This window comes from Neoarius graeffei, chromosome 9 (assembly GCF_027579695.1).
Source record: "Neoarius graeffei isolate fNeoGra1 chromosome 9, fNeoGra1.pri, whole genome shotgun sequence".
Classification (NCBI taxonomy): domain Eukaryota; kingdom Metazoa; phylum Chordata; class Actinopteri; order Siluriformes; family Ariidae; genus Neoarius; species Neoarius graeffei.
In genome coordinates, this window is record NC_083577.1 from 71,503,046 (window position 1) to 71,615,729 (window position 112,684).

The following is a 112,684-nucleotide window of genomic DNA, read 5'->3' on the forward strand; positions in this document are numbered from 1 at the left end:
GTGTATTTCTTAGCTATGGAATATTATGATGAGTTTTATTAAAGAAAAAAAGTGGGGTGGTGATATTTTCATTTGATAGCGCATGGTGAAATGATGCTGGGTCTAGAATGACGTGTATTAACTACTTTAAATAAACCTTAATAATACATGATGGATGGCAGGCGCACATGGGACGAGGCTGCTGCTGGAGAGGGCATGACTGGTGAAAATCTTAATCAAAGAGTAATTCATTGCACTGTGTGTGTGTGTAGTGGGGTTTATGGCCTCTTCCAGTGTGCAGGTTTGAGGTTGCTAGCTCAATTGATTGGGACATAGTGTGAGGTACGACATCATTTTGATCCTGTTGACCTTTGCAGCTCTAAATCTGCAGACCAACCCAATTTTGAGTGATTGCTTCCAGTCTACAGGCTACACCAGGGTGAGGCCTTGGCCTAATTAGGGAAGTTTAATACCTTCAAATCAATAATATAATTCTAGTACAATCACCCAACTTTCAACCTGATTAAGTGGGGCTCTACGAACATGCCTGATAAATTTTCCCTTTGACACATTATTAAATGTGACGAGATAATATTAGATCAGAAATCATTGACTGAATTTATAATTTCAAGAGTGATGTAAAACATAGCATATTTCTGTTTTTTTGTATTTATTTATTTATTTACTTACTTACGTCCCAGCACAGATTAAACAGTGGTTACTACCTTTAGGCCTACAGCACTGCTTTGAACTAATCAGCCTAATCAGACTGGACACTAAATACGTCTCTACTTTCTAAATAAATGCATTAGATAAGTGCACTGTGTGTCTAATAGGATGCCATTTAAAGTTTAATCTTTAACCAGGTTTATTCTGCCCAACGCAGCATCAGATACATTACAGGCAACTTTTCATAACTCCAGTTTAAAAACAAACAAACCACTTTTATACATTTCTAATAACAGAGGAAATGTCTCAACTACGGTGGTGTAGTGGTTAGCACTGTCGCCTCACAACAAGAAGGTCCTGGGTTCGAGCCCAGCGGGCGACAAGGGCCTTTCTGTGTGGAGTTTGCATGCTCTCCCCGTGTCCGCGTGGGTTTCCTCCAGGTGCTCCGGTTTCCCCCACAGTCCAAAGACATGCAGGTTAGGTTAACTGGTGACTCTAAATTGACCGTAGGTGTGAATGTGAGTGTGAATGGTTGTTTGTGTCTATGTGTCAGCCCTGTGATAACCTGGCGACTTGTCCAGGGTGTACCCCGCCTCTCACCCATAGTCAGCTGGGATAGGCTCCAGCTTGCCTATGACCCTGTAGGACAGGATAAGTGGTTACAGATAATGGATGGATGGATGAGTGTCTCAACTACATCATCCCCTTGTCTTAACTGTGTAGGAAGGCTACTCACTAAATCCACCATTTCAATCACTTCCAAATGTTTAAATACAGGGAATTATCTGTGCTTTTGGGCCAACAAGTACAATAGTTTAGGATTACATTGCCCTCTAGTGGTGCAATTGCAACTGAACAACATGATCTCAGCTGCTGAAATGAGTGGATGTGGGCGTGTAAGCTGCCAATTTTTGAGTTCATAAAAGGTAACATATGGATTATAAAGTCATTCTTATTTTAAATTAAGTGCTCTTTTAATTAACAGGATGGAACAGATGAAGATCCCCTTCATGTATGTGGGCAATTGGACAATTACATACAAGCATGTTTCCAAAAAAGTTGGGACGCTGTGCAAAATGGAAATAAAAACAGAATGTGATGATGTGCAAATCATGGAAACCCTATATTTCATTGAAAATAGTTCAAAGATAACAAATACAATGTTGAAATTGAGAAACCTTTTTTTTTAATGTATGCTCCAATTTTTTTGGAATTGGGGTTGTATTATAGACAACCATACATTTTTTAAAATACATATTCTACAATGCACTGCATTCAGGTCAGTTTTTTTTTTTTGCAGTGCTTTTTAACAGGAGACATTGTCACAAACCAGTTTGAGACATTTGGATGAAGATTCCTAATGAAGAAACTCAGGTTGACAGTGGCAAAAGGGGGGAAAAAAAGACAAAGACTCAGTGTTTAAGTCTAGGCTGAAAACAAAAGGCTTGACTAAACAGATATTTTGTTTATAGTTTTATTAGGTAAAGGAGTAGCTCTGCAGGGTCCTCAGGCATAGAGTGTTTTGGTAAACTGGGATGTATGGATGCTGTCAGTCCCCCACTCACTTGCTCAGGTTTGTTGATGGTGTAGTAGCTGGCTGTTTTATGTCCCGGGGCGCCCTCATATCTGTGTTACATCTTCTGGCTCTCATAGTTAGTTTTGCCGGAGTCCCTGCTTGCACTCAGTGCAAAATGTATACTGTTCCTACTCATAGGTGGCGTTGGGCATACCTAACAACCTGTGTCCCCCCCCCCCCCCCCCCCACTCTGTCCCTCTCAATTACATGTCGATCCTGAGACACCAGTAAGATGCTGACCTCTTCTGCTCCTCAGACCTGCCTGATCCATCCTGATGCCCTACGTCTGGCTGGAATTTCATCACATTGTTCCTGTGGAGGACGGCCCCATATGGACAGTCAAAAGTTGCACTTGGAAGACGCTCTGGACACTTACAGTAATGCTTTTATGTCTGAGGACTACAGTTAACTTGCTAACTTTAGGACTGCAGTTGTCATGAACAGTTTTGCACTCAAGTTTCCATCAATGAAGAGTTATAACATCAACGAAACAGACTTCATGTTAAAACCATAATGAATTTCCTGGTTACACTTTGTGATCATATAGGACACAGTTATAGAAGCGAGTTATTTATAATCACATTATCTGTCATCACCCAAATGAGGATGGGTTCCCTTTTGAGTCTGGTTCCTCTTGAGGTTTCTTCCTCATGTCGTCTGAGGGAGTTTTTCCTTGCCACCGTCGCCACAGGTTTGCTCATTGGGGATAAATTAGGGATAAAATTAGCTCATGTTTAAAGCCTTTAATTTTCTGTAAAGCTGCTTTGTGATAATGTCTATTGTTAAAAGCGATATAAAAAATAAACTTGACTTGACTTGACTTGAAAAGGGAACTAATCCTCTTCTGGGTGACACCAGATTGTGGGATTATAAATTATAAAGTTATAGAAGTGTAGAAGAGCAAACAGAAAGGGTGCTCAGTATGAGCATATTGTTAATACAGCCAGAGATTATAAGAGATATAAATCTACAGTATCCAAGTGAGATAATCCACTGACACAAGGTGAATCTCGAGCAATAACATTTTTGTAAAGTGGCAGTCAAAATTCTACCAAAGAGTTTTAAATGAAAGAAGCAGGCCTTTAGAGAGTTTAGTGTTTAAAATAAATAAATAAATAAATAAATAAAACAATGAACAGTACAGCTTACAGTTTACTTTGTCCAGGTCAGCTCCAGAAACCAGGTAGGAGAGTAGCTGATAAACTCAGTTGGACAAAACCCACAACCTTCTTGAATCATTTGGAGATATAACAGACTTAAGTTTTTCTTGGGATCCACATCTCATGGTGGAGAAGGGAGCAAGCTGTGTATTTACCACAGAAAATCATACTTTACGATATAGTGTACAGTTATAGAAGGGAAATTATTTAAATTTACACTATCCGGAGTCACCCAGATGAGGATGGGTTCCCTTTTGAGTCCTGGTTTCTTCCTCATATCTGTCATTCCATCTCTGGGAGCTTTTCCTTGCCACCATTGCCTCTAGCTGGCTCATTAGGGATAAATTAGTACAGTTAAAGTGTGGATATATATATATATATATATATATATATATATATATATATATATATATATATATATATATCCGTTTTCCCCCCACAGTCCAAAGACATGCAGGTTAGGTTAACTGGTGACTCTAAATTGACCGTAGGTGTGAATGTGAGTGTGAATGGTTGTCTGTGTCTATGTGTCAGCCCTGTAATGACCTGGCGACTTGTCCAGGGTGTACCCCGCCTTTCGCCCGTAGTCAGCTGGGATAGGCTCCAGCTTGCCTGCGACCCTGTAGAACAGGATAAAGCGGCTAGAGATAATGAGATGAATGATATATACTACCGTTCAAAAGTTTGGGGTCACCCAGACAATTTTGTGTTTTCCATGAAAAGTCACACTTTTATTTACCACCATACATACATGTCAGCCTATACGGAATGTCCATATTTTATACGGATTTGATTCAATAAACGTAGTTGTGGCAGCGGGGGCGTGGTCAAGTGCCGGTCTGTGACAGGAGGGCGGAGTCAGGGAAGGTAAGTGGCAGAATCACTACACCTGACATCAATTAACCTGTGTTTGTGTGTGTCTTCCCAGTGACCGCGCCCTACTTAAGGAGGGAGAGCGAGAGCAGAGGGGTAAGCCCAAACTAGACGCCGGTTGCATGTATGGTTGTCTAGGAAATTGTTAGACTGAAAAGTGTGGCAATAAAGGCTGTTTGCAAACCTGATCTCTGTCCTGCCGTCCTCTGTGCTCCACCCATGCATAGTGAACCGCTACAGTAGTATACGGGCGTACAAATAAAGTTATACGGATTCTTTAAAAAAAACTTCAATATTTATTTAGAGCTATAATCAATTCCCACGATGATAAAAGAGCGCATAACATTTACAAACATACTGTACACCACAGAAAGCACAAACAGCCAGTAAAGAGTCTTATGAAATCGTGCGTTATCTTGTGGTAGTGAGACTTCGTTCCACTTTTGATCATGCCCACACCGCATTGCAAGAATCCCGCCAACCGGGAAGTAACATTTTGTTTGAAACACGTATTTCCACCTGAGTGACTTTCACTAGCGACTGAAAAGATTCTGAATGGGCACTCCGGCAAGATCAACACAGACACTTGCTGTGACATGCAGCCTAGTGAGGTATTGGTGCAGACTGCTAAAAAAGCTGTCATGGAGTACAATTCAGAACATTAGAGTGACACTTTGTGTTTTTGTCAAACACTGGAGCTTTGTATTCATTCTGAAGGTTTATTGTTATTAATATTGAATAAAAAGTAACTTGGATATATCTTTGTTAATTATCATTCAAATTTTAGGTGAATTATTTTAATTTGCATCTTATAAGGATTTTATAAGGGAAATATGGATTTTGGAGGTTGGTTATACAGGTTTGATTGACCAAAGGTTGACATGTATGACCATAAGTTGTAAAATGAATAGAAAATATAGTCAAGACATTTTTCTGGCCATTTTGAGCATTTAATCGATCCCACAAATGTGATGCTCCAGAAACTCAATCTGCTCAAAGGAAGGTCAGTTTTATAGCTTCTCTAAAGAGCTAAACTGTTTTCAGCTGTGCTAACATGATTGTACAAGGGTTTTCTAATCATCCATTAGCCTTCTGAGGCAATGAGCAAACACATTGTACCATTAGAACACTGGAGTGATAGTTGCTGGAAATGGGCCTCTATACACCTATGGAGATATTGCACCAAAAACCTAGCCTAGTAAACTAGACCCACCCGCCTAGCAGCCAAAAATATTTTTTGCTTGCGAGTGGGTCTAGCCTTGCACCATATCAACAAAACACCCCGGGCATCAAATCGTGCTCGCCAATCACAACGCAAGGTTTTTGTTTGGATTCTTTGGGCGGGCTTTTGCAGGAGTGACCACAAAGCTGTACGACGCTGGAGAAAGCACAACAGGAAAGATGGCTACGGCTAGAGAACAGCGCACGTTTGACTCCGCTTTGGAATCAGTTTTAGAAGAATTAGACTTGGAGTTTTCGTTGAAACATGAGCAGGAAGAGGCTCTCCGCTCATTCCTTTTCAAGAAGGATGTTTTCGCTGTTTTGCCGACCGGCTATGGCAAAAGTCTGATCTACCAGCTGGCTCTGCTCGTAGCCAAAAGGATGGGGCTAGTTTGTGCAGTACGAAGAATTAATAAACAGCTTTGAAACATTACTTTTTGATTGTTTCTTATTTTCCCGTTATTTTAAATTTAAGGGAAATTATTTCACCAAACACCACTAAATAAAAACTCTCAAAAACAGTTTAAGCAAACCCTTGAAAAACACTTGGAAAAAAACAAGAGTGTATGTTAAGTATGTGGTACAGACTCCAAACTTGTGGTCATTATCTCCAAACTTCGTAATATCTAGAACCTGTTTATTAATTAATACGCATTTTGAAAAATTATTTATTTCAAGGCCTCCCCCACTGCTTTCTTTCGCTCTGACTACGTCACAGTCACTGTTGCGCTGATTGGTCAGAGCGTTGGCCTATACGCACAGAGACAGTTTGAAGACAGCGGGTTGTTCCACCCCCACCCTTCGGAAATGTCTACAAGCGAGGCCAGACTAAATATTCACATTTAGTCTGGCTTGCCAGGCTACCAAAAACCAGACATTTAGTAGAATTTAGCTAGAATAGTCATTTACCACATTAGCAATGTATAGAGTGTATTTCTGATTAGTTTAAAGTGATTTTCATTGAAAGGAACAGTGCTTTTCTTTCAAAAATAAGGAAATTTCAAAGTGACCCCAAACTTTTGGACGGTAGTGTGTGTGTATATATATATATATATATATATATATATATATATATATATATATATATAGAGAGAGAGAGAGAGAGAGAGAGAGAGAGAGACCTTGAAGTGTTGGTGAATAATCAGGAGCTATTTATGATGATGTAGTTATATAAAATGCTTTTATTTTCAGACTCATGACTCAAAGTCAGTGTCATTTATAGTACAGTGTCCAGTAATATAAATAACATGCTGCCTCTAGTGATACTTCTAGTATAGTTATCTTAAACTTTGATCTCATATCTCTAGGGGCTATTCGGTAATGTACACCAGAGTTCAGGAGCTATTTATACCAGCTACTGGCATTCAGCATGGGGTAGAGGAGTTAACCCAATCCCCCCCCCCCCCCCCCCCCCCAAAAAAAAAAAAAAAAAAAAAGCTTCATTATCCTTTCACTCCCTGTTGGATAAATGAAGTCTCTTATTAGCCTTCATTAGAACTTTTTCAAACCTGAGGGAATTGAGTAAAACTGGATCCACAGTAGCATCATACAGTTTTGATATTTTTCTGTTCTATTTGAGTACATTAGGGATTGTGCTAACAAGATTCATACACTATTTTAGTTTTTATCCTCATTTACAGTGGTGCTTGAAAGTTTGTGAACCCTTTAGAATTTTCTATATTTCTGCATAAATATGACCTAAAACATCATCGGATTTTCACACAAGTCCTAAAAGTAGAGAAAGAGAACCCAGTTAAACAAATGAGACAGAAATATTATACTTGCTCATTTATTTATTGAAGAAAATGATCCAATATTACATATCTGTGAGTGGCAAAAGTATGTGAACCTTTGCTTTCAGTATCTGGTGTGACCCCCTTGTGCAGCGATAACTGCAACTAAATGTTTGCAGTAACTGTTGATCATTCCTGCACACTGGCTTGGAGGAATTTTAGCCCATTCCTCCATACAGAACAGCTTCAACTCTGGGATGTTGGTGGGTTTCCTCACATGAACTACTCACTTCAGGTCCTTCCACAACATTTTGATTGGATTAAAGTCAGGACTTTGACTTGGCCATTTCAAAACATTAACTTTATTCTTCTTTAACCATTCTTTGGTAAAACGACTTGTGTGCTTAGGGCCGTTGTCTTGCTGCATGGCCCACCTTCTCTTGAGATTCAATTCATGGACAGATGTCCTGACATTTTCCTTTAGAATTCGCTGGTATAATTCAGAATTCATTGTTCCATCAATGATGGCAAGCCATCCTGGCCCAGATGCAGCAAAACAGGCCCAAACCATGATACTACCACCACCATGTTTCACAGATGGGATAAGGTTCTTATGCTGGAATGCAGTGTTTTCCTTTCTCCAAACATAATGCTTCTCATTTAAACCAAAAAGTTCTATTTTGGTCTCATCCGTCCACAAAACATTTGTCCAATAGCCTTCTGGCTTGTCCACATGATCTTTAGCAGACTGTAGACAAGCAGCAATGTTCTTTTTGGAGAGCAGTGGCTTTCTCCTTGCAGCCCTGCCATGCACACCATTGTTGTTCAGTGTTTTCCTGATGGTGGACTCATGAACATTAACATTAGCCAATGTGAGAGAGGCCTTCAGTTGCTTAGAAGTTACCCTGGGGTCCTTTGTGACCTCGCCGACTATTACACGCCTTGCTCTTGGAGTGATCTTTGTTGGTCACCCACTCCTGGGGAGGGTAACAATGGTCTTGAGTTTCCTCCATTTGTACACAGTCTGTCTGTCTGTGGATTGGTGGAGTCCAAACTCTTTAGAGATGGTTTTGTAATGTTTTCCAGCCTGATGAGCATCAGCAACACTTTTTTTGAGGTCCTCAGAAATCTCCTTTGTTCGTGCCATGATACACTTCCACAAACATGTGTTGTGAAGATCAGACTTTGATAGATCCCTGTTCTTTAAATAAAACAGGGTGCCCACTCACACCTGATTGTCATCCCATTGATTGAAAACACCTGACTCTAATTTCACCTTCAAATTAACTGCTAATCCTAGAGGTTCACATACTTTTCCCACTCACAGATATGTGATATTGGATCATTTTCCTCAATAAATAAATGACCAAGTATAATATTTTTGTCTCATTTGTTTAACTGGGTTCTCTTTATCTACCTTTAGGACTTGTGTGAAAATTCGATGATGTTTTAGGTCATATTTATGCAGAAATATAGAAAATTCTAAAGGGTTCATAAACTTTCAAGCACCACTGTATTACAGTTCTTGTTTTTAGCACTATTAATCCATCCATCCATTATCCATAACCACTTATCCTGTGCAGGGTCGTGGGCAAGCTGGAGCCTATCCCAGCAGACTATGGGCAAGAGGTGGGGTACACCCCGGACAAGTTGCCAGATCATCGCAGGGCTGACACATAGAGACACACAACCATTCACACTCACATTCACACCTACGGTCAATTTAGAGCCACCAATTAGCCTAACCTAAACCCACGCAGACACGAAGAGAACATGCAAACTCCACACAGAAAGTCCCCCGTCGGCCACTGGGCTCAAACCCGGAACCTTCTTGCTATGAGGCAACAGTGCTAACCACTACACCACCGTGCCGCCCCTGAGATATCATGCTAACGAGTATCATGGATGGATGGATGGATGGATGGATGGATGGATGGACAACCCCAAAACATAATGCCACCACCACCTAGTGGTGAAGACATAACTATTAAATTGTTTTGATGCCCCCTACTGCTTACAAAGTCCATGAAAGCCAAAAGGAACTTCAGCTATTTCTTCGTAATCATTTTCGATCTCATAAACAATTTTGGTCATACCAGGCTAACAGATTTTAAAAAAATCTTTCTTATGACCTTTAATCCTGGCATTGCTTTATGGAAATATAAAATAAAGTAGTAGCAGTGTTGGTTTAAATGTAAATATAAAAGTGGTGTCTTATAGCAATAGTGAGAACAGATTAAAAAAACAGTGAATAATTAAAAGTAAACAAAATTACAAATAAAATTAAAAATAAAAAGTACATTAAAATGTACAACATCAGTGTGCAGGATATTTATTTTCACACATTTCACAAAGGTTGAGAATTCATGATCAATGATATGTTTTGATGCTCTTTCCTGCCAAACCAGGGATACAATCTAAAACCTCTAGATGGCAGCATATGGCAAACAGCACCTCAATTTTCCTACAGTAGTTAACAGTGGTGTAGTGGTTAGCATTGTCATCTCACAGCAAGAAAGTTCTGGATTCGAACCTCACGGACGACGGGGGCCTTTCTGTGTGGAGTTAGCATGTTCTCCTGTGTCTGTATGGGTTTCCTCCAGGTGCTCCGGTTTCCTCCCATGGTTAAAACACATGCAGATTAGGTAAAATACCCAGCCACTGGGGTTGCGCAAACAGGTGTGTACTTAGTGCTGGTCCCAAGCCTGGATAGACTGGGGAAGGTTGTGTCAGGAAGGGCATCTGGTGTAAAACCTATGCCAAATCAAATATGCAGAAGAGATCCACCATGGCGACAATGAACAGGAGCAACCAGAAGAAGTTAATACTTTTCGTTAGTCATATTCAAAAAGTCAAAGTCCCTCTCACGCCAGAATCTGGTCTTCCCAGGCAGTCTCCTGTCCCAGTACTAACCAACTCTTTAAGGCATATGGGTGTGGTGCCGATCTCCGTTTCGATAGCCCTCGGCCTCTCGCCTATACAGCTAGGGTTACAGTGGGGGGCTAGTCGTCTGGTAACTGCAAGAGTTTGACTTCCCCGCTCGCATCTGTATTGCAGCGTGCCTTGCCAGATGGTAGTAGGTACTGTTTTTATGATGGTCTTTGGTATGACCCGAACGCGAGTAGAACTTCCGATTTCCCGGTTGAAAGGCGGACACGCTAACCATTAGGTCAACTTGTGGGCATTAGTAATATTACTACACACTTATTCACAATTTCAATACTTTTAACAGTGATAAAAAAAACTATTTTTAAAAATTCTTAGGAATTTCAAGACTAACTTTAGCTGTTATTCAGCTCACCTACATTTCATGTTGTTCACCAACTGGGGTTTATTCTTCTAACTTTGATAGGCTTCAAATTCCCAGATCTTCCTATTAATCACACATATGACAATTTATTAGCATAGCATTGATCTATGAATACACTGAGGGAAATGGCTCTTCAGGGGTTAGTTTACTGATAGGGAAACACCTTTTTGTAGGGTTCTGCATAAAACTGATAATGGTTCTCCTATAAGGATCTTTCCCTTTCCTCTTCTTTCAGCTGCTCCCATTAGGGGTCACCACAACAGATCTGTTCCACATATTTGATTTGGCATAGGTTTTACACCGGATGCCCTTCCTGACGCAACCCTCCCCAATCTATTCAGACTTGGACATGTCAATCCTGAGATCGAGATGCTGACCTCTTCTGCTCCTCAGACCTGCCTGATCCATCCTGGTGCCCTACGTCTGGCTGGAGCCTCATCACATCATTTCTGTGGAGGACGGCCCCATATGGACAGTTGAAAGTCACACTTGGAAGATGCTCTGGACACTTACAGGAATACTTTTATGGCTGAGGACTACAGTTGACTTGCTAACTTTAGGACTGCAGTTGTCATGAGTTTTGCACTCAAGTTTCCATCAATGAAGAGTTATAACATCAACGAAACTGACTTCATGTTAAAGCTGTTAAAAATGTTATAATCACATTGTCTGTTATCACCCAAATGAGGATGGGTTCCCTTTTGAGTCTGGTTCTTCTCAAGGTTTCTTCCTCATGTCGTCCGAGGGAGTTTTTCCTTGCCACTGTTGCCACAGGCTTGCTCATTAGGGATAGATTAGGGATAAAATTAGCTCATGTTTAAAGTCATTACAATTCCGTAAAGCTGCTTTGCGACAATGTCTATTGTTAAAAGCACTATAAAAATAAACTTGTCTTGGAACCGACACTAAGTATGCACTGGCTTGTGCAACCCCAGTGGCTAGGTATTTTACCTCATCTGTATGTCTTTGAACTGTGGAGGAAACCGGAGCACCCGGAGGAAACCCACACAGACACAGGGAGAACATGCAAACTCCACACAGAAAGGCCCCCATTGGCTGTGAGTTTCAAACCCAGAACTTTCTTGTTGTGAGGTGACAGTGCTAACCACTGCACCACCATGCCACCCCAAGGAGCTTTACAAGGCCTAAATAAAATGTATAATATGAATATGGACGGCGGCACGGTGGTATAGTGGTTAGCGCTGTCGTCTCACAGCAAGAAGATCCGGGTTCGAGCCCCGTGGCCGGTGAGGGCCTTTCTGTGCAGAGTTTGCATGTTCTCCCCGTGTCCGCGTGGGTTTCCTCTGGGTGCTCCGGTTTCCCCCACAGTCCAAAGACATGCAGGTTAGGTTAACTGGTGACTCTAAATTGACCGTAGGTGTGAATGTGAGTGTGAATGGTTGTCTGTGTCTATGTGTCAGCCCTGTGATGACCTGGCGACTTGTCCAGGGTGTACCCCGCCTTTCGCCCGTAGTCAGCTGGGATAGGCTCCAGCTCGCCTGCGACCCTGTAGAACAGGATAAAGCAGCTAGAGATGATGAGATGAGATGAATATGGACTGTAAGGGACCCCCACCTTCTAAAAAAAAAAGAAAAGAAATGAAATGAAACAAACTGGTTGGTTTCTTTATTTTTGTCCTTGAATGATTCGAGTGCTTTGTTTACTGTATATACTACGTCTGGAATTTCATCTGTGACTACAGCTGGGCTTTTCTCTGGGTTTCATGTAGTTTCAGGCATCTCAGGGAGTTTTTGGTGGCGCCACTCTTGCACATTCAGAGTCAGGATTCAGATTTCTGTAAAGCTGCTTTGTAACAGTACATATCTATCACAAACAGGAGTGTTTGTGAGCCCTGGAAAGACAAGCTTTCACTTCTGTCACAACTCAAACCTGAAGGTTAGTGGGATGAATGCTAGAAAAAGATGAGCAGTGCAAAAGCAAAAAAAAAGAAGACTTTTTAAAACACTTTAATTTTCTTTCATTTTCTGTCCTCCCAAGTCTCTTTACAATATTGGATGTGGGCATGCTCAATAATGTAGGCTCTTTTCATAAACTCTTTTTTAAAAAAAAGAGCGGCGGCTACAATTATTGACACCTTTTCAGATTTACCAATAAAAAAACTATTTTACACAGGTGAGTTTCAGTTACAATAGTTATTATTAATTACTTAACCGGAAGACCGCCCTCGCCCTTTGATCTTGTCATCTGATGACACAGCTCATTACCTGAGATGGAATTTTTTTAGCACGATCAACAATTTAAGGAAAACCCGGACGTTATCATCACAGGTAAGCATGGTGGAAAGATCATGGACATGTTTTTACTTCTCAAATTCACCGATATTTCATGATCTCCTTGTCAAAACCTACTTTGTTTCTTACTCTTTCATTTGACAGTCGCCATTTTGTATCTAAACGCGCATTTGAGAAATCACGTGAGGTGTCCACCATTATCGACACCCTGTGGAATTAAGTGACATTTACAACTGTTATGGACTGATCTTTGTGTAGTACTGTTGAAGTAGATGAAGTATTTAAAATAAAAGTGCTGTGATTTATATTTTTTTCTGATTCATAACAGAATGGAATGTGTATAGAGTATTTTGAATCCTATTGTAATAAATAGAATGAGACCAGAATTAAATTCCTAGCATATAAAAAAATTACATGCTTGAAATATTCAGATTTTTCTATTCCATTCAGAAAATATTTTTGCAGTTTGTTGTAAATATCTACCACATATTACAATATCAGTCGACATTTAATATTTTGGCTCGAGGAATGACATGCGACCTTTGACCTGGATCTCAATTGCCTGTAGACATTTATTGGTAAACTACAAAACTAGAAATGAATACAAACAACAACGAATGATTAACAAAATGTGATCTATGAAAATACTTAGAAAGCGGGTAGAAAGTGGAACAAACAGATTTTCTGACACAGGTTAAACATGATCAGTTCATTTGTTTAAAAACATTAGAATTACTTCCTCATTTATGTAAGCACCGACATCGATATATTTATATAAAATATATTTTGTACTAAATATAAGTCTATGTAAAACAAATTTTAAATAAAAACTATATTTTGTTAACTTAATACTACATACTGATTATTTATTTTTTAAATAAATAATCATCTGGGTGTCGATAATTGTGGAATGGTGTCACATGATCTGATATGCTACTGTAAGTAATTGCGAATCAACTCATTTTTTTTCCAATGGAAATTTGATTAATTATTCATGCACAATTTACGTATTGAACGTCTTTTCTACTTTTGCAATGGCCAAAAGATTGTTAAGATGTCGATAATTGTAGCCGCCGCTCGAATTAAACTGAAGCTGTTTAAATATCGAAAACAGTTGGAATGTGATAAGTCACACTTAGAGCAATCTATACCAAGCATTGAATGTAGATGTACGGTGACCCCCCCCCACACACACACACACGCACACACACAGGAATCACTGCAGATTTGTTTTCAACGACTGTAATCATTTATGTCCATGAAAACATAAGGCAAAGTAAAGCTTATTGCTTTTGTTTGCCAAAATGTCTTTGTAGTTTATATAAAAGAAGATAAAGCGGCATGGTGGTGTAGTGGTTAGTACTGTCGCCTCACAGCAAGAAGGTCCGGGTTTGAGCCCAGTGGCTGGCGAGGACCTTTCTGTGTGGAGTTTGCATGTTCTCCCCGTGTCCGCGTGGGTTTCCTCTGGGTGCTCCGGTTTCCCCCACAGTACAAAGACATGCAGGTTAGATTAACTGGTGACTCTAAATTGACCGTAGGTGTGAATGTGAGTGTGAATGGTTGTCTGTGTCTATGTGTCAGCCCTGTGATGACCTGGCGACTTGTCCAGGGTGTATTCCGCCTTTCACCCATAGTCAGCTGGGATGGGCTCCAGCTTGCCTGCGACCCTGTAGAACAGGATAAAGCAGCTAGAGATAATGAGATGAGATGAGATAAAAGAAGATGCAAGCAATGCTTTATTACCCTCACATTATGAATCAATCTGTTGATGTTGCCATGCTGGGCTACAGATTGCAAAGCATGCTGGAGGATTTGCTGTCTGGAACATGGGATCCAACCACTTTGGCAGATGGTCACTGATGAGTAGGAAAGAAGTTCTTCAATGTTACACTGGAAGAGGTGGCGATTTACTCAGAATCTCTCTTGGGCCAGGAGATAAAACAAACTCAAGTTTACTATCCACCCAGCTCCCCAAATTTCCACTGAAGTGGTGGATAGTGGACAACAAAGCCATGGATGATGGATGCGGAATCTGGAACTTGAGCTCCAAAATTATTTACAGGCTAATTGGGTAAATAGACTCCTACGGGTCATGTCCTGACTGTGATGTCGTGGTTCTTAAGGTTTAAGATTTTTTGCTTAATTTTTAACTAATTAGATTACAGATAAGAATTTTAGTGAATAATTATTCCATTCATCCATTATCTGTAGCCGCTTATCCAGTCCTACAGGGTCGCAGGTAAGCTGGAGCCTATCCCAGCTGACTATGGGCGAGAGGCGGGGTACACCCTGGACAAGTCGCCAGGTCATCGCAGGGCTGTGAATAATTATTGATTTCTGTAAAATAAAAGGACTAACTGTTAGTTAAATGACTTGCAATATCATAACCATAAACCATTTCTTTGAAAAAGCACTAAACAGTGCTCTGTTGCTCAGATCACTGCTTCAAGCCCTTTAATCATATAATAGAGTGTAAGCATGGAGAACCAAGGGCATAGGCCTCAGAGGACATGACTGATCTGGAGGTTTATTAAGGATTGGGCAGTGACACAGAGATAAAGAGGGGCTAGAGCTATGACAGATTTAACTAAAGTTTCAGTAGGACATACAGATTCGATATTATACTCTACGGCAAAAGGTTTGTGGACTCCTGACCATCACACCCATATGTAAACCTTCCCCAAACTGTTGCTACAAAGTTTGAAGAACATAATTGCATAAAATGTTTTCGTATACTGTAGCATGACAATGCCCCTGGGCACAAAGCAAGCTCCAAAAAGACATGACTTGCTAAGATTGATGTGGAATAGCTTGAGTGGCCTGCATAGAGTCCTGACCTCAACTTAATTAAATTAAGTAAAGCTAACTTAAAGCTATACGGCCTTTCGATTTCATAAAATCGGTGAAATTTAGTTCCATCTGAAATTTGGTCATGTGATATATGTTTATTTCTGCAATATGTAAAAAAAACCTAGGCCATTCTGTGGCTGAGAAGTTATTTAATTTGAAGCAAATAATGTGCATGAAATTGCTCGCTTCATGCAGTCAAGCAAACAAAGGAAGCCCGGTGTGCACATGCGCAGGTTTACCTGCTTCTTCTTTTGGGTTTTACGGCAGCTGGCATCCACAGTGTTGCATTACTGCCATCTACAGGTTTACCTTGACCGTGCACTGACAGTTACATCATTCTGTCACTAAACGAACAGCTGATCACACCAGGGTGCTCGCTGACCGCCGATATTTATTAGTTTGGTCCTGCATTTCCTTCCCTTCACAACATAACGTCTTTTCTTCTCGCTTTCCATTACTGTAGTCAGTCTTTTATGTTTTATTCACGTCCTCCATTTTCCTCTCCTCTTTCAAATTTGTATTCCACAATGCCTTGCGTGAATGGGGAAAGCCCACCACGTGATGCATGACATAGTATCTTGAATTGAAGCAAGAAAAAACAGCTGAGAATTTAGGGCCACCTGGTCCTAAATTCATTAATTGTTCTATTTTTAAAAAAAACTAATACAACTGGAAGTCTGTGATTCGAATTCAGTAGCTTTTGGTCCACTAAACAAAAATAATTGGGTGTCAGGGAAAATTCTTTTTATGACCTGAACTTGAAAAATCTGAAAGGCAGTCTAGCTTTAACCATTTTTACTATTATTAGTAAAAGTATACAGCAACTAAACACTATTTTGGTGTACACATCTGAAAATATTTGATTTTGCTAACCATTTATCACTACCTATGCTAAACTGTCAGTGGTAGCTAAATGACACAACTGGCCAAATATCAAACATGTGACATGTAGTATAATGATATTATATGACTGTCAACTTAAACTTCATTCCCAGCTCTAAGCCCATCTCTACCTACTGCGTTATTTTAAAAAATGCTAAAAATTGGGCAAGGGACTGAGAGTGGGGTGAGGGGATGGGGGGGCTGAAGAGAAGAGTGGGGTGAGGGGGTGGGGGGCTGAGGAGAAGAGTGGGGTGAGGGGGTGGGGGGGCTGAGGAGAAGGGGGGGTGGGGGTGAGGCCTCAATCAGCATACATACATTTGAAATTGAGCAGGGTTTCACAGATTCCCATTCAAGGGAGTCCCCAACGTTGATTAAAGTGCGGGGGTTTTTTGAGGGTTTTTTTAAATTTCATGATGGAAAGAAGTACCAAGTAGTCGACTCTACGTCAGCATTGGCCTTGCAAGGTTCAGGATGATTTTAACCAGTAGATGTCGTTTTTAAACCATAAAATGCCAATTTTTATGAGAAGGATAATTTTGTCAATATTGACACCAGCATTGGGTGGCACAGTGATGTAGTGGTTAGCACTGTTGCCTCATAGCAAGAAGGTTCTGGGTTCGAGCCCAGTGGCTGACGGGGGGGGCCTTTCTGTGTGGAGTTTGCATGTTCTCCCTGTGTCTGTGTGGGTTTCCTCCGGGTGCTCCGGTTTCCCCCACAGTTCAAAGACATGCAGTTAGGTTAACATGGGGCGGCCTTGGGCTGAAGTGCCCTTGAGCAAGGTACCTAACCCCTAACTGCTCCCCGGGCGCTGTAGTATGGCTGCCCACTGCTCTGGGTGTGTGTGTGTGTGTGTGTGTGTGTGTGTGTGTGTGTGTGTGTGTGTGTGTGTGTTCACTGCTTCAAATGGGTTAAATGCAGAGGATGAATTTCACTGTGCTTGAGTGTACATGTGACAAATAAAGGCTTCTCCTTCTTCACTGATGTGTTTAATCACAGTATCATTTAGTTTACAGCTCAAAGAACACATTTAAGTGTGCAGAACCTCTGTAACATTCATACTAAACTTACACAAAGGAAATAGAAAAACTCATGTGCAGCACCACAGCAACCTCATGGTCCTCTTCTGATTTGATTTGAGTTAATATGCACAGTGTTTCCCAAAGTGTGGGCTACAGCCCCCTGGTGGGCTGTGAAAGTATTGCAGGTGGGCCACGAGAGCTCCAACCATTATGTATACCGCTTATCCATCAGGGTCCAGCCCTCTCAATATATTTCTGAGAAAGGGGCAAGTAAGAAAGAGTAGTAGGCAGAGGTTAAGCCAGGGATCCCAGCAGTAATTGAAAAAAAATAGAGGAATATAAGAAACTATCAGCATGGGTCAAGGGGACTGCAAGCCCTTTGTGGGGTACAGGGGGCAAAGCCCCCTGAAGCTGTTGAGATTTTAACATTTAAAGATGCTATACAACACATTTTTTACATAGATTTAACATAGAAAAGCAACAGAATTTAACAATAATGTGTATCTATTTTTGATGCCATATTTTGTAATCTATGACATAAGTGGCAAAAAAAATTATTTATAAAAATTAGATGAAAATGTAGCTTTGAAGAATATACTTGCCTAAATATTCCACTGATTTTGTTATAATATAACAATAGTATCCATAGTTCATCTCATTTGTTTATTTTTTTGTTTCGAGTTAATGTCAATACTAGTCTAATATAAGCCACATTCATTTTTCAAAAATCATGAATATGAGCAGAAATCAATGATTCTGTATAATATGTACAGCAAATATTGGAGATATTTGATTTAAACCTCTCTCTTTTTGAAAGGTTTCACTGCAGAGGAATTTAATGCTCTTTTCTGGGGTGCATTCTGTGGTCTTTCCTCCAGTTTTCTCTGCTTTTGTTTCTCTGATCTTTCCTTCTGCTTTTTCTGATGTTCCTGCAGTGCCCTTTTGGATAGTTTCTTGGCTACTCTGTTCGCATGAGCTTTTGTTTCAAGTTCTGTATTCATCACATTCATTAATCTCTTCTTGGATTCAACTTCCTCTCTGGCTAAGCGCAACTACGCTTTCCACGACATATTGAATTAAGTTCAACGCATTAGAAACAAAAGCACGAACGGAGTTAAAACACGTTTTCTAGCAAATGGGCGCAGCCATATTGTTTTCTCGTTCCATCGCGTACAGTCTCGCGGTATTTACATCAATTTAACTTCCGAGTGTTCCCGAATGTCAACGAGAACAAACGAAGCCAACGAAAACATCGCTAAACAAGCAAACTAAATCAGAACGTATTCTGCTGGTCATTTTACTTAAACAAACACATTTTTAACGGATATACAAAAGATAAAAAAAACAACACTTTGGCTAGAAAAATAGCAGAATTCCGCTAAACAGCGGATGTCTGGGATCCATGTTAAGCATAAGCTGAGCGGAGGCTGCATTAGCCGCCGCCATGATGTATAAAAAAGAGGGGGGTCCAGGGGTCCTCCCCCGGAAAATTTTGAAAATGTAGATGTTAAATGGTGAATTCTGAGTGATCCTGAATGCAAAATTTGATTATTATGAAGTAAAAACTTATGAATTTCAATTCTTTGAAAAACCACTGTGAGTAGCCGGCGATGGAGCGTTTGTAGGCGGCAAAATCGCCGGTTGCCGGCAGTTATTGAGAGGACTGAGGGTCGTGAGAGAAGCTGGAGCCAATCCCAGCTGACTTTGGGTGAGAGGCAGGATACACCATGGACAAGTCACCAATCTATCGCAGGGCTGACACAGAGACGAACAACCATTCACACACCTATGGGCAATTTAGAGTAGCTAGTTGAGCTAATCTGGATGGGTGTCTATGGCTACATCCACACGACAACGGCAACGAGATGTTATTTAAAAATATATCGCGTCCAAATGGGCAACAATCAGTAAAATATCAGGTCCATATGGCAACACAACGCTTGCTGAAAACGATGCAATACACATGCCACACCTCTAGGGGCGCTGTAAGACGGTCCCTTCGGAGACACCAGAACAATAGAAGAAGTAAGGACGCATGCGCATAAACTATTATGCGCGAGACTTCATATTAGCCACAAAGTCAGGAAAATCTGTTTGTAAAATTACATTATAATGACCAAATACAATGAAAAGTATTTTTCCAGTCTCACCTGTGAAAGGTAATCCCATGTGATCTCGTTTGGACGGCAAACCTGTTGGTACAGTTAAACGCAGCTAATCTTTATTCTCCGCTTTGACCTCTCCAAAATGGCGGCGAGGATGACATGATTCTACGCGGAAGGCGGCGTCTTTAATGGTCCGGAATAAATTGAATGATACACGTTGATGGATTAATTTGTTGTTTCTCACCTGTGAAAGGTAATCCCATGTGATCTCGTTTGGATGGTAAACCTGTTGGTACAGTTAAACGCAGCACATGAATCTTTATTCTCCGCTTTGACCTATCCAATATGGCGACGAGGATGACGTATGATTCTACGCGGAAGGCGGCGTCTTTAATGGTCCGGAATAAATTGAATGATACACGTTGATGGATTAATTTCTTCTACGCCCTTTTTGAGGAATGTATTGTAGGACTTAAACCCACATCTGAAGAGGTGAGATCGCTCCTTTTTTTCCCCTATTTTTGCTGGCGGGATTGACTCTGCCCTAAGGGCAGAGTCTCTCTCTCTCTCACTTTGCACCATTACACAATAAATATTCACAGTGAAAATATTTTGTAAGCGCGTTTCATGAACCAAGTTATAGGATTTGTTGACAACTCGCATCGAGTTCGTTACACTTCTACCCGGCGTGAAGCACTCAGTCATGTGGTTGTGACGTCATCGTAAACAAATCCGTTCTACTCATCCAGATGACTTCACAACGGCAATGTTGCCAGATCTTTCCACTCTGGAACCCGTTCTCAAAAAGATTGCATTTTGGGCACCCAAAACGCCGGTGCCGTGTGGACGCCAGGCCTAAACGATAAGCAATTGTATCGGAGTCACCTGAATCTGTTGCCGTGTGGACAGGGCCTATGGACTGTGGGAGGAAACCACAATCTGGAGGATGCCCATGCAAAAGAACATGTAAACTCCACACAGAAAGGCCCCAGTTGGTCACAAGGTTCAAGCTCAGAACCTTCGTGCTGTGAGGCAACAGTGCTAACCACTGCATCACTGTGCCACCCGCCGTGAGACGTCATTTACAATTTTTTTTTTCAATTTTGTAATTAAGTTCAAGCCTCAGTTTGATTTTAAGATGTCAAATTAGGTCATACACTTCTTAACTTTTAGAATGGCTGTTCTAAGTATTTTGAATGTGAATATCATGTAAACTATTTTAGTATGCATTTGCAAACTAAATTTCTGTATGCAAAACAAAATAAGATTTTTTTTTTAGTTTGCATCATACCCTATACTCTGTTTACACTACTTGTGCTGAAAAGAAAAAAAGCTGACTATAAATGCTGTATTTATTTTAAATGAAGGCACAGCTGCCCTCTGTTCAAAAGTAATGGATGATACAGAGTTTCATTTGTGTGGTAGTGAGTACATGCGACAAACATTATTGATTTTCACACAATAACAAGCACAGACCCTTACAGATAGCTGTCCCAAAGGAGAAAACCACAGCAGAGGACAATCCATAAAGAGTGGGTGCTTTTCAAAATTTATGATCCCCCTTAAGAGAAATATATGACAGAAGCTATTCCTGTGAATCCAGTGTTCTCACATATCCAGACAATTCCCCCCACAAGCTACAGGAGGGCGTGATGTGGTCATTAGATTAAATTTAATGTCAAATTATGATGTTGGAATGAAATGCTCAGTGTTCAGTAGCCAGCTGTACTGCTTATTTTTAAAACTACACTGTCATTCTGTGTTCACTGTTTTGCACAAAATTAATTCATGTATATTTTACTGAAAGAAGAAGAAGAAAATGGAACACGACTATTAACTATACACTACCGTTCAAAAGTTTGGGGTCACTTTGAAATTTCCTTATTTTTGAAAGAAAAGCACTGTTCTTTTCAATGAAGATCACTTTAAACTAATCAGAAATCCACTCTATACATTGCTAATGTGGTAAATGACTATTCTAGCTGCAAATGTCTGGTTTTTGGTGCAATATCTCCATAGGTGTATAGAGGCCCATTTCCAGCAACTCTCACTCCAGTGTTCTAATGGTACAATGTGTTTGCTCATTGCCTCAGAAGGCTAATGGATGATTAGAAAACCCTTGTACAATCATGTTAGCACAGCTGAAAACAGTTGAGCTCTTTAGAGAAGCTATAAAACTGACCTTCCTTTGAGCAGATTGAGTTTCTGGAGCATTGCATTTGTGGGGTCGATTAAATGCTCCAAATGGCCAGAAAAATGTCTTGACTATATTTTCTATTCATTTTACAACTTATGGTGGTAAATAAAAGTGTGACTTTTCATGGAAAACACAAAATTGTCTGGGTGACCCCAAACTTTTGAACGGTAGTGTATGACGACACTGTTGTGTGAGATTTGTTAGATTTTTTGTCAACTTTAGAATTTTGCACAGTTTGAAAGCCTTTGTAAATACTATAATACAAAACAGAGGACAACTTCTGAAGAAGAAATACTACTAAATACAACCCCAATTCCAAAAAAAGTTGGGACACTGTGTGAAACATAAATAAAAACAGAATGTGAAGATTTGCAAATCATGGAAACCCTATATTTCATTGAAAATAGTATAAAGACAACATATCAATTTTTTTAATACTTTGTACTGCATAAAAAGCTTGCTTACCCAAGCTTTCAACTCTATCCAGAGTCTTTGTCAGGGGGAAATGACGCATTACGCATGCCTGAAAGAATGTTGTCCCAAATATCCGGAAGCTGGTACCAGCCCCCATCTCGGTTCAGGGAGGGCTTGAGGGTTCTGATGTAGATGGCTTCTCATACACCTTGTTTAAAGCAGTCTGGCTCCTGGTCTAGAATTTTCACATTGTCTAGCTGTATCCTGTGTCCCATGTGGTGTTTGTGAATATGTTGCGATACCTCCGATGATATCGAACTTGGGCGTCTATGTTCCATGTATCTGGTTCGAAGAGATCGTTCAGTTTCACCAACATAAGAAGCATTACACTTCTCCTTGTCACTCCTCTCACATTGAATGAGGTACACAGGTCCACATCGTTCACTAGCAGGAGTAGGGTCCTTAGGCCTCACCAGCAAAGTGCTGGAGGGCTTGAAATGCAGTTGCACCCCATACTCCCGAAAATGTTGAAACTGACAAATTTTATTTTATTATTTTTTTAAATACATGTTCATTTTGAATTTGATGCCAGCAACACATTTCAGAAAAGTTGGGACGGGGCAACAAAAGACCGAAAAAGTTGTCATGCTAAAAAAAAAAAAATTGGTTAATTGGCAACAGGTCAGTAACATGATTGGGTATAAAAAAGAGCATCCCAGAGAGGCGGAGTCTCTCAGAAGTAAAGATGGGGAGGGGTTCAACGCTCTGTAAAAGACTGCATGGGCAAACAGTACAACAGTTTAAGAATAACTTTCCTCAGTGTAAAATTGCAAAGAATTTGGGGACCACATCATCTATGGTACATAATACCATTAAAAGATTCAGAAAATCTGGAGAAATCTCTGTCTGCAAGAGACAAGGCTGAAAACTGACATTGGATGCCTGTGATCTTCAGACCCTCAGGAGACACTGCAGAAGTGTCTTAAAAGCAGACACGTGTCTGTAGTGGAAATCACTGTATGGGCTCAGGAACACTTCAGAAAACCATCGTCTGTGAAAACAGTTCATTACTGTATCCACAAATGCAAGTTAAAACCAGATATAAACAATATCCAGAAACACCGCCACCTTCTCTGGGCCTGAGCTCTTTTACAATGGACTGAGGCGAAGTGCAAATCGTGGGGTCTCAACATCAGTAAGACCAAAACGGAAGTCATGTATGCTCAGTGCTCCAAACCACCCCTGATCCTGCTTGACAACTTCCAGTTGAAGAGAGCACATAGCTTGACCTACCTTGGAGAAGAACTAGCAGATGACGGTGACCTAATGCCTGAAATCAAGAAACGGATAAGTCTTGCTGCATTCGCCTTCCGCTCCCTTGACTCTAGATGCTGGAGCAGGGACGGCCTGTCCATTTTGACCAAGCTGAAGGTGTATAACTCCATCGTTCTTCCAACACTACTCTATGGAAGCAAAACCTGGCCAACACTCGCCAAGCAGCTCCACATTTTAGAGGTGTTCCATTAACAGTCCTTACGTTGCTTGCTCAACATCAAGTGGTGGCATCACATCACGAACACTGAGGTCCTCAGATGTGCAAAATTACCCACCGTAGAGACAATCATCCGAGGCAATAGGCTCCGCTGGTTGGGCCATGTCTGCAGAATGGACAACACCCGGATGCTGAAGCAACTTCTCTTCGGTGAGTTAGCGCAGGGTTCAAGGCCAAGGGGTTGACCAAAGAAATGCTGGAAAGACTGTGTAAAAGACGACTTGAAGGCTTTCAGCTTCAACAAAGACTGGCATGATATTGCCCTTGACAGAAAGTCCTGGTGCTCTAACATCTGTCGGGGAAAAGCACTCTCAGAACGCAACCTTGAAGATCACTGGCAGACCAGACTGGTGAGATGGCATGGGGGGACCCCAATCATCAAACCTGATGTGGATTATACACGATGCGACATGCAGTGGAAAATTGTCCCGAGGTCTGACAAATTAAAAGTAGAAATTATTTTTAGAAATCATGGACACCACATCCTCCAGGCTAAAGAGGAGAGGGACCATCCGGCTTGTTATCTGTGTACAGTTCAAAAGCCAGCATCTGTGATGGTATGAGGGTGCATTAGTGCACATGACATGGGTAGCTTGTACATCTGGGAAGGCATCATTAATGCAGAATGATATATACATGTTTCAAAGCAATATGCTGCCATCCAGACAAAATCTTTTTCGGGGAAGGCCCTCCTTCTTTCAGCAAGACAACACCAAACCGCTTTCTGCACATATTAAAACTGCATGGCTGCATAGTAAAAGAGTCCGGGTGCCAAACTGGCCTGCCTGCAGTCCAGACCTGTCTCCCATTTAAAACATTTAGCACATTATGAAGCGCAAAATGCAACAAAGGAGACCCTGAACTGTTGAGCAGCTGAAACTGAATGTTGTCTTTGTACTATTTTCAATGAAATATAGGGTTTCTACGATTTGCAAATTATCACATTCTTTTTTTTTTTATTTACAGTTTACACAGTGTCCCAACTTTTTGGAATTGAGGTTGTAGTATTCATGTGCACAGGTCATGTCTACTTTTAAACAAACTGTGTTCTCTCTCAGCAGAAAGCTCTCCAGTACAAACATTTAATATGTATTTTTAATATTTGCTTTAAAAGTTGTTGCACACACCCAGTAAAATGTGCAGATGTTTTTTTCATCCTCCCAGTACTTCCCAGAGGAAGAAAAGTTCTTCCTCTGTATGAAGGACAGCCTTTTTTTTTTGCATAAAAGTCTTTGTAGGACGAACAGGCGGTCTTGCTTCCTGCCTCCTTTTCTCCTCCCTCTCTATAAAAACCCCACCTCTCTCTCTCTTTCCTCCACATCTGCCTTCTCTTTCCGAACCCTCAAGTCGGCCTGAAGGAAAATCTTTCAAGATGGTAAGTGCTGACGTAGATCAATTCTGATTAGCATTCCTTTTAGTAATCGAAGTAAAAAAAATAAAAAATAGTTATAGCAACACTTTTAATGTGTGTGTTTACTAATAAGAGACAAAGAATGTTACATAGGCGTAACTGTAAATTATACTTTGTCCATCTCTATACTTTCAATATGTAATCCATTAGATATTTTGCAAATTAAAGAATAGTTATGCATCAAAGTATAGCCTTGAAAATGTTTAGACAAAGTTACAGTCAAGGGCAGAAAGAGAGAGCGTATCCTAATAAAGAGGATGTGGCTGAGGCCTTCAAAGCCAAATCCTAGACAGACACAGATTAGGGAAGGAATGCTTAGTACTCAGTTCTCAGTGTCTAAATGAGCAACGTACAGTAGATTCAAGTAGTTGTGCAATCCTAAAAATATCTATAAATGTCGTTTCTAATAATCCAGCAACAAAGCGCGCTTGTTTGACAGCAGTGCCTTCATTTATCAGAGAATGAATGCATTCATATGACCTTATGATTTAGAGATTCACTGGCATGATTGACAAAGATTGAAGAGACTAGAGTATTGGGGAATAATGGATGTGTCTGTTCTGCTGAAGCGGCCTGGATGAGATATCTCTGCTTGTTACACAAAGCAGAGTGTGCAGCTTAGTGGGACAGGGAAGGGGGTGGAGTGAGGGCTACCCGCGAAGGAACTGGGCTATTTCCTGTCGAACACAGTTCTTATAAACTAGACATGCACAGGCCTATGGGGAAATTCTTATGATTTTGAATCAGTGAAGAAAACGTGGTTGTATTTTATTTGTAATGCCATACAAATGATAGCCTTTTATCCTTTCGTGATGAAATTGCAAGGTCAAAACTGTGCTAAAAAACCCCACAAATATTCCAGTGGGTGAACTGAACAATAGACGAGCGATGAAAAAAAGGCCTTTGAATTTATTTGATAGTGGATGTGAGTTAAGCACTAATATGAAAATTTGCCCCAGGCACTGATGACCACACTGGATCGTTGCTTATTAGTTAGTAAAGTTAGTCAAGATAGTTAAGAAATTCTTGGGTGTTTGATATGGCAGTATTTTGACCGGATGCCATATGGAAAAAAAAATGTGCCTGTAAAACGAATTACAAAGGACTATATTTTACAATAATTTATAATACTGCTAAACTAAAACATAGTTATAAATAAAATATTTTTTTTTTCTTAAGTTACATTCTGTTCTGATGTACTTTTGTAGCGTGAGTGTATCTCGATGCATGTTGGTCAAGCTGGGGCCCAGATGGGAAATGCATGCTGGGAACTTTACTGTCTGGAACATGGGATCCAACCAGATGGACAGATGCCCAGTGACAAGACCTTTGGAGGAGGAGATGATTCCTTTAATACTTTCTTCAGTGAGACAGGAGCAGGCAAACATGTCCCACGTGCCATTTTTGTAGATCTGGAACCCACTGTAATTGGTAAGACGACACTGATTTAGCTCGTGAGAACACTACTTAAGTTAATATTTTGCTGTTTTGCATATAACTTTCAACTGAGCGTACTTGTCATCCAGTTAGTTAATGATTTTTATGTGCTATTTTTACGCACAGATGAAGTAAGGACCGGCACATACCGCCAACTCTTCCATCCTGAGCAACTCATCACTGGCAAAGAGGATGCTGCCAATAATTATGCTCGTGGACATTACACCATTGGAAAGGAGATCATTGACCTGGTTTTAGACCGGACTCGTAAACTGGTTAGGTTTTCCCATTTTACAAGAATGTTGTACTTTCATGACAGGCCTAATTCCAGTGCCAAATTCAATACAAGAAATTAGAAGATGATAACACTTGTGTTAAAATATTAAATAATCATACAATTATAAAGATTAATCAACTGTAGTATAGAAAATAAACCTCAATTTTCTCTCACCCCTAAAGGCTGACCAGTGCACTGGCCTTCAGGGATTTCTCATTTTCCACAGCTTTGGTGGAGGTACTGGCTCTGGCTTCACTTCCCTGTTGATGGAACGCCTCTCTGTTGACTATGGCAAGAAGTCCAAGCTTGAGTTCGCCATCTACCCAGCTCCCCAGGTTTCCACAGCAGTGGTGGAGCCCTACAACTCCATCCTGACTACCCACACCACCCTGGAGCACTCGGACTGTGCCTTCATGGTGGACAATGAAGCCATCTATGATATCTGTCGCAAGAATCTGGATATCGAGCGCCCCACTTACACCAATCTTAACAGGCTTATTGGCCAGATAGTCTCCTCCATTACTGCTTCTCTCAGATTTGATGGTGCTCTGAACGTGGATCTGACAGAGTTCCAGACAAATTTGGTGCCCTACCCTCGCATCCACTTCCCTCTGGCCACCTATGCTCCTGTGATTTCTGCTGAGAAGGCATACCATGAGCAGCTTTCTGTTGCTGACATCACCAATGCCTGCTTTGAGCCCTCAAACCAGATGGTAAAGTGTGATCCACGTCATGGTAAATACATGGCATGTTGCCTCCTCTACCGTGGAGATGTGGTGCCCAAGGATGTTAACTCTGCCATTGCCGCAATCAAGACCAAACGCACCATCCAGTTTGTGGACTGGTGTCCCACTGGCTTCAAGGTGGGCATCAACTACCAGCCCCCTACTGTCGTCCCCGGAGGAGACTTGGCTAAGGTGCAGAGAGCAGTCTGCATGCTGAGTAACACCACAGCCATTGCTGAGGCCTGGGCCCGTCTAGACCACAAGTTTGACCTGATGTATGCCAAGAGAGCCTTTGTACACTGGTATGTGGGAGAGGGCATGGAGGAAGGCGAGTTCTCCGAGGCCAGAGAGGACATGGCTGCTCTAGAGAAGGATTATGAAGAAGTGGGCACTGACAGTATGGGAGATGAAGATGAAGAAGGAGAAGAATACTAAAGAAAACAAATGATGACCAGTGTTTTTTGTTGTTGTTAAATACAATGCAAAGTATGCACTAATTAAAGAGATTTTTGGTCAAACAAATCTCGCATTCTTGTAATCTTTCATAAACTGATTTAAAATAAAATATTAATACAAAACAATGAAGCTACATTTCTATGCTATATTTCTGGGAAGAAATTCCAAGGGCCCTCACAAGTGGAGCAAGGGAGACCTTTAGGAAACAAAAATTGTTTTGGATTGGACTGGATTATCTTTATTGTCCCCAAGGGGCATTTTGGTTTGAAACAGTAGTTCACACCAATACACAAACAAAATATCAACACAACACTATAAAATCCACAATACTATAAATCTATAAGACAGGAAAACAAGAAAGGACATGAATACTACAATAGGTGTCATCATATCATAATACGGTCACTGAAAGTCCATATGTCAATTAAAAAAGAAAAAAAAAAAAACTTACCCAGTGCAGTGCATAAACCTGCAAGAGTCCCAAAATTCCTCCCAGTGGCCCTGAAAAATATTTAAATTTAAAATGCACCTTTAAAGGGGAAAGATACATGATTTTCATGTAATTTAATCTAATCTAGTAGTCTATATTGTGAGCATTCAAAAAATAATTTCACATTTTGTTATTAAATTATGGAAAAGTTATGTTGCTGTAAAATGCACCAATGTTCCACAGAAAGCTTGGAAAATCCAGATGTTAAACCTGAGCAGTTGAATGTTTCATGTTCAAGCTAACATCTGTCCAACAGTTACAGGTCAACCAGGCACCTTGTAATAGATTATGTAGTATAATAATTGGTTATTATGATAATAGATGATAAATATATTTTAATTAATTAAAAACATTATAGAGTAAATATATTAATATAAATAATCACAATTATAATAACATACAATGTTAATCTATAATAATAACTAATTATAATTATATAATATAATATTATAAATAATTTAATATTTCCTCATGTCGTCTGAGGGAGTTTTACCTTGCCACCGTCGCCACAGGCTTGCTAATTGAGGATAAATTGGAGATAAAATTAGCTCATGTTTGAAGTCTTTAATTTTCTGTAAAGCTGCTTTGCAACAATGTCTATTGTTAAAAGCACAATAAAAATAAACTTAAATATCACACCTGCTAATAAACACTCTTCCTGCACTTAGATCCTTCTACCGCCATCTATCTTGTAGTGTCCTGATCCCCAGACCTTTAACCCAAGCTGCATATAAAAAGTTGTATTCTTCAATGCTTTCATCTGTTTGTCCGTGTAGAACGATGTCTGCAGCACCAGGTAGTTTGAGATGTCAGAGAACTCAACAGATAGATAATTTTCCAACTCATAGGAAAAATCCTTCTTTGTTAGTGTGTAAGGATCTAATCCCAGTGAGTGGTTTCTATATCCACTTCTTTTGAGTGTACTTCTTGGTTTTAATAACTTGCTTGTTTGCGGGACACAAACATGGCAATAAATTCTTGAGTTAATGGACCAGACTCCACTTTCCATCCATTATCTGTAGCTGCTTATCCTGTTCTACAGGGTCGCAGGCAAACTGGAGAGAGGCAGGGTACACCCTGGACAAGTCGCCAGGTCATCGCAGGGCTGAGACACAAACAACCATTCACACTCACATTCACACCTACGGTCAATTTAAAGCCACCAATTAGTCTAACCTGCATGTCTTTGGACTGTGGCGGAAACCGGAGCACCCGGAGGAAACCCACGCAGACACGGGGAGAACATGCAAACTCCACACAGAAAGGTCCTCGCCAGTCACTGGGCTCGAACCCAGGATCTTCTTGCTGTAAGGCGACAGTACTAACCACTACACCACCATGCTGCCCTGACTCCACTTTTGGATTATTAATTTCTTTTGACTGACAATGCCCTACGGTTGTGTAGCGGTTAGCGCTGTCGCCTCACAGCAAGAAGGTCCGGATTCAAGCCCCGTGGCCGGCGAGGGCCTTTCTGTGCGGAGTTTGCATGTTCTCCCCGTGTCCGCGTGGGTTTCCTCCGGGTGCTCCGGTTTCCCCCACAGTCCAAAGACATGCAGGTTAGACTAATTGGTGGCTCTAAATTGACCGTAGGTGTGAATGTGAGTGTGAATGGTTGTCTGTGTCTACTTTATGTGTCAGCCCTGTGATGACCTGGCGACTTGTCCAGGGTGTACCCCGCCTTTCGCCCGTAGTCAGCTGGGATAGGCTCCAGCTTGCCTGCGACCCTGTAGGACAGGATAAAGCGGCTAGAGATAATGAGATGAGATGACAATGCCCTGCATACATAGTTTGCCATCTGGCACATCCATACAGTTTTAAATACAACACCTACAGTTAAAACAGTTTGTTTTTATTTAAAATCTGGGCTCCTATCTGTAACGGAGTGATTTTACATTCCGTCATTGCCAAAATAATTAGGGATTTTTGTTTAATGAGCTGTTACAAGTATGAATAGCTGATCCTCAGATGAGAATGCCTGTAACATAAAACTTTGCTGGCGCCATTTTTAATTCCGCTTCAGCGAACCAATCAGTGAAGTCCTGTCAAGTGGTCAAGTACTAGCCAATCATAGCTCACGATGAGGCTGTTCAGTATCCAATCATAGTCGAGGAGGCGGGATTTTTTTTTTTTGGACGGGTGAGCTCATTTTTCTTCGTGTGAGTAGGCGGAGTCAGTGACGTGTTAAAAAATACTGGCAGGTCTGTTTTCCCCCCTCAGCTGACAGTGACGCAGCGCGGCTGGAGGAGGGGACGCACGATTCAGAGACAGATATAGAAGCGGGAATAATAACCCGTACGGTCTAGTAAATGACATACAGCGAGCTGGGACGAAGCGGAAATAACGGGCTCGCGTGAGACTTCCGTTACAGCCGTCGGTCTTCGTGAAGGATCCGTGTTTTCCGGCGCGAGCGCATTCCAGCGGTTGCCTGGGCAATATAATTCAGCCTTGTTTGTTTGTTTGTTTGTTTGTCCTCCCTGGTGGACATTTCTAAAAACACAAGGTAAATTGCCTCTCTGGGTTAGTTTTAGGACTAGCGTGGACTCACGGAGTGTGTGTTGGACTCAGGAGTGCATGATGGCGGGCGGGTATTTAAGCAGTGCAGCTGTCAGCGGCCATTATGGCTCAAACTAATTACAAACTTTGAGTGTGACATGAAGCGCACATGGTGCCTGGCTTCCAGTGAGAGCGACACTTTGACAGGCGTCATTCTAGAGAAAACACTGTTGTACTTTCAGACAGACAGACCCACAGTTTCTGTTCGTCCACATAAACAAAAAGAATTAAGTCTTTTCAGTGAACTGTTTTGAATAAACCTACTGTCGAGCCTTTTCAGGGGAAAGGTCTAAAGCAAACTCAGAAAGACCCTAGAAATCGCTGGGTGACGTCACCTGGGGAATTTGCATACTGGCTATTCATCGTGACCAATAGCATATCAAATTGCAAGTAAGGATGCATGAAGAAGGAAGATCAATGTAATTCTCCTATTTTATATTCAACTTTGGTCAAATATCGGTCACATTTTGCGCAATACCAGAAAACTTCAGTTGAAATCAAGCCATTTGAGGCGAATTGGTCCGCCTCTGAAAAAACTTGGCATTTGGATTTCCCGGCAAACGTTGATTTTCGTGACGTCATCTGCGAGACGCCTCCTTCTGAATCCTACGTCAGCGCTGGTTTGTTTATGAGAAAACGACCTGATTGTTTGTTTTCTGCAAATTTCTTCAACGTTATCGCGTAATTATTAAAATGGTTAACAGATGTATTGTAGGAGGGTGTAGCAACACCAATCTTGATGGGATTAGTGCTCATCGTTTTCCAAAAGACCGGACAACGAGAGAGAAATGGGAGCGCTTGGTCTACACAGGCTGTGCACTTAAAGGGCATATTCTGGACCTGTGGTTTTGTTTTTTGTTTTTTTAATATGAAAGAATGTCCCTTTACACACTCATCCAGAAGGGTAATTTTGCACAAGGCCATCTGTCTACAGCAGAAAAAAATAAAATAACAAAACGCATCTGGAAAAATCCCAAGGGAGTCTGGAGCCAGATTCGTAATGTCACCTGCGGAAGCGCCAGCAGGCTGCGAGAGCTTTGCACGGTTTCAGTGCACAGCCTGTGTAGACCAAACGCTCCTATTTCTCTCTCATTGTCCGGTCTTTTGGGAAACGAGGAGTACTAATCCCATCAAGATTGGTGTTGCTACACCCTCCTATGATACATCTGTTAACCATTTTAATAATTATACGAGAACATTGAAGAAATTTGCAGAAAACCACCAGGTTGTTTTCTCATAAACAAACTAGTGCTGACGTAGGATTAAGATGGAGGCGTCTCGCAGATGACATCACGAAAATCAATGTTTGCCGGGAAATCCAAATTGCAAGTTTTTTTTCAGAGGCGGACCAATTCTCCTCAAATGGCTTGATTTCAACTGAATTTTTCTGGTATTGCGCGAGGTAAAAAAAAAAATTGCGCAAAATGTGCCGATATTTGACCGAAGTTGAATATAAAATAGGAGAATTGCATTGATCTTGCTCCTGAATTTACCTGTGATATGCACTTTAAACTTTGGTCAAATATCTAACATTTCTGCATTCTCTGCAATTTTTTTACCTTGCACAATACCAGAAAAATTCAATTGAAAATCAAGCCATTTGCGGCGAATTGGTCCGCCTCTGAAAAAACTTGGCATTTGGATTTTCCGGCAAACGTTGATTTTCGTGACGTCATCTGCGAGACGCCTCCTTCTGAATCCTACGTTGGCGCTAGTTTGTTTGAGAAAACGACCTGATTGTTTTCTGCAAATTTCTTCAACGTTATCGCATAATTATTAAAATGGTTAACAGATGTATCGTAGGAAGGTGTAGCAACACCCATCTTGATGGGATTAGTACTCATCGTTTCCCAAAAGACCGGACAATGAGAGAGAAATGGGAGCGCTTGGTCTACACAGGCTGTGCACTGAAACCGTGCAAAGCTCGTGCAGCCTGCTGGCGCTTCCGCAGATAACGTCACGAATCTGGCTCCAGACTCCCTTGGGATTTTTCCAGACGCGTTTTGTTATTTTATTGTTTTTCTGCTGTAGACAGATGGCCTTGTGCAAAATTACCCTTCTGGATGAGTGTGTAAAGGGACATACTTTTCATATAAAAAAAAAAAATTGGTCCAGAATATGCACTTTAAGGCCCCTGTCACACTTATTCGGAATTAGCAGTAATCAAGCAGAACCAGCCGGAATGAGAGACTTTTCAAAATTCGTGCCACATTCGGGTGGGAATTTCAAAGTGACCAAGATTCTTACAGCTTTGTAAGAATGCCGTTCGATTACTTAGAATGCGCTTTGAACCCGCCTCGAATGATTCTTGCACGTTCCGGGTGTATTAGCTTTCGAATGCAGTTCAAATGTAGTTGGAATACCGAGAATACAGTAAGAATATTAAGAATGCACTTCGAATGCCGTACAAGTGCAGTTCGGTTGCTGCCTGAATACCACCTGAAGTCTTCTCGGAAGGTGTCTCGAATGCTGTACAAAGTCACCTCAAATGCAGTCAGAATGCTCCCGGAATAGCCGCCGAATACGTTTCGAACGTCTAAGAATTCAAAGAGAATGCAGCTCGAATACTTAGAATGTACTTAGAATATCATTCTTCGAATGAAGAATTTTCATTCCGACTGCATTCCGGCTCATTCGAGGCACATTCTGCCAGGATTTGAAGTGGCTTGCCGTTTTGATTTTTCCCTCGAACACGATCAGAATGTTTTGAATGCTGTTGGAATGCCTTAAGAATATTTAGAATGCAGTTAGAATACACTTCAAATGCCGTTTGATATTTCTCCTCTTCAAATGCACCTTGAAAGTTTTGAGCATGAGCAAAACGTTCGGGCCGGCCACAAGAATGGGCCCAAACGTTTGGAATGCACTCAGAATGCAGTCGGTATTTTTAGAATGCACTTCAAATATCCCAGAATGTACGAAGAATTTTCATTCTGACGGCATTCCGGCTCATTCCGCCTCTAGCGTGACTACCCTATTAGAGTTTAACCAGAACAGATAATATAAAATTGGGTACTAATTCCATTCAAATGAAAACAAACGTGCAACAGATGATGTACTTTGATGTGTTTCAATCTTATCACGAGAAGATAAATTTCTCCAAACTCAGATATATATTCTTTTTATTACTATAAACTCCAGTGTGCTTTAGGAATTTATAGCAAAATGTTTTGAAAATAAAAGATACACGATTCATGAAAACACTGATTGGATTCAGGTCAACTTGTCAGATACCGAAGGATTTCGCAATGATTTCAAAATCGACGTCACTATTTTAGAATTAAATTCCTGCAACTCATTTCTATTTCATTTTTACACGTTTTCTTTCTCTTTCAGCTTGTCGCTTTTCTTGTGAAAGATTTCTTCGCCTTTCTCTCGCTCTTTCGCATCTTTTTTCCTTTTCTTCCTCTGTCAACTCTCTTCCCGGTTTTGACTTCATCTTTCTCTTGTTGGTTAACTTGTTCTGACATCTTATTAAAGTTTGTAAAAAATGATTTTGTTGCGCTGTTTGAGTTGTTCTCGGTGGAAAAACCTGATAAATATGAAATTATCTGGAGACAAAAATAAGTTATATAGGCGTGCTTGCAGTTCTAGTTCCCGCCAAAATCAAACAGCCAATCAGAATCGCGAGGGGCACGCATGGACGGACACGCCTGGGATCCCTGTGTGTCCATGAAAAATCAACTCGATGATTTACCACATTTTCTTAAGTATGGCGCTCCGCTCACGCTAATAATTAGCTCCGCTAATAATATTGTTTATTTCTTAAAAGTAGACAGCCTTTTGATTTCATAAAACCGGTGAAATTTAGTTCCGTCTGAAATTTGATTAGTGTGATGTTTATTTCTGTAACATCTTAAAATCCAGACCATTCTGTGACTGGGAAGTTATTTTAATTTGAAGGGATTCCTTAGCAAATAACGTGCATGAAATCGCTCGCTTCGTACAGTCAAGCACAAGCGCATGCACAGGTTTACTTTCTTCTTCTTTTGGGTTTTACGGCAGCTGGCATCCACAGTGTTGCATTATTGCCATCTACAGATTTACCTTGACCGTGCACTGACAGTTGCATCATTCTGTCGTTAAATGAACAGCTGATCACACCGAGGTGTTCGCTGACCGCCGGTATTTATTAGTTTGGTCCTGCGTTTCCTTTCCTTCACAACATATCTTTTCTTCTTGAAGGTTTACTTCTTGTCCGAAATCGCTCACTTGTTCACTACTCCCTACTCACTGTATAGTGAATTACTATATAGTGAGTTCATTGGTAAAATGAAAAAATGCTTTCGGACACTACTCCGTCGTGCTGGTGTTTACGTCATTACTGTCGCACAATTAAAACGTGCCAGATCAGTCCGCTGGTGGGTTTTCAGAATAATAAATACAAATACTGAGCGCATTTCCCACATTAATCAATACAATGTCCTTTGCGTCTGCTGCATCTTTCAGTTCTTTTAAATCAAGGCTGAATACTTTCTTCTTTGCTGCTGTGTTTAATTAAATCAAATTTGAAACTTTTAATTTGATTTTTCAGCACGACTGCAATGCATGATGGGATACATTGCTTTGGTTAGTGACCATCGGTTGTACACTACTTTTCGTGATGCATTGTGGGATACTTTGAGTGCACTATATAGGGTGTAAATAATCCTCACTAAGGTTTCGGACAGCACTACAAATGGCGTCCCCACTATGTAGTGCCCTATATAGTGAGTAGGGAGCGATTTCAGACACAGGATTGGTGTCATTGTCATCTTTTGGGTTTTAGGGCAGCTGGGATCCACCAGTGTTGCATTACTGCCATCTACAGGTTTACCTTGACTGTGCACTGAGTTCCATCATTCTGTAGCCAAACGAACAGCTGATCACACCCAAGTACTCACTTGCCCCTTTTCCACCAAAGCAGTTCCAGGGCTGGTTCGGGGCCAGTGCTTAGTTTGGAACCGGGTTTTCTGTTTCCACTGACAAAGAACTGGCTCTGGGGCCAGAAAAACCGGTTCCAGGCTAGCACCAACTCTCTGCTGGGCCAGAGGAAAGAACCGCTTACGTCAGCGGGGGGGTTGTTAAGACCGACAACAATAACAAGACCGCGAAAGATCGCCATTTTTAAGCAACGAGAAGTAGCAGCTGTACAAACGCGAAGTCATTTATTATTATTATTATTGTTGTTGCTGCTGCTTCTTCTGCGTTGTTTTTGCTTCGATATTCGCGCCAAGGTTTATGCAAACGTAGCGACGTAACTGACGTAAACAGCGACGTAATGATGTATACAACGACGTAACTGACGTATACAGCGATGTAATGACGTGTCTTCTCTTAGCACCGCGAGCGATGGAAAAGCAAACTGGTTCTCGGCTGGCTCGCAAGTTGAACGAGTTGTGAACCAGCACCAGCCCCGAACCAGCCCTGGAACTGATTTGGTGGAAAAGGGGTAACTGACCACCAATATTTATTAGTTTGGTCCTGTGTTTTCCTTTCCTTCACAACACAACATTGTTTCTTCTCGCTTTCTGTTACTGAAGTCGGTCTTCCACGTTTCAGTCGCATCCTCCATTTTCCTTTCCTGTTTCAAAATTGTATCCCACAATGCCTTGCACAAACGGAGAAAGCCCACCACGTGATGCATGATCTAGTATCTTGTATTGCGTCACGGTGAAGCAAGAAATAATAGCGGAGAATTTAGGGCCACATGGCCCTAAATTCATCAATTGTTCTATTTAAAAACAAAAAAAAATCAACAAAACTAATAAAATTAGAAGTCTGCGATTCAAATTCAGTAGCTTTCGCTCCACTAAACAAAAATAATTGGGTGTCGGGAAAATTCTTTATGACCTAAACCTGAAAAATCTGAATGGCTATCTACCTTTTAAAGAAAGAAGTAATCTTTGGTTATGGCACTCTGAACAAAACTTTTACACGTTTACAGGATACTAAACTTCTATCAAGAGTATAGGCAAAAAGAAGCGGTGACTAAAGTAGCCGTGAAAGAAAACATTTACTCACTTTTAGTGCTTATAAAACATAAGATCTCCAAAAAGACAGTTTTTAAAATGAATTTAAAAAAAAAAAAAAACTGCAAGAGGGTGGGACAAACAGTGGTGATCACTGATTGGTTGTTGAGGAATAATGGTTATCAGTGATTTGGTCACAGACAGATGTTACACACCTGCTTTCTAAATTCGTGTAACAGTGGCTGTGATGTGAACTGGAGAGCTGGATAGAGTTCAAGACCGTCACTAGATTTGTCGCAAAGCTCTTGAATTAGTCTCTGAAGGGGCTAAAAAGTTGCTGAATCTAAGTTGGCAACACTGGCTGTGACCTGAGAGCAGCTGGCAGAGACTTTGTATTGCACAGCCATGTCGCTGTAACACTAGATGGGTGCAACATATACACATCACTGCTAAAACAATACTTAAATAAAGCCATTTTGTGTGTCATAACAAATTTCATTATCATTATTCATAACCTAGTGTATCTCAATTCAAATTAAAGCTGTTAAATATGACGGGCATCAATAATACTGTTACTAACTAGCCTTTGGCATGATTTGTGTTCCTGGTCCTACTGAGTAACAATGCTCATTTTGCATGATACAGTTCATTGAGATTGCTTGTGAGTTAATTTTACTTTCCATTTGTCATTTGGTACAGTGGGAGCAGTGAGGACAGGAAGACATGGTGGATTACTATGACATTCTGGGAGTTTCACGCAGTGCCTCTCCAGATGACATCAAAAAAGCGTAAGTATCCACAGACCCAGGAGAACAGGGTGAACAACCATTCACACCTACGGGCAATTCAGAGTAGCCAGTTGACCTAATCCGCATGTCGAAAGTTGGACTTTGCAAAACTAAAACCAGAGTGACCAGAGGAAGCCCACATAGGGAGAACATGCAAACATGGAAAGGCTCTGGTCGGCCACAAGTTTCGCACCCATAACCACCTTGCTGTGAGGTAACAGTGCTAACCACTGACCGTCTCACTGTGTAAGAGTAGTATGTAATTTTAGAGGTGTATTCTGCTTTTGAAGCAAAATGAAAATCACTAAGAAAACATCAAGTTCTTGCATTGCTCCAACCAACCACACTACCAGCTATGTTTGCCTGGTCTGTTCTGGCTGTGGGCAGAGTAAATTTGAAGGTCTGATGCAGTATATCTAAAAAAAAAAAAAACACTGAAACAAACAATTAATAGCAGTATTTATACAAGTTTTAGCCACTAGGCTGTTTTTGCAATTATTCTATCATTCATTCCTCAGTAACTGCTTTGTCCTGGTCAGGGTTGAGATGGATATGGAGTCCATCCTGGCAGGACTACACCTTGGATAGGATCCCAGTCCATCATAGGGCACCATGCACACACACTAACTTGATAATTTGTACCTTGAGGCCAGTGTAGCCAGTAACCCATAACTACGTCATCGCTTGTTTACCACAATGCATTATGGGTGATATCCGGGGTCAGCTCCGCTATATTGTTTATTTTCACCTTTGTTAAACACTGCATTGTTCTGTCTAACCGGTTTTAACCATGCCACCTAAAGTGAATTGCTGTGTGCCTTACTGTGGCTCCACAACAGAGTGCCTAATTTGAGCTTTTATTAGCTGCCACTGGAGAAGAAAGAAATGGGTAAGTTTAATCCACAACAAAAACCTTCAAACTGAATCGAAATGGACAAGTGTTTGTAGCTTACATTTCTCTGGTGGGAAAAAGACGGACTTAAGCTGTGATCCAGTAATATTTCCATGATCTGTGGAACAGCCTTCGGTTATAGATTATAATAATCGACACTGTTCATCTTCTGAAACTAGCAATATTCCAAAGGCCGTAAAATGCAGAAGCATTCTTTGGCCTTTGCCTCTCAACGTACCGAAGCACTCAGCAGCCAAACGAGCCTGTCGGACCGATAAAACTTCCAAACCACGAAGGGTTCTCTTTCGGGTATGTATAATGTTCAGTGTACCTCACTAGCAGCGTTTTATTGAAGAAAATGCATTTATACTGAATATGACACAGCAGATTAGCAGGTTTACAAAGAGGTGTGTGTGTGTGTGTGTGTGTGTGTGTATGTATATAATAATTTTTTTTTTTTTTTTTTTTTTGGGGGGGGGTAATGTTTCCTGATATCAAGTTTTATTCAACTAATCACTCATTACCTCACCTGGGATGGAGTCCACCAGGGGGCGAGGTATTGTTTTTGGTGGGGTTTGTTTTTTTGTTAATGATCTTCTGGGAAAACAGCCAGACCAATCTTCATGAAACTTTTAGGATAGATGGGCATTGGTCTCAAATAGAACCTCCAACATTTTGAGGGTCATCCGGTTCAGGTCACCAAAAAGGTCAAAATTGTTTTTGCTGTGTCTACTGCCTCATATACAGGTGCTAGCTACTACGTCATCTTGCTGTAAGAATGTAAGTGTAGCTATCGTTCACTGGTTGGCATTCATTCGTCTACGAGAGACGATGGTGTAGCATTGTCTTATTTGCACCTTCGCATATGGCTAAACAAGCCAATGCGTGAAAGACAGTCTCTACCGCAATTGCTGCAAGAGTACTGAGATGCTTGGGAAGGCTGGTTTTGTGTCTTCTTCCTTCTGGCGTGTTTTTCAATCAGGTTTGAGCTCCTGTCGTGCTCAGCCCTCTGAGCACCTGCTCGGACAGCAAGGCGCCAAGCAGCATGGTCCTCTGAACACTGCTCCCACGTATTCATGTTGATACCACATGACTTCATGTCCCTCTTACAGGCATCCTTGAAGTGCAGGCGAGGTCGGCCGACCAAACAGCTCCCCTCCGCCAGCTCGCCATACAGTAGGTCTTTGGGGATGCGGCCTGAGTCCATTCTCCTTACGTGCCCAAGCCAGCGGAGGCACCACTCGCCAAGAATGGTGAACATGCTGCTTAAGTTGGCGTGTTCCAGGACCTCTGTATTGGGCACCTTGTCTTGCCAGCTAACGTGCAGAATCTGTCTGAGGCACCTCAGATGGAAGCTGTTGAGCTTTTTCTCGTGTCTGGCATAGGTGGTCCATGCCTCGGTACCATAAAGGAGAACGCTGAGCACGCAGGCTTGGTAGATGTGCAGTTTCGTTTTCACAGTGAAGCTGGAGTTGTTCCAGACTCGTTGATTTAGCCTTGCCATCACTGCAGCTGCTTTAGCAATCCTGCTGTTCACCTCTGCGTCGACAGAGAGCGCGTTGGAAATCATGGACCCAAGGTAAGTGAAATGCTCCACGACTTCTAGGCTGTGCCCATCGATGGTGATGTTAGGTGGGGCTAGTGCACTTTGAGCCAAGACTTTCGTCTTCTTCAGGCTGATGGTCAAACCAAATGCCTTACAAGCGTAAGAGAGGCGACTGACGAGCTGCTGCAAACTGTCTTTGGTGTGTGATACCAAGGCTGCATCATTGGCATAGAGCATCTCTCGGATGAGTACCTTCATGACCTTGGTCTTGGCGCGAAGTCGGGCAGTGTTGAAAAGCTTTCCGTCGGCCCTGGTGTGAATATGCACTCCCTCGCTGCAATCTTGGAAGGCATGTTGGAGAAGCATAGAGAAGATGATTCCAAAAAGTGTTGGTGCAAGGACGCAGCCTTGCTTTACCCCGCTGCTGACTGGGAAGGCCTCAGACATTGCACCGTTAAAGCGAATTGTGCTATGCATGTTCTCGTGGAATGAAGAAACCACTGCAAGGAGTTTTGGAGGACAGTCAATCTTCTGAAGGAGCTTGAAGAGTCCAGTATGACTGACCAGGTCAAAAGCCTTAGTTAGATCTATAAAGGCAATGTACAATGGCATTTGCTGCTCTTGGCACTTCTCCTGCAGCTGATGTAGTGAGAATATCGTGTCTACTGTAGCCCGTCCAGCCCAGAAGCCGCACTGGGACTCTGGATAGACACGCAGGGCCAAGATCTGTAAACGGGACAAGGTGACACGGGAGAAGGCCTTACCAACGATGCTAAGGAGGAAGATGCCTCTATAGTTGTTGCAGTCGCTTCTATCTCCTTTGGACTTATACAAGGTGATAATGCACGCATCTCGCATGTCCTGGGGAATGTGTCCCTGTTCCTAGCAGAGACAGAGGAGATCTTGCAGAGGTTGTAGCAGTGTGGATTTGGTGCACTTTAACGCTTCTGATGGGATGCCATCGCTCCCTGGGGCCTTTCCATTGGCAAGGCAATCAATAGCTTTTCCTAGTTCTTCCTTTGTTGGAGTTGCATCTAGCTCGATCATGACCGGCAGGTCTAGGGTATTTTCGAGAGCCGTGTCAGTAACGACGTTCTGGGTTGCATGCAGATCAAGGTAATGCTCGACCCAGCATTGTAGCTGCTTCCCTTGATCTGCTATGACTTTGCCTGCCTTTGATTTAAGCGGCGCAGATTTGCAGGAGGACGGGCCTGTTGCCTTCTTGATGCCCGCGTACATACCTCTTGCGTCCCCAGTTTCGGCAGCTAACTGTATACTGTTGCACAGATTAAGCCAGTATGTGTTGGCGCAGTGGCGGGCGGTACGCTGAACTTTACTGTTGGCGGCTCTTAGAGCTTCTAATGTGTTCGAACTGGGTGCTGCCTTGTAGGCCAGGAGAGCTTTTCTCTTGGCCTCGATTACAGGTTCAATGATCTCCCAGTGGGTCTCATACCAGTCGGCATTTTTGCGCTCTTTCTTCCCAAAGGTGTCTGGCTGAATTGTACACGACTTCACGGAGGTGAGACCATTTGGCATCGATGACACCCACTTCATCTATTGGTGTTACTTCCGTGAGGGATTCATGCAGCTTGCTGTTGAACTGCTGCATTTTTGCTGGGCTGCCAGCGCAGCAGGTGTTATGTGGGCGACCCAACTTCTTGGAGTGGTGTAGCTTTCTCGGAACTTTGCTGGCCACAAGGGAGTGGTCTGTATCAGTCTGCGCTGTGGTAGCTTCAGGTGAGAAGGACACTAGCAAGGGCTGCACGCCTGGTGATGACTAGATCTAACTGATGTCAGTGGCGGGACCGCGGGTGTCTCCAAGACACTTGGTGTATGTCCTTGCTTTTAAAGAAGGTGTTGGTCACGCATAGGCCATGATAGCAGCACAGCTCCAGTAGGCGCTGGCCATTCTCGTTGATCTTACCCCTTCCATACATGCCGAGGCACATGGGCCAGGCTTCGTGATCAGCACCCACTCTCGCATTGAAATCACCGAGCAGATAGTCCTACTGTGCTAGGGATCTGAGATATAACTACATCTAGGGACTCATAGAACTGGTCTTTTTCCTCGGAGTCTGAGTAGAGGGTTGGGGCGTACGCACTAATAATGACGACCGGGCCTGAAGATGTTGAAAGCCAGAGTTCAAGGATTCTCTCGCTGCCATTTGATGGTGGCTCAATGCAGGGGATCAGCGAGTTCCTAACCGCAAAACCGACACCATGCTGACGGGGGTCCTCTGAGGGCTTTCCTTGCCAGAAGGTGGTGTAGTTTGCCTCCATGATGGTACTGCTACCTGCTAGTCGAGTCTCCTGGAGGCAGGCAATGTCGACATTTAGTCGGGAAAGTTCTCTGTTAATGACCACGATTTTTCGGGCATCGTCAATTTGCTGCAAATTTGCAGAGAGGCCAGGACACATGGTCCTGACATTCCAGCTTGCAAAACGAAGAGCTGGGATCTTCTTTAGTCTTGTGGTGTTCTTGCCAGGTGCAGAATTTACTGGCTCACTTTTTGAGGTTTTACTCTAGCTCCACACACCCGGTGGAGTAAGCAAGCCGTGGCGGGACAGCACCTAACTGGCCGGAGACTGCCCAGCTTGAGGTGGGCGGTAGCTGTCCAATGAGACGCAATGATCTCTCCCACCATCAGAAGTGGTCCCTGGCGCCCATGTCCTTCGCCAAACAGACAGAGCTTATAACCGGTAAACTGCCATCTTCTCGTGTTATGCCAGCATCTTACTGATGATGCTGGAGTGTCCTCTCCAGTTGAGCTACAAAGCCTGGGCAGGCTAGTATGGAGGAGACACTGTTGCCTATGTAGCAGGTCCCCCCCTCTCCACACTGATACTGTAATCCAAAGGAAAGGCAGGAGCCGATACAGTCTGGCAGCGCCAGTGTCGCAGGAGTTGCTGAGAATGTGTGCTGAAGTACAACGACAGACCACCTTCGGAACTCCATTTCCGGATTTATCCTTGAGGTTTACTCCTGAAGCCTTTTCCATAACGGGATACAACCGCAAGGCAGCGGAGGTTTGAAATCGGAGTTTTCCTTCTCCTAGATGGACTGCCATCCAAGGCTATCAAGCTCCATCTACCTGAAGCATCTGGTTTTGAGGCGCCAGAACCCGCCTTTGCCCCTTCTCCTGTCAGTAAAAGCAGTTCCGCCAGGCTTTGAGACTAAGCCACACGAGCAGGCCAGGAGTTGGACTTGGTTGTCAGAGGCTATTTGAGACGCATGCCATATGGGAGCACTTTATTAGGTAGTGGGAGCTTATCCCCACTGCCACCCCCAGCAATGACCACCTTGGAACCAGCTATCGTGCACTGCGCGTACACGTGTTCTGATTAAAATGGCCGTCGAGTGTATACAATTCAATTCGCCATTCGAAATAAATGGACTAGACTAAAGAAATCGCTTTCAGACATGTTTATGCTTATTACAGAAGGAAAGTGCATTCCACTGAGCTCTAGTGCTAGACCATTTCTGGGAAATAAGAGTTTGGGTCATGGCGACAGCGTGTGTATGGTTCGGAGGGTTCAGTTTCAAAAACTAAGAGGTGAGAGTAGAATAATATAAAGTACAGACACCTTGGTATATTTTACTTTTTTTTTTTAATTGTTCATTTTTGTGGCTACCACCTCAGAGTAAATATATTTGCTATATTTACTGTATGGACATGGGATCAGAAAACAACTTTATTTATAAGCAGTAGTCACATGTACCCATAGGGTACCTATTTTTTTCCACAATATCTTCCTTCATATTCATCATAAGTGCTACTGGGCGAGGTTTGTTTTGCCTGGCAACACTTGTTTTTATAAATGTTTTGATGCTGTTCATCTGGGCCCAGGATCACGAAGCAACTTAAGTCAAAAGTTGATTTTTCATAATGGTTTCCCTTACTGCATCTGTAACTTTCATTGTGCTGGATTAAGATTAAGTACAAGGCTAAGATTTCATTAGAACAGAGCTTCTTAGAAAATGGTAAGGAATAACTGAAGATTAAAAGAAACAAATTTAGACTCAAGTCTAAGATTGCTTCATGCATGTAGTCCGGGGGGGCTTTTATTTATTTATTTATTTATTTATATATTTTTAATTATAAAAAACCTTCTTACCTTCTCACCAAGCTTGATTTGGATTCCGATTTTCCTGCTGTAAACCCTTGACATATTATCCACCTCTCTTAAATCACCAATTTCATTGTGTTCCACGACAGAGCATGGCAAAATCGCTCCTCTCACATCGTTCTCACGTAAAATTAATCTGACATCCGCTATATCGCTCAGCTGCCGACCCCGGCGATCCCCCATAATGCATTGCAGTAAACAAGTGATGACGTAGTTATGGTTGGGGGCTATTCACCTACTGCCATGGTTTTGGGGAGTTGGGAAGAAACTGGAGATCATGGATGCAACCCACATGGAAATACAAAACTCCATTGACGACAACCAGGGACCCTGGAACTGTGAGGTGCCAATGCTGCCTGTTGCATCAACAAATAATCTTGTCATAGACACACTTTTAAGCATTACAAACTTCTTTAGCAAGAAAATGTTCATGTCCACACGTGTACAGTCTGCTTTGCTCATACCAGTGTGGAGCAGGTTGGATCTTGGCCTAGTTGGGCTAGATTCATAGACACTTGCAAAACTAAAGTCTCAGAAGGTTTGCTTATTTTCCATGGATTACAGTGCCTTGTAAAAGTATTCACCCCACTTGGTGTTTGTCCTATTTTGTCAGATTACAGGCTGGAATTAAAATTGATTTTTGGGGGGTTAGCAACGATTTGCACAACATGCCTAAAACTTTAGAGGTGCACATTTTATTTATTTTTTTTATTGTGAGACAAACAATAACTAAAATGAAAAAACAGAAATCTGGAGTGTGTAAGTATTTCCCCCCCCACACACATCAATACTTTGTAGAGCCAGCTTTTGCTGCAATTACAGCTGTAAGTCTCTTGGGGTATGTCTCGATTAGCTTAGCACATGTAGCCACTGGAATTTTTGCCCATTCCTCAAGGCAAAACTGCTCCAACTCCAAGTTAGATGGGTTGTGTTGGTGTACAGCAATCTTCAAGTTATGCCACAGATTCTCAATTGGATTGAGCTCTGGGCTTTGATTAGGCCATTCCAAGATATTTAAATGTTTCCCTTTAAACCACTCCAGTGTAGCTTTAGCAGTATGTTTAGGGTTATTGTCCTGCTAGACTGTGAACCTTCCTCCCAGTCTCAAACCTCTGGCCGACTCAAACAGGTTTTCCTCCAGAATTGCCCTGTATTTAGTGTCATCCATCTTTCCTTCAGTCCTGACCAGCTTTCCTGTCCCTGCAGATGAAAAACATCCCCACAGCATGATACCACCACCATGCTTCACTGTAGGAATGGTGTTCTCAGGGTTTGCGCCACACATGGCATTTCCCATGATGGCCAGAAAGTTCAATTTTAGTCTCATTTAACCAGAGAATCCTATTCCATGTGTTTGGGGAGTCTGCCACATGCTGTTGGACAAACTCCAAACGGGATTATTTTATTTATTTATTTTTAAAATAAAAGCAATGGCTTTCTTCTGGCCACTGTTCCATAAAGCCCCGTTCTGTGGAGTGTATGGCCTAAAGTGGTCCTATGGTCAGATCCTCTCTTCTCTACTGTGGATCTTTGCAGCTCCCTCAGCGTTATTGTTGGTGTCTTTGTTGCATCTCTGATTAATGCCCTCCTTGCCTGGTCTGTGAGTTTTGGTGGGCAGCCTTCTCTTGTCAGGTTTGTAGTGGTGACATATATTCTTTCTATTTTGCTATAATGGATTTAATGGTGCTCCCTGGGATATTCAAAGTTTGGAATATTTATGACCCAACCCTGATCTATACTTCTCCACAACTTTTGTCTCTCACCTGTTTGGAGGCTCCTTGGTTTTCATGTTGCTTGCTTAGTAGTGTTGCAGAGTCGGGGTCCTTCCAGAACAGGTTGATTTATACAGACATCATGTGACACTTAGATTGCACACAGGTGGATCTTAATCATCTAATTATGTGACTTATGAAGTGAATTGGTTGGACCAGCTCTTATGTAGGGGTTTCATATGAAGGGGATGCATACTCCAGATTTCAGGGTTTTTTTTTTCATCTGTTTGTCACAATAAAACAACAATTTTCACTTTTAAAGTTGTAGGCATGTTGTGTAAATCAAATGGTGCTAACTTTCCAAAAATCCATTTTAATTCCAGCTTGTAGTGCAACAAAACAGGACAAACACCAAGGGGATGAATACTTTTGCAAGACACTGTATATTTCTAACCAAATGCAAATATTCCTGACCTACATAAGTGTTAATTCTAACAATGTGCTGATGGCTGTTTTTCACAGCACAGCTACACGGTGAGCATGACTAAGCACATTTGTCTTTAAATTTCATGACCCAGCACAATAGACAATGCTCAGTTTTGACCACTATCAGGCATCTCTGCCCTCTTCGTGCTCGAATAGAGTGCACTATTTAATTACTGTTCTGTTTGTCAGGATTTTGATGACCAGTATTAATGAGTTACATATTACATGAATGGGTAATCTGCGAGGGCGGCACGGTGGTGTAGGGGTTAGCACTGTCGCCTCACAGCAAGAAGGTCCTGGGTTTGAGCCCAGCAGCCAGTGAGGGCCTTTCTGTGTGGAGTTTGCATGTTCTCCCCGTGTCTGCGTGGGTTTCCTCCGGGTGCTCCGGTTTCCCCCACAGTCCAAAGACATGCAGGTTAGGCTAATTGGTGGCTCTAAATTGTAGGTGTGCGTGTGAATGGTTGTTTGTGTCTGTGTCAGCCCTGCGATGACCTGGCACCTTGCCCAGGGTGTACCCCGCCTCTCACCCATAGTCAGCTGGGATAGGCTCCAGCTTGCCTGCGACCCTGTTGGACAGGATAAGCGGCTACAGATAATGGATGGACGGTAATCTGAGAACAGACCAGTCCTCAAAAAGTTTTATGTGCCAAAAATGCATTGCTAGAAAGTAAGTGTGTGTGTGTGTGTGTGTGTGTGTGTGTAGATACAGGAAGCAGGCTTTGCGGTGGCACCCAGACAAGAATCCAGACAACAAGGAGGAGGCAGAGAGAAAATTCAAGGAAATTGCAGAGGCCTATGAAGTCCTGTCGGACAGTGAGTCTGTTTAAGCTGCAGCTTGTACATCATAATTATTTGATTAATTAATTCTTTTCTTTAAGATTGATGCGATATTTCACATTTCTTAGGAAGCAAACGAGAAGCATATGATGCTTATGGCAAAAGTGGCATGCCAAGCTCAGGTGAGAGACTTTTTTTTTTTTTTTTTTACCCATACATTCTTTAATTTATATATATAAAAAAAGAATGTATGGGTTTTTAAACCCCCCCACCCCACCCCCCAATCTCTTATTTTTCAAAGGCTCTGGCGCTGGCTCTTTTCCTGATGACTTCCCAGGATTCACCTTCACATTCCGCAGCCCAGATGAGGTGTTTCGGGAGTTCTTTGGAGGCCAGGATCCGTTTGCTGACTTCTTTGGTTAGTCTGAGAGTCTCGGTGCTTTAGCTGCAGGTTTATTGACTACTGCTGTGGGGGGTTTTTTCTTTTGTTTTTTAAAAACATTTATAAAACATCCTACAACTCATCACATTCTTTGTTCTGTTGTTCCTACTGTCCCATTCTGGGCTGTGTATTTTATTTTTTTAAATAGATGATTTCTCATTTGGGGGTATGCATGGTGGGACGCGCAACGCTTTTCATGGACACCATGGCCCATCCAGACTTGGGACCAGCCGCTTCTTCTCCTTTCCTTCAGCAGATGGTTGGTATTCATTCTGTCGCACATGCTCACATAGATGTTTTTAATGATTTAGACAGCTTATGTTAAGCATATACAGAATAGACTTGAATAGAATATATTTTTTTTTAATCCACATTCACTGGATATGAGCAATCGCACACTCCGATTAGCTACTCTATGACTAGACTCCTATACCGTCCGTAGAGAGAAACAAAATGGCGGAGTGTTTTGTTGAACCAACCGAGGATGAAAGAAAAACTACTTGAAAACAAAACCCCAAAAAATAAAGCAAGCAACAAAATATGGAATTAAAGTATTTGATGGTAATGTAACTTGATTTTTTAGTTGTTATTATTATTATTATTATTATTATTATTATGATAGCATTTTTCACAAATTGCTCCGGTCATTTCGCCATTCTTCATCTTTAAGCGTTAAATTTGTTAAATTTTTTTTTAAGACTGGTTCAAAAGCTCAAAAGTTTGAAAATTACATAACTGAAATGTCCAAGGAAGAATTAAATAAATGCCTAAAGCTATTCTATACCTTGACATGACAGCAAAATGGCATTTTCTACAAAAAAAAAAAACACCCACTAAAGTCAAATCATGCAGCCATTGATAGGTTTTAACGAAGTTCGCCTAAGCGGAAATTATTTTGTCAGACGTTTATATAAAGTTTTTATTTATCGAATTTGCAAAAAAAAAATGCTCTGTTTCTCAATATCCAGTGAATGTGGATAGAATAACAGTTATTCTACTCAATCTTGCTGTACATGGCTTATAGCTAACTTGGGGCTACGTGCCTCATTGTCTATCAGCTCATGTCTGACTTGATTTTGTGGAATAATTGAGAGTTATATTAAATAATGTTTCTTTCTTAAATAATGGACCATGCTGGATGCAAGAAATAAGATAAACGAACTGTTTTGGGTTTATGTGCATGCAAAATAGTAATGCACATGAATATGGCAAGCTTCATATTTTGCTAATAAATAATCACAATCAACAAATTGTAGCTATCTGTCCTAGTCCAAGTCTAACTAGAAGCAAATCTAATATACAACCCCGATTCCAAAAAAGTTGGGACAAAGTACAAATTGTAAATAAAAACGGAATGCAATAATTTACAAATCTCAAAAACTGATATTGTATTCACAATAGAACATAGACAACATATCATATGTCGAAAGGGAGACATTTTGAAATTTCATGCCAAATATTGGCTCATTTGAAATTTCATGACAGCAACACATCTCAAAGTTGGGACAGGGGCAATAAGAGGCTGGAAAAGTTAAAGGTACAAAAAAGGAACAGTTGGAGGACCAAATTGCAACTCATTAGGTCAATTGGCAATAGGTCATTAACATGACTGGGTATAAAAAGAGCATCTTGGAGTGGCAGCGGCTCTCAGAAGTAAAGATGGGAAGAGGATCACCAATCCCCCTAATTCTGCGCCGACAAATAGTGGAGCGATATCAGAAAGGAGTTCGACAGTGTAAAATTGCAAAGAGTTTGAACATATCATCTACAGTGCATAATATCATCAAAAGATCCAGAGAATCTGGAAGAATCTCTGTGCGTAAGGGTCAAGGCTGGAAAACCATACTGGGTGCCCGTGGTCTTCGGGCCCTTAGACGGCACTGCATCACAGACAGGCATGCTTCTGTATTGGAAATCACAAAATGGGCTCAGGAATATTTCCAGAGAACATTATCTGTGAACACAATTCACCGTGCCATCCGCCGTTGCCAGCTAAAACTTTATAGTTCAAAGAAGAAGCCATATCTAAATGCGATCCAGAAGTGCAGACGTCTTTTCTGGGCCAAGGCTCATTTAAAATGGACCGTGGCAAAGTGGAAAACTGTTCTGTGGTCAGACAAATCAGAATTTGAAGTTCTTTATGGAAATAGGGATGCCGTGTCATTCGGACTAAAGAGGAGAAGGACGACCCAAGTTGTTATCGGCACTCAGTTCAGAAGCCTGCATCTCTGATGGTATGGGGTTGCATTAGTGTGTGTGGCATGGGCAGCTTACACATCTGGAAAGACACCATCAATGCTGAAAGGTATATCCAGGTTCTAGAGCAACATATGCTCCCATCCAGACGACGTCTCTTTCAGGGAAGACCTTGCATTTTCCAACATGACAATGCTAAACCACATACTGCATCAATTACAGCATCATGGCTGCGTAGAAGAAGGGTCCGGGTACTGAACTGGCCAGCCTGCAGTCCAGATCTTTCACCCATAGAAAACATTTGGTGCATCATAAAATGGAAGATACGACAAAAAAGACCTAAGACAGTTGAGCAACTAGAATCCTACATTAGACAAGACTGGATTAACATTCCTATCCCTAAACTTGAGCAACTTGTCTCCTCAGTCCCCAGACGTTTACAGACTGTTGTAAAGAGAAAAGGGGATGTCTCACAGTGGGAAACATGGCCTTGTCCCAACTTTTTTGAGATGTGGTGTTGTCATGAAATTTAAACTCCCCTAATTTTTCTCTTTAAATGATACATTTTCTCAGTTTAAACATTTGATATGTCATCTATGTTCTATTCTGAATAAAATATGGAATTTTGAAACTTCCACATCATTGCATTCCGTTTTTATTTACAATTTGTACTTTGTCCCAACTTTTTTGGAATCGGGGTTGTAGTTATTCGTTTAATACTTTTGCTTTGCGGCTATGCCGATAGAACTACTTAAGCGTCTGTGTCTGCAACAGGTAGATAAGCTTTTGGTTAATTTAAATTTTAATTGTGGTACATTTCTGTGACTTTTTTTTTTTAAATGACATTTTAAGTGTCACACATCAACATTCTGTAAACATGCATAAAAAATTGACAATTTGATAGAAATAAGGGCGGCACGGTGGTGTAGTGGTTAGCGCTGTCGCCTCACAGCAAGAAGGTCCGGGTTCGAGCCCCGTGGCCGGCGAGGGCCTTTCTGTGCAGAGTTTGCATGTTCTCCCCGTGTCCGCGTGGGTTTCCTCCGGGTGCTCCGGTTTCCCCCACAGTCCAAAGACATGCAGGTTAGGTTAACTGGTGACTCTCTAAATTGACCGTAGGTGTGAATGTGAGTGTGAATGGTTGTCTGTGTCTATGTGTCAGCCCTGTGATGACCTGGCGACTTGTCCAGGGTGTACCCCGCCTCTCGCCCGTAGTCAGCTGGGATAGGCTCCAGCTTGCCTGCGACCCTGTAGAACAGGATAAAGCAGCTAGAGATGATATGATTAGAAATAAAATTTCCCACAAACCATTGTGTGCATGTTCACAACTCACTTTTGGGTAGTGACCCTCCAGTTGATGATCACTGATGTAGGTCGTGTGTCATTTCTAATTAATTTCATGCATACTCTCTTGTTTATGAAGTTAACACTATCGTAATTAAGTAGAGGATTGGGTGTATGTATATAATGTAATTTATTTTTGTTTTTTCCCTTTCCTTATGCAGTTGACTTCACCACCTTCTCTTCTTCCTCACTGGGTGGCTTTGGGACCGGAGGTGGGAATTTTAAGTCCGTGTCCACTTCCACAAGGATTGTCAATGGGAAACGTACCACAACAAAAAAGTCAGTTTAATTCTGTATGCATCATCTAACATTGTCATTATCAGTTGGTTGTTGTTCTTCATTAGTAAGATAATGATACGTAAAGTCAGGCTTAGGGGCTTTATGCCGAAGAAATGTTTTTACTGGAATGTAAAGATTTGTTTGCGCACTCATGCACAAGAGATCAATAAAGTGGAAATCACTTTCTTCTTCCATGAAAAGCACAGCTGGGGATCTTTTTAAATACTTGTCTTTACAGGATCCGAGAGAACGGGCAGGAGAGAACAGAGATTGAGGAGGATGGGGTTTTGAAGTCTGTCCTAATTAATGGTAACTTTTTACACTCCGTTCATTAATCAGCCTGTATAATCCTGACTTCTATTCATTTGGTTTAAATCTGGCCAAGTCAAGAAGACCTTGCCACTGTAACAGATTAGTACGTGTGTGTATCACTGAGTCTAATCCAGCGGTGTGTGTCTTCAGGTGTAGAAGATGAGATGGCTCTAGCTCTGGAACTCAGCCGCAGGGAGAAGTCTAGCCAGCCTCAGCGGACAGAACAGTATCGGCTCCCCGCCAACACCGCCCACTCTAATCTGGCCAATCGCAGCACTCGGCGCTCCTTCAGCTCCACTCCGTTCTTCAATTGTCCCAGTGACGACGACGAGGAGGACGAAGACCTGCAGATGGCACTGGCGTACAGCCTGTCTGAGATGGAGGCCCAGCAGCGGGCAGCCGCCTCCACCCAGGACATGATCTCAGGTGCCAGGGGAGGGCGGGGCAAGCAGCGGAAAGGGAGGGATGCTTATCATAAGCCCAGATCAGTACATGAATCGGTACAAATCACCTGTTCATCTCCAGAGGAGAAAGGAACAGGGGGATTAGAAAGGAGCGTCAGCCCAGAGGGGGTGCTTTTGGAGGATAGGAAGGGAGAAGAACGAGTTGCCAATGGTACCGCTGTGATGAAAAGCAAGAAGAAGTGTCAGTGTGTGGTGTGTTAAGTACGAGTTAGAAGTAATCCTGAGTCATAGAACCGAGGGAGGACGCGCTGTTCAACGTTGCTGCATGATGTTCTCAGTAACCCTGTTTATGGCTGCTGTCTTGATCTTAACCCTATCTGAAGTTTTCTGTAGCGTGTTGAGAGATTTTTGCCTGTTTGTCACGGAGTATAAGCCACGGTGTTAAGACGACTGTTTTTGGTTAGGTTTTTTTTTTTGAGTGTAAACACCAGGACTTGTGCTGATTTATCACAGCGAGGATAGTTCAGCTGACTCATGGGCTTTATTTGAAGATGTTAATACTTCAGAAACGGCACAGTGTCCTGAAGCAGTGTAATAACACATCTATACACTAAGTATTTGTTTCATACTAAGTTGTTTGGTTTATAATTCGTTTGGGTTGTTTACTGTTGGCTTATTTTGACTTCTATAATACTGAACACTCACACGATGCTGAACAATGAAGTTGACTTAAAGGAACAGTCCACCGTACTTCCATAATGAAATATGCTCTTATCTGAATTGAGACGAGCTGCTCCGTACCTGTCCGAGCTTTGCACGACTTCCCAGTCAGTCAGACGCAGTCAGACGCGCTGTCACTCCTGTTAGCAATGTAGCTAGGCTCAGTATGGCCAATGGTATTTTTTGGGGCTGTAGTTAGATGCGACCAAACTCTCTTCCACGTTTTTCCTGTTTACATGGGTTTATATGACCAGTGATATGAAACAAGTTCAGTGACACAAATTGAAACGTGGCGATTTTCTATGCTATGGAAAGTCCGCACTATAATGACAGGCGTACTAACACCTTCTGCGCGCTTCGGCAGCGCATTGATCTCTGAGCTCCGTATCAGTGCGCTGCCGAAGTGCGCAGAAGGTGTTAGTACGCCTGTCGTTATAGTGCGGACTTTCCATAGCATACAAAATCGCTACGTTTCAATTTGTGTAACTGAACTTGTTTCATATCACTGGTCATATAAACCTATGTAAACAGGAAAAACGCAGAAGAGTTTGGTCGCATCTAACTACAGCCCCAAAAAATACCATTGGCCATGCTGAGCCTAGCTACATTGCTAACAGGAGTGACAGCGCGTCTGACTGACTGGGAGGTCGCGCAAAGCTCGGAGAGGTACGGAGCAGCTCGTCTCAATTCAGATAAGAGCATATTTCATTATGGAAGTACGGTGGACTGTTCCTTTAAGGTACTGATTTACGTGTTATCCAGACTATGAACAAAAAGGCGACTGGCGTCATTTATCGGACGTTTAAACGGCAGTTCTATTTACATCTGCCACACTATGTCTACTAAAAGGAGGGTTAGCTGAAGATGTGGTGTTCCAGCTTTTTTTTTTTTTCTTCCTTTCTACTACAGCACTGTTCAGAGTTCTTTTCAAGTGATGGTGTTGAATGTGGAGAGGTAATGTCTCAAAATGACGCTACTATGAATGAATGTATACTCGGCAGAGTGCAAAAACAGAATTTAAGCTGCTTCAGCTCCGTCTAAAGATGGTTGTGCTGTAATGGTGTGCCACCTACACTTCATGTTATTCATCATAAAGATGCAATAAATCACCCCCTCTTGGACTCGAACTACAATCAAACACAGGAAAATAAACAGCACTTAATTCATCAGTTTATGGTGAAGTGTGGAAACGGGGATCTTGTTAATGAATGAATGTAGTGGGTGGATATCAGAATGAATCATATGTTGATGTTCAGTGCCTTGAGAGTGTTATATTTGATGTGCCAATTATTCTCAGTGTTGCCAAATGTGGTAGATATGTCCTGCTGTCACCTGCTTTTCCGTTTTTAATTACATAAATGGTCAGCAGATATAAAGTGTTTTGTTGTGCCAGCAAGGTTTTTACGCAGTTGTTAGATCAAGGGAATATCAGTTCTTTAATATGCAACAGAAGGAGAACATAACTGCTTTTTGACCTACAGAATATTGCCATGTTAAGTAAGTGTGTGAAAGAGAGAGAGAGGATTTCCTTTTTTTTTAATAAATGAGTTTTATTGATTTTGGATATTATCTGTCTTGAAATGGAAAGAAAGTATTGAGAGTTCTGGTATTGATAAATATATAATATTTGCATTTTATTTTTACACGTGCATTAATCATTCTTGACTTACCTGGATTTGTCAGCACTATGAGAGAACAATAAACCTCAGAGCACAAATTTTATAGTTTCTTACACAATCTTTTCTAATAATGTTTTACAGCCGTGAATGAGACTTTCTCTTGCGTTTTCTCATGCATTAAAGTTTGGTTACTGTGCGAATTGTGTGCAACAATCACATCTAATGTCCTTTGATTGCGACTTTAAAGTGCCATTCCACCATTGGATGTATTCTTTGGCATAAAATACAATATATTTTGACAACATATATAAATGGTATCACTAGATATAGAAATCTTTTAGCTTCAAAATGATAAACAATTTTTTGACGACAAGTATATTAATTTTGCGACCAAAGTCACCTACCCTTTTAATTTCCGTGCGTGATGTCATCGGCAGGTTCCCCTTCTTGTGTACCACATGACGTGTGACGTGGCACATATTATCAGCAATGGCGGATAGAACGCGATAAAAATAATACCAATAAATCTAGCTAACTGAAAGATTAACTCAATTTTTCGCAATTTTTTTGGCCCCCATATACGAGGAGAAATGACTCTCTCACTTTGGGGGTTTCCTGGTCTAAAAATAGACCGACACATGGTACACAAGAAGGGGAACCTGCCGATGACATCACGTTTCACTACCGTTCGGAAATTAAAAGGGTAGGTGACTTTGGTTGCAAAATTAATATACTTGTCGTTGTCAAATTGTTTGATATATCATTTTGAAGCTAAAAGATTTCTCTGTCTAGTCATGTCATAAAATATATTGTATTTTATGCCAAAGAATACATCCAATGGTGGAATGGCACTTTAAGCTTAATTTGTTTATTTCTTCAGACTAAAACAGATTACTCTTCTAGTATTTTACCACCAACCCCTTTGTCTGTTTGTCATGCATTTTCCTGTCCTAATTAGTCATGCTTTTTATATGCATTTTACTTGCATCTTCATATATTTTGCGATTTGGTGTGGGTTTTTTATTTTTTAAATCTGACTCCCTCTCCCTGCTGTTACAGAGTCTGACTTCCAGGCCTTCACGGGCTGAGTGGTCACCATGTCCCCCACCCCACCCCCCAATGTCCCCCTGAGGTAAAGAGTAGTTTAGCAGAAATACTGAGCCTTGTATATTTTTATTTTATTAAATTAGATATTTATCTCAGAAAGGGTGGGCTGCCCTCTCCCCCCCCCCCCCCCCCCCAACACTGCAATTAATTTATCATTTTTATATTTGATGGTAGACTTGATTTAGGAGTATTTTAAATTACAATTTGTAATTGGATTAAACCAGAATGAGCTTCACTAGGTTGAGGGTTGCCCAATCCTTCAGTAACATTACATTTAGAGGATGTTTAGAGCATAGTACAGCTTTAGAGCATAAGGGAAGTGTTAAAGGAGAACTGAAGTCATTTTTAAACTTGCTTTATTTCTTAATTATTCAATTATGTTTTCGGTCGTAGTAACCTTATATCATGACTCATGTTGGCAACTAATTGCAGTTAAATATTATACTTATCGGCCTATTCGGTTTTTAGCAATGTTGAATGTAGTTCGTTTGGTCCACAGCAGGCATCGCTTATCCGTGCAATCTTCACGAGACTTGTGCGAGACTTTGAAACGTGAAGTGTCGGCCAGGTGTCAGTGCTGCCATTTTGAAAACTGTTTTCCAAATGAAGTATTGCACAAAAACAAGTTTAAATGACGATTACGGCCTACTTTTTTTTCAAACTTTCCTGATTTGATTGCTATCAAAACAAGCAAAACTTCCGACTTGATATCAGCATTCGAAAAAGGGTGCTTTTTTTTTTTTTTTTTGCAGTTGCGCTGAAAGAAATCAAATTAAAAGTCTGAAATTTGATTTAATAAAAGGCAGTGGCAAAGAAGAAAGTATTCAACCTTGGTTTAAAAAAACCTGAAAGATGCAGGTACTTTTTATTAATGTGGGAAATGCGCTCAGTATAATATGGACTTATCACAAAAATACATGCATGTATTTTGAAAACCAACCAGCCGCCTGATCTGGCACGTTTTAATTGTGCGACAGTAATGACAAATACCAGCATGACGGACTAGTGTCTGAAAGAGTTTTTTCATTTTACCAACGAGCTCACTATGTAGTCGTCCTATATAGTAATTCCCTATGTAGGGAGTGATTTTTGGGCAGAGGTTGGTGACTTTAATTTCCGCTGTACGTTTTACTTCCGTCCTACGATGTCTCGCACAGGTCTCAACGAATCTCGTTTACGGCCATTGCTTTGACATATGGACTGATATATATTACAGAGCATCTTTCAAACACTCATAACTTGCTATAGCAGTGACAAAATAGCGATCAGAAATGCATTCCTATATTTAATAAAATGAGAAGGAGAATTTTGATATTTAAAAAAAAAATTTGCCTTCAGTTCCCTTTTAAATTTTACTCACATGTCTGTCTGTACTCACTCTAACCATTTGCTAGTCTTGGTGTGGTGTGGTATGGTATGCAGTAGAGAATTAAACATATATAAGTCTGTCTCAGTGACAGCACTAATGCCTCATCCGTCCGTGTGCCCTAAACAGGTGATGAGCTCCTACGTGCTCTACGTCCCCTCTGGCTCTCCTGCTGCTCACTCTTTTCAAAGTTTTATTTGGAAAAATACAACAGTTCAAACAGATCAGTATATTGCTGTGTGTGCGCCCAAATCTCTAAACAGAAACTGGACATTTATTTAACAGTATGTTTGTGAATCTTGTCAAAGCTCATTTGTGGAATGTTATGTCTTACAGGGAAAGTTACTGGTTAGCATTGAGTCATGTCCTCTGTTGTGAATGTATGACACTTTTAGAGCACAAATCTGAAAGATGAAGAAGAAACATCTCTTGGATGGGCTTGTGCACGTGTGCGCAAGTTCACGCTTACCTGGAAGTGAATCCTAGAAACCTGTGATTGAAGCAAAACTGGACAGAACTGACATAAAAGGGCATGTGTGCCCTGGATATGTACTACTGTGCATTCAGACTAAAATAACACAAACCCTTGCTGCTTAAATACAGAAGAAATAAAAGAGGATGGTGTACTGCTATAGAGAAAAATAATGATGACTGGATGTTTGCTACCCTAAAGTTGAATATTTTCTATAACCACATGTCCTGAAGTGTGTTGTTTTTTTTTTTTCATCTTTTACCATATCAATTTGCCAGCAATTACATTTTTAATGTATTAATTTATGACACTTTGAACTCATCTTTTTGCAGCTACGTCATCAGTCAGTTCCTGTTATAGGTGTTTCCTGACCAGCCTCTCTTTATATACCTCATGAAATTTAATTTAAATTAAAAAAAAAAAAATCTGGAGCTTGTCATATTAGTAAGGAACTGCCATGGTGGAAAACTTACTGGCTGGAACAAAGCACTGAAACTCAAGCCTACTTTTATAAACTTTAAATTAAATAAAATTCTAGTTACATAGAGATTATACATCTTTCTTAAAGGGGACATATTGTGAAAAATTTGCTTTCTCAGTGCTTGTGCACATTCGTTTGCGTATCTGGAACCCTTATCAAAACGCAATCTCTGACATAAGACGACCTGGGGGCGGCACGGTGGTGTAGTGGTTAGCGCTGTCGCCTCACAGCAAGAAGGTCCTGGGTTCGAGCCCCGGGGCTGGCGAGGGCCTTTCGGTGTGGAGTTTGCATGTTCTCCCCGTGTCCGTGTGGGTTTCCTCCGGGTGCTCCGGTTTCCCCCACAGTCCAAAGACATGCAGGTTAGGTTAACTGGTGACTCTAAATTGGCCGTAGGTGTGAATGTGAGTGTGAATGGTTGTCTGTGTCTATGTGTCAGCCCTGTGATGACCTGGCGACTTGTCCAGGGTGTACCCAGCCTTTCGCCCGTAGTCAGCTGGGATAGGCTGCAGCTTGCCTGCGACCCTGTAGAAGGATAAAGCGGCTTGAGATAATGAGATGAGATGAGAAGACGACCTGGTCGGTTTCTTTTGGGCCACGTGTTTTAGAAAACGCATGCATCGAGTAGCCATTGAGATTTGGCTCGTCTTTCTACTGTCACAAGGGGAGATCATTAGAATTATACCGCCCTCTCATCTGAGTATCGCTATTCATAGCTTTAGAACTGCCTTTGCGAATGAATATTCATGAAGAAAGTGTTACCTGAGTGCTTGGCTGGCAGAAGACGGGGGTAGGATGAGCATTGGCTCATTTATCATTTAAAGGAACAGGCACTCGAATCGTCCGTTTCGACAGGGCGAGAACGTGCTGTGGTGATTTATCCTTGTGGTATTTTGACCAAAGCACGTCACAGATATAATCAAGACCCCAGGGAACGGTTTCAACTTGTGGAAAAGGGGTATAATACGTCACCTTTAAATAGCATCAGCCATATAAACCTCTGTGAATGAGTTGTTACTATAGAAACCGTAACATCAGAGTGCATAACCTTAAAGTCAGCACTGACGGGACGACATCATCAATACTTCACATGACATGCTGCTGCACCAGACCACATTTAATTCAGAACATTGTAAAAATTATAGTCATATATTTTTTTTTATATATAATTTTTCCACACATTTGCTACAGGAATAAACAAATAGACTCCTCAATGAATTATTTACAATAATCACATGACAGAAGGTATCCACAAGTCAGAAAGAACACAAGAAGCGAGCACATTGAGTGATGAGGATTATACTTTGCGCTGTGAAACACGAACCAGGCAGTAAATTACACTCCAAAAGGAGTGTTCAGGGTTTAGTACTGTGTATACATATAATCACCATGTTTGCCTGAAAAGGACTAAATGTGTTCTGATGATGGCGTGATGATATTATTGTATTTATTGGCAGGAAAAAACAGATATGCTCATATTTGCCATGCTGATGTTGGGTCCATTTGTATCAGTACCTGAAGCTTATGTAATGTTTAATCTGACCTTTTAGCCAGCTATGACTGATGCACACATTCATCTCTGACCATCATACTGCATACACAGTGGCGCAAATTTCATGGAGCCTTCCTTGCTCTTAAATGAATAAGGCCATGGTTAAAAATGCATTCTAAAGTTTCTCAAGCTTGGTTCAGTCTATGTAATGACTTGTGTGTGTGAGAGGAGAGGGCAGGACGCATACGAACGGAGAGCCACGCTGCAGAATGGCTCACTGTGGGAGGGCTTTCAGGATGGCATTCACTTCCTCTGCCACAGCTGTGAGGGCAAACTCAAACTGGTCCTATACAGACAGAAAAACATATTATACATCCACACACACGTTCATATTAGTCTACACAAGTACTAGCTTTTAAGGAGACGCTTATACACAGCCTACATGTTCATATACAATATAAACTCGCAGCCGTGCTCCAGTGACTTGTGTACCTTGGTGCGCACCATACTGGGTCTCTGGTCACGAATGTGCTCCAGTGTTGCAGCAATATCAATCTCTTTAACGCCTACAACCACAGCGACACCCAGTAAGCCTCGCTGACATACAAGAAGGAAAATTTCAGTGTTTAGAGTATGAGTTATACTGCCTACGTACCTTTCGCCATGCGGTTCAAGACCATGTCAATGAGAATGTAAGTCCCAGTTCTTCCAGTCCCATCACTGCAAGGGATCACAAAATAAATGATTACCATCACAGGTCTTAACCTCATTTTGTTCTGTTCAGCAATGTTATGTCCGAATAACCATCACTTTTTAGATTTTATAGTAATATATCTATCTAGCTTGCTTAAATCATCTATGTGATGATAAACATTATTCTATCCACATTCACTGGATATGAGCAATCGCACACTCTGATTGGCTACTCTACTACTAGGCTATCAGCTCATATACCGTGAGTAGAGAAAAACACAATGGCGGAACGTGTTGCTGAACCAAATAAAAACTACTCGAAAACAAAACCCCCCAAAATACAAAAAAAACCAAAAACAAAGCAACAAAATATGGAATGAAAGTATTTGATGGTAAGAACTTTTTTTTTTTTGTCAAGAATAATCATAGCATTTTACACAAATTGCTACTGTCATTTCAGGGCTTTGTTTACATTCTTTAAGCATTAAAACTTGTTGATTTTTTTTTTTTAGACTGGTTCAAAAGTTCAAAGAAGTTGTTTGAAAATTACAGAACTGAAATGTCCAAGGAAGGAAGAATTAAATAAATGCCTAAAGCTATTCTATACCTCGGCAAGACGGCACTTTTTTACCAAAAACACCACCACTAAAGTCAATTCGTGCAGCCACAGATAAGTTTTTAAGAAGTCCGCCTAAGAGGAAATGATTTTGTCGGACGTTTTGTATAATTTTTTTATTTATCGAATTCACCAAAATGATCAATTTCCATCATCTTTAACTGTCTATCCTGTGCAGGGTCGCGGGCAAGCTGGAGCCTATCCCAGCTGACTACGGGCGAGAGGCGGGGTACACCCTGGACAAGTCACCAGGTCATCGCAGGGCTGACACATAGACACAGACAACCATTCACACTCACATTCACACCTACGGTCAATTTAGAGTCACCAGTTAACCTAACCTGCATGTCTTTGGACTGTGGGGGAAACCGGAGCACCCAGAGGAAACCCATACAGACATGGGGAGAACATGCAAACGCCACACAGAAAAGCCCCTGTCGGCTGCTGGGCTCGAACCCAGAACCTTCTTGCTTCTATGTGAACCACTACACCACTGTGCTGTGAATTTGCAAAAACTAAAACTAAAAATGCTGTTTCTCAAAATCCAGTAAATGTGGATAGAATAAAACAGTTATTCCACTCAATCTCATCGTACATGGCTTATAGCCAACTCGGTGTTATGCGCCTCGTCGGCGATCAGCTCATGTACGACTCGATTTCGTGGAATAACTTAATTATAAACAATATTGATGAAAATGAAGTCACAAAAGCTTTTTGTGTGTTTAGGGATCCTCCAAAAGTGTGTGAACATGTGAGAGTATAAATAAGAGACGGAAGTAATTGGACTGCCACTATGATCACCATTTGGTTCAAATTTACCAAAATAATAACGATAAATTAAATTTTCCATCATCATACATATAGGTATGAAGCTTAGTGCTTCTTATTAGTATATAAAACCTTTAAAAAAAAAAAGGAGGGGTGGTTTAAATATTACCTACCATGTTAAAAAGAAAGTTTAAAAAAAAAAACCTGAACTGAGTTCATGAATATTGTCAAAATATTGACACTAAATATTGATGTTAGTAATAAAAGAAAGACACGAGTCATTTTAACCCTGACAACACATTTTATGCAAGAGATACGACTATAACGATAAGGCATTAGGGTTCTTAGGGGTCTTGTGCCCTCTTGAGCTTCAGCTTGGTGTTGCATTTGTTTACCTGCAGTGCACAATGATTGGGCAGGATCGGCCTCTGTAGCACTTATTCACTTTCCTGAAAGAGAATCGACCAGGCAAAAAAGCAGGATTAAAATGGATTGGCCATGAAGTCATTCATCACATAAAAATACATGCTAGATGTTTTTTTTAATGCAATATGCTATCTGTAAGATGAAAGTGTGGTGTCTAGAAGAGATGGAGAACACAGATGTCACAGCTGCCACGTTTAGAGGAGAGAGGAAGAGGAGGAAAATGAGGGAGAGGCGATGGAGCATCCTTTCAGCCTTGTTCCTGCTGCACTCACACCTACCAATGATCATTTTTGTGACTATGCAACTGGACCGAGACTACTAGCTGCAAACCACAAAAATGACACTGGGAGGTGTGCAACGGTCAGGAGCCCACCAACCTCCATCAGAGAAAGAGAGAGAGAGAGAGAGAGAGATGGAAAAGAACAGGAGCAAAACCCAGGAGTAACCCCAAGCACATGGGCAATAAAGTGAGATCTTTCTTTGCAGGGTTTCAGCAACGCTGAAACAGGACTCAGATAAGGAAGGAGAGGTGGGGTGGGGGGGAGAAGCAAGGATTGACTTAAAACGTTCACCAGTTCACCATAACAGGATGCACTTGTGTGTCCAGTGGTGCTGTAACAGTACCTGCGGAAGTCCAGAAGGGGGCGTGTGGAGCTGGGGATGCCGTTTGCAGGCCAGCTGAGCAGGTGGAACTGGGTCAGTGTGCGTGTCTCCTGTGTCTGCACATTCTTCAAGTAGAAACTACGCACCAGGAAGTCCTTACACCAGATGTGCTCGGACACCAGGTTCACCTGAGAGTCACAGGGATGTCCAGTGAGAGCTATGAAAACCATCTGGTGCTGCCACACCCAAATATCTTGCAAAGCTACGGTTGATGTATACTATCTTAGCTGGAAGATAGATGATTACAGAAACCAATGTGACCTCAATCATGATCGCTCAAATGATGTACGTATCTAACGAACTCTATAACTACACTGGTTGAGGTTAAACAAATGGTTTATTGCAGATGTTCTCTAACTTTTCGTCGCCTGGAACTTCTTTTCCTATAAAATATCGTGCGGTCAAGTTGCCATCTTGCCAATGGTTCTCAACAGCAAGAAAACGAAAGATGTGGATATCCTTCAACCAGGCGTCCACCCAGCCTGACAACCTGTACATAGGAAGTGTTGCCATCGAAAGGGTCTCAACGTTTAAACTCTTAAAGGAGAACTGAAGGCAATTTTTTTTACTATCAAAATTCTATTTCTCATTTTATTAAATATAGGAATGCATTTTTGATCACTATTTTGTCACTGCTATAGCAAGTTATGAGTGTTTGAAATATGCTCTGTAATATATCAGTCCATATGTCAAAGCGACGGCCGTAAACGAGATTTGTTGAGACCTGTGCGAAACATCGTAGGACAGAAGTAAAATGTACAGCGGAAATTAAAGCGACCAACATCTGCCAACGTTCCCTGTGTCCGAAATCGCTCACTCATTCACTACTCCCTACTCCCTATATAGGGAATTACTATATAGAGGACTATATAGTGAACTCATTGGTAAAATGAAAAAAATAAATACTTTCGGACACTAGTCCATCGCACTGGTATTTACGTCATTGCTGTCGCACAATTAAAACGTGTCAGATCAGGCAGCTGGTGGGTTTTCAAAATAATAAATACATGCATATATTTTTGTGATAAATCCATATTATACTGAGCGCATTTCCTACATTAATAAACACAGAGTACCTGCATCTTTCAGTTTTTTTTTTAAATCAAGGCTGAATACTTTCTTCTTTGCTGCTGCCTTTTATTAAATCAAAATTTTTTTATATAATAGTGTCCCCACTATATAGTGAGTAGGGAGCGATTTCGGACACGGGTTGTCAAAAGACATGCGCGCCCTCTTTAGAATGCTGATGTAATCAAGCTGGAAGTTTTGATAGCGATCAGGAAAGTTTGAAAAAAGTAGGCAGTAATCATCATTTAAACTTGTTTTTGTGCAATATTTCGTTTGGAAAACAGTTTTCAAAATGGCGGCACTGACATTTGGCTGACACTTGACGTTTCGAAGTCTCACACAAGTCTGGTGAAGATCACGCGGATAAGCGACGCCTGCCGTGGACCAAACGAACTAAATTCAACATGGCTAAAAACTGAATAGGCCGATGAGTATAATATTTAATTGCAATTAGTTGCCAATACAAGTCACGATATAAGGTTACTAAAACCGAAAACGTAATTGAATAACACGTTCATTAAGAAATAAAGCAAGTTTAAAAATGATTTCAGTTCTCCTTTAAGTGTTTGGCAACAACAGGATCTGCACTGGAACCACCATGTTAATGAAATAATTAAGAAAGCTAACAAAAGGTTACACTACCTACGCGAATGCAGGAAGGCTAATCTACCTAAGGATGTGGGGATCACTGTTTACTGCAGTAAGATTCGTCCAGTGCTAGAGTACGCATTGCAGGTCTGGAGCGGCATCCTGAAATACCTTGCAGAGGAAATACAACAAGTGCAGGATCGCTGTACGGCTATAATTGACATCTCGAAGACAAGTCTTGCAAGTCTGGAGGAACGAAGAGATGAGGTGACCGTATGTAAGCTTGAAAGAATCATAAAGGATCCTAACCATCCAAATCACGTGTTCTTTCCAAGAATGGCGGCCCACAAGTACGCACTGAGGAAATAAAGTTGTCTCGCAATACCATTATCAGGAACTGAAAGACATAAGAAGTCTTTTATCCCAAGAGCACGTCACCTTCAAAACAACCGGACATAGTCAAACTTTTATCTTTTTTTAGAATACGTATTTCTACAACTTAGTTGGTTTTTGTTCTAAATTCATCGTATATTTTTTTCCAAGATGAATTAATAAAGTTATTATTATTATTAGATTAGATTAGATAAAACTTTATTGATCCCTTTGGGCGGGTTCCCTCAGGGAAATTAAGATTCCAGCAGCATCATTACAGATAAACAGAGAAAAGAAATAGAGAAAGACTTCTAGATAAATTAAAATAAATTAAGTATTTACATATACAAATATAAAAGAATAAGATATGGGGGAGGGGGGAAGTGGGGTTGGGGGAAGTGGGGTTAGGGTAAGTGTGTGTATGTGTGGGGGGGGGAGCAGGAAAGATATTGCACATTATATTGCACATTATATTGCACATTGTCCGGTATTGCTTATTGTTAGGCTAGGCTAGGCTACTGCTCCTTCCCATCCTCTGTCCTCCTGTTATCCCTCCTCCCCCCCAGAGAGGAGTTGTACAGTCTGATGGTGTGAGGGACAAAGGAGTTTTTGAGTCTGTTCATCCTGCACTTGGGAAGGAGCATTCTGTCACTGAACAGGCTCCTCTGGTTGCTGATGACGGTGTGCAGAGGGTGACTGGCGTCATCCATGATGTTCAATAGTTTGTCCATATTATTATTATTACCTCACCTGGGACAGAGTCCACCAGGGAGTGAGGTATTGTTTTCAGTCGGGTTTGTTTGTTCGTATCTTTGTTTTTTTGTTAACGATATTACGGGAAAACAACTGGAGCAGTCTTCATGAAACTTTCAGTATAGCTAGGCATTGGTCTCAAATAGAACCTCCAACATTTTGGGGGTCATCGTCAAAGTTTTTGCGGCTACTGCTTCATACACTTGTATGTAAGAGTGTAACAATCGCACACTGCGCATGTGGATCACCAGAATGGCACTGCGCCTGCGCATACACATGTTCCAGGGACTACTGCACTTTAGCAGGCACTAAAATACGCAAAAAGTCACGCTAACCCTAACCCTCAAACAACCAATCCCAAAGCACAGACAAACACCAGTTTTGATGACTTCGACGTATATTAGAACAAGGTAAGCTTTTCGTTATTTATCATTGATAATATGGTGGCTGCCGCCCCCGAACCCCTGCTTAAAACAATGTGGTGGAATTTTGCCCGCTGAAGTCCAAACTACCCGTGTTCTGATTAAAATGGCCAGTGAGTGTATACAATTCAGTTCACCATTCGAAATAAATGGACTAGACTAAAGAAATAGCTTTCAGACACGTTTATGCTTATTACAGAGAGAAAGTGCGTTCCAGTGAGCTCTAGCGCCGGGCCTTTTCCAGGAAATAAGAGTTTTGGTCATGGCGACAGTGTGCGTATGTCAGCCTCGGTTCGGAGGTTTCAGTTTTGAAAACTGTAAGAGGTAAGAGTAGAATAATATAAAGTACAGACACGGTATATTTTACTTCTGTGATTTTTAAATTGTTCATTTTTGGATTACGCTTCATTTTTGTGCCTCAGAGTAAATATATATGCTATATTTACTGTATGGACATGGTATCAGAAAATTTTATTTATAAGCAGTAGCCACATGGACCCATAGGGTACCTATTTTTTTTTTTTGTGATATCTTCCTTCATATTCATCATAAGTGCTACCAGACGAGGTTTGTTTTGCCTGGCAACACATTATTATTATTATTATTATTATTATTATTATTATTATTATATTTCAGATTCCCGAGCCCCACCTTGAAACAGATTTAGTTTTTGAACATAATATAAATGTCAGTTATTATATTTTGTTTATTTATTGAATCCATAGCTATTTCTGTTCTTGAACTTTCCATCGATAGAACACATTAGGTCCAACCTGACATTTATAAGCTGATGAGTTTTTGAGGTAATTTGGATTAAACATATTCAAATTCAAGAAACCAGTCAAACAAAACAATAATTATAAGAACTCAATGAAAAAAATAATAACTTTGATAATAGTAAGCTGCAATTTCCTTGCTATAGCTAAATAAAAAAAAAAAAAAAAATCACCAGTGGTTCTTAATGTGGGGCCTAGGAAGCATTGGGTTATGAAAACCATTAATCACATGATTTAGTCTAGGAATAAAATGTATATAAAAATGTATTTAGATGAAAAAATACTCCCTGTATTGAGAAATCTACAAAACCAAAACTCCATTTAACCAAATCTCACTCATAATGGAAGTCTAAGGGCAGATGTTGGGGAAGTAAGTAAACATTTATAGGAAGGATTTTTACTTATTCACGTATCGTCCATGTTTAGAAATAAGGCAGCAATGAGACATCGCCATCTATCTCTATCTTGGGCTGCTAACTGTGCCGTGCCCCTTGAGAGTCCCATGTTTTTCTGCAACACTTAAAGTAAGTGCTTTACAATACATAATTTTTCAGGGGGAAGAATTTCTGCTTACGCGTCACCACTGTATTCGACATAGACATGTAAAGACCGAATTACCTCGGTTTCAGCGTGAAGGAGCAGGGATAGCACAAAACAGGGAAAGTGTAAGTTGAATCACAGAATTACTGTTTAAAACTACATAAGAACAGCTTTGGTTAAAGCTTCTCTCATGTGTGTCTCCTTCCATGACACAATTCAGCAAGCTGCCCTTAGACGTCCGTTATAACTGAGTTTTGAGTAAACTAGCTTTTGTATAAAGTGCCATAATTATTATCTGGTAATCAGAATCAGTGGGTAGGTGGAGGACCTTGAAGTATTCCTTTAAGCTGTTTGTCTCCATGAGTAATTCAAATAACTATCGGAGCATGGTTTTACAACCACGGCTGTGATTATAGAATGCGTTTTTGTTTTGTGTAACTAGCCGAATTCAACTTATCCAGGAAAGATCCGGTTGTGAGAGAACTTTCACCTCATAGATGTTGTAGAGAGATGATCCTTCGTCAGGCCAGTAACGTTCACATTGCTGTTCTCCATCCTCTACTAGAGCAGTCATCATCACGATCACTGTGCAGCCGTTCTCCCATACCATCTACAGCGCACACACACACACACACACACACACACACACACACACACACACACACACACACACGCTGTCAAAGGAAAGACTGCACACAGCAGAAAAGTGGTCGAACGGGCCATCTGTTTTTAGCGAGTAAATGGTTATTGAGCAGAACAGTGTGAGAGTTAATTATTAACCACTGAACTGTTACCGACCTGCCAGAAGTCAGCAATGGTATGTGGCAGGGGGCCTTGAGTAGCGATGTAAGCAGGCATGCGTGGGTCATGGTCTATCTGTGAAGGAAAAGGGTAATGGTCTCTGACAAGGCTATTAAATTAACTAGTAGGGTGGAAAAAATTTTACTTTTCCCCTATTTAGAATTTGTTTATTTCCTTTGGCTCAGTGTCACACATCAGCAACATTTTCAAGAGTCGAGTTCTTACTATAATGCTGGCATTGATGTAATCCTCTCTCGCTGGGTTCGTCTCTGGCTTCAGCCTCACCCGGGAATGGTCATCTGGTCACACACACACCACTTATTAACACTGACTTTTCACATACTGAATAACATGCAGTATCTTCATCAACACGACCAGTAACTTGTAATACATTCATCATTAACTCATCTTTCTTAACTAACCCTGTTTATTCTATCCACATTCACCAGATATGAGTAATCGTGCACTCTGATTGGCTGCTCTACTACTAGGATATCAGCTCATATACCGTGAGTAAAGAAAAACAAAATGGCAGCACGTATTGCTGAACCAACCAAGGACGAAATAACAACTCTACTCGAAAACAAAACCCCAAAAAATAAAAAAAAGAAAGAAAAGTATTTGATGTTAAGAACGGATCTTTTCTTTCTTTTTCAAGAATTATTATTTTAGCATTTTTCACAAATCGCTGCTGTCATTTCGCCGGTTTGTTTACATTCCAAGCGGGAATTATTTTGTCGGATGTTTTTGTATAAAAGTTTTTATTTTTTGAATTTGCAAAAAATAAAATGAAAATGCTCCGTTTCTCAAACTCCAGTGAATGCGGTTAGAATAAAACAGTTATTCTACTCAATCTCGTCGTACATGGCTTATAGCCGACTCGCTACGCGCCTTGTCGGCTATCAGGTCATGTACGACTCGATTTCGTGGAATGACTGTTAAATGTTTCTGCAGTTATGCATAAATACCAAACACAAGACATAGAATAGGACAGAGAAGAAGTGAAAAATCTGTCTTACAGGGCACAAAGTCGGGGTAGCGGTTCTTCTCCAGGTTGGTCTCGCTCTGGCTGATGGAAACAGAGTTGGGTTCAGCCTGGTATGAGCACAGAGCCTCCCACTCCTTTAGCAAGCGGTCTTTATTCTTCAGATGGTCCTCCATGTACGCCTGGAGAAACGAGGAAACGGTATGTAATCCATTTTAATGATTAGTTTGTTTATGCTTATTTTGTAAATGCAGCCGGGTGATATGACTCTCTCTCTCTCTCTCTCTCTCTCTCTCTCTGTAAGGTGCAAGGAAGAGCTAAAAAAGAAAAACCTGATTTCATCACTACTGATGCAGAAAGCAAATACAGTACGCTGTGCAGTATGAAATATTATTATACAGACAAGACACTTTTTCGATGGAATAAAAACATGTGTTCTATTCCCTTCTAACAGGTTTCATTCATTTGGTTTGATAGCATGCAATATCGTTAGCATATCGCTTATCCTACAAGTATTACGTCACTCTTCACAAGGGAGAATGAGCGTTGAATATGGTTTACGATATTGCATGGTTGTCAAGACAACATGACGTCATACGTCGGCGCTGATGTGAACATTCATTGTGAAAGTTTTCTGCTGCGCATGCGCAGAGGCATTTCTTTGTTTGCCAGCAGCGTCCACAGTAAACTGTTACAGTGAATTGAAAATGGCATTACATTGGATCACAACCAGCACTGAATATTGGTAAGTGACCCGTCTGCTCTTAACTTTTTCTTAAATCTATAATTGTTCCATTGAATGTGAATAATAATAATAATAATAATAATAATAATAATAATAACAATAATAATAATAATAATAATAATAATATTGGCTGGCTTTTTTTTTTTTCATGGTACATCAGATATATTCCATTCAGCTAGCATGATATTGAACTCATCTTCAACTCGTTCAATATCGTGTGTGTGTTCGGAGTTCTCTGTACCAGTATCATGTGTCCAGTAGAGATGTCCATGTTGGACTGGGCGGGCTCTTCGCTCCATGACGGTGTGCTGCTGTGAGAGCTGGGGCTGTGTTGTGGCCCGTCGCTGAACTGAGATGACACACTACTCACTCGAGATGTATCCGTCCCCCGCCGTCCGCCTGGCTCTGGACGACTAAATGACGACTTGGCTGCCATGTGCTGCCGACAGAGCTCCTATCACATGCGCGCACACACACATACACACACACACACACACGTATTTGTCTCACTATCCTTGTGAGGACCTTCCACTGATGTAATTATTATTGCAGTTAATTAATGCTGTGCCTGCACCTTAACTCTAACCTTAACTTCAGTAATGAAAAGGAAACTTTTTGGCTCTTTTATTTTTTTTATTTTTGTTTAAAAAACACAACAGCAGCAATTTCCTTCTGGGGACCATCCAAATGTCCCCACAAGGTTGAAATTGTCAGATTTTATGATCCTTGTGGAGACATTTGGTCCTCCGTAGTATATAAACACACACACATTTATATCTAATTCATAATTACACACATTTTCTATTAGTTTCACTGTCGCAAATGAATAATTCATAGTAGTCACTCAATAATGTGCTTTAAGATTAATAAGCTGGGAGTTTAAGGACTTCCTCCAAACAAAAAAACATGCCTGCCTTCTCCAGAGGGTGTGACATAATATTCAAAATGGTATGTATATATGTATTCTGTATTCTAATACATACACAGACTCATTTATTATACTCTGCTGCCTGCAGCATGACTGACTGATGATTGGCTGTCCTACCTGGTAATCAAAATGGGTTTCGGTGCCAGCCTCGGGGCCGAGACCCAGCTTCCCTGACTCCAGCTGACGAGCATGATGACGCAGACCAGCAATGGCTAAAGCGACCAACACCACCACACACACACACGCCATGGCCACCACAGTGAGGACAACGCCACGTGAGCCATCGTTGATCCGTGTGGCCTGAGGAAGCCCGCGTCCCTCGCTTCTCTGGGAAAGCAAGAATGAGAGAGAGAGAGAGAGAGAGAGAGAGAGAGAGAGAAGAGAGAAAATGGCACAATGATAAGCTCATAATCGTAAATTAAATATTCAACTTTGATTTCAAGCTAAAATTCATCTGCTGAGCTGCATCTGTGTGTGTCGTTTCATGCTGCACAATTAAACAATGAAGTGGCAGTTGAGAGGAAACATACGGAATTAAAAAAAACCCTATTTGTTCGAACAGCCGTTTGCACTCAACCTTGCCACTAGAAATGAAGTGATTATTCACCAACACGCCAGGAAGTCAAAGCCCTAGTGGAACATGTCTGGAACAGCAGTGCAGAAGAGGAAAGGGCATGAGAGAGGGTGTGTTTGGGTGGTCTCTCTGGCACACTTAACACACAATCTCTCCCACACTCGCGCACTATGGCTCTTTTGTCTCTCTCTCTCTGTTTGTGTAAACAAGCTGGATGTCACCGCCATCATCATTGACTAATTACTCAAGAAACACACACACACACACACGCGTGTGCGCGCACACACACACACACACACACATAGCCACGTGCCAGGCCTCCTCAACACTCTTAAATAATTAGAGAGAATTACCTGCCCCCTCCTCTTTTTTTTCATAATTAACAAGTAAACAATTAAGGAAGTCCCTCCCCCTGAAGACTAGAGTTAATCATCCAGAGATCTCTTACTCACTTATTTACACTCACTGTCACTCTGCTATTCTCTGATTCTGTTGCTTCTTTACGAGAAAGAGAAGAAAGGGCAGAAAATGAGAAAGGGAGGGAAAAGCGGTTCGGGCCCCGAGCCTCCAAACCTGCCTGTTGATGTTGCCATGGCATTTGGGAGCCTTGGCAGGGGAGAACAGGCCCCGGTGCTGCCATGGCAACAAGAGAAAGCTCTGAGTAATCAACGGCCATCAGGGAGAAAGAGAGAGAGAGAGAGAGAGAGAGAATAAAGCGAGTATGACAGAGACAGGAAAAGAGCGGGAAGATGTGAGTGGAAGAAAAATGAGGATATTAACAGCAGCCATTTCTGAATAAACAAAATGTATTTTCGAATAGACAAATTATTGCTCTCTATATGGAAATAAAAATAGTGAAATGTTCAGCTCAATTCCTTTTAGTATTATCCCGTTATTGACGGATATAAAATTTCAATCCATGAAAAAAAAATCTCCTTCAAAGCTGTTTTGTTCTTTTCCTTTCCACTCTGATTAGAATAAAATAAACCATTTTGTACCGTATACAACATTTAGTCCCATGTTTATGAATTTTGCAAGCAAAATTGTGGAAGATAATTTTAATTTTTTTAATAAAAGAAAACTGATCCGAAATTATAAATCGCACACAAATGAAATGAACTGCGTACGTTTACATTTGGAACGACTGATTGAACTACATTCTGAAATTAGGCCAGATGTGAAACACTAGTTCAGTTTACACCTGGATAAACCTGGTGCCAAAACTTAAATCTCAACAGTTGGTGTGATGGCCATAACTGATGCTGACATTGAAGAACATCAAATTGGAGGGAAAATATAAAATATCATGCTCATGTGAGGTTGGTATTTTTTTATTTTACATCACTGAGCCTAATGGACATAACACACACACACACACACACACACACACACACACACACACACACACACACACACACACACCAGTCACTGAATTAAACTGAACTGAAACTAAAACTGAACATGGGTGTAAAGCAGCTGTTTTACCGATCTCCCTGCAGACCAACGACACGCTGCTCACATCCATCCAAAATCAGGGCGTCACACAGCGGGCCTTAGGAGTGCACTGTTTTAGCAATGGGAGACGAGTGTGAATACATCCTTCTGCTTCACCACGGAAACGCTGAGGCACCCTCTCCTTTCCTCCTTCTAGCATTTCTCAAAATTCACCAACCGATTCACCCCCTTTTCTTTTCTCAGTTCTCTTCACACATCTTTCCCCCTCCTCTTTTTTTTTATTCTCCGCTCATACCTCACATGTTTCTCAGCCCGGCTCTATGTCCCTCTTCATCCCTCCCTGAGTTCGGCCCTTTCTCTTGAAAGAGCAGAAGAATGTTCCGGAGAGTGGATATGGGGTGTGGAAAAGGGGTTAGCGGGGGTGGGCAGCGCGCGATTGGACTGAGGGACAATGGAGAAGGGGGGGAAGGGAGGAGGGGACGGGGTGTGGGGCGCCTCACCTGCTACTCCAGAGAGGCCCTCGAAAGGAAGAGTGACAGGCTTTCAGAATCCAGCGAGGAAAAATGAGCTGGTTCAGGACAGGAGCACAAAGGCCCCCCAGGGTCCGAGAGGGCCAGGCAGAGAAACGAAGAGGCAGAGAGAGAAGGAACGAAGGAGAGTAGAGCGCAGTGGCACAGAGGGGTGAAAGGAGTCAAACCGCAGTCACAGAGGGCAGGAGATAGAGGAGGGCAAAAGGGTGTTTAGTGGTTGATTAAACATGATACATGAGAATCCGTCTCTGCAAGAGTTACACGCCAACCTGTCATTTGCTCACTTTACTCACTCAAAAAGTTCAAGACAAGATAACATCTGCTCCTTGAGAAGTGCAAGAATATTAAGCAGGGTCCCAGGACCTCCGGACCATCCCCCAGAACGCCCTTTGACCTCAAATGTACCCTTTAACCTCCTCCATAGAAAGGGGACACACACACAAATGTGTGTGAGGGTGGGTGTGTGTGTTTTTTTGGGTGATTGCAGGGGTTACGTTCGCACAGAGCTTCACTATCTGCATCACAATAGATAAAGTGGTGCAGAAATCCAGTGTGGGCCACATTCAAATCTCACTCAGTGGTGTATTATTGAATCTGAGGAACTTTATTTCAGTGCCTCAGTGGTGCTGCCTTGTTATCTGATAAAAGCAGTCAGGGCATGACTCTTCAAAATCTTCTGTGTTATCCACACCACGAATAATATACTGAAGACAGTAGGACTCAGAATATAAAAATGGATTTGCCTCAGGAAGTAGTATATTTCCCAAAATAAGAAAAATGCATAGCATAGCAGCCAAAACATGCAAAAAGGCCCAGATGATCCTATGATATTGTCATAATGCACCTAATCATGTTGTAAATCTCTTTCTCTCTCTCTCTCTCTCTCGCTTGTTCCTCACATTACAAACGCACACAAATCTCAGAGCAGATTCTCGACTAACACTAACTGAGAGTGAAACTGAAATAACGATTAACGATAATCAATAAATGATAAATGATAATCAATGTGCGGATTTCTAAACGAAAAGCACAAAGAATCGGCCAACTCCTGTGTACCTGCAACGACTACAAGCACATTACATCATCTCACTCATGCATGCTGCTCTGTCTGGTTACTACAGCAACCAATCCACCTGACATCACCGTTCGAGATGGAGGACGAGTTCTTAACGCTAGTGTTTCATTTCAAATGAATAAACACTCACTCATACACACACACACACACACACACACACACACACAAAGCGCGCCAGTGTCTGACACATCACACTGATAAATATATATTTTTTAAAAAACCCAGAATACTACATGAGGAGACTAAATTAATATAATATTTGGTTTAATATATATAATATTTTGCTTTAATAACTGTAATAAAATATAAATACAATCTATTTGGGTGAATAGGAAAATTTGTTCATGTGCTTAGATTTTTTTTTAAATCAAAATGATATCACGTATCAAATCTATGCATGATTAATCTCTATTATTTATTTACAGTACAGGGGGCTGCAAAACTGGGTATACAGTAAGGATTATTCCAGTATTATAATTACTGGTGCTAGGTTTCATTTAATCCTAATGTTTTGTTTTTCATTACTGTATACCTACTTTTGCAGCCCCCATATATAATTTTCAATAAATTAAGTTCGTTAGAATCTCCATAACACAATCTGAGGATACTCCTGTTCCTGCGTACTACACAAACAGACTATCCACTAAAATCCACACAAACACATCAGTCATTCATCAACAGTCCATTAAGGCGTGGTTCAGCCTCTAATTGGTGATATAAATCAGAGGAAAGGAGCAGTGGGCTTCTTAATAATTTATGACTCAAATCCATGACCAGGTCTACGCTTTAGATTAAACAATTACACATTCCCATAGAGATGCTGGTAAAGTTGAAATACTTTCTCAGAGTCTGAATTCTCCATTTCTGTTCTTTATTTCATGAAATAATTAACACCAGGTGCATTTGAGTTTACACAAAGCCAGACATCTGCGTTGAAATATTTAACAAGTGGGAATGATTTATTTCACACTTACACAATTTTTGTCGCACTAATGACATTCCTTTTTCTCTTTTATACATGAAACTAAAAGCACTGATCTGCAAGTCATTTCTACACTCGGTCCAAGTGATACTCCTCAAAGCATTCACACACATTAGACAACACATTATTGTTACTGTGGGGGGAAAAAAAACTGAAAACTTTAAAAAAAAAAAAAAAAAAAGACAAATTTAGGGCCTACCTGCGCCTGAATCCTCAGTGATGGAGAATATTGACTGTGAAAGCGCACACATGGGAGCGTATGCTCGAGCCTTTCTGCAGCAAGCTAGCCTGAGAAACACGCGAAGAGGGACGGAGCTTCTCCTCCATCCTGATCACGTCACTGGATCTTACACTTACAAGCCAGCGTGAAGTCAAAGTACACTACACAAAGCGGAGAAGTCGTACACGGAGAGCCATGCCCCTGAGCGTAACCTTTAAAGATGAGGGACCCTGAGGGACGAATCTCAGAGAAAGGAGAAATCAGTGGAAAGAGAAAAGGAGGGAAGCCTACATGCCTCCCTGAGCTGTGTCCATCCCATATGAAGCTGAAGGCCCCGTAACCTCCCACCTCCATTCAACCTCCGCCACTTATGTCACATCAAACGGTGTTGCCATGGCGACAGCTCCACGTGTTACTGACGGGCCAGAGGGGGACGACACACTGATGCCCCCGATTGAACAGGCCTGAAAGGGGGGTCAGCTAATGCTGTGAGCATGAGGGGGGAATAAAACCACTGGAGTAGAGAGAAAGTCTCATGGTGGAGAAAGAAAGAGTATTTAGTTCACAAACTCTGAACTGCACATCTGTAACAACCCTAAACTTTAAATAATAGCGGATAAGATGAAGCTGAGAATGCATCGGAGCATCCTGGATGTGAGACAGAGAGCATTTTAAATACAGCTGAGACAAATATATCACATACACAGGCCTTGAGTAGAACTGTTAAGTGCTTTGTATGTGTGTGTGTGTGGTGTGTGTGTGTGTTACAGATTGTGCTTAGCAGACAGCACAATTAACAAGATTGCTGGATAATCTCAGTAAGGTTTGCAGGAGGTGCAGCTCAGCAGAACAACAAACCATGTAGATTAATTCAATTCAGTAATGAAGCAGAGAGACAGACAGAGAGAGAGAGAGAGAGAGAGAGAGAGAGGGTGATGGTGGGGAGGTGCAGAAGAGGATTTGGCCCTAATAATGGAGAGACAAAAAAGAAGCAGGTGCAACCAGGTCTCATTACCGAAGCAGAGAGAAAGAGGACGAGAGAAAAAACGAAAGATAGGACACAAAAGAAGGACTCCCCCCCCCCCAATACACACACACACACACACACACACACACACACACACAGTCATACATACAATCATTCATACATTACACATCTCAAAGCAGGCAGAGTGTCATAGCCCCTGACTGAACAATGTGGAATAATTAAAAATATGAGTAGCCGGATGCAACAAAAGACCTTCGACTGCATTCAAGGGTCTACAACAGCTGTACGCACTGAAAGGAGAGTGAAAGCGATGGAGAGGGACAAACGCTTGAATATGCACGGGCGAGCACAAAGGCCACGGGAGAAAGAGTGGGGGGAGATTGAAGGAGAGCGAGGGGGAGGCTGAGAGGAGGGGTCAGCGGCGGAGGTAACAAAAAGAGAAGGGCCGAAAAAGAATAGCAAAGGGGAGAATGGCAGGGGAAGAAAAAGAGAGTGAGAGAGAAGAAGTGAGGAGCAGCAGGGGAAAAAAAAAGTATTTTTAGGCGGGAAAAGGGTACAGTAGAGACACGAGTGGAGCAGAGAACTGTGAATCCAGAAAGCACAGAGTAATATATATATTACGATATATGATTTCTAATTTAAAATGAAATGGCATACATGCTAATAATTTTAATTCTAATAATGAAGCTAAAGGCTCGAGCATGACCAAGCGATACACACGTACCAAAAGTGAGAGACCCATCATGCAAAGCCATCATACAAGACGCCCAATCCATGCACTTGTCAGGAAGAAAGAGTAGGTTTGAGTGCATCATCTCAGCGGAGAGAATAAAAAGTTAAAAGAAAAGAAGACAGAAGTAAGTGCACCCACCTCTCCCACTCCTGTCTGAATGATCTTTAGACCCGTCTCTCCCTCCAAGAAATTCTTCTCAGCCACTACGGAGCAAACAGAAGTGAAACGTGCACTCGGTTATCACCCTCATATCTGATAAATATAAAATACTGATTCATAATGTCATATATTGTATAATATACATATACGTGTTGTATATTGTCATAAATATAACAATTATTCCACGAAATTGAGTCGTACATGAGCTGATAGTCGACGAGGCACCTAGCATTGAGTTGGCTATAAACCATGTACGACGAGATTGAGTGGAATAACTGTTTTATTCTACACACATTCACTCGATTTTGACAAACTGAGCATTTTTATTTTTTGCAAATTCGATAAATAAAAACTGTGTACAAAACGTCCGACAAAATAATTCCCGCTTCGCAGATGATGACTTTATTTAGTAAAATAACGTACAGAATACAATACAGAATATAGTGCACATTAAAATAAATAGACAGCACAATAAAGTGTAAACACTTATTTCCATTGTGGTCCAATTTGAACATGTAACAAATTGCAAAAATAATAAAAGATGTGTTTTTACCATCAAATACTTTCATTCCATATTTTGTTGCCCTTTTTTTGTATTTTTTGGGGTTTTGTTTTTGAGTAGAGTTTTTATTTCATCCTCCGTTGGTTCAGCAACACACTCCACCATTTTGTTTTTCTCTACTCACGGTATATGAGCTGATAGCCTAGTAGTAGAGAGGGATTACAAGAGATGGAGTAAATAATCATGTATGAATGACTAAATATGGATCTAAAAGTTCCTGCTGAAAGTCAGTCAGTGATAGACAGTTCATTTACCCTGTGTCCAAAATCGCTCCCTACTCACTATATAGGGCACTATATAGTGAGGACGCCATTTCGTAGTGCTGTCCAAAACCTTAGTGAAGATTATTTACACCCTATATAGTGCATTCAAAGTATCCCACAATGCATCATGAAAAGTAGTGTACAACTGATGGTCACTAACCAAAGCAATATATCCCATCATGCATTGCGGTCGCGCTGAAAGAAATCAAATTAAAAGTCTCAAATTTGACTTAATAAAAGGCAGCGGCAAAGAAGAAAGTATTCAACCTTGATTAAAAAAAAAAAAACCTGAACGATGCAGGTACTTTGTATTGATTAACGTGGGAAATATGCTCAGTATAATATGGATTTATCACAAAAATACATGCATGTATTTATTATTTTGAAAACCCACCAGCCGACTGACCTGGCGCGTTTTAATCGTGCGACAGTAATGATGTAAATACCAGCACGACGGACTAGTGTCCGAAAGCGTTTTTTCATTTTACCAACGAGCTCACTGTATAGTCCTCTATATAGTAATTCCCTATGTAGGGAGTAGTGAACGAGTGAATGATTTTGGACACAGGGCTAGTGTCCTTTCCTTTCACAGCTTTCTTCTCATGGTGCTTGGCTCTTCTTCTTTTGTCGTCTTCCTTTCTGTGACTATCTTTTTGCATATGTCATAAGTGCACTTCTGGATATGTCATATGGACTATGGACTTAAGCGGAGATAAGATTTGATGCATTTAATACAGAACGAGACATTTTTTCCCTTTTTTTTTTAAGTAAGTTTGATGTTCTTGCCGTTTTTGGAGAGAAGAAGCTGAAGTTTGAAATGATTTGAGCTGGAGTGTGTGATACTCCCCGTGCCACTTGTCTTTCTGTCAGGGTGTGTGCTAAATTGCTTGTAGACTGAAACTGGAATGAGAGGTGAGCAGAAGTGAGAGAGCTTGTCACTCACCGGCTTTATTGGCCACGTCCTCTGCGCTGAGGTTCAGAGAGTTCTGTCTGATCCTGAACGTCAGTGCAGGCCCCACCACGCTACACACACACACACACACACACACACCGGCGCTGATGGATGGGTTCTGTGCAGCTGAGATTACACTTAATGTACCACACTTTGTCTTCCCTTGTCATTCTCAGTGCTATTTTTTTTGTCACTCATGTGTTCACACTCGTACACGCGCACACACACACACACACACACACACACACACACACACGATTACATTTGTGCTCATTGTACCTGATGTTGATGAAACTGCTTGTTGTGAGATGAATCCTTTCTGCCAGCGTTTCTAAGAGCTTCACACCATCGTACAGGCTCAGAGGGCTGAGTATCACACAAACACAAAACATCCTCAATACACAGTTTGGAAACAGTGAACGAATCATGAATCATCTTCAATGAGACTGATCAAATCCTGTATTTTGACTCCTTTACTGTCAAAATGCCACTTTAACCAGCCAGTGAAGTGCATTTACTTGATATTAACAAACATAGCTTAACTATCTTTCCATCACACTATAATAGTTTGTGTTAACACGTGCCAGACTAACGTATTTTAACTTCATAGGTTTACCTTCGAAACTTTTACTGTGTCAATAAGCCAGTATTGCTCTGTTCTACATTAAGCTCATAAAATCCTAATTTATCCAAAACAAACCAGGCTATGAAATCCATAAACATCTCTATCAGGAGCTGAAATGAGTTTGAATAACGATTTCGAAGTACCTCTGATTTGTGACTATGTAGCCATACTCCTCTCTGACATGCACGCCATCCTTGGCTCCTGGTTTCAGGCTTGTGTGGGTCTTTTCCTTTTCCAGCTCTGTTTCCTTCACTGGCCCATGTGTGCTCGCTGCAGGCCCCTGAGCCACAGTGACGGGAGCCGGTGCAGAGGGGGGCGGTGTAGAGGCTAGCTGGAGTCCCGGCGTGGTGGGCTGGGTCACTATAGGAGACACAGGTTTGGCACCTTTCTGCGACACCCTGTCACTGCTGTCTACAATCGTCTGAGATGATAAAACACAACAGGATGTATTTTACTTCTTAGAACGATTAAAAAAAAAAACTTTATGATAAATGTATGATATTAGGAAATAATTAATATACTTGTATATAAATAAATATAAAATGGGAAGATTATATTTTATATAAAATACAGATCAAATAATTAAAATACCTAACGAATATGTTGAAAGAAAAAAAAATAGGAGGCATCAGAGACCAGCTTAATACCATTGTAATTAAATTTAATCTGCTTCAGCTTTTTACAGATATTAGTCATAATCTTATTATTTTACATCCACTTGTTGCTATGGAAGCACACAGGACCCATAAGGCCAATTCTTAGTTATCCCGTAAAGTAAAAATAAAACTCTCAAAAATGATTTTAACCAACTAGATAGATAGATAGATAGATAGATAGATAGATAGATAGATAGATAGATAGATAGATAGATAGATAGATAGATCGATCTCACTTTGAACAACAGCTTGAAAATGTAAGATGATGAAAACACTATTGAAAGCCATTTTGGGGATTTGATATAGCATTTTATAATAATCACAAATGTGCAATGTATTATTTCAGAACATACTTCTTTCACCGTGATCGTTCCTGGTTGTTTATCTGAGAACAAGATGATGAGAAAGAATCAAAATCACACAATCGTGTTCATCTTGTTGATATTTTCATCGACAGTGGTTTATTACAAAGTAAACATCAAACGATTTGAATAAATGGTGAATATTTTTAATATTAGACATATTGGATATTAAAATACAGCGTTTCTGTGTTGGGATGTGTGTACGTTCTGCCTTGTTTGTACCCGTGTTCTCGGTTTCCTCTGCCTGCAGGAGCTGAAGCAGGAGGACAAATTTGTTTAACTCTTGAGGGCTCAGCTCTCGTGGATCCACCCCAAATCTCTCCAACACTGTAGACAGCTGCACCACTGTATCATCTACAACACACACACAGCTAAAATATTATAAACACAACTACACACACTCAAGTCGAATGACTGAATTGTAGTTGTGATTACGGGTTTGTACATAAATTTTAAGATCTACGGCTTCCAGACGCCCCCAAATTGTAAGCGATTCTTTTTCATATCTTCTCTGTTGTGCAAATAGAAATGCTTCAAATACACAGCTCAAAAAAAAAACGCTGCAAATACAAGAGACGGCATTTAGCCATTTCTAAGGGGCGTTCCACCTACGATACAGACCCATGCAAAAATACGTATAGGCAAATTAGAAAACAAAAGACAGCCGGAGCCTCGTTCTGGCCCCCATCGAGAGCACACGCCTACAGATTGGCACTCACCGTCCAGCCCTGACAGAGAGCTGTAGTCCTGTAAAACCTTTTTGTTGGTCCGCTGGCGTGAGCTGGGTCGCTCCAGCAGGGTGTAGTCCTCCCCATAATCCAGTGGGAAGTCCAGGTCCTCGTAATAAGGGGCAGCAGGGAGGCCTGCTGCCCCCCGATGGTGGAAAGAAGGCTGTGCAAAGGAGAGGTAGAGCGACACGGCTTCCTCTAAAAGCTGTCTGTCTCGGTCTCGCTGGTACTGCTGTGAGCCGGAGCGAGACGAGGGACGCTGGTAGCCTGCACCAGCATGAGGGTGCAGAGAGTGTGACATGTCATCCTGTTAGAGAGCAATCATAGACGGTTAGTCTAATGTGGTTCAATCAGGACTTGAGCCTCATGTGAAAATAAAGGGTTTATTACTGTATGGAAATAATAATAATACCTATCAAATGGATCTAAATCATGGAATCTATGTTAAACACACACACACACACTTTCTAACCGTCCCTTCAGACAATATACAGTACATATATATATATGCTGAGACACATTAAAACACACACAATTTTCTAATTTTCACTTCAGACAATATACAGAGACACATATTAAATCTCTCTCTCTCTCACACACACTTTCTAACCTTCCCTTCAGACAATATACAGTACATATATATGCAGAGAGAGAGAGAGACACACACACACACACTTTCTAACTTTCACTTCAAACAATGTACAGTACATATTAAATCTCTCTCTCTCACACACACACACATTTAACTTTCACTTCAGACAATATACAGACATTAAATCTCTCTCTCTCTCTCTCTGTGTGTGTCTCTCTCTCTTTCTATGCGTGTGTGCGTGTCTCTCTCTCTCTCTCTCTCTCTCTCACACACACACACTTTCTAACCTTCCCTTCAGACGGTACATATACGGTATATGCACACACACACACACACACACACACACACTTTCTAGCCTTCACTTCAGACAATATACAGTACACATACATATATATGCAGAGACGCATTTTAACACACACACACACCCACACACACCAATAGCTGTACCTGTAGATATGTGTATGGGTCTAACGGCAAGGCTTGCATGCGGAGTGATGAGGACTGGCGAGGATCTAAAATCATATAATCCAAATAGTTCTGGGCAACGCTGGGTTCAGACTTGGAGCTCAAATAGGTCTTTTTTAAAGCAGCCTGTGTCAACCTGAACAGGAAACACAAACAGACAGCTAAAAAAGTAATAATAAAAAGTCAAATATTGACAGAATAAGAATGTATGTAGCAGTACAACATGCTTTACAGAATAAATGTGTATTAGAGACATAAGTGAATATGAATACATTATTCGTAATGAACAGGTAATGTGTTCTAAGCAGATATAAATACAGATATGAACAGGAGGAGCACTATTCATTTATAAAGCTTACTAGTAAGGTTCACAGGTTGAGAACTGAGTTTAGATGTGTGCACTGGGACCGGGATCGCATCAATAAATTCACATGAGTGGGAAGTTTTTCCTTTCATGTGAGTGATATGAAGCTCACAGGACAAAGAAAGACTTATCCTTAGTAGCTTTCTGGTCAGAATTGCAGTAGGTTAAACAAGGCTACTAATTTGGTTAGTTTGTTTATATTTTGGGAAATAGAAGCAACTATGTCCACTCACTGGCCACTTTAATAGGAACTTGTTCTTGATTCGAAGATTCCTGTTCTTGGCTGCAGGAGTGGAACGCAATGTGGTCTTCTGCTGTCGCATGCTGAGATGCTTTTCTTCTCACCACGGTTGTAAAGAGTTGCTATGAGTTTCTATATCCTTCCTGGCAGCTCGAACCAATTTGGCCATTTTCCTCTGACCTCTCTGATCAACAAGGCTTTTGTTTCCACCCGCAGAACTGTCGCCCACTCACTCACTCAATGTTTTTAGTTTCTCGCACCATTCTGTCTGAATAAACTCTACAGACTGTTGTGTGTGAAAACCCCAGGAGATCAGCAGTTTCTGAAATACTCAAACCAGTCCATCTGGCTCAAACCAACACCCATGGCACAGTGAAAAGAAGTCACACTTTGACATCACAATTTTTCCCATTCTGATGTTTGAAGTGAACATTAACTGAAGCTCTTGGTTTAATTTGTATCTGCATGATTTTTTGCATTGTGCCGCTGTCAAATGATCGGCTGATTAGAGAACTGCACAAACCAGCAGGTGTATGGGTGTTCCTAATAAAGTGAGCAGGTGAGTGTAGGTTTATTGGTCAATATTGTGGGTGATAAAAATAATAACTGCACAAGTCCCACATACATCTCTAGTTAAGGCTCATTATGAACTCAAGGAAGGAAAAAAAAGAATACTCTGGCTTAGACCACGCCCACCTTGGGTTTAAATCTGAATACAGATATGGATATTCAGAGCACTAAACAGATACAGATACAGGCATCGTGGTTCATCCCTAATGTCTGTGTATGTTAAAGTATTAGGCTCCGAGAGGAAGCCCAGGCTGTGTTTTTATTACAGGTAAAGAAATAAACATGGTTTTATGCTTGTAAGTTTGTACAACTCTAGTTATATAAAAAGCATAAGCAAAGTCCAGCATTTATACCCTTTCTGACAAGATCATGAAACCAAATGAAATCCAACCGCGTTTAAAGAAATGCATTGTAGAATTTCTAAAGGAAGTCTCACTAATAGCTTGGGATGTCAGTAGAAAAAAAAATCTTGCAGAATGTCAAGCATGTTCGTGACTCACTGCGCTGGCTGAGAGATCTGGGCTCGAGCGTGAGGAATCCGGCTCAGCTCCTTTGCTATAATGTGCTGGGTGATATCATCCTGCCAGGAGAATCCTGTCCACACACACACACACACAAAACACAACAGGGAATGTGTCAGACAATTGTCAGGCTTTGATTTTTTTTTAATCTTAAAAATAAAAGATGTGTTGAATGTTTATGATGGATTAAAATGATGATTTCTAAGACTAGTAGCAATTTGGGAGCAAATACTCTGACTCGTGTTTGGCTTCATGGACATTTTGAATATTCTAAGAAAAATATGAGTCACTTTTGCGTAGGGGTGTATCAACACTTTAAAACATATTCAACTCTGAAAGGACTTTGTGTGGGTTATGAGTAATAACACGCAAGTCCGCTGTGGATGTGTGCACCTTGCATCATCAGCCGCTTGAGCACTTCCTGCAGCCTCTGCAGTACAGGAACAGACACCTGATACTGAATCTCTTCATGCCTGGATTTCCGACACTGACCAAACAACTTGTCTGGAACATACAACAGCACAAACATTAACACACAACGTACATACAGTACACACACACACACACACACACACGTCTGAAAGCCATTTATCTACTTTGAAAAAGAGACTTAGCTGTAGCTTAATTTTTCCACAGAGCTCCTGTTCTATCTCAGTGAATTAAAGAAATATCTGAAATAAATAAATTAAATGGAATATTCATCCACCGAATTGGTAGCATACGCAATATGTAATTAACATTGATTTTAAAAATGACACAGTTCTCTAAAGTGAGAAAATACAGTAATAGAAAGCCTGTTTACTCAACAATTATATTTATTATAAGAGTAATTACATGGATAATGATTTTTTTCACCAATCTTTCTGTTGGCTTTGTCATGAAATGAAGTAACGCATGATATTTTTCTTGAGTAACTGAGTAATACGAGTCTGATCTGGATGTATGTATCTGATCTAGTGGCATGCATCTGATCTAAATATATATTCTGATCAGAGGTGGACAGTAACAAAGTACATTTACTTGAGTACTGTACTTAAGTACACTTTTTGAGTATCGATACTTTGAGTATTATTATTCTTTAAACTCATGACTTTAACTTCACTACATTTGAAAAACAAATATCGTACTTTTCACTCCACTACATTTCTATCAAGGTCCTCGTTACTTATTACTATGAAGCAGCTTTGAAAGTGGATGTTTTATTCTTTTCCTTTCTAAAATGTGATTGGTTTTTTCGCAGGTGACACTGAGACAGTCTATCAGTAATCACTAGGGTCACGTCACGTCCATAGACTGGATAAAATCAAGTTCAATGATTTCTCAGCAGTGTTATTTGAACACGATCAGTTGACGGCAGAATGGAAGGAGGCGGTTCTTCTGGGGAACGCACGCACTCATGGCCCATGAACCCATGTTTCAGTTTTCTGTATGGATTAAAGATTTGTTTTGTTTTAGATGTTTGCTTTGTTTGCCAAAAACGAACCACATCTCAGCCTAAAAAAATTCGATGTCTAACCTGCGAAAGCATATTGAGGGATATAAACGTTTTATTCCAAGAGAAAGTTTGCAATGAAGTTGTCTGTGCTTTTAGAGCTAGCGATAACATTGAAACGTAGCTATGCAGTCTGGTTAGTCAAATGACTTTCTATGGATTTGCCCACCAAGTTGCCGTCGCCTTGTCCACGGCTAATGTTAACACATAGCTAGTTAGCTTGGACACTGTTAGTTAGCATGTAAAAACAGAGTTACGCTAACATGAATAACGTTAACTTATCTGAAGTCCTTTCAGAAATACGTTTAATCATAATCTTGCCTAATAAACAGAATGTAGAAATCTCTCTTTTCTAGTAGTGTTAGCTACCCAGTATGATTGAAAGTTTGAAAAGAGTTTGCTAGCATGTCAAGTGGAGTTTCACTGACTAGCTAGCTTAATATTAAACCACCATGATGGCACAGCATGCGTTCATTTTGTAAATCCACTCAGTTGCTTCAGAGGCATTAGGTTTTGTAAGCATTGTGGCAATAATACAACAATGCGTTGACAGAAAATGTACTTTTAATACTTAAGTTTTTTTAAAAGCAAGTACTTCAGTACTTTAACTTAAGTAAAAATTTGACTGGACAACTTTCACTTGTATCGGAGTAACATTTGACCAGCGGGATCTGTACTTTGACTTAAGTAATGAAGTCGGGTACTTTGTCCACCTCTGGTTCTGATCAAGTGACACGAGTCTGATCTAAACCTATATTCTGTTCTAGTAATACAAGTTTGATCTGGGTATATGTATCTGATCTAAGTGGCATGCATCTGATCTAAATATATATTCTGTTCTAGTAATACAAGTCTTATCTGGATGTATGTATCTGATCTAGTGACATGAGTCTCATCTAAATATATATTATATATATATACTTAACAGATTGAACATTGCTGGATAATTTACATACCGTAATAAGCACTTGACTGAAATTAGGTTTGTTTTGTCTCATATATATATATATATATATATATATATATATATATATATATATATATATATATATAAATAAAATGCACACAAGACAAAACAAACAATTTCAGTCAAGTGCTTATTACGGTATGTAAATTATCCAGCAATGTTCAATCTGTTAAAGTAAATGTTACATAAAGTTAAACTTACTGTTGAAAATCCAAGACTATAAAATAGGATCACAACTACAACACTACAAATCCTTCACACTGAAAAAGTAGCACCTTTTCTAAAAGGACAATCTATGCCCCCCCCAAAAAAAAAAAAATCATAAAAGCTTTCTACAAAAATACATCTATCATATAAATGTGCACGTGTTTAAATTTTGCCCTTAAGACTTCTAATAAAAGTGAGTTTGGAGTAAACAGCTTTTTCTTTGTCATTACTCACTACAGGGAAATATGTTGAACATTTTGTCTTTGGTAATCACCCATATGCTACAGATGCTGTAGACAAATATTAGGCTGGGGAAGGGGGAAAAAAAACAACAAACAACCACTGGAGTATTCCTTTAATATACAAATAACAGATGAGCTCATGACACAAATGAAGAAAAATCTAAGTAATCTTTTTTCCTTGTAGCATAAATAAGACTCAGATGCATAATCCATATAATTTATGCATAGACACGTTCATGGATGTATATTTAATTCTTCACACACACACACACACACACACACACACACACTCTCTCTCTCTCTCTCTCTCTCTCTCTGACTCATCCCTGACTGAAAGGTGTATAAAAAGACCCTGGCTGAGCAGGCAGAGCGGGTGAGCTCTCAGTCTGAACTCAGCCATGTTTCTCTGTCCGAGCTGACATGACTCACTGCTATTTATAAGGTGGAGGATAGTGAAAGAGGAGCCCTATATAGGGGGGAAATGGATCACTTACTAACAGATACAGAAATATGAGCCTCTATCAGACAGAGGCCAGCTGTTTAAGTGATGATGCATTAACGCTACAGACAAAAACGACTAAATATAAACGTGCAGTTTTAGGGAATTAACTAACTCACTGCTGAGTAAAATGTTGGCTGAAATGCATTGATAATATATTTACAAGATTTCCTTGACGATAATACATTGTGAAGTTTCTCATACTCCTGAGAACGTTCCAAACGCTCGATTATTTTAGAATCGTTATCATATCTAAGTTATGCACTATTAACTATGTTCACTATTAACACACATCTTAACAATGACAGCAACAAAGCGACCTGCTGTTTTTCTTAATTATCGTAAAATGCTATAGTGTTTATTGCAGAGATTTCAGCTCCCACAGCTATTAAATATCTATTGGAGAGCATAATGGAGGGAGTGCAATTTAGAAAAATACAGAGTTGTGAGGTTTTCCTGTTAAAGCTGTGTTAGCAGTGTAAGCTTTACAAACGGGGGGGGGGGACAGAAAAGCTAAAGGAGCCGTATGAGAGACAGAGGGAAGAGAAAGCCCCAGTAAAACAGTGCACAGTGCTCTGGGCTGTCCCTCGCCTGCTCAGGGTGTGACTCTGTGTGTGTGTGTGTGTGTGTGTGTGTGTGTTCATTCCCGGTTCTTCTGTGCATATGTAATGTGAGTATGTCTAGAGCACCTGCTTCTCTCTCTCTCTCTCTCGAGTGTGTGTGTGTGTGTCAGTCAGTCAGTCAGTCAGTCTCTTCATGACAATGGGACAATTTTTAACCTCTAGGTGCATTTGGCTAAGTCCCCTGAAAATTTTTTAAAGCAAAATTGGGTTTTATTTTTAAAGCTAAATGCAATAAAATAGTTCTTCTTGTGTACTGAGGTTAAGGTTCAGGTTAAGTGTATGCAGCTCATTAATATACAAGTCACCACATATGCCATATAAAAGGGTGTGTGTGTACACTAGGTCTGTATCGACCTGCTCTTCACAGAGAATATAACACCCACATACATGACATATTGTAGCTGTACACACTCCCAGCTCTCATCGTGTTATAGAACTCCTTGTCCATTTTGCCTATTTACAGCCCACTGAGCCTCAGAGTACACTCACTGCAGATTCAAGATCAAGTTTTAAACACAGTTACACAACAACAATAGTTTTGCATGAGTGTGTGTGTGTGTGTTTTCTCTGAGAGCAGAAAAGGAGAGCCTGTGCGTAAGCGAAGGGTAGTGACTCATCAGTGATTGTGGAGGCGTGCACCGAGTTGCATTGGGCTTGATGATGTCAGGGTTGCCATGGAGATGAAGGGCAGTGGGGGAAGGAGGGGTTTGGAGAGGGTTGGAGAAAATAAGATGAGACAGAGGAAAAGAAGGGAGGGGGCAAAGCGACAAACAGAAACAGAGGAGCGGTTAAGGCAGAGGGTGCCCTGTGATTCACATGCTGCAGTAGAACGCAGCTGCTCAGAGTCGGGGAGAGATAGAAGTGAGGATGGGCTGTGTGATGTGGCAAAAGTACTGGAATAAACCCGTCATAAGAGTGGACGCATTTGCGATGCATTATATACAGTAGATTGTGATATTTAGGTCAGCTATGAATAATGCCAGCAGTACAGTACTGCTGTATTTTGTATTGTTCTTTTTATTTATATGTTTATTTATTAAAAAAAATTAATATGAAGCAAAAAGAAGAAAAGATTTTAAAGTCCACTCGGCGAATATGAGCAACAATGCAGCCAGTCAATGTAGCCAAAAAAGGACCCGCAATCTCACACACACACACAAAAAAAGTATGGGCATATAATTTACAACCTACAGCACTGGGTGGCATGGTGGCGTCGTGGTTAGCACTGTCAACTCACAGCAAGAAGGTTCCGGGTTCGAGCCCAGTCTGTATGGGTTTCCTCCACGGTCCAAAGACATGTGGTTAGGTTAACATGGGGCGGCCCTCGGCTGAAGTGCCCTTGAGCAAGGAACCTAACCCCCAACTGCTGTAGCATAGCTGCTCACTGCTCTGGGTATGTGTGTGCGCTTATTGCTCACTTGTGTGTGCATGTGTTCACTGCGTCAGATGGGTTAAATACAGAGGAGGAATTTCACTGTGCTTGAGTGTGCATGTGACAAATAAAGTCTTCTAATTTATTTACAATACAATTATGTCATTATTTTACCTCCCCACCCAACTAACTACAGAACAAACCAGTAACCACAACAACCACCAATATTCCTCCAACAGGCTCACATAACACATCCATTAATTTACACAAAGACTCTCTCTCACACACACACACACACACACACACACACACACACACACACACACACACACAAACAAACAGAATAAGCTGAGTGACACTCTGATAAGTTTGACAGTGTAATTTATTACACAGCCATGTGTATCACCATGTGTGTATTGTAGTTATTACACACACACACACACGCACACACACACACACACACACACACACACACACACACACACACACACACACACAGTGGTGCTTAAAAGTTTGTGAACCCTTTCGAATTTTCTATATTTATGCAGAAATATGATCTAAAACAACATCAGATTTTCACACAAGTCCTAAAAGTAGATAAAGAGAACCCAGTTAAACAAATGAGATAAAAATATTACACTTGGTCATTTATTTATTGAGAAAAATGAGCCAATATTACATATCTGTGAGTGGCAAAAGTATGTGAACCTCTAGGATTAGCAGTTAATTTGAAGGTGAAATTAGAGTCAGGTGTTTTCAATCAGTGGGATGACAATCAGGTGTGAGTGGGCACCCTGTTTTATTTAAAGAACAGGGATCTATCAAAGTCTGATCTTCACAACACATGTTTGTGGAAGTGTATCATGGCACGAACAAAGGAGATTTCTGAGGACCTCAGAAAAAGTGGTGTTGATGCTCATCAGGCTGGAAAAGGTGACAAAACCATCTCTAAAGAGTTTGGACTCCACCAATCCACAGTCAGACAGATTGTGTACAAATGGAGGAAATTCAAGACCATTGTTACCCTCCCCAGGAGTGGTCGACCAACAAAGATCACGCCAAGAGCAAGGCATGGAATAGTCGGTGAGGTCACAAAGGACTCCAGGGTAACTTCTAAGCAACTGAAGGCCTCTCTCACTTTGGCTAATGTTAATGTTCATGAGTCCACCATCAGGAGAACACTGAACAACAATGGTGTGCATGGCAGGGTTGCAAGGCGAAAGCCACTGCTCTCCAAAAAGAACATTGCTGCTCATCTGCAGTTTGCTAAAGATCACGTGGACAAGCCAGAAGGCTAGTGGAAAAATGTTTTGTGGATGGATGAGACCAAAATAGAACTTTTTGGTTTAAATGAGAAGCGTTATGTTTGGAGAAAGGAAAACACTGCATTCCAGCATAAGAACCTTATCCCATCTGTGAAACATGGTGGTGGTAGTATCATGGTTTGGGTCTGTTTTGCTGCATCTGGGCCAGGACGGCTTGCCATCATTGATGGAACAATGAATTCTGAATTATACCAGCGAATTCTAAAGGAAAATGTCATGACATCTGTCCATGAACTGAATCTCAAGAGAAGGTGGGTCATGCAGCAAGACAACGACCCGAAGCACACAAGTGGTTCTACCAGAGAATGGTTAAAGAAGAATAAAGTTAATGTTTTGGAATGGCCAAGTCAAAGTCCTGACCTTAATCCAATGGAAATGTTGTGGAAGGACCTGAAGCGAGCAGTTCATGTGAGGAAACCCACCAACATCCCAGATTTGAAGCTGTTCTGTACGGAGGAATGGGCTAAAATTCCTCCAAGCTGGTGTGCAGGACTGATCAACAGTTACCGGAAACGTTTAGTTGCAGTTGCACAAGGGGGTCACACCAGATACTGAAAGCAAAGGTTCACATACTTTTGCCACTCACAGATATGTAATATTGGCTCATTTTCCTCAATAAATAAACGACCAAGTATAATAATTTTGTCTCATTTGTTTAACTTGGTTCTCTTTATCTACTTTTAGGACTTGTGTGAAAATCTGATGAGGTTTCAGGTCATTTATGTAGAAATATAGAAAATTCTAAAGGGTTCACAAACTTTCAAGCACCACTGTATGTGTGTGTGTGTATATGTAAGTATGCATGCATGAAGAAACTGGATATAACAACTTCAGGACAGTTTTCAATGGAGCATTATGTTCAACCAACAAGAGCATACTTTCTATACTCACCATCAGAGCAGAACTGCTCTCGGGAACACAACCTCTTCTCAAACAGACAGCCTAAGAGTGGTGAAGGGTGTGTGTGTGTGTGCGCGAGTGAGAGAGAGAGAGAGAGAGAGAGAGAGAGAGAGAATATTAGAAATGTTGGCAAGAGATGAGCATTAGAACACGTAGCGTATAGTAAAAGTAGTAGTAGTAGTTTTTTTTAATTATTTATTTTAAACTTCAAAATCAGCATGTAAATGTAACAAAGGCGTGGCTCAGACTTGTGTACATAGGTACATTAATAATCTAAAATTTAGCTGGATATATATATATATATATATATATATATATATACACACACACACACACACACACAATAAAACTATTTAGAAATACGAAATGTGTTTTAAAAAATCTGAATATGTAAACATATAAATAAAAAAAATTTAAAATCGAAAACCTATCCTAATTTAGAATTTAAAAAGTAAAAAAAGAGAAAAATAAGTAACTTCAAGTTATTCATGCAGCCATATTGTAGTAGTAATAATAATAATAATAATAATAATGGGTGGCATGGTGGTGTAGTGGTTAGCACTGTCGCCTCACAGCAAGAAGGTCCGGGTTCGAGCCCCGTGGCCGGCAAGGGCCTTTCTGTGTGGAGTTTACATGTTCTCCCCGTGTCCGCGTGGGTTTCCTCTGGGTGCTTCGGTCTCCCCCACAGTCCAAAGACATGCAGGTTAGGTTAACTGGTGACTCTAAATTGACCATAGGTGTGAATGTGAGTGTGAATGGTTGTCTGTGTCTATGTGTCAGCCCTGTGATGACCTGGTGACTTGTCCAGGGTGTACCCCGCCTTTCGCCCGTAGTCAGCTGGGATAGGCTCCAGCTTGCCTGCGACCCTGTAGAACAGGATAAAGCGGCTACAGATAATGAGATGAGATAATAATAACCCCATAAACATCAGTGCAATCCCCATCAGTGGGTCTATACTTATGTAGTTCCAACAGTGAGAAATATATCTTTTAAATGTCACCATGGTTACTGAATAATTTATTGGATATAAATTCAGGAGGGGCGGCACGGTGGTGTAGTGGTTAGCGCTGTCGCCTCACAGCAAGAAGGTCCTGGGTTCGAGCCCCGGGGCCGGCGAAGGCCTTTCTGTGCGGAGTTTGCATGTTCTCCCCGTGTCCGCGTGGGTTTCCTCCGGGTGCTCCGGTTTCCCCCACAGTCCAAAGACATGCAGGTTAGGTTAACTGGTGACTCTAAATTGACCGTAGGTGTGAATGTGAGTGTGAATGGTTGTCTGTGTCTATGTGTCAGCCCTGTGATGACCTGGCGACTTGTCCAGGGTGTACCCCGCCTTTCGCCCATAGTCAGCTGGGATAGGCTCCGGCTTGCCTGCGACCCTGTAGAAGGATAAAGCGGCTAGAGATAATGAGATGAGATGAGATAAATTCAGGACCCAGGATGCACCCATAGCTTTAAATCGTAATAAAACCACAGAAGGTTTCTCTTGAACACTGTTCCAAACTTTCCCAAGGAAATGAAACTTAACAGGTAACCCAAGTGAAAAGTGCACTCACTTTGCTGAAAGACTTTGTGAATTTGAAGCAGACGTGTGTTGTTTATCTCTATATAATACACGTACAGTACAGATCCTTCAAAATAGTATTCAGATTCATTTCCTTGTTTACACATTTAGAAAAAAAAGTTTAATAATGAAGTATACTGTTCAAATTGATGAGGGGAAAATGTATTACATTACAGAGTAAGACAACAAAATGAAATAGTAAAAAGATCTGGTTTTTTTTTTTTTTTGCAATCCAATAGTGTATACAGTGGAGTCCAAAAGTCTGAGAGCGCTCATGAAAATGCTTCTATTTTCATTATTTTTTTATTTAATAGAACAATTTTATTATGAATTATTAATAAGTGAAATTTGAGCAAAAAGAAGAATCTGAAATATTTCCATGAATTTCAGTTTCTTAATATTTCTTGTCCCCTTTCTGCTTTAATGATGTGAACTCAATGTTCTCCATAAGACTCCATAAGTTTATGCAAAACCTAATGATCCATTTTAGATCAAATTCCTCAGAGTATCATCTGAATACGAGTTTCAATAGAAGAGGAGATTAGACATGTGGAAAATCTGATCTTTTGTACAACACAGTTAACACGGTCAATATCACACATTGCTTACATTTAAATAAGGGACCAAGAAATAGTGCAGAATTTTGAATATTAAATATTTAAGGTATTGAATTTTTCCTTTGTTTTCAAAATTCTAAAAATTCTGTTTATTTCTAATTTCAAATAAATATTTTTCCCAGATTTTCAATGTGATCTCAGGCTTTTGGACCTAATTTTTTTTGGTATATACATGGCTTGATTCATGTGTCCTTCACAAACAAAAATCTGCCCCATTCCAGCCTTGCTGAAGCATCCCGGATCATCACCAATCTGCCACCAAATTTCAGAATGGGTGTGAGACACTGTGGCTTGTAGGCCTCTACAGGTCTCCGTCTAACCATTAGATGACCAGTTGATGGGAAAAGCTGAAAACTGGACTCATCAGAGAAGATGACCTTACTCCAGTTCTCTACGGTCCAATCCTAATGATCTTTAGCAAACTTCAGTCTGGCTCTTCTTTGCTTCTCACTGATGAAGGGTTTTTTCTAGCTTTGTATGACTTCAACCTGCCCAGAGAAGCCTGTTTCAAACCGTCCTTGCCATGCACTTAACCCCATCTGCCATTTTCCATTCTTTTTGTTGGTCACTTAATGTCATCCTCTGGTTGCTGAGTGACATTCCAAGGAGTTGACAATCATCCCGGTCAGTGGAGAGTTATTTTCACCCTCTGCCAGTCTGTAACTTTGTTGTCCCCAATGTCTCCTGCTTGACCTTGCTCTTATGAACTGCCATCTTTGACATTTTGAGGATGGAAGCAACCTAACACTCACTGCATTCCTCTGTCGGTAAAGCCAGAACGGAACCCTTCTTTTTCTCACTCAAAACTTTTCTTTTTAACTCTTTTGGCATGATGAATAGATATTTTTGTATTCCAATTCCAGGTACTACTGGCACTGTTGTTGCCATCCAAAATGGTCCTACTGCAAGAGGATAATGATGATCACAGCAGTGGTTTTTATACTTTTCCATGTTAAATAAGATTTGATTCAGGTGATCAACTAATCAGTACCTCATTAAGTAAAATGAGGTGTGCTTGTGTTGGAATTCCAGCACAGACACTGGAATGAAATGGCTGCCGTACATAGAGGTGCTTTTATATATATATATATATATATATATATATATATATATATATATATATATATATATATATATAAAAATGTATGTGTGTGTGGACTCTGATTTGAGCTGACCTCTCCCTTACTCCCACATTCAGCTCTGCATCAGTGAGCAGTAAACAGCCACAACTAAAATCTGTCCTTGCCTGTCTTTCTATGTCTTAGACTCTGCTTCATAGTCAGTCTGCAGTCATGGCCTCTCAACAACAACCAGAATTCAGTACACTCTAAAAAAGCTCAACATTTAGACACACACTGCTCCGGAAAAGCAGCTGATGACCTGGATCTCTGTAGACGCTCACAGGGCTTTAATGTCTGCACAGGACACAGCTGATCAAACACAGAGACTGCTCAGCGACCAGTCAGCTACTGACCACTCTTCCATCTCAGTGTGTGTGCATGTGTGTGTGTGTGTGTGTGTGTGTGTGTGTGTGTGTGTGTGTGTGTGTGAATAACCTGAAATGGCTAACAGTGTTCCTGACAAGTGCATGGAGCTCAACAAACACAGATAAAAAGCTGCAGTGATACCACAGGGTACTAGTAAAACCTGAAGTGGCCTGATTGGCAGTGAGAAAAAAATATAGCAGCTGGATCAGACCAAAATCAGAAAAACTGTATCCCAATCCAATTCAATGCATTGTATGCTTTTGTACTTTTTTTTAAATACATTCCTTGTAATATGCATATGCATTGAATATGCATTTTATCCATATGCATAAAATGAGAGATTTCCCTGTAGCAAAACCCCAAGAATTTCTCTCACTATTAAATGTGTTAATGCTGGCAGTACATCAGCCCTTCTTCAGCACATGGAATGGGGAGATGTGGCAGTTATTTTTCACCAGCCCCAGTGCACATTATCCCATTTGAATTAATCATGACAAATATAAATGGGATGAGATAGGGCTCGTCAATCTCACTTCCCTCCACTTGCTAACAGGTGGTGATCTGAGCTGTGCAACCGAATGAGTGATTCAGGAGGAAATTGCAAAAGGGAAAGAGAGAGAGGATGTTATCGCATCTCTGAATATGGCAGGAACAGCTTCCCACTCACACTAGATGCATTGTCTGCAGTTTGATGTCTGTTCTGGGTCATCACCAACTCATCCGTTAAAAAAAAAATATATATATTATTTTAAAAAAAACCATGCAACTTGGAGAGTAAAAAGAAGACGACGATGCCAGTTTTCATCAATAGGATTTCAGCCTTAATCTGCATGGATCAGTGGACCTGTGATAGCGTAGATATATGGTAAGAAAGTGTGTGTGATGGGTCTACATGCACTCAGTGAGCCATTGCTGCACAGGAAACACAGAACAGCAGAGGGGGAAAAAAAACAAGGAGAGAAAAAGAGATAGAGAAACAGGTATAGCAATCTCACCTGGTGAGAAAGGTGTGGTATTTGACTCAGAGCTTATTTCTACAGTTGATTTTCCGTGCATGATTACAGACTGTAAAATAAAATCGCTAGATCTTGTGAAAATTTATGAGCTGTGAAAAAAATGAAGAGACAAATAGTATGTTAGCAAGCAATAACAGACCACAATGGCGAATAAGGATTCTGCGAGCAAATTGAAATAAAAGCATCCGTTTATTTTAGTCAACGCTGAAACGTTGGCATAAATCTGCCAGCCAGTTTAGAATATGATGCATAGAGGAGAATACAAAGGTGCCTGAAGTCATTTTTCTCCTCACACTAGAGTGATGAGGTGTGTTCGGATCCCTGTGGTGAGAGCAGTGAGAGGATGGACCTGGGGCAGGAAGAGCAGGCGGTCAAGCGACTACCGCTGTCCGTGGTGCTGAAAGCATCAAGCGCTCGATTTTACACCAGTTGCTCCAGAAGGTGGACGGAAATGGCCAATGTCCTTATGAGCATGACAGCGTCAGGGCTTGTTTTCTGGATAAACAGACGTCAGGGTTGATGTAAAGAGGAAAATCTGAAGCGTATCAGAAGCGCATCCTCGCTCAGGCGCGTCCTCGTAAACACACTCTGGTATCCACCTCCCATCCAGAATAAACAGCTTAATATGATTATGGCTGTTTTGGAGGATTGTACATATAACGGAGATGCACTCGCTGATAAGATTTTTTTTTTTTTTTAAGAAACACTGTATAGCCTAACTACAACCACAGGTCTCTTCAACTGTGCTCATCTATTCAGTCACAATCATGTTTAAACATAAATCATCTCACGTTTGCATCACTTAGCCTATCCTCCCCCCTTCTGGTTTTGCCTGCAGACAATTTACTCACCGTATTTGCCTGCCGTGACAAGCTGGTAGAGCACGGTCATTCCCAACAGGGCTCTCCATAACCGCGGACGCATCGTCGATCCACCAGAGCGCAATTTGGAGACCGCTGGTTTAATTCCGCATTTTGGTCTCCAGCTTGCTGGAGCGCTTAGCACGACTCAAGAGCCAGTCAGGTTAATATCAAACCGAGCGTGATTTGGTTAGGCAGCAAAACATACTCTCTCTCTCTCGCTCTCTCTCTCTCTCTCTCTCACACACACACGTACAGAGATGTTGGAGAAAGCTTGGAATGTGCGGCGCGGATCGGGATCAGGATCGAGAGTTGTGCGCCAGGCCGATTCCCCCTCCTGCCGCTGTGGCGGAAACCCGCAGTGACGTCATCATCAGACCCGGAAAGGGGATAAGGGACAGGCATTGAGGTCTTCCATACACAGATGTCTGACATCCAGCTGGGCGCTTTGGGTTCCCAAACAGATGTCCCAAAGCGCACACTACAGTACAGCGATAAAACGCACATATTTGACCCATTAGTAGTTGTTGTTGTCTGCAGGTTTTTATGGCTGATGTTTAAAGTATTGAAGCTGCTGCACAAACTAAAAAGTAATTATGACCGAAGGTATCCTTTACATATTAATATAACGTCCATGTTACCACAGTGAATCGAAAAAAGTTCATAATGTGCGTATTGCTATTAAATGAGTTTAAAACAAACTTGCCATGATTTACATATTTACTTTTTGTTGGACTTGTATAAGTGAACATCCTGCCCTGATTTTTTTTTCTTTTAGAAGAAACCTTTATTTGTCACATGCACACTCAAGCACAGTGAAATTCATCCTTTGCATTTAACCCATCTGAAGTAGTGAGCACACACACATGAGCAATGAGCACACGTACATACCCAGAGCAGTGGGCAGCTATGCTACAGCACCTGGGGAGCAGTTAGGGGGTTAGGCGCCTTTACTCAAAGGCACTTCAGCCCAAGGCTGCCTCGTGTTAACCTAACCACATGCCTTTGGACTGCAGGGGAAACCGGAGCACCCGGAGGAAACCCATGCAGACACGGGCAGAACATGCAAACTCCGCACAGAAAGGCCCCCATCAGCCACTGGGCTCGAATCAAGAACCTTCTTGCTGTGAGGTGATCGTGCTAACCACTACACCACCGTGCCGCCCATAAATATGCTGATGTATATATATTTTTTCAGTGTACTTCTAGTGGACATTCCATACCTCCTCTTCATGAGACATTATGAAAGAGGAAGTAGGTCAGGCTGATAGATTAGACTGGCCAGACTGATTTGTATAATAGACCTGATTTTGTTAGCTCATTAAATGATGTGTTTATATTCACTTTGAAATAACTGCTGGTAAAACAACAGCAGCTTAGTTTTACCTAGGAGTAGTAATTTACAAACTGGTTCTATTTACCAACACGTACTAGTTCAAGTTGATCGACAAGACGCAAACTGTTTTCATCACTTAAGGGTTCTGACCTTCCTAAAACTGTTCTTAAAGCCTTTCCCATGAGGAAACAATTTGTGTTAGGGCTCAACAAAGACAGACAAATTTAAAAAAAAAAAAAAAAAGTGGGAACTGAAGATCTACAGTATATTTAATTTTCTAAGCATTTTTAACTATCTAGGTGCATTTGGCCCAGTATAGTATCCAAACCATGTAAATCAAAATGTAAATTCAATACATGTTATAAGCTTGAACATTGACAGAGACATCTGGCTATGTTCTACAGTCTTCTGGGAGTTTATCCCACCTTGAGAAACATGAAATGCTGTATCATGCAAGGTTATGGCCTCGTTTTTTTTTTTTACTTGCAACATTTTCTTCATCTTTCTTCTTTCACTTCTTATTATTCATGTAACTGTGACCACTTACCATCAGCATAATGTTTCCCCTTTAAATGTGCTGGACATAAAATGTGGCCTCCAGCGTCAGATCAGTGTGCAAATTTCCCACTGGAGGTCTCTCTCTCTCTCTCTCTCTCACACACACACACACACACGCACACCATTGAAGGTTGGCTCAGCTTTTACCTGACTAAAACCCCTAAAATGTACATTGCTTAATAACACATCATTGTTGACTAATCATATTAATCACAAATATTCTCCATTATCTAACATGTTATACCTCAAATTACATAAATAAATAAAGGGGTTTTGATATACATCTTTTAATTTACTTATACAGCACGTCAGATATGGCACAGTAATTTCACAAAATGTGCCTTGTTTTGCTTTGAAATTGGATCAGTGGTTGTATATAAGGTGCATATCCTAAAACAGATCCATCTACAACACACTCCACCAAAAAGCCCAAAGTCACAGTGCCACCCACTGGCCACATGGAGTTATTACCTGATCAGCACATAGGTATTGCTTGTGCCCAAATGACTTAAAAAAAAAAAAAAAAAAAAAAAAAATCACTGGAAAACATAATAGCAAGATTACACACACACACATAAAATATATATATATACACACACACACACACACAATATATATATATATATATATATATATATATATATATATATATATATATATATATATATATATAAATAAATACATATATATAAATAAATATATACATACACAGTTAGGTCCATAAATATTTGGACAGAGACAACATTTTTCTAAATTTTGGTTCTGTACATTACCACAATGAATTTTGAACAAAACAATTCAGATGCAGTTGAAGTTCAGACTTTCGGCTTTAATTCAGTGGGTTGAACAAAATGATTGCATAAAAATGTGAGGAACTAAAGCATTTTTTAAACACAATCCCTTCATTTCAGGGGCTCAAAAGTAATTGGACAAATTAAATAATTGTAAATAAAATGTTCATTTCTAATACTTGGTTGAAAACCCTTTGTTGGCAATGATTGCCTTAAGTCTTGAACTCATGGACATCACCAGATGCTGTGTTTCCTCCTTTTTAATGCTCTGCCAGGCCTTTACTGCAGCGGTTTTCAGTTGCTGTTTGTTTGTGGGCCTTTCTGTCTGAAGTTTAGTCTTTAACAAGTGAAATGCATGCTCATTTGGGTTGAGATCAGGTGATTGACTTGGCCATTCAAGAATATTCCACTTCTTTGCTTTAATAAACTCCTGGGTTGCTTTGGCTTTATGTTTTGGGTCATTGTCCATCTGTATTATGAAACGCCGACCAATCAGTTTGGCTGCATTTGGCTGGATTTGAGCACACAGTATGTCTCTGAATACCTCAGAATTCATCCGGCTGCTTCTGTCCTGTGTCACATCATCAATAAACACTAGTGACCCAGTGCCACTGGCAGCCATGCATGCCCAAGCCATCACACTGCCTCCGCCGTGTTTTACAGATGATGTGGTATGCTTTGGATCATGAGCTGTACCACGCCTTCACCATACTTTTTTCTTTCCATTATTCTGGTAGAGGTTGATCTTGATTTCATCTGTCCAAAGAATGTTCTTCCAGAACTGTGCTGGCTTTTTTAGATGTTTTTTAGCAAAGTCCAATCTAGCCTTTTTATTCTTGAGGCTTATGAGTGGCTTGCACCATGCAGTGAACCCTCTGTATTTACTTTCATGCAGTCTTCTCTTTATGGTAGATTTGGATATTGATACGCCTACCTCCTGGAGAGTGTTGTTCACTTGGTTGGCTGTTGTGAAGGGGTTTCTCTTCACCATGGAAATTATTCTGCTATCATCCACCACTGTTGTCTTCTGTGGGTGTCCAGGTCTTTTTGCATTGATGAGTTCACCAGTGCTTGCTTTCTTTCTTTCTTTCTCAGGATGTGCCAAACTGTAGATTTTGCCACTCCTAATATTGTAGCAATTTCTCGGATGGGCTTTTTCTGTTTTCGCAGCTTAAGGATGGCTTGTTTCACCTGCATGGAGAGATCTTTTGACCGCATGTTTTCTTCACAGCAAAATCTTCCAAATGCAAGCACCACACCTCAAATCAATTCCAGGCCTTTTATCTGCTTAATTGAGAATGACATAACGAAGGAATTGCCCACATCTGCCCATGAAATAGCCTTTGAGTCAATTGTCCAATTACTTTTGGTCCCTTTAAAAACAGGGTGACACATGTTAAGGAGCTGAAACTCCTAAACCCTTCATCCAGTTTTAATGTGGATACCCTCAAATGAAAGCTGAAAGTCTGGACTTTATGTCCATGTCCATTATATAACTATAACTTGAATATGTTTCAGTAAACAGGCAAAAAAACAAAATTTGTCAGTGTCCAAATATATATGGACCTACACACACACATATATATATATATATATATATATATATATATATATATATATATATATAGGTGGTGATAGATGTGGCGATCCCAGCTGACGCCAACATCAGGAAGAAGGAACATGAGAAACTTGAGAAGCATCAAGGGTTGAAAGAGCAGCTGGAACGGATGTGGAAGGTCAAGGGTTGCGTGGTCCCCGTGGTAGTGGGGGCACTTGGGGCAGTAACCCCCAAACTGGGAGAGTGGCTCCAGCAAATCCCAGGAACAACATCTGAAGCCTCAGTCCAGAAGAGCGCAGTACTAGGAACATCGAAGATACTGCGCAGAACCCTCAAACTCCCAGGCCTCTGGTAGAGGACCCGAGCTTGAGGATGACATGGATACCACCCCCCCCGCCGGGGGTGAGAAGGAGATTTTTATTGAACTGCATATGATAACTAAAGAATTATATTATTTTATAGAGTATATTTCTGCATTTAATGCAGCCTACTTCACCATTCAGCCTTGTGACACCTATCTACCTATAATAATTTATATTAAGTCACTGATGAACAAACCCTCTCTCTCTCTCACACACACACATACACACACGTGACTTCATCTCTTGTTGAAGTCTGTTTGGGGGGTTGCTGGGGCAGCTGCTGGTTGTATTTTTGAAAGCCGACCTGCTGCAGTGCCACCCACGCCTTCCCCTAACCCCCTGCCTATGTTTGGAGTCACATGTCATGGCATTTAGACACCAGTGCCTCACAGGAGTCGCACTCTCTCACCTCCCCCACACTGGCACATGCTGGCCAGGCCAAGCGCTGATGACAGATCCATGCTGCAGGAAAAGATAAGCATGTCATTACAAAAAAAAAAAAACCACACAATTCAAGTGCAGGTAGGTTCACATAGGCTATAGTTCTGCTTACCCCATTAATGTCTCATCAGCATATTAATATAAACACTATGAATTATTCAATAACTACAGTGAAAGTAGACAGTGGTACAGAGAAAAAAAAAAGAGCTAGGAATGAAAGTCTGGATTCATCAACAGCTCCTGGAAGTTTAAGGATTAACATCGTTTCAGAAAGGGGGAGAACTGAATACAAACAGGATTCTTGGGATTCAGCTTGATGTGGAAAACACAGATTTTCATGTAAAATATCCAAAGATATAAACCACCTCCAATGTGAAGTGGCACTCACTGGAATATCGTCTTCATTAAAGTCTTGCTTTCTCAACATAATACCTGCTTTCCTGCTCCATCTCTGCTCTCTTATGTACAGCACCACACATCCGATCAGGACACAAAAATCAAACTTCAGCCCCTTCTTTAACATATCATTAAGCATGTATCAGGTATCCATCATATTATTCAACTGATTCAGTTGATCAGATCATTCAAATGATCATCATGAAGCTCTGATATATTATGTATGAAGATTTTCAGCTTCACTGCAATTGATTGTGATTTAATATCATCGATAAACATTCAGAGGACACGTGGTCACTCCTGAGCAGAGCGGCGTTTACATGAGTAGTCCACATGTCGGAGCCTGTATTTGTAGTTACCAGGCAACAGGAGGTCCTTGTGAGATCTGATCTCACGATAAATCATTTCTGACCCGTCAGTCCACTTACCAGCCGGTTCTTTCCTCGGTCACGTCCCTTAAGCCATAACCTGGTAATGTGCCACTAACAAATAACACGTTTTTATTCAGGATGTGATAGTCGAATGCTTCAAATGCTCAGGATGCTACGTGGAGGTTTGTAGTTAATGTGGTTGTCGATGGTAATGAAATCAAATCTCTGAGCTCAGAGAACAGTGTTGCCAAATCTTGTAATTTTGTTACTAAAACTCTTTAAACATTGAGAATACTCTAAGTAAATGAGGAGTATTTGAATGAAAAATTAGATGTGCCATTTCCGTCTGCTGAAAAGCACGCCTGTTTCTGTGACACAGTTGCTATAAACATGGAAGCATATCAGCCAGTTCCCTTATTACTCTGGCACAGAGCCCAGGTTTTTCTGTGTCGCGAGTGTGCTTGGGTAAATGATCACATTAAGGGGTGACCTGAATGCAACACACTACATCTTTCACCAAGCAACAAGGACTGATCTTATTTAACTATACTTTCTGTATTTTCTATAGGGTTGGGAAGAGGACTAAACTTTTTTCAGTGTTCATTATTATTATTATTCACTCCTTCGTTCTTTATGTTTTTTTTTTCCTTGTTAGACAATGTCGTCATGTTTGGATGGGGTGGAAAGGTGTATATGAGGGGCAGGGGAATGCTATCTTATTTTGCTCTGTGCTTTTCTCCTGTTTTCTGGTCTACAGCGAGGTCTGGTGGTATTTCTGTACCAGACAGACGTGAGGTTTTCCCACGGCACTCTGCTGCTGTGCCTGTTTATGTACAGATCTGTAAATAGTGGATTCTTAAAGTCTTGTCCTTTTAAGCTCATGGTACCATGTAGGTTCAGATCATGTTGAACCCTTGAAATTTCTTGCCATAAAATGCTTCATATTGTCCTTTCAAACAGAGTTCATTGCCTGGAGCTCTGTACTTACAGTGGTGCTTGAAAGTTTGTGAACCCTTTAGAATTTATGTTTCTGCATAAATATGACCTAAAACATCATCAGATTTTCACACAAGTCCTAAAAGTAGACAAAGAGAACCCAGTTAAACAAATGCGACAAAAATATTATAACTTGGTCATTTATTTATTGAGGAAAATGATCCAATATTACATATCTGTGAGTGGCAAAAGTATGTGAACCTCTAGGATTAGCAGTTAATTTGAAGGTGAAATTAGAGTCAGGTGTTTTCAATCAATGGGATGACAATCAGGTGTGAGTGGGCACCCTGTTTTATTTAAAGAACAGGGATCTATCAAAGTCTGATCTTCACAACGCATGTTTGTGGAAGTGTATCATGGCACGAACAAAGGAGATTTCTGAGGACCTCAGAAAAAGTGTTGTTGATGCTCATCAGGCTAGAAAAGGTTACAAAACCATCTCTAAAGAGTTTGGACTCCACCAATCCACAGTCAGACAGATTGTGTACAAATGGAGGAAATTCAAGACCATTGTTACCCTCCCCAGGAGTGGTCGACCAACAAAGATCACTCCAAGAGCAAGGCATGTAATGGTCGGCGAGGTCACAAAGGACCCCAGGGTAACTTCTAAGCAACTGAAGGCCTCTCTCACATTGGCTAATGTTAATGTTCATGAGTCCACCATCAGGAGAACACTGAACAACAAATGGTGTGCATGGCAGGGTTGCAAGGAGAAAGCCACTGCTCTCCAGAAAGAACATTGCTGCTCTTCTGCAGTTTGGTAAAGATCACGTGGACAAGCCAGAAGGCTATTGGAAAAATGTTTTGTGGATGGATGAGACCAAAATAGAACTTTTTGGTTTAAATGAGAAGCGTTATGTTTGGAGAAAGGAAAACACTGCATTCCAGCATAAGAACCTTATCCCATCTGTGAAACATGGTGGTGGTAGTATCATGGTTTGGGTCTGTGTTTTGCTGCATCTGGGCCAGAACGGCTTGCCATCATTGATGGAACAATGAATTCTGAATTATACCAGCGAATTCTAAAGGAAAATGTCAGGACATCTGTCCATGAACTGAATCTCAAGAGAAGGTGGGTCATGCAGCAAGACAACGACCCGAAGCACACAAGTCGTTCTACCAAAGAATGGTGAAAGAAGAATAAAGTTAATGTTTTGGAATGGCCAAGTCAAAGTCCTGACCTTAATCCAATCGAAATGTTGTGGAAGGACCTGAAGCGAGCAGTTCATGTGAGGAAACCCACCAACATCCCAGAGTTGAAGCTGTTCTGTACGGAGGAACGGGCTAAAATTCCTCCAAGCCGGTGTGCAGGACTGATCAACAGTTACCGCAAACGTTTAGTTGCAGTTATTGCTGCACAAGGGGGTCACACCAGATACTGAAAGCAAAGGTTCACATACTTTTGCCACTCACAGATATGTAATATTGGATCATTTTCCTCAATAAATAAATGACCAAGTATAATATTTTTGTCTCATTTGTTTAACTTGGTTCTCTTTATCTACTTTTAGGACTTGTGTGAAAATCTGATGATGTTTTAGGTCATATTTATGCAGAAATATAGAAAATTCTACAGGGTTCACAAACTTTCAAGCACCACTGTAGGCTACTTTATATGCAATGTAGAACAAGTGTCGCGAGGCAAAACAAACCTCGCCCGGTAGCACTTATGATGAATATGAAGGAAGATATCATCTCATCATCTCTAGCCGCTTTATCCTGTTCCACAGGGTCACAGGCAAGCTGGAGCCTATCCCAGCTGACTACGGGCGAAAGGCGGGGTACACCCTGGACAAGTCGCCAGGTCATCACAGGGCTGACACATAGACACAGACAACCATTCACACTCACATTCACACCTACGGTCAATTTAGAGTCACCAGTTAACCTAACCTGCACGTCTTTGGGCTGTGGGGGAAACCGGAGCACCCGGAGGAAACCCACGCGGACACGGGGAGAACATGCAAACTCCGCACAGAAAGGCCCTCGCCGGCCACGGGGCTCGAACCCGGACCTTCTTGCTGTGAGGCGACAGCGCTAACCACTACACCACCGTGCCGCCATGAAGGAAGATATCACGACAAAAAAGGTACCCTATGGGTACATGTGGCTACTGCTTAGAAATAAAATTGTTTTCTGATACCATGTTCGTACAGTAAATATAGCATATGTATTTACTCTATGAGGCAGTAGGCACAAAAATGAAGTGTAATACAAAAATGAACAATTTAAAAATCACAGAAGTAAAATATACCAAGTGTCTGTACTTTATATTATTCTACTCTTTCCTCTTATGGTTTTCGAAACTGAAACTTCCGAACTGAGGCTGACATGCACACACTGTCACCATGACCAAAACTCTTATTTCCCGGAAATGGCCCGGTGCTAGAGCTCAGTGGAACGCACTTCCCTTCTGTAATAAGCATAAACATGTCTGAAAGCGATTTCTTTAGTCGAGTCCGTTTATTTTGAATGGTAAACCAAATTGTATACACTCACCGGCCATTTTAATCAGAACACGTGTATGAGCATGCACAGTGCACGATTGTTACACTTACATTCTTACAGCACAATGACGTAGTAGCTAGCACCTGTATATGAGGCAGTAGACACAACAAAAACAATTTTGATCTTTTTGGTGACCTGACCGGATGGCCCTCAAAATGTTGGCGGTTCTATTTGAAACCAATGCCCATCTATCCTGAAAGTTTCATGAAGATTGAGCCAGCTGTTTTCCTGTAATATAATTTACAAAAAACCCCGACCGAAAACAATACCTCACCCTGCTTACTCCATAGCAAGTGAGGTAATAAAATTACCCAAGTGTGACGATCCACAATGGAAGAAACGTTCACACATACACACATTCATATTTTATGGAGAATCTGTCTTCTGCAAGAGGCAGAGCTAAAACTTTGGTACAAACTAATAATCCAAATTGATTGAAAAAAAAAGTGATCATCTGCAACATGATTAAATAGAATTATAATAATGATACCTCATGTTGCAACAAGGCTTCTCATTGAATGGAGCCATTTGGACCAGAAAACAGATAAGCACTTTCATAATGTTGCTTTTTGGACCATATGGAGCAAGAACAAGCTCGACGAACAAAATGAAAAAGATGAAAAAGTGACACACTTCGAATAAAATTGAAATGATCCGAGTGCTCTAATTTACTGAATTAGATCATAAGTCTACCATTATTAGCTCATCCGGCCAACAGCTTATCCAGTATCGGGTTATTTAGCACAAAAGTCTTTTAGCACAAGTTCTAAAGTCTCTTAGCACAACTGTATGTTCCTTAGCACAACTTTGGATTATGGTCACGATAATCGAAAAAATACTCATCTTGATATAGGAAGGGGTTTATTATGATTGCTTAGGGACTGGAAGCCGGAATTTCTGCTGCTGTGCATGTTAAGGATCAGTTGTTGATCCCTGAAACGTGGACTGAAAATCAGAGTCTTTGGTGTCTTTGGATATTTGTAGTTAAGCCATAAGAAACTTTTAACTGTAGCCACCTTCGTAGATAACTTCAGTCACTTCTGATCATTTTAATTATTTCGCTTTCTTACATTTAGAAGTCACAGCAATTATCTAAAATGTAAACAGCTTAATAAAATAATTGAAATATAGCTGTATATAGTTTTCCTTTCTTTCGACCTTTTTTCTTTTGTAAAAAATTAAAATGAACAAACAAAAAGCTTTCTTTAAACTATAAATCATCTTGCAAATTTCGCTCGACTTTTTATTCTTTATCAAATTAGCAAACTGTAAATAATAAATATGATATAATTTAAGCTTGGCACTTTACTAAAGACTAAACAAACCTGGAAGTTGGTTGTAGTGGCGTACTGGGTCAGGGTACGTACTGTGTTAATTTGGAGGAAGGATTGGTGACTAACATACAGGCTACATCAAACATGGCAGTTTCAAGATGGCGGAGTGGGGAAATACAATCGCTCATTTTCGATCGGAATCTCGGCAACTTTCATAGAAACATCCATCAAACATCTTTAAACATGATCAGTAAGTATTCATAATAAAGATTAAGTGTTCTTGGACTGGGCTGCCAACTCTCACGCAATGAGCGTGAGACACACGCATTTGATTGTCTTCACCCGCTCACACGCCATACCTCCGATTTCTCACGCTAGAAAAAAAATCTAGTTTATCTATCTGATCTAGGCTACCCATTGCGTCGCGCCAACCACTTGCGATCGATCAATTACGGTATGCCTTACGCACGGCTAAACAGGCAGAGAGGTGTTCCCTTCTGTACACACTCTCCTATGGTAGGTGGCGCATCTAATGATGCTGCACTCGCCGGAAGTTGGATAATTGCCTACCGTCAATTTAGAGGAAGAGGAGAGAGAAGAAGGTATCCGAGTTGAAGACGGGTGTCTCAGACAGGTTTGTACATATGCACGCCAATGTGTGGTGTTACTGGCGTAATTATGAACTTGTATAAAGTTTCTTAATCGTTTTAGCCTATAAGTGTTGTGAGAATATTTAATGCCATATCGAGAGCTGTGTACTAGGCATGATAAATCATTATAGGCCTCCTGCCGTGCCACAGCCTCTATCTTCCCCAACAAGCAGCACGGGAGAGCACCTCCTTAGCACACGTTTATTAAGGTGCATTTTTAGTTTGTTTACTGTATGTTATCATACTTTATGACTTTATTTGAAGCCATACTGGAAATGTTGTAAAATAAAGCAAGTAAGAGAAAATATTACAAATGCAAGAAGAGCCATTAGCCACCATACCTATTGTTTATTTACAGGGTATTTATTTTTAATTATTTATGATGTATGTAATTGCTCAGTTAAAGTAAATAAAGCATGTCACCTGTAATATCAAAGAACTTGAACTTGTGAATAATTAAAAAAAAAAAAAGACAGAACAATATACTGAGGAGACAGGGTTTCAAAGAGAGCAAGACAGGTAGAGAATATTTGTCAGATAACAGGCCCTGATGAATGTTCTATTACTAATAAGAAACATAGATAAGAAATAAATTAATAAGAAATATATTAATATAGCTTATTTAAGTATGACCAAAATTTTTAAGCCCAACTTTCTGTGCACATTCCCACCTATGGCCAAGGTTCAGCTTTTTGTGTTTCAATACTGTTCAAACTTAATCATTTTAATGTTTCTTGCACATTTTGCTTACTGTTTAATCATTTTATTTGTTCTTTTGCTGTTGATATTTTTCCCCATGCCAATCTTCTGCTGAACCCAGTGGTGGGGAAAGCCCTTAAATGCATAATGAATAGTCAGTGAGGGACAATCTTATTTTTGCAACAGTTATTAAAAACTTAACATTTAGTTTCAATTCAGAAGGTGTTTAGGCTTAGCTGATGAAATATTTTCAAACATGAACTTGCCTTTAAATCTGAAACACAGGTCTATAGGGCTACAGGAACATTGGCAGTCATCTGTAGTTTTCTAGTGTGGGGGCTTTTAAGCCAAAACTTGGTGCTTTTGTTGGCCACAAGCTGAAGGCCTGGCAAGTCAGGGTGTGTAAGAATGTAGGTATGGCACAGCAGGCCACTCCAAAAATCCACCAGAATGCAGGAACATCTACTAAATCCAAAATCTCAACCCCCCCCCCCTTCATTGGCCATCTCCAGCTGGACGACCCACAAACAAAACACAAGAATGCAGGGGGACAAGTGAATATCAAACTGAATACAAAATTCCCACTTGTGCGGAAAAATTTTGCCGTCGACCCCCCCCCCCCCAAAAAAAATCTCACTCCAGGGAATTTTGAAAAGTTGGCAGCCCTGTCTTGGATCTTGTGCTAAATAACAGAGTTATGCTAAGAGACTTTAGAACTTGTGCTAAAAGACTTTTGTGCTAAATCACCGTAAACCGTTTATCCCATCATGTGTTGTCTGTCGTCCATCCAGTGTCGTCCACATTTCACAAAAATCGCTTCTTCTGTCTCAATTCTTCACTGATTTTTATTCTTTTTGGCAGGAAGGTGGGCCTGCCTGGGGTGCATTTCCATAGCTTCTACCCAAATTTGCATAATTGCAATTAACAATGAAGATATGGAGTTATTAATCAAGCCCTAATGAGCAGTTTCCACACAAATCGCTTCTTCTCCCTCAATTCTTCACCGATTTTGATTCTTTCTGGCGTGAAGGTAGGGGTACCTAGGGTGCATATAACTTCTACCAAGATTTGCTTAATTGCAATTATTAATGAAGTTATGGACTAATTAAGCCTTAATAAGCAGTTCAACAAAAATTGATTCCTCACGGTTACTATTTTGGATTCTTTCTGGCAAATAAGTAGATATTCCTAGAGTGTTCAGTTGGTCAGGTTCAGTGCCCGAACTGATAATCACATCATCAGTTTTTCTTTGGCTAATCAGTCACAAGGTACGCCACCACTCTTGCCAGAGTGGTTGGGGGCTAGGCGCCTTGCTCAAGGGCACTTAAGCCAGTCCTGCTGGTCCAGGGAATCAAACCAGCAACCTTTTGGTTCCAAAGTTGTTTCTTCAACCATTAGGCCATGGCTTCCCCGCCTAGAATGTATATAGCTTGTATATAGTTTGCAACATTTATTGTGCAAGGTGGCCCACTTTAGATCATTCCTTCTAGAATAGACAGGGCTGGAGTGAGCTACACCATCATTGATTGGCCTTATTCCAGGCACACATGCTATGACTCTTAACTCAGATGAGGGGAACTCCTCTGAGGTTTTCCCCCCCATCATGTCAATTTCTAATATTGCTACATCAAGCTATTTCCATTCTGCTGACCCACTCGGGCTGCTAGAATTTTCCAGAGTATTACTACATACTAGAGCAACTGCACATTAGTCTAAAGTTTTCATGTTATTTCAGTAAACCTGGCACCCGGTGTAAATGTCAGCATTTCACCGAGTTCCCTTGCCCTAAAAAGTCCATGCTGCTGTTGTCACTCTAGCTCTCTAACAGCTCCACTGGTACACAGCGAGAACCTGAGTAAAAATTACAGCGCATTAGATGAGGCGTTGTTTGAGTTCTTTTGAGCTCTTGTGACATCTGAGATACAAAATAAATACCAAACCTATGCACAGCATTGGGAGACCAAAACGAAATCTCTCCAATGAAAAAGCCAAGATGGATTTATTAACATCGAGGACATGTAGATATTAAAATGTTACTTTAAGATGACACTTTCAACCAACTCCTGAAAGAACATGATGACAGTTTGCTTCATTTTGTTTTTAAATCGTTGCTCAGCAAATGCTTTACGTTGAACAAGATATAAGGAGGACAGAAAGGTTTTAACTGAAAAGTTTGTAGTAATTGGGAAAAATGTTCTCATCTGGAAAACAGAATGACCTTGAACCAAATATATTTAGAATTGCAACATTCAGGAAGTGTTTGGCTAACCTTATAATATTAGCTGGGGCAAAATAAGGACTCTAACCGTAAAAAGGGGGGGGGGGGGAGCATCTGTTGTCACGGGGTGGCATGATGATGCAGCGGGTTGCATTGCACACACAAAAATACTACCCAAAAAAAAAAAAAAGACTCTCCAAGTTATGAAGCTCCAAAATACAGCTTGTAACTATTAGAGTGCAATAAAAACCCAATAGCATGACTGACTGGAAATTGACTTACTGACAATAAATGTACAATGGGGTATAAAGACCTCGGGGTGATCATTGGCTCCAGTCTTTCATTTGAAACTCATATCAATAACATTACCCGGATAGCTTTCTTTCATGTCAGAAATATTGCAAAGATTTAATGTTACTACATGACACAGAAAAACTAGTTCATGCTTTTGTTACCTCCAGGTTGGATTACCGTAATACCTTACTGTCTGGATGTTCCAACAAGTGCATAAACAAGCTCCAGTTAGGTCAAAATGCAGCAGCAAGAGTCCTTACTAGAACTTGAAGATATGACCACATCACCCCGGTCTTATCCAATCAAATTTCGTATTGATTATAAAATACTATTGACCTTTAAATGGTCTCAAGCTACAGTACCAGGGTGAACTTCTGGTCCTTTATGACCCAGCATGCCTCCTTAGATCAAAAGGTGCAGGCTATCTGTTGGTACCTCATATAGTGAAGGCTACATCAGGGGGCAGAGCCTTTTCTTACAAAGCCCCACAGTTATGGAACAGCCTTCCAAGTAGTGTTCAGGACTCAGACACAGTCTGTGTTTAAGTCTAGGCTGAAAACATATCTGTTTAGTCAAGCCTTTTGTTAATAGTGTTTATGAGGTAAAAGTGTAGATCTGGATGGTCCTCAGACATAGAGTGTTTTGGTAAACTGGGAT

At 40.9% G+C, this 112,684-nt stretch overlaps 3 protein-coding genes across 6 annotated transcripts; 2 read left to right on the top strand and 1 right to left on the bottom strand.

Annotated features, from left to right (window-relative positions):
• The first annotated feature begins 25,084 nt into the window (after window positions 1-25,084).
• On the top strand, window positions 25,085-28,164 carry LOC132891983 (tubulin alpha chain). Its single transcript, XM_060930189.1, has 4 exons — window positions 25,085-25,167; window positions 26,412-26,634; window positions 26,767-26,915; window positions 27,100-28,164. Exons 1-4 carry the CDS (start codon window positions 25,165-25,167, stop codon window positions 28,075-28,077), a joined length of 1,353 nt encoding a protein of 450 aa, XP_060786172.1. The 5' UTR covers window positions 25,085-25,164; the 3' UTR covers window positions 28,078-28,164.
• A 2,648-nt stretch (window positions 28,165-30,812) lies between these two features.
• dnajb2 (DnaJ heat shock protein family (Hsp40) member B2) lies at window positions 30,813-57,869 on the top strand. Of its 4 annotated transcripts, XM_060930194.1 has the most exons (11): window positions 30,813-31,088; window positions 37,792-37,880; window positions 47,348-47,457; window positions 47,550-47,603; window positions 47,723-47,839; window positions 48,012-48,122; window positions 51,562-51,679; window positions 51,918-51,988; window positions 52,142-52,417; window positions 55,794-55,866; window positions 57,337-57,419. In XM_060930194.1, the coding sequence occupies exons 2-10, from the start codon at window positions 37,816-37,818 to the stop codon at window positions 55,820-55,822; spliced, it is 951 nt and encodes a 316-aa protein (XP_060786177.1). In that variant the 5' UTR covers window positions 30,813-31,088; window positions 37,792-37,815; the 3' UTR covers window positions 55,823-55,866; window positions 57,337-57,419. The 4 variants fall into 4 exon arrangements, with proteins under 4 accessions (XP_060786177.1, XP_060786178.1, XP_060786176.1 ...); XM_060930195.1 differs by lacking the exons at window positions 55,794-55,866; window positions 57,337-57,419 and adding an exon at window positions 57,603-57,869; XM_060930193.1 differs by lacking the exon at window positions 55,794-55,866 and having other exon boundaries at window positions 57,337-57,596.
• A 1,468-nt stretch (window positions 57,870-59,337) lies between these two features.
• Window positions 59,338-97,745, bottom strand: ptprna (protein tyrosine phosphatase receptor type Na). Its single transcript, XM_060930191.1, has 23 exons — window positions 97,567-97,745; window positions 92,029-92,079; window positions 84,804-84,914; window positions 84,390-84,483; window positions 82,697-82,850; window positions 81,649-81,964; window positions 81,152-81,283; window positions 80,921-80,952; window positions 80,055-80,332; window positions 79,566-79,652; window positions 79,278-79,357; window positions 77,489-77,553; window positions 70,911-71,120; window positions 70,107-70,319; window positions 69,155-69,302; window positions 68,361-68,434; window positions 68,133-68,210; window positions 67,825-67,944; window positions 62,777-62,943; window positions 62,122-62,175; window positions 60,305-60,369; window positions 60,142-60,215; window positions 59,338-59,995 (listed from the first exon to the last, which is right to left on the bottom strand). Exons 1-23 carry the CDS (start codon window positions 97,637-97,639, stop codon window positions 59,924-59,926), a joined length of 2,748 nt encoding a protein of 915 aa, XP_060786174.1. The 5' UTR covers window positions 97,640-97,745; the 3' UTR covers window positions 59,338-59,923.
• Between the last annotated feature and the right edge of the window lie 14,939 nt (window positions 97,746-112,684).

Coding starts and splice junctions, on each gene's coding strand:
- dnajb2 (XM_060930192.1), top strand. CDS start 37,816: ATGGTGGATTACTATGACATTCTGGGAGTTTCACGCAGTGCCTCTCCA. Junction 37,881..47,347: donor CCAGATGACATCAAAAAAGC/GTAAGTATCCAC, acceptor GTGTGTGTGTAG/ATACAGGAAGCAGGCTTTGC. Junction 51,989..52,141: donor GAAGTCTGTCCTAATTAATG/GTAACTTTTTAC, acceptor GTGTGTCTTCAG/GTGTAGAAGATGAGATGGCT.
- ptprna (XM_060930191.1), bottom strand. CDS start 97,639: ATGCGTCCGCGGTTATGGAGAGCCCTGTTGGGAATGACCGTGCTCTAC. Junction 77,554..79,277: donor GGACGTGGCCAATAAAGCCG/GTGAGTGACAAG, acceptor TTTGCTCCGTAG/TGGCTGAGAAGAATTTCTTG. Junction 69,303..70,106: donor CTACTGGACACATGATACTG/GTACAGAGAACT, acceptor TCGTTTCTCCAG/GCGTACATGGAGGACCATCT.
- LOC132891983 (XM_060930189.1), top strand. Junction 26,635..26,766: donor TCTGGAACCCACTGTAATTG/GTAAGACGACAC, acceptor TTTTACGCACAG/ATGAAGTAAGGACCGGCACA. Junction 26,916..27,099: donor TAGACCGGACTCGTAAACTG/GTTAGGTTTTCC, acceptor TCACCCCTAAAG/GCTGACCAGTGCACTGGCCT.